The following is a 101,828-nucleotide window of genomic DNA, read 5'->3' as shown; positions in this document are numbered from 1 at the left end:
ACACTGGAGTGATAAATGTGCAGATGATGATGTGCAAGTAGAGATACTGGGGTGCAAGAGGGTAAGTAATAGTATGGAAATGGGGTAGTTGGGTGTGCTATTTACAGTTTGGCTGTGTACAGGTTCAGTGATCGGTAAGCTGCTCTGACAGCTGATGCTTAAAGTTAGAGAGATGCACCGGTTGTGTCAAGTTGGCTGGATGTCCTTTGGGTGGTGGACCATTATTGACACAGACAGGAAACTGTTGAGCATAAAAACCCAGCAGCGCCGCATTTCTTGGCACAAACCGGTACACCTACTACCATACCCCGTTCAAAGGCACTTAAATCTTTTGTCTTGCCCAGTCACCCTATGAATGGCACACACACACAATCCATGTCTCAAGGCTTAAAAATCCTTCTTTAACCTGTCCCCTCAACTTAATCTACACCTACTGAAGGGGATTTAACAAGTGACATCAATAAGGGATCATAGCTTTCCCCTGGATAGTCTGTCATGGAAAGAGCAGGTGTGCATGCTAGCATCTAGAATACACATAATGACAAGTACAAACACTTGTTTTAAAGGGGTTAGGAGAAGGGTTAGCTAACATGTTAAGTAAACTCAACAACAACAAAAAATGTCCTCTCACTGTCAACTGCATTTATTTTCAGCAAACTTAACATGTGTAAATATTTGTATGAACATAACAAGATTCAACAACTGAGACAAACTGAACAAGCTCCACAGACATGTGACTAACATAAATTGAATAATGTGTCCTCGAACAAAGGGGGGGTCAAAATCAAAAGTAACAGTCAGTATCTGGTGTGGCCACCAGCTGCATTAAGTACTGCAGTGAATCTATTCCTCATGGACTGCACCAGATTTGCCAGTTCTTGCTGTGAGATGTTACCCCACTCTTCCACCAAGGCACCTGCAAGTTCCCAGACATTTCTGGGGGGAATGGCCCTAGCCCTCACTATCTGATCCAACAGGTTCCAGATGTGCTCAATGGGATTGCGATCCTGGCTCTTCGCTGGCCATGGCAGAACACTGACATTCCTGTCTTGCAGGAAATCATGCACAGAATGAGCAGTATGGCTGGTGGCATTGTCATGCTGGAGGGTCATGTCAGGATGAGCCTGCAGAAAGGGTACCACATGAGGGAGGAGGATGTATTTCCTGTAACGCACAGTGTTGAGATTGACTGCAATCACAACAAGTTCAGTCCGATGATAGTTTGACACACCGCCCCAGACCATGACGGACCCTCCACCTCCAAATCGATCCCGCTCCAGAGTATAGGCCTCGTTGTAACGCTCATTCCTTCAACGATAAACACAATCTGACCATCACCCATGGTGAGACAAAACCGCAACTCGTCAGTGAAGAGCACTTTTTGCCAGTCCTGTCTGGTCCAGCTACGGTGGGTTTAGTCCAATAGGCAACGTTGTTTCCGGTGATGTCTGCTGAGGACCTGCCTTACAACAAGCCTACATGCCCTCAGTCCAGCCTCTCTCAGCCTATTGCGGACCGTCTGAGCACTGATGGAAAGATTGTGTGTTCCTGGTGTAACTCAGGCAGTTGTTGCCATCCTGTACCTGTCCCGCAGATGTGATGTTCGGATGTACCGATCCTGTGCAGGTGTTGTTACATGTGGTTTGCCACTGTGAGGATGATCTGTCCGTCCTGCCTCCCTGTAGCGCTGTCTTAGGCGTCTCACAGTACAGACATTGCAATTTATTGCTATGGCCACATCTGTAGTCCTCATGCCTAATTGCAGCATGCTTAAGGCACATTCACGCAGATGAGCAGGGACCCTGGGCATTTTTCGTTTGGTGTTTTTCAGAGTCAGTAGAAAGGCCTCTTTAGTTTCTTAATGTTTCATAACTGTGACCTTAATTGCCTACCGTCTGCAAGGTATTAGTGTCTAAACAACCGTTCCACAGGTGCATGTTCATTAATTGTTTATGGTTCATTGAACAAGCATGGGAAACGGTGTTTAAACCCTTTAAAATGAAGATCTGTGAAGTTATTTAGATTTTTACAAATTATCTTTGAAAGACAGGGTCCTGAAAAAGGGCCATTTTAATTTTTTTGCTGAGTTTAGTCACAAAGTAGCTAAAAAGTAGTAAGTAGTTGCAAAGTTGCTGATTAGCAAACATGCTAAAGTTATCTGTGATGAGACTTAAAAAATGTAGTGTCCTTCCATATGGTTATTTTCTGTCCCTGAGGTAGTACAGGTTGTCACGGGTACCAAGACCTTCACTACATCCTGTGTTGCTAACAGCAGGCGCCCATCTCACTCACATGTAGCCGCGCTGTCAGCACACAAGGCAATTTACAGAAGCAATCTCATCCCCATTTATCTAAAATATTTTCTTTATATTCACGTTTGTTTTATATTGACTGTACTGGAGGTCTGGCATGATGAGAGAGATGGGAATTTCAGCAAATTGATGGAAATTATGTCCTGTTAGGTTTGTCTCTCTGTTTGGAATGGAGATATTCCCATTAGGGGTCCTTGGAATCGTGACTTCTCATCATTGGCATTGTGAACTCCAGACTCGTCCTTATTATATGTATGCACATTGCTGTTTATTGTCCTTATTTCTCAATGGGATGGAATGGTTCAGCTATAGGCTACTGTATGCCCGATATTCACAACATCAACCGATCTGTTCAGTAGCTCTATGCCACAACCACTTCAGAGCTGAAGTGCAGTGAAGGGTCATTTTTAAAATAAAAGGAAATCTACTGGGGGGGGGATCTACTGTAACAGTAAGAGAAATCCAACACTGCTTGTAGTTTTTCATACAAAGCAGTCGTCTGTCTGTGAAAATATTTGTCCTCAATGGGAATTTTCCAGTTGGTAGAAATTGGTTGTTCTTGAATTGCGGTGGCATTTGGGCATGCCATTTTGGGATTTATTTTCTTTATTAAAATGTATTTGGGTACATCTTCCCATTTTACATCAACTAATATGGCATCTTAATGACTTTAAATAATGTTAACCATTATAATAACATTGTGCCACCAGTAGGTGTAACACGAATGATGGCAACACCTGAGAAATGTTTGGTTGAGGTTTTTCTTAAATGATGCTGAAATCATTAACCCTTTAAAAATGATTTACTAAATTTATATGATGACTAATTTTGCTCACAATGTAATTTCTGTTAATTTAAATGGACTAACACCAAGTTACACCAAATTGTCAATGGAATCCTCAAATGTATGCCATACTAAAAGGGTGTAATTAGCTAGTACTTTTCTTTAATATAGATGCCTTCCCCCTATTGTCACACCCTGGTCTGTTTCACCTGTATTTGTGATTGTCTCCACCCCCCTCCAGGTGTCGCCCATCTTCCCAATCCTCCCCTGTGTATTTATACCTGTGTTCTGTTTGTCTGTTGCCAGTTGATCTTGTTTGTCAAGTCAACCAGCATTTTTGTGTCTCAGCTCCTGCTTCCCCCAGTCTCTCTCTTTTCTCACCCTCCTGTACCTTTGCCCCACCTCTGGATTATTGACCTCTACCTACCCTGACACTGAGCCTGCCTGCCGTCCAGTACCTTTGCCCCACCTCTGGATTATTGACCTCTACCTACCCTGACCCTGAGCCTGCCTGCCGTCCAGTACCTTTGCCCCACCTCTGGATTATTGACCTCTATCTACCCTGACACTGAGCCTGCCTGCCGTCCAGTACCTTTGCCCCACCTCTGGATTATTGACCTCTACCTACCCTGACCCTGAGCCTGCCTGCCATCCAGTACCTTTGCCCCACCTCTGGATTACTGACCTCTACCTACCCTGAGCCTGCCTGCCGTCCTGTACCGTTGCTCCACCTCTAGTTACTGACCCCTGCCTGCCTTGACCTGTCTATTGCCTGCCCCTGTTGAATTATTAAACCATTGTTAATTTGATGTTGTCTGCATCTGGGTCTTACCTTCATACCTGATCAAATCTGTAAATGGAATTTAAAAATATATAAATATTAGGATGAGCAATGTTGGAATGGCATTGACTACAATACAGTATATACATATGAAATGAGTAAAGCAGTATGTAAACATTAATAATGGAACACTAGTCACTTCAATAAAGTGACCAGTGATTCTATGTTTATGTACACAGGGCAGCAGCCTCTAAGGTGCAGGTTTGAGTAACCGGGTGGTAGCCGGCTAGTGGTGGCTATTTAAGTCTGTTGGCCTGGAGATGGAAGCTGTTTCTCAGTTTCAGTTTTGATGCACCTGTACTGACCTCACCTTCTGGATGAACAGGTATTGGCTCGGGTGGTTTTTGGCCTTCCTGTGACATCGGGTGCTGAAGATGTCCTGGATGGAAGGCAGTGTGCCCCCAATGATGTGTTGGGCAGACAGCACCACCCTCTGGAGAGCCCTGCAGTTGCGGGCGGTGCAGTTGCCATACCAGGCGGTGAAACAGCCTGACATGACGCTTTAAATTGCACATCTTTAAAAGTTTGTGAGGGTCTTAGGGGCCATGCCAAATTTCTTCAGCCTCCTGAGGTTGAAGAGGTGCTGTTGCACCTTCTCACTGCACTGTATGTGTGGGTGGACCATTTCAGATTGTCAGTGATGTGTACACCGAGGAACTTGAAACTTTTCACCTTCTCCACTGCGGTCCCATCAATGTGGATAGGCTCCCTCTGCTGTCTCCTAAAGTCCACGATCAGCTCCTTCGTTTTGTTGATGTTGAGTGAGAGTTTATTTTCCTGGTACCACTCTGCCAGGGACCTCACCTCCTCCCTGTAGGCTGTCTTGTCATTGTTGGTAATCAGGCCTACTACTGTTGTGTCGTCTGCAAACTTGATGATTGAGTTGGAGGCGTGCGTGGCCATGCAGTTATGGGTGAACAGAGAGCACAGGACGGGGCTGAGCACGCACCCTTGTGGGGCCCTGTGTTGAGGATCAGCATAATGGAGGTGTTGTTTCCTGCCTTCACCACCTGGGGGGGCAGCCCATCTGAAAGTCCAGTTGCAGAGGGTGGGGTTCAGACCCAGGGCCCAGGGAGGGCACTATGGTGTTGAAGGCTGAGCTGTTGTCAATGAACAGCATTCTTACCTAGCTATTCCTCTTGTCCAGATGGGATGGGGCAGTGTGCGGTGCGATGGTGAATGCATCGTCTGTGGCTCTATTGGGGCAGTAAGGTGGAGGTGATCCTTGACTAGTCTCTCAAAGCACTTCATCATGACAGAAGTGAGTGCAATGGGGAGATAGTCATTTACTTTTGCATTCTTGGGTATAGGAACAATGGTGGACATCTTGCAAGTTGGGACAGCAGACTGGGATAGGGAGAGATTGAATATGTCCGTAAACCCTCCAGCCAGCTGGTCTGCGCATGCTCCATCTGGGCCGGCAGGATTGCGAGGGTTAACACGCTAACATGTCTTACGTCGGCCATGGAGAAGGAGAGCCCACAGTCCTTGGGAGCGGGCTGCGTCGGTGGCACTGTGTTATCCTCAAAGCGGGCGAAGGTGTTTAGTTTGTCTGAAAGCAATACATCGGTGTCTTTTCCCTTTGTAATTCATGATTGTCTGTAGACCCTGCCACATACGTCTCGTGACAGAGCCGTTGAGTTGCGACTCCACTTTGTCTCTGTACTGACATTTTTCCTGTTTGATTGCTTTACGGAGGGAATAACTACATTGTTTGTATTCAACCATATTCTCAGTCACTTTTCTATGGTTAAATGCTGTGGGTTCGTGCATTCAGTTTTGCCCGAATGCTGCCATCTATCCACAGTTTCTGGTTTGGGTAGGTTTTAATAGTCAGTGTGAACAACATCCCCAATACACTTCCTGACAAACTCAGTCACCATGTCCGTGTATAAGTCAATATTATTCTCAGAGGCAACCAGGAACATATCCCAGTCCTCGTGAGTTACCTTCCGCTCCGATATCCAAAAGTTATTTCCGGCTGTATGGAATAACACAAAAAACATTGTGGGCTAATAATGTAAGAAATAACACAAACTATTCTGCAAAGTTGCCAAGGAGATAGAAGAAGGGCTGTCATGTCTGTGGGCACCACTTTCATCTTCCTGAACCTGTGTATGGATGTTATTTGGATTATCACTGAAGGATTATCACCCCCAACCACCCGCCAACCCCTCTTTTATGCTACTGCTACTCTCTGTTTATCATATATGCATAGTCACTTTAACCATGCCTACATGTACATACTACCTCAATTAGACCGACTAACCGGTGTCTGTATATAGCCTAGCCACTGTTATTTTCCACTGTCTTTTTATTGTTTTTTAAAAATATATTTTTCTATTGTTCACCTAATACCTATTTTTGTTACTTAAAAATTGCACTGTTGGTTAAGGCCTGTAAGTAAGCATTTCACTGTACGGTCTACTACACTTGTTGTATTTGGCACACTTGACAAAGTCTTTGATTTGATTTCCTGCAATGCATATTTTCATTTTTCGTTCACTACCTGTACAGTAGGTGGCGGCAATACACCAATAGTTGTAGTCTGTCATAAAACCTTGAAGATCAACTTTCATTATAACGTTGGAGAAGATACGTCCCTTACAAAGTCCTACAGGAGTAATGCACTAAAGATCATGCAGGAATCCTGCAGAATATACAGTGTCAGTCAAAAGTTTGGACACACCTACTCATTCAAGGGTTTTTCTTTTCTTTTTACTATTTTCTACATTGTAGAATAATAGTGAAGACATCAAAACTGACATAACATATATGGAATCATGTAGTAACCAAAAAAAGTGTTAAACATATCAAAATATATTTTATATTTCAGATTCTTCAAAGTAGCCACCCTTTGAGAAGCTCCTGGGTAACAGGTGCTATCACAAAGGAGAAGTGGTAGAAAAGGGTCATGGGTTCACTAGAGTGTATCCGCTTGAGTGAGCCAGAGCCACACACAGACACTAAACACCTGCAGAGGGGTTGCCTTGGTGATCGCATGAGCCAGAACCACACACAGACACTAAACACCGCAGAGGTTGCCTTTGTGGTAGAGTCAGGGAACATCATACATGGCGTTAAGGGCCCGTCTCCTTTAATGTTCCCTACGGTTTTCAACATGATGGCAGGGTTTGCTATTGATTACATGCAGGGCAACTTACTTGGCATGTGTCAGTAAATGACTACACTGTGGTTTGAGTCCAAATATCACCCTGAGTCCTGGTACATTGGAAGAGAAATAGAGCACATAAACAAAAGACTGCTTGCCACAGAGTTCCGACACTCCCTGCTATTCTATAGAATCAAACCAAGCTAGCAAAAGGTTTGTTGAAGAAATGATAAGGGGCTACAAACTCGGCCAGTATCCTGTTGCACGAAACCTCGAGGGAGGCTTTTCTCCTTGGAGAGTCAGACGTTACTTACGAAGAACCATGTCAATTTCACCATAGAGTGATCGTTAATGGGAATCGCATTCATCCCAAAACAGGAAGTACTTTATGGAAACGAGTAAACCATGTCGTGGTCACCCAACATGGCTCAGTGGGGATGGTCAAGTATTTTGTTGACGTTGGCAGTGAAGAGGGCTACGCTTTTATAGACCCAGTGATGACAAGATGCACAATAAAAGACCTAGGGAGAGGAGGCACTGCCTCTGGGATTCTTAAAGAGATTGGCATTTCAAATGAGGTTCAATTAATCAAATGCACAGACATCCGTAACACCTGTGGTTAGCTGAAAGACATCCCAGGTGTACAAGGGAACTACATCTGTTTACAGCCCAACAAATGGGAGGTAGACTGAGAAAGGGTTGTTAAACCACTTAACTGTACACAACTTTATTTTACACAATTTATTCACAGTATGTGTGTGAATGAAGGTGTTTCTTAAACTGGCAGCATGATATATAAATGCATTATTACATTGACTGAAGTATGGGCCTACTGAAACCATTATAAATTGTGTTGGTATCTTTCAAATAAAAATAGCATACACTATTTATTGCATGCGGAGATGGTCATTTATTACATTTCTCATCTGCTGAGTTGAAATGTCTATTGCACTATATTTCAAAAGTCTAATATTCTCTGTTGTCACAACATACTGTATCTCAAATCCTGTAGTTAACTTGAAATTGCCATATCCTGCAGGAATATCAAAAACCTGCAGGTTTTGGTCCTGCAGGATTCGACCTGGAATTTACTTGGTCCTGCAGGAATTGCCATATCTTGCAAGAATTTCAAAATCCTGCAGGGTTCGTTCCTTTTTGTAAGGGGTGTTAGGAACGTGTTCGCTGAACTCAAATGCTATTACTTTGATTAGCTAGAGTTATGCTTACCCATTTGCAATCCCTTTAGGGTTGCTTGCTGGCTAGCTACACTGGTTATAGCTGGCTAGTTATCTACTGTTGTGTATTTAGCCTATTCCACTGTTCGTAGAATGCATACTGGCATTTTAATATAGCGTAGTAAATGGGAATCCGGGCACATTTAAATGTAGATGCATGACACGTTCTGAATTCCATTATCCAAACTCTATGATCAGAATACTAAATCTGCATGAACTGTCAAGTCTAGACACTCCCGTACATTTAAATATGTCTACCATGTCCAGTGTGTCCAGATTCCCTTTTCCCAAGCTATATTCAAATTCCAGTATGCATTCACCAAAAGATGGAATAGACGATAACGGAACAACAACTGATGACAGTAGCTAACTACTGTAGCTAACTAGCCAGCTACCCTATGTAGCTAGCCAGCAAGCTAGCAATCAATGCTAAAGGGATTGCAAACGGGATCATCAAATTCATTTATAAAGCCCTTTTTACAACAGCAGATGTCACAAAGTGTGATACAGAAACCCAGCCTAAAACCCCAAACAGCAAGCAATGCCAATGTAGAAGGTATGGGTATGATCCTTAACATCACAAGCTGAACCTCTATCATTGTCCTGTGTAAGGGATCAAGGGGATTGGATGCATGTTTTAAAGAAACGCCCCTCAAGATTAGAGTGGCGGTGAATGGAGAGAGTGAACGTTCTTGCTGAGTTTAAAAAACTCCAAAAGAATAGCACAGTAGCGCTGTTTTATGTACAACGTTGTCAACAAAATTAGGTTGCTGTTACTCCCTATTGCAGAATGCATTCTTTTGACAGCATGTACTAGTCGACATAATACACACTTGCACCAGTCCCCTCGTTTGATGATAAGCATTTAGGCTGTGACAACGAAAAGTCAGCAGACAGACCTAGACTACAGTATGTTTTAGCAGGGAATTTTGGTAGGGTAATTTATTACTAACTATTAAAATAATTTGGTCAAACAGATTGTGAACCAAAAGTGTATGTTTTTTTTCTAGAGGGGGGACAATAGAAACATAATTTGGTCAGGGTGTAGGGGCAGATTTATGTCATCTTGTCTTCAGGAGATTTTATTATTTATTTACTGTTACATCTGCTCCTGCATTGCCCTCTACTACACATCCTGTGTCTCCCTGAATTGCCACCACTCCCCCAGTACTCTCTCTCTGTGTGATTGTGTGGGCGGAGACAGGTGTGCTGGATTCAGAGCAGATCCCCACCAGCTGCAACCTGTTCCATAATCACGACCTCTACAAATATTCAGCCCTGCCACACGGCCAGATCGCAATCACCGGTCGGTCGGTACATACGTACTATTAGACACTGGTTTCCTCTCCACTGCAGTTCCGCCTCTGGCCCCTGTCTCCAGTTCCACGTCATCCTGCTACTCTGTCCTGGATTCCCCACTCTACTACTCCCTTTGATTTTTCCAGCGTAATCACATATTTGAAATCTATGGCTGTCTTTTGAAAATTAATTATGAGGCAATGAATTTTTGTTATACCAATAAACGTTGGATATTAAATGCTGCAGGAATCAAATATAATTGTCGTATTGTGCACGTTAGGCAGAGATGGTAGGTGTACTCACAAATCATAAATGCGTCATATGTTTATGTATGGTAAAATGAAGGCAAGGATTTTCAACTAGTAGGAATTAACCACATGAATATTGATATTCATTCAATTTTGAGAAATGAATTGTTACAACAATGACATTTTCAAAAACCCAGCACTTAAGAGGAGGCCAAACCTCCTGTAGAGCAAGTAGAATTTTCTTACAGCCCTATTTTTAAAGAGCGAGGTGTTACAAAAATACAAAATGTTTGTGTCCTTACCTTGAAAGCGGTCTATAGACCATCAATATTACAATTTTATTTTCAATTTCATCAATTGCAAAGTTGTCTAATTTTGAATGGTTTGTTTAATGTTAAAAGCATCCTATATACACTTGACCTGTGCTTTTAATTGTTCTATTTTCCACACTGGTCATATGCTTAAACCATGTTAAAGATGTAGAATTTCAGTTAACTGTAACATTTTCCATTCTAGGGGTTGTGCCAGGGGGCAATGAAATTCACATAGCAAATCTCACCCCAAGCTTTCATCAAAAGTTGGCAGCCCTGGATTAGGGCCTAATGCATTTGTCAATTGACTGGCTTCCTTATATGATCTGTAACTTTGTAAAATCGTTGAAATCGTATATTTTTGTTCAGTACATTTCCCGCTCCTCCGTGCATGTGACCTGCTGTACCGCCCGTTTGCACACAGGCCTACTAATAACATTTTGGACTATGTTCTCTCTAGTGGCGTGTGTAGGTAAGGCATGTTGACCACGGCACGTTGACCCGGATATATTTTCGTCAACAAACACGTGTGAAAGTATCTAGCAAGCTAGTTAGCCAAGCAAAAATACGAACAGCACGGTTTTGTGGAAAAGATTATCGACAGGGCGAGTTTATTACGGTGTTATGACAACAGAAAGGTCTTGCAATCATTTTTAACTAAGGTACGTTAAACTAGTTTTGAAAAGTGTTATTTCTCGCGTAGATTAAGATTTTGATTAGAAGACGGGTTATGTCTCAGTAACTACCGTAGCTAGCTAATTTAGCTACTACTAGATAACTAGCTAGTTAATGTTTATATCAAGTCAAAAACTTAACATATGGCAATTTTGACAGTCAAGTCAGAAAATATGCCAATGGTGTTGTAAATTGCTTGTAAACATAAAGCAGCATGCGGACAAATTAATCCATGCAATAGCAACTATTTTACAAAACCCATTATATTATTCCAATAGGTATCACCTAGCACCACCATGGGGAAATCCAAACAGATCGGAAACCACAACAGTACCAGGAAGAAGAGTATTGGCAAGACATGGAAGACAAAGAATTATACGAAGCACTTGGACCAAATCCATGCAGACATGAAGCCCTCAGCTGCAGCCAAGTTGCTCAAACAGGAGGTGGACTATGATGTCACTGGTAGTGCCCAGCACTACTGTTTACATTGCGCGTAAGCACTTTTATGCTCTTTCTTGCATCTATCCAAGAGGTTCACAGAAAAAAAAGAAAAAAAATGTCAACTGGAAAGCCGTAATTTAATGTGCATGTGTTTTGTTTACAGACGATATTTTGTTGACGTGAAAGCCCTGAAGGAGCACTTTAAAACCAAAGTGCACAAGAAACGGTAAGATCCCCACTTTTCTTTTGAAGCAGACAACTGTTCTTTGAATAAATGTGGATACAGTTCGTGTGACACACCTTCCCTCCCCCCAGCACCCTAACTTTGTAGCTGGGCATGTTGATGTTTTGATGACTGAGCAGCTACATTTCTTCACTTTCCAACACTCTGTTCAGGATTAAGCGGTTGAAGGATGAACCCTACACTCAGGCAGAAGCAGATAGAGCTGCAGGTATGGGTTCTTATATACCTCACAAAACCGTAGAGGTGAAAACACAAGATGTGGAAGAGAAGATGGACTGAATGTGGACTGCCGTTCTTTAAGAACACCTTTCTTTTTGGTGACTTTGAACTATGGACATTGCTTTACATAAATGCATTACCCATATATATTTATATGTACATGCACCGGTAAATATGTAATGTCTGTGGCGCAAAATGTGAACTTGTTGACAGAAACAATAATAAACTAAAAGGAAATTGAAATTCTATTTGAAATTTTTCTTTTGTGTTATTGACTGTATGTTTTTATGTGTAACTCTGTTGTTTTTGTCACACTGCTTTGCTTTATCTTGGCCAAGTCACAATTGTAAATGAGAACTTGTTCTCAACTGGCCTATCTGGTTAAATAAAGGTGAAATAAAATACATTTCAAAAATAATAATTTGTCATTCAGCAGGCCTGAGACAATCCAGTGAAAAATGCGAAATATTTATACAGTCTGTATTCAATTCCTGTGCAACACGTAAAACATTAAATATAGCTCTGAATTTAGAATACACTATATAGACCAACTCAATAAATTGCTTGAGATTGTAACTTGAGCTGAAATGCTACTATAAAGCAGTTTGTGCTCCTATAATTTACTGTTACCCTTAAATCCAATTATAGTACCATTCCGTCAGTGTTTAGGATTTCTTTTTTTAACACTTTCATGGATTTTTTACAATACGTTGTCATGCATCTTTCAATTTATTGAGCAGTTGTGTTCTGTTTATTATTGGCACCAATGTCAGAAATCTATATTTGTAGCAGCAAGAAGTCACAGATGTTTTGGGACAAGCACATCCAATATGGAAAGCTGTTTTAACAAATTCATACAATTGTTGATATAAAATATGAATTCTGTTTTATATACATTTAGTTGATTTAAAGGAATTCTCTATACACACACTACCTTTGAAAATGTTTTTGAAAGACAAAATCACTTTTTTGTCCATTAAAATAACATCAAATTGATCCGAAATAGTGTAGACATTGCTAATGTTGTAAAGGACTTGTAACTGGAAACGGCAGATTTTTTAAATGGATTATCTACATAGGTGTACAGAGGCCCATTATCAGCAACAGTCACTCCTGTGTTCCAATGGCACGTTGTGTTAGCTAATCCAAGTTTATCATTTTGAAAAGCTAATTGATCATTAGAAAAGCCTTAGCAATTATCTTAACACAGCTGAAAACAGTTTTTCTGATTAAAGAAGCAATAAAACTGCCATTCTTTAGACTAGTTGAGTATCTGGAGCATTTGTGGGTTTGATTACAGGCTCAAAAGGGCCAGAAACAAATACCGGTCTTCTGAAACTCATGTCTATTCTTGTTCTGAGAAATGAAGGCTATTCCATGCGAGAAACTGAAGATCTAGTACCACGCTGTGTACTACTCCCTTCACAGAACAGCATAAACTGTCTCTAACCAGAATAGAAAGAGGAGTGAGAGGCCCCGGTGCACAACTGAGTAAGAGGACAAGTACATTAGAGTGTCTAGTTTGAGAAACAGATTCCTCAACTGGCAGCTTCATTAAATAATACCTGCAAAACACCAGTCTCAACAGTGAAGAGGTGACTCCGGGAGTTCCTTTGTCCAGTGTCTGTTCTTTTGCTCATCTTTATTGGCCAGTCTGAGATATGGCTTTTTCTTTGCAACTCTGCCTAGAAGGCCAGCGTCCCAGAGTCACCTCTTCATTGTTGATGTTGAGACTGATGTAAAAGGCTCTGCATGGTCAATCTGGACTCTGCAGTGGCCTTACAACATTTACTGCGATGCAGCCTCTGCAGAAGGCAGAGTTTCTTTCATGCTTCAAGGAGCAGAGCAGAATTTTTGTGACAGAAGTGGTCAAGGAAGTGAGTTTGTGTTTATACAGGACCTCCGGCCCCCAACTACCGTCAACCAATCATGTCAGTGAGGTGCTATATGGAGCCCTCCGCATTGTTAAAACATTTGGGAGGCGCAAAGCGATGCGGTACAGAGCTCGACTTGGCCTCTGCAAGCCTCCAGAGGCTCCGCAATTGTGTCAAAACCTCTGCCTAGCCTCCAGATCGCATTGCCAGAGCAAGCATAAGTTGGCTTTAATGCATTAACAGTTTACATAATGTCAAAAAGGGGAAAAAATAGTTACTGATGTTATGAAATACACTCGTAATTATTGATTTCGTGCCAGAAAATACAACTTTAGCTACATTGTTATAATGACCGTCACATATGCGTTATTGGACTCTGGAGGAGCAGCAATAGATAGTTTTTAAAGGGGGGGTGTTTGTCTGCAGGGGGACTCGAACTCACCGCATCTAAAAAAGTTGGTAGCACAGAACATTAGCGGCTTCGACCACATGCGAGTTTCGATGGAACTTTATGTAAAAAGTGGTGAATCGAAGCTGATTGATTTTCACTGTTAATTAAGTTGTATATATGCTAATATATTTGGAATCCAGCAATTATTAATATAATGAATTATTAATAGAATTTGATATGAATCATTTTTTTACATCAATAATTCGTTTTTATATAACTTAATCCAATTTTTGATGGCGGTAATTTAATTATTTCTCCATTGAATCCTATGGGGAATTATTGATATCCAGACTGTATCACAATCGGCGGTAATTGGGAGTCCCTTAGTGCGCGCACAATTGGCCCAGCGTCGTCCGAGTTTGGCCGGTGCGCCGCCCTAAATCAAAATCAAATCAAATCAAATTTTATTTGTCACATACACATGGTTAGCAGATGTTAATGCGAGTGTAGCGAAATGCTTGTGCTTCTAGTTCCGACAATGCAGTAATAACGAACAAGTAATCTAACTAACAATTCCAAAAAAACCTACTGTCTTATACACAGTGTAAGGGGATAAAGAATATGTACATAAGGATATATGAATGAGTGATGGTACAGAGCAGCATAGGCAAGATACAGTAGATGATATCGAGTACAGTATATACATATGAGATGAGTATGTAAACCAAGTGGCATAGTTAAAGTGGCTAGTGATACATGTATTACATAAGGATGCAGTCGATGATATAGCGTACAGTATCTACGTATGCATATGAGATGAATAATGTAGGGTAAGTAACATTATATAAGGTAGCATTGTTTAAAGTGGCTAGTGATATATTTACATCATTTCCCATCAATTCCCATTATTAAAGTGGCTGGAGTAGAGTCAGTGTCATTGACAGTGTGTTGGCAGTAGCCACTCAATGTTAGTGGTGGCTGTTTAACAGTCTGATGGCCTTGAGATAGAAGCTGTTTTTCAGTCTCTCGGTCCCAGCTTTGATGCACCTGTACTGACCTCGCCTTCTGGATGACAGCGGGGTGAACAGGCAGTGGCTCGGGTGGTTGATGTCCTTGATGATCTTTATGGCCTTCCTGTAGCATCGGGTGGTGTAGGTGTCCTGGAGGGCAGGTAGTTTGCCCCCGGTGATGCGTTGTGCAGACCTCACTACCCTCCGGAGAGCCTTACGGTTGAGGGCGGTGCAGTTGCCATACCAGGCGGTGATACAGCCCGCCAGGATGCTCTCGATTGTGCATCTGTAGAAGTTTGTGAGTGCTTTTGGTGACAAGCCGAATTTCTTCAGCCTCCTGAGGTTGAAGAGGCGCTGCTGCGCCTTCCTCACGATGCTGTCTGTGTGAGTGGACCAATTCAGTTTGTCTGTGATGTGTATGCCGAGGAACTTAAAACTTGCTACCCTCACCACTACTGTTCCATCGATGTGGATGGGGGTGTTCCCTCTGCTGTTTCCTGAAGTCCACAATCATCTCCTTAGTTTTGTTGACGTTGAGTGTGAGGTTATTTTCCTGACACCACACTCCGAGGGCCCTCACCTCCTCCCTGTAGGCCGTCTCGTCGTTGTTGGTAATCAAGCCTACCACTGTTGTGTCGTCCGCAAACTTGATGATTGAGTTGGAGGCGTGCGTGGCCACGCAGTCGTGGGTGAACAGGGAGTACAGGAGAGGGCTCAGAACGCACCCTTGTGGGGCCCCAGTGTTGAGGATCAGCGGGGAGGAGATGTTGTTGCCTACCCAGGGTCTCGAGCTTGATGACGAGCTTGGAGGGTACTATGGTGTTGAATGCCGAGCTGTAGTCGATGAACAGCATTCTCACATAGGTATTCCTCTTGTCCAGATGGGTTAGGGCAGTGTGCAGTGTGGTTGAGATTGCATCGTCTGTGGACCTATTTGGGCGGTAAGCAAATTGGAGTGGGTCAAGGGTGTCAGGTAGGGTGGAGGTGATATGGTCCTTGACTAGTCTCTCAAAGCACTTCATGATGACGGATGTGAGTGCTACGGGCGGTAGTCGTTTAGCTCAGTTACCTTAGCTTTCTTGGGAACAGGAACAATGGTGGCCCTCTTGAAGCATGTGGGAACAGCAGACTGGTATAGGGATTGGTTGAATATGTCCGTAAACACACCGGCCAGCTGGTCTGCGCATGCTCTGAGGGCGCGGCTGGGGATGCCGTCTGGGCCTGCAGCCTTGCGAGGGTTAACACGTTTAAATGTCTTACTCACTTCGGCTGCAGTGAAGGAGAGACCGCATGTTTTCATTGCAGGCCGTGTCAGTGGCACTGTATTGTCCTCAAAGCGGGCAAAAAAGTTATTTAGTCTGCCTGGGAGCAAGACATCCTGGTCCGTGACTGGGCTGGGTTTCTTCCTGTAGTCCGTGATTGACTGTAGACCCTGCCACATGCCTCTTGTGTCTGAGCCGTTGAATTGGGATTCTACTTTGTCTCTGTACTGGCGCTTAGCTTGTTTGATAGCCTTGCGGAGGGAATAGCTGCACTGTTTGTATTCAGTCATGTTACCAGACACCTTGCCCTGATTAAAAGCAGTGGTTCGCGCCTTCAGTTCCACACGAATGCTGCCATCAATCCACGGTTTCTGGTTAGGGAATGTTTTAATCGTTGCTATGGGAACGACATCTTCAACGCACGTTCTAATGAACTCGCACACCGAATCAGCGTATTCGTCAATGTTGTTGTCTGACGCAATACGAAACATCTCCCAGTCCACGTGATGGAAGCAGTCTTGGAGTGTGGAGTCAGCTTGGTCGGACCAGCGTTGGACAGACCTCAGCGTGGGAGCTTCTTGTTTTAGTTTCTGTCTGTAGGCAGGGATCAACAAAATGGAGTCGTGGTCAGCTTTTCCGAAAGGGGGGCGGGGCAGGGCCTTATATGCGTCGCGGAAGTTAGAGTAACAATGATCCAGGGTCTTTCCACCCCTGGTTGCGCAATCGATATGCTGATAAAATTTAGGGAGTCTTGTTTTCAGATTAGCCTTGTTAAAATCCCCAGCTACAATGAATGCAGCCTCCGGATAAATCGTTTCCAGTTTGCAGAGAGTTAAATAAAGTTCGTTCAGAGCCATCGAAGTGTCTGCTTGGGGGGGGATATATACGGCTGTGATTATAATCGAAGAGAATTCTCTTGGTAGATAATGCGGTCTACATTTGATTGTGAGGAATTCTAAATCAGGTGAACAGAAGGATTTGAGTTCCTGTATGTTTCTTTCATCACACCATGTCACGTTGGCCATAAGGCATACGCCCCCGCCCCTCTTCTTACCAGAAAGATGTTCGTTTCTGTCGGCGCGATGCGTGGAGAAACCCGCTGGCTGCACCGCTTCGGATTGCGTCTCTCCAGTTAGCCATGTTTCCGTGAAGCAGAGAACGTTACAGTCTCTGATGTCCCTCTGGAATGCTACCCTTGCTCGGATTTCATCAACCTTGTTGTCAAGAGACTGGACATTGGCAAGAAGAATGCTAGGGAGTGGTGCACGATGTGCCCGTCTCCGGAGTCTGACCAGAAGACCGCTTCGTTTCCCTCTTTTTCTGAGTCGTTTTTTTGGGTCGCTGCATGGGAACCATTCCGTGGCACTGGTTGTAAGGCAAAACACAGGATCCGCATCGCGAAAAACATATTCTTGGTCGTACTGATGGTGAGTTGACGCTGATCTTATATTCAGTAGTTCTTCTCGGCTGTATGTAATGAAACCTAAGATGACCTGGGGTACTAGTGTAAGAAATAACACGTAAAAAAACAAAAAACTGCATAGTTTCCTAGGAACGCGAAGCGAGGCGGCCATCTCTGCCATCTCTGTCGGCGCCAAAAGAGGCCGTCATTGTAAATAAGAATTTGTTCTTAACTGACTTGCCTTGCTAAATAAAGGTTATATATATATATATATATATATATATATATATATATATATATATATATATATATTATATATAAAAATCGAATTATTGATATTGATAAAATCATTTCTTGATATACATTTTTGAATGATTGATATCAAAACATACAATTATAGATTAAAAAAATATATATAAATATATGTTTTAACGGCTTTCCATTCATCCAATGTTCTCTGGCAAGTCCGACATATTATTATGGTAATGATGAACCAAGCAGATATTCCAACGAATAACAAAATAGCACACTGGCCCTTTAATGCTGTCTTGCCCCTCAGGGAATGTATTCGTTGAATGGAGAAGAGATGTGGGAAGTGAGAATATCAAGAAATTAATGTCGTGACATATATAGCTAGCTGTTGGTTGCAACAGAGTAGCGGATAGTTCTACCGAGTAGAGTACATTTTAACCGTAATTGGTAGCTGTATTTCCAATAGATAAGGGTACTGCGCCGATTTTCTTTCTAGAGAGCACGCCTGCGTTTGTGTAGGGGCGAGAGCAAGGAATGGCCGCGGACGTGGATAAAAGAATCCCGGTGGACAAGAAAGCTTGTTTGGGGGAGGATGAGCGTCTGGACAAATCTCAAGGCGGTGAACGACTGGCGCCTGGCAGGTCCAAGCGATCTTGGATCATTGGAGCAATGTCAACATTGCTTATGTTCATTATTGTTCCCCTTCTTGCCTTTGGTTACACATATTATCAGGACTCACAGCTACTTAAACGTCATGTAAGTTCAACATCTGTATCCATGTTGTACGCATCTTGTTCAGCAGATGCCTTTAGTTCTGCATCTGAATTGACTGTAGTGGTGTAAAGTATTTAAGTAAAAATATTTTAAAGTACTACTAAAGTCGTTTTTTTGGGTATCTCTACTTAACTATTTATATTTTTTGCGAACTTGTACTTTTACTTCACTACATTCTTAATGAAAAAAAAATGTACTTTTAACTCCATACATTTTCCCTGACACCCAAAAAGTACTCGTTACATTTTGACAGGAAAATGGTCCAATTCACAGTTATTTATCAAGAGAACGTCTCTGGTCATCCTTACAGCCTCTGATCTGGCGGACTCACTAAACACAAATGCTTTGTTTGTAGATGGTGTTGGAGTTTGCCCCTGGCTATCCGTAAAAAATATATATATTAAAAAAAAATATATATATATATATATATACTGTTGTGTCTGGTTTTCTTAATATAAGGAATTTAAAATAGTTTATACTTTTACGTTTTGATACTTAAGTACAATTTAGAAATTCCATTTACTTTTGATACTTAAGTACATTCAAAACCAAATACTTTTACTCAAGTAGTATTTTACTGTGTAACTTTCACTTTTATTTGAGTCATTTTCTATTAATGTATCATTACTTTTACTCAAGTATGAACATTGTACTTTTCCCACAACTGATTGTTGTGGAAAAAACATGAACATAAAACATGAATTACCTTTTGAAATTATCGCAAAGATTGCATTTTCTCTGTCAAGTCTTGTGCTGATGGCAGTTATTTTTCTTAACTGTTAAAAGTTAATCATAGTATTTGAAAACATGTGGCTTATTTTACATTTTTGGGAAGGTTTTAGAAGTTGAACACATACCTTTTGTCTTTGTGGGATCAAACACTTTTATACCCCATAGTTAAACTTTTTTGTTGTTGCCCAAAATCGTTTTATTAGGGGGTTGGATGTCTGCCACAGCTGGTCCCACAATTAACACCCCACTTACAGAAATAGTTGTCTGGCTCACAAGTTGTTCTCCTTATTCCATCCATTGAGCTAACATAAGAGGGCATGCAGTCAGTGTATTTTTGTGTAGAAGGGCCTCAAGGTTACAACATTCTTTTGGGAAACTAATCCCCTCACTTCCTTGGCATGTTTAATTTGAAGTACACTCATTTGATAAACTTATATATTTGTAGCTGCTTTCTTTATCCAAAACCATGTTTTCAAAATTGTAGTGTGCTTAGAGGTTAGTGTTAAAAAGGTTCACTCTGATCGGTCCCAGACATTGTTCAGGAATGTCACTGGAGTGTGAGAACTGACACGGTAAGACGCAATAAGGAGCCCATATTGTGTGTTCCTCCAACAGGAAGTGGCCTTGAAAGCACTGGGCACCGAGGGCCTCTTTCTCTTCTCCTCCTTGGACACAAACCATGACCTGTACCTTAGTCCTGAGGAGTTCAAACTCGTCGCAGAGAAACTCACAGGTTCACCACCAGCCTTCTTATGCACCCTAACACATTCAAATCCAAAAATACTTCTTCCCCACAAACCCAACACGAATACTCAGTCATTGGTTTGTAACCTTTTGCCTGCCTCCCTGCAGGGATCTCACCTCCAGCAGATTTTGAGGAGGAAGTGACCCATGACCCCAATGGAGAGACCCTAACCCTGGAGGCCAAGATGCAGCCTCTGCAGCTTGACACAATGACGAAGAGCAAGGACGGCTTCCTCGGGGTAATAAGAGTAGACCAGCCCAACACTCACGTTATAATAACAGTGATAACTTACCTTACCTGTGAATTGCACTGAATTATAAACTGGGTGGTTCGAATGGAGAATAGATAACTCTACATTGTAAACATTTTACTGCTTTCGAAGCTGTGTCTCTGAGTGGATTCAAAAGATGACCTACCAGTAAGTTGCTTTTATAAAAGGACTTATGGTGATAAATTACAGAAAAGGGAGAAAAAGGTTCAAATAGACCGTCCAAGGTTTAGCAGAGAAAGCCTCAGATATCACAATTAAGTCTCCGCCTCTCCAGGTTACTCATAGTTCCCTGAGTGGGCTGCGTTCCTGGCAGAGTCCTGCTGTGCCCTCCATGTCCTTCTCTGCCAGCCAGTTCAGGGCCTTCCTGCCCCCCAAAAACAAAGGGGAAGTGGGGGACACCTGGTGGGTCATTCAGAGTGAGCTCAACATCTTCACTGGGTACCTGCCAAACAATCGCTACCACCCTCCTGCACCACGAGGAAAAGAGGTACGGTTTTAGGAAGTGACTGTATCTGATATTTTATATTGAGTTTGATTTTAACTGTCTACTACACTTGATCATCACTCAAACTCTTGGCGATGATTATATATACATTGGCGAAAGGCAAAGTAACACTTGGTTATGAGATGATATTACAGCATAGTCTGTCATGATATCAGTAGAAAACGTAAAATGTCACAACTTGGTTGAAGAAAATATATGAACCTAGCAGTGACTGTATTTGTTTCCCCACAGGTTCTCATTCACTCCCTTCTAAGTATGTTCCATCCACGGCCCTTCATCAAGTCTCGTTTTGCCCCTCAGGGAACAGTGGCCTGCATCCGAGCCGCCAGTGACTTTTATCTAGACATTGTCTTCAGGTGAGGGAACTCTGAGATTCCTCATCAAGCCTAGTCCATTGCGTTTACAATTAGTTGACATGTTATTATCCCTGTACCTCCACAGGATCCATGCAGAGTTTCAGCTCAATGATGTCCCAGACTTCCCCTTCTGGTTCACCCCGGGCCAGTTCACTGGCAACATCATCCTCTCCCGGGACTCCTCCCACGTCCGACAGTTCACCCTCTACGTCCCCAACGACAGGTCAGTGAATAACACGGTTGACTGTTATCAATAACCAGAATTACCTCTGTAGTCTACAGACTTTGTCTCTTATCCAATCAGAGTAGACCTTTAGGATGATAGTAATGCTACTGATATATCTGTAAGTGAATGTAAGATGGCAGACACTGACTTCTCCCGGTCTCACAGGACTCTGAATGTGGACATGGAGTGGCTCTATGGAGCCACTGAGAACAGTAATATGGAGGTGGACATTGGATACCTGCCACAGGTAGGCTACTGTGCCTTGTCATGCTGTGTAATGTGACATAGTAGGATGTGTTGTATTTGTTATGGGATCTCTGTGGGTGTTTTGTCAATATGCCTACTACCGTGCTCCGAGCACGCAAATTGGAGCACGGGACTGTCAAGAGTATGAGTCCAAATCAAAGCACGGAGGGCACCTCTCAGATGCATACTCTATTTGTACATATTTTGATGCATGTATCGACGCAAGCTTCAACGGAAAGTATGCACAGAAATATGACACAACCATGTAAAAAACGACAAATATCTTGAAATCAATGGAATAGCTGAAGCAAGAGAAAATAAACTCAGACTTCGGAATGAAATGGTGCCCATTCACATATTGCATGACAACAATATTTTGTCTTGATACATTAATAAATACTGTGTTAATTGTGGCATGTGCATCGATCAAGCCCATAGTACGTAAATATGGCTAACAGGCTAGCTAGCTACCCACAAAAAAATTGACAGCTAGTCATCTACCTTGCATAACAACAGTTGTAGGTCTTTGCCTGTTAAACTACCTAGCTGATAATTATGAAGTAAAACGTTGGCTTTGTGGAAATCTTGTTTTTCGTTTATTGCCAATGTCCTGGCTGGAGGCAAGTTCAGGGAATGGGGAGGTGCAGCGTGAGGTTATACAGTCAGGGGAGTGCGAGTGCTTCTCAAATAGAATGTTTTATGCGTTCTCCACACTCTCGTACTCAAGATAACGTCCTCGCAGAATGCACTCGTAGCATATGAGAGTGGAGCACGGTAGTATTCATATTAAGAAACGCTGTGTGTTGTCAGATGGAGCTGCAGGCCGCTGGTCCATCCACTCCCTCCTTCATCCAGGATGAGGAGGGGAATATTATCGATAGCCGAGGTGGAGGCAGCGACCCTATCCAGTTTGTCTTCGAGGACATACACTGGACGTCTGAGATCAGCCGCGAGGAGGCTGCTCGCCGCCTCGAGGTCACCTTCTACCCCTTCAAGAAGGTACAGCTCAATACGCCTGCTCAGTTTTGTCCCATCTATTTAGGGGATTGTTCTAGTCACCTTTGAACTTCGGTCACAACTTGGTAGTCCCCAAGCTCTCTCAAAAATAACTTGATAGACTCCGCACCATTGTGATGATGTACATCTCTCCTTCCATTGTCCACAGGTGTCATACCTGCCCTTCTCGGAGGCCTTTCAGCGAGCGCAGGAAGAGAGCAAGCTGGTGCACTCCATCCTCCTCTGGGGGGCACTAGATGACCAATCCTGCTGAGGTGAGACGGTTCACCTGTGACACTGTGCTCTATGAAGATAATAATGATTATAATCCACCTTAGTGCTCACTTAGGGCCATTTTAAGTGATGAACTTACAAAATCTAAAGTATATCCTGGACCTGGGGGTAAAGGGGTGTCATCTTGGGGGGGGGTTGAAGTGAGTGACTAAGGGAAAGACATCCAGTTAAAGCAGAATACCCTTTTGAGCACTGAATATTACAATGTCTTTAGCTTTGCATCTGACCTTTTTTGCTTCCTCCAAACACGTTGTTACAGGTTCGGGGCGGACTCTCCGGGAGACAGTCCTGGAAAGTTCGCCCGTCCTGGCCCTGCTCAACCAGAGCTTCATCAGCAGCTGGTCCCTGGTCAAAGAGCTGGAGGACATGCAGGTGAGTGAGCGGCCCATATTGCTCAGCCCTGCTCGTAGCCAATTTAATCGAATGACAGGCTCATTGGAATGGAATGGATGGAAAGGTGTTAAACATGGAAACTTTATTTGTTCCATTCCAGATATTACAATGAGCCCATCCTTCGATTTAAAGTGACACCAGCTGGCACCACTGGCTCATCCTCAAGGTTCAAGCCGAAAATAATGATACCACTTTTAATGGATAGTGTTCATTACTAAATCAAAGTTTGTCTCAAGTGACCTCAAGTTGAACATATTCCACTCCATCTGTTGTCGAGGTCCTGCTGTCTGTTTTGATTGATGTGGTGGTGATGTATCCTAATAATCTTAATCTCAGGCTAACAAGCAGAACCCGGTTGAGAGTCAGAGGGCCCGCCTACACCTGGAGAATTACAACTTTCCAGTAGAAATGATGGTGGCGCTGCCCAACGGCACTATTGTAAGTCCTTACAGTTCCATCATGTTTCCATCTCAACATCCCAGTTGTTTATCAACAACCTTTAAGTGGATACTTCACTTTGTTGATTCTGGGCGTTGCTAAATAGCCAGCTAACACATTTAAAAAAGGGTTTGGAGGAAATGACAACAGCTTACGGAGGGTTGAAAATGACTTGAATCTCTAATGACTTAAATTCTCTAGGTTCACCACATCAATGCTAACTACTTCCTGGACCAGACGTCCATGAAGCCGGAGGAGGAAGCTGCCACATTTAGCTTCTCTGGGGGGTTCGAGGACCCATCCACTGCTACGTACATCAACTTCCTCAAAGAGGGTCTGGAGAAAGCAAAGGAGCACCTGGCACAGTAAAGACGAACGGTGGTCAAAAGTGTGTGTGTGTGTGTAAAAACTACAGTAATTCCTCTGTGAAGGATAATGATCAAAGAAAAAGCTAACTTGTGTGTAGGGATCAGATTCCTAAAGCGCTGGCTTGGCAGCTGTTAACTTTTCAGGTTGTTTTACTAGCATCCAATATGATCAGTATTACAACAACCTCTTCAAACGACAGTGGCCACTACACCATTTGAGTCCTCCTGAAGACAACTTTTTTTTTTTTCTAACTAAACTCAATACTCAGTTACTAGATGTTCTTTCAAGTTAACATGCTTCTAATCCCATTCCATATAATCGCTAATGTTGCTGTTACTTACCAACTATTTTAAAGTACAATGTTCAGAACCGTGGCCAGGCTCCGAACATTGCTTTGACCTCACCTACTAGTGGCTAATTCATTTGACTTATTTATGCCTTCTGTTATCATGTCATAACAGTGAGTGAGATTTGCTCAAACTTTTCTTTATATCTACATTTTCATATCAAAACAGACTGCACCATAATGCATTGTTTTGTTTTATTTGTTATATCTCTCAATATGCAAAGAAACACACGTTTTATTTCTGTTGGGGGGGCAGGGCAGGTCAAGTCGTTCCCTCTAGAGTTTCAGCAGTTTGTGAAGGCCTTGCCTGAAAGTCCAAAGTTGGCTGGGTAGGGCCTGATGTCATTGCTTAAGCTTCTGCAGGCAACACCCCCGCTCTGTTCCCCCGAGGTTGCCAACAGCTGTCATGGAAACAAAGCTGTATGGTGGCACAATGTGTCATGTAATAATTGTTTGTTTTGTTAATATTTTTTATGAAAGCCAACAGTCTTATGTTGACTGACTAGTTATTTCTTAACACCTTGACCATGAGATCAGAACTTATGGGGTGACTACACCAAAGATTATATAACAAAATGAACTTAGAGGCAAGAAGAAGTTAATCATTGTGGATTCTATCACGTGTACATGTGATAAACTTTGAAATGGGTCATATCTTAGGAAAGGTTTCTCCATCAGCCTCTTGTTAAGCGCTGCAATGTAGGCAGCACATTTAGCCATTGCAGAGGTGAGTCATCCCCTTGAAATAGGCTTTTTGACTGATAGTGGCAAATTGTCTGCAAAAAAATAAAAATGGATCTTTACTAAAAAGTAGTCTTGAGTGAGCTTGCGCTGAACACTGGATGAAACCGACGTGTCCCAGAAGTATCAGATAAAGACGTTATAACATTTCATAACGTCTATTTGTGTTGTACTGTGTGAACATTGATCAGAAATGAGATCTGAGTACATTTCAGGTTGTATGTGGGTAACATGAAACATTTCTAAAATGTACTAAGTTTAGACCCCCTACCCCCCCAGTTCATATGCAACAAGGAGTAGTGATTTCAGTTCCTCCAATTCATTAATTTTAAACTATGGTGCCAGAATAAGAGTGCGAGTTGTGCTGGGGTGGAAATGCAGGCAGGCATGGCCTTTAGATGGGGAGATCCATTGTTGGAAGGAAATGTGAATTCCACCATAGAATAACAGTATCCACAAGGCCGAGTCACCTGAAAGTGAGGACCATACCAATCTGCGGAAGGAGTGGGGGGCTGCAACAGGCCAAGTCTTCCAAGGCAGCGAGGGTACAATCTCCAAACCACCAATACCCCTCCACATAACGGTTTGGTCCACATTCAGTAGTAGGGTTCAGAATATTTACAGTTGAGTTTCCAGCCCAAAACCACACATTAAAGTCAAAATATTCAGGTACATCCAACAACTTATTGTACTAGAATATGTGGTTTCTAGAGTCCTGTTTAATGCAGTGATTGGACAGCCAGAGAGAGTCAGTATGTGTTGCGAGGTGAGTTGAGTTCATGTCTTCACCAGAATGTCCACACCTCCAGCTCCATGACGTGGAAGTCGTCTCTTTCCGAAAGGCAGCAGTTGTTGAAGGTGTAACAGGGGCTACTCCTGCCCAGGTACAGCATCTCATCCAGCCACAAGCCAAAGTGACCACTGGGGAAGAGAGAGCGAGAGAAACTCAGGTCCTTGTTCAATGCTTTAGAATAGAGTAAAGTGATGTGTTTTCCTAAACATTGACGCACACTACAGTGGGGCAAAAAAGTATTTAGTCAGCCACCAATTGTGCAAGTTCTCCCACTTAAAAAGATGAGAGAGGCCTGTAATTTATCATCACTTCAACTATGACAGACAAAATGAGAGAAAAAAATCCAGAAAAATCACATTGTAGGATTTTTAATTAATTAATTTGCAAATTATGGTGGAAAATAAGTATTTGGTCAATAACAAAAGTTTATCTCAATACTTTCTTATATACCCTTTGTTGGCAATGACAGAGGTCAAACATTTCCTGTAAGTCTTCACAAGGTTTTCGCACACTGTTGCTGGTATTTTGGCCCATTCCTCCATGCAGATCTCCTCTAGAGCAGTGATGTTTTGGGGCTGTTGCTGGGCAACACGGACTTTCAACTCCCTCCAAAGATTTTCTATGGGGTTGAGATCTGGAGACTGGCTAGGCCACTCCAGGACCTTGAAATGCTTCTTACGAAGCCACGCCTTCATTGCCCGGGCGGTGTGTTTGGGATCATTGTCATGCTGAAAGACCCAGCCACGTTTCATCTTCAATGCCCTTGCTGATGGAAGGAGGTTTTCACTCAAATTCTCACGATACATGGCCCCATTCATTCTTTCCTTTACACGGATCAGTCGTCCTGGTCCCTTTGCAGAAAAACAGCCCCAAAGCATGATGTTTCCACCCCCATGCTTCACAGTAGGTATGGTGTTCTTTGGATGCAACTCAGCATTCTTTGCCCTCAACACGACGAGTTGAGTTTTTACCAAAACGTTCTATTTTGGTTTCATCTGACCATATGACATTCTCCCAATCTTCTTCTGGATCATCCAAATGCTCTCTAGCAAACATGTACCGGCTTAAGCAGGGGGACACGTCTGGCACTGCAGGATTTGAGTCCCTGGCGGCATAGTGTGTTACTGATGGTAGGCTTTGTTACTTTGGTCCCAGCTCTCTGCAGGTCATTCACTAGGTCCCCCCGTGTGGTTCTGGGATTTTTGCTCACCGTTCTTGTGATCATTTTGACCCCACGGGGTGAGGTCTTGCATGGATTCCCAGATCGAGGGAGATTATCAGTGGTCTTGTATGTCTTCCATTTCCTAATAATTGCTCCCACAGTTGATTTCTTCCAACCAAGCTGCTTACCTATTGCAGATTCAGTCTTCCCAGCCTGGTGCAGGTCTACAATGTTGTTTCTGGTGTCCTTTGACAGCTCTTTGGTCTTGGCCATAGTGGAGTTTGGAGTGTGACTGTTTGAGGTTGTGGACAGGTGTCTTTTATACTGATAACAAGTTCAAACAGGTGCCATTAATACAGGTAATGAGTGGAGGACAGAGGAGCCTCTTAAAGAAGAAGTTACAGGTCTGTGAGAGCCAGAAATCTTGCTTGTTTGAAGGTGACCAAATACTTATTTTCCACCATAATTTGCAAATAAATTCATGATAAATCCTACAATGTGATTTTCTGGATTTTTTTCTCATTTTGTCTGTCATAGTTGAAGTGTACCTATGATGAAAATTACAGACCTCTCTCATCTTTAAGTGGGAGAACATGCACAATTGGTGGCTGACTAAATACTTTTTTTGCCCCACTGTACATACACACACAAAAGTATGTGGACACCCCTTCAAAAGAGTGGATTTAACTATTTCAGCCACATCCGTTGCTGACAGGTGTATAAAATCGAGTTCACAGCCATGCAATCTCCATTGACAAACATTGGCAGTAGAATGGCCTTACTGAAGAGCTCAGTGACTTTCAACGTGGCACCGTCATGTGATGCCACCTTTCAGGTTGTCAAATTTCTGCCCTGCAAGAGCTGGCCTTGTCAACTGCAAGTGCTATTATTGTGAAGTGGAAATGGTATGCCACACAAGTTCACAGTTGCAACACTCACGACAGAGTTCCAAACTGCCTCCGCAAGCAACATCAGCAAAATAACTGTTCGTCGGGAGCTTCATGAAATGGGTTTCCATGGCCGAGCAGCCGCACACAAGCCTAATGCCTCGTTCACATCGACAGCGTCATTACATTTTGGTACTCCAGAAGTACATTCATTTCCAATAGAACGCTGCGTTTGCGTTGCAGTTGCAGTGCGTTCTGTGTGGTGCATACGTTGGATTTATCGAACATACAGTTTAAGTCGGTTGGAGTCATTAAAACTGGTTTTTCAACCGCTCCACAAATTCCTTGTTAAACTATAGTTTTGGCAAGTCGGTTAGGACATCTACTTTGTGCATGACAAGTAGTTTTTCCATCTATTGTTACCAGACAGATTATTTCACTGTATCACAATTCCAGTGGGTCAGAAGTTTACATACACTAAGTTGACTGTGCCAGCTTGGAAAATTCCAGAAAATGACATCATGGCTGTATAAGCTTCTGATGTGTTAATTGACATCATTTGAGTCAATTGGAAGTGTACCTGTGGATGTATTTCAAGGCCTACCTTCAAACTCAGTGCCTATTTGCTTGACATCATGGGAAAATCCAAAGAAATCAGCCAGGACCTCAGAAAATTTTTTGTAGACCTCCACAAGACTGGTTCATCCTTGGGAGTCATTTCCAAACACCTGAAGGTACCACGTTCATCTGTACAAACAATAGTACGCAAGAATAAACACCATGGGACCATGCAACCATCATACCGCTCAGAAAGGAGACGCATTCTGTCTCCTAGAGATGAACGTACTTTGGTGCGAAAAGTGCAAATCAATCCCAGAACAACAGCAAAGGACCTTGTGAAGATGCTGGAGGAAACAGGTACCAAAGTATCTATATCCACAGTAAAACGAGTCCTATATCGATATAACCTGAAAGGCAGCTCAGCAAGGAAGAAGCCACTGGTTTGCAACTGCGCATGGGGCCAAAGATCGTACTTTTTGGAGAAATGTCCTCTGGTCTGATGAAACTGTTTGGCCATAATGACCATCATTATGTTTGGAGGAAAAAGGGGGAGTCTTGCAAGCCGAAGAACACTGTCCCAACTGTGAAGCATGGGGGTGGCAGCATCATGTTGTGGGGGTGCTTTGCTGCAGGAGGAACTGATGCACTTCACAAAATAGAGGGCATCATGAGGGAGGAAAATTATGTGGATATATTGAAGCAACATCTCAAGACATCAGTCAGGAAGTTAAAGCTTTAACGCAAATGGGTCTTCCAAATGGACAATGACCCCAAGCATACTTCCAAAGTTGTGGCAAAATGGCTTAAGGACAACAAAGTCAAGTTATTGGAGTGGCCATCACAAAGCCCTGAACTCAATCCTATAGAACATTTGTGGACAGAACTGAAAAAGCGTGTGCGAGCAAGGAGGCCTACAAACCTGACTCAGTTACACCAGCTCTGTCAGGAGGAATGGGCCAAAATTCACCCAACTTATTGTGGGAAGCTTGTGGAAGGCGACCCGAAACGTTTGACCCAAGTTTAAATTGTTTAAGGCAATGCAACCAAATATTAATTGAGTGTATGTAAACTTCTGACCCACTGGGAATGTGATGAAAGAAATAAAAGCTGAAATAAATAATTCTCTCTACTATTATTTTGACATTTCACATTCTTAAAATAAAGTGGTGATCCCAACTGACCTAAAACAGGGAATTTTTACACGGATTAAATGTCAGGTGTTGTGAAAACTGAGTTTAAATGTATTTGGCTTAAGTGTATGTAAAATGTATGCATCAAGCTATATGCGTAGATGGCTTGACAGAAATGGTAGCAGAAGGTGAATGTTTAACTTTTGTTGCACACATATCCAGATGATGCTGCATACCCTTTTGCACAAAAACACTGCCTGTGTGATCAATGCGTAAGATCACCATGCCCAACGCCAAACGTCGGCTGGAGTGGTGTAAAGCTCGCCACCATTGGACTCTGGAGCAGTGGAGTGATGAATCACGCTTCACCATCTGGCAGTCCGATGGACAAATCTGGGTTTGGCGGATGCCAGTAGAAAGCTAGTTGCCCCAATGCATAGTGCCATCTGTAAAGTTTGGTGGAGGAGGAATAATGTTCTGGGGCTGTTTTTCATGGTTTTAGGCTAAGCCCCTTAGTTCCAGTGAAGGGAATACTTAAAGCTACAGCATACAATGACATTCTAGACGATTTTGTGCTTTCAACTTTGTGGCAACAGTTTGGGAAGGCCCTTTCCTGTTTCAGCATGGAAATGCCCCCATGCACAACACAAGGTTCATACAGAAATGGTTTGTTGAGATCAGTGTGGAAGAACTTGACTGGCCTGCACAGAGCCCTGACCTCAACCCCATCAAACACCTTTGGGGTGAATTGGAACACCGACTGCAAGCCAGGCCTAATTGCCCAACATCAGTGCCAGACCTCACTAATGCTTTTCTGGCTGAATGGAAGCAAGTCCCTGCAGCAATGTTCCAACATCTAGTGGGATTGCCTTCCCAGAAGAGTGGAGGCTGTTATTGCAGGAAAGGACCAACTCCATATTAATCCACCATGATTTTGGAATGAGATTTTTGATGACCAGGTGTCCACATACTTTTGGTCATGTAGTGTAGCTGTAGCATCAACATGCAGTAAGTGTCAAGCAAACATAAATAACATCAGCATCAAGAAAACCATAACCTAAGACATATTGGTATGACTCTGAGTGACCCCACCTTCCTCCTCCGATAGCAAAAGAGTCCAAGTCTCCCTTTATGAAGAAGGAGTTTTCTCCGGTCCACTTGAAACACTGTGGGACGTGACAAGGACAGAGTCAGAATAGGATACCAACACCTCTGTGCTTATGAATGACCTTGCCTTTCTGTAATGCTATGCATATACAGTACACTATTGATAGCGATGAGTTCCTACACATTGTTTGTGCATAAAAATGCAGAAAGGGACCTTTTTCTTAATCCACATTCACGCATGAATCGATTATGTGACGTTGGTAGAGACCTTGATGTGAATAGTAATTAGGTTGCTATGGAAACTCCTGCAATATTATGTCAGCAAGATTTACAACGAACAGTATCGTCTTTTCAGTTAGTTTGGCAAAATAACAATTCTGTACCTATACCTTAAAAAGCCACATTTCAGATTAGAACATGTGGGTGGGAATTGTATGGCATTGTATGCGTCATAGTGTGTGTGTGTCATAGTGTGTCATAGTGCGTGTGTGTCATAAGGTGTGTGTGTGTGTGTGTCATAAGGTGTGTGTGTGTGTGTGTGTATGTGTGTGTGTCTTGGCTGACCTTGAAGCGAGGAAGCAGCATGAAGAGGAATGTCTCTCCTGTGCCGTAGAAGGTCTCGCTTGGCCTCAGAGGGTGAGAGAGGAAGCTCCCAAACACCTGGGGCACAGAGAAACAAACCTACCATTAACCAAAATACAACTCTTTGGTAACCAAACGAGACAGACTTCATCAAATGGAGGACTTCATAGGTGACCACAACTCTCTCTCTCTGTGGCTCCTGGAAAATCGGTATGTTATTCAAACTAACCCCACAGTAGTCTTGACATGTGGGTGTCCAAGTTAATAGTGCAAATGAAATGAAAAGCAGGTAGTCTATGGCACACATTCTGTGTAATCTCTAACATCTAAGTCAGATAGATATTCGAAATATGGTGCGTGGAACATTAGGGGTGTCGTTTGTAACGTGAAAATAACAAATACGAGTACATAAAAAGAACACCTGATTAAGTGAGTCCTTGATGACCATGAGTATAGGCGAGTCGCTGCCTTTCAGCCTCCGGTAGAGGGACTTGAGGCTGGAGCCGTGACGAGACGTGCTGTAAGCCAGCTGCCACGTGTGGCCCACTGTCCTGGGTGGCAGTTCCACTGAGAGCTGGAGAAAGATGGACGGATGGAGAAGGAGAATGGAGTGGCGGGTGAGTGAGAGAGAGACGGAAGGGGCAAAAAGATAGGCGAATATACACTTATTACAAGTTTAAAATGAGTGGAAAAGAAAGTGAAAGGGAGAGAGGGAGATAGTTGGTATCTAAGTGAATGGGACTGGAAACCATAAGCCACTTGCAGAGCTGACCTGCAGGGCTCATTAGATAATGTATTGGTTCAAAGTGATCACAGCACTGCTCTGCTAAATTCTTTTTTTTAACCTTTATTTAACTAGGGAAGTCGGTTAAGAACAAATTCTTATTTACAATGACGGCCTACTCCGGCCAGACCCTAACCTGGACGACGCTGGGCAAGGTGAAGTAAAAAAAAACGTGATTTTCCTGTGTTTTATTGACACTGAGTGTACAAAACATTAAGAACACCTTCCTACTATTGATTAGCACCCCCCCAGAGCGGCCTCAACTCTACAAGGTGACGAAAGAATTCCAAAGGGATACTGGTCAATATGGACTTCACCCTCTGAATGGCACACATACACAATCCATGTCTCAATTGTCTCAAGGCTTAAAAATCCTTCTTCAACCTGTCTCCTTCCCTTCATCTACACTGATTGAAGAAAGAGCAGGTGTTCCTAATGTTTTGTACCCTCGGTGTATATTTCCACACCGAGTTTGGAATAATACTGTGAAATTGTGAAAATTATGATTATGCTCTTTTAAATGTAAGAGCTGTTTGAAAAGACCGCTTGAAATTGCTAATTGCAGCCTATTGTGGTGGGATGGAATTTTGGCCTGCCTGGTGTACTAGGCGGTAAATTAGATAATAAATAATGTTCCCTCTATGCTGCACTCGTGTGTGGCAGCATATCTATTCCAGGACTGCCACGTAGAAGAAATGCCAGGCCGCGCTGAGACTCAAGAGATTAAAATTCACAGAGTTTGCCCCATGAGGTTTGTGCTATATAGATCAACGTTTTTTCTGTGATCGAATCAACATTATATCAGCCCCTTTTCAATGCAACAAACCAAACCAAATCTAACTTTGCAAGATTGAGTCTGTGATTTTGTTGTAGGCAGAGCCAGAGCGCAAAGGAGTAGATTTCTATTGGCTGGGGTAGACCACAAGCAGTCTTTCAATCACCTGCGAGTGATTGAGCTTTTCAGATCAGTTCAGATCAGAGTGCTTATCAGTGGATATTCGTGGATATTCTTTGCTCGTTAGCGAGTTATAACCCCAGTTATAGATAAGTATAGGTCAGCAATGGGGAGTTACTGCATCCTACAAGAGCACAAAATGTGTACGCTACATTTCAAGCTGTCTTTGAAAGGACAGTCCGGTAAAAAGCTTATGTCTTGTATTTTGAGACAGGCTTGAATATGCAAATAAGCCAATATGCAGAGGGGTAGCCTACATTGTTTTATTCTCTGTATGGTAATAATTATTATTTTGTAAAGTGGTTTCAAATAGGTGACTGTAATTTATAGGCCAACAATATGCTCAAACAGCCACAATAATGTCTAAAACTGTAAGGGTACAGCCTCAGTGTTCACCGTAAAAGCGAGCCGGAAGTTGCACATAATTCTCACAATGTTCCAATTTCCGCTCACAAGACCTACAATTTTCTCAGTGCCTCAAAAAATAATAGGGAACATTGTTAATAGACACAATAATAAAATAGAGTTCCAAACCCCTCTGTCAATAACAGTTCATTTTCAGTTTGCCCCTCCCCACTCAGACCACTCCTAGCAAAATTCTTGCTTAAAAATTGCTCTTTGCTAAGAAGCTATATTTCTTTATTTTTGACCATTTTAATAAAAAATAATCACAGTAAGATACTTAATTGTTACCCAGAAATAATATGATAGAGATAAAAATGGCTATATTGGATCTTCATACCTGATCCCTTCCTACTTGACCCTCCATCGTGAAACATGGCCACAGTAGAGGTTTTGCATATTTTCAGTACTCTACTCAGAGGTTCAAAGGTTCAGTAAATGAATTGCACTGTGTTTGACTGAAGGCCAGTGCTGCTCAAGGGAGCCTGAGGCAGAAGTAGTGAGGTTCAGTCTCAGACTCTTGATTTAACTTTAAACCCAGACCAGTCAACGCATTTGTGGAAGTAGAGGCAAGAAGAGTAACGTGTGTAATTTCTTCTATATGTGTGGCGCTGGCCAGCGACATTAATTTCCCATTTGGGATTAATTAAGTAATTGTCTCTCCTTCTTATCCAAGAATGGATGAGATCTGTGAATGATCTTCCATTGTGAATGTGTGTGTGACTAGATGAGACAGAGCGTGTGTTTTGTGAAGTTCTGTCTATGAATATGTGTTCACACTCACCTCTCTGACAAGCGATGCGTCTAAGATGCGACTCTGGGCTACGATCTCACACAGTCCCTCTGGATCTTTGTCCATGTCCAGGGGGAGTCTCCCGCTACCATCCTCCACTGTCACCAGCTGCAACACAAGACACGCAACCTAGTTATAAACCCATTAAAATCCCATTGTCGCGAAAACTTGACACACACATGTCAAACAATAACCCCTGACCCCACCTAAACACTTCTCAAACTTTTAAACAATTGCCCAAACTTCCCCAGGCCATGGTGTGCACAAGGGGTCTTTACTTAAAGCTATAGTCAAAAGCAATGTATTGCTGTTTACCTGTATGTCCACATCAGGCACTCCAGCCTTTCTTTATGACTCTCCTCAACTCTAAAATGCAGCCCCAGTAAAATACACTTACCTCCACAGTCCTCCGCAGTCTAAAATCCTGACTTACCTCCCAGTCCTCCCCAGTCCTCCCCAGACTTACCTCCCAGTCCTCCGCAGTAAAATACACTTACCTCCCAGTCCTCCGCAGTCTAAAATCCTGACTTACCTCCCAGTCCTCCCCAGACTTACCTCCCATTCCTCCCCAGTCTAAAATCCCGACTTACCTCCCAGTCCTCCCCAGTAAAATACAAACTTACTTCCCAATCCTCCCAAGTAAAATACAGACTTACTTCCCAATCCTCCCAAGTAAAATACAGATTTACCTCCCAGTCCTCCCCAGTAAAATCCAGACTTACCTCCCAGTCCTCCCCAGTCCGCCCATGGTTCTTGGACACCACCTGTTCTTCTTCCTTCTCTTCTCTGTCTTCAACCAGTACAAACTCCTCCTCATCGCCCTCCTCCGACCCTCCCTCCAGCATGCACAGGCCAGGCCTCCAGTGGTTCATGTAGGCATACAGCTCATCTGAGCTACAGACGACAAGACACGACAGACCTTTGATTAACAAAAAAAAACTTGAAGCCTACATTCCTCAGCATTCAACAGCAATTCAAATCGCTACAGGAGACATGTTAAACTTGATGTTAATGTTAGCCATTGTCATTGTGAGGTGTTAATGTTCACAGAATCTAAACGGAATGTTAATGTTAAACTAAAACAGTCTGTTTCTTTGGCTCCAGACGGTTACCTCTCCTGGGAGAAGGCGAACCAGGAGTCCCTCCGGGGTAAGGTTTTGTTTGTCCCCAGCAGCAAGCCTGCAGCCACACCTTTCTTCTTCCCAGTGGATTGCTGGAGTCGCAGCCTGACAAACACCAGACCTCCAGAAGTCCCTGAAGACAGTCTAGAGGGGCCTGGAGAAGAGGGAGGGGGAGAATGAGGGAGAGAGAGGGAGTGAGAAAGCGAGAGAGAGAACGAGAGAAAGGTGGAAAGAGAGAGGGGGAAGGATGGAGAAAAATTAACTAAAAATGGTACTCCTTGGGATATAACCATGATAATAACCTATTGACTTGATTCCTTTCCTTACCTGGTGTCTGATTCCTCACAGACTGCTGCTTCTTTGTACCCTCTCTGTCCACCAGCTCCATCCTCACTTTATTCCCTGTCCCTGCTGCCTCTTGTCCAACACAACAGAAGGTGGCAGCACTGCTCAAAACAGCTCCTCCCACAGTCCTGGATGACTGCACAGCCAGCTCTTCCAGCGGACTACCCTTCCCCTCCAGCTGCCACTCAGCCATGTCACTGCTCCTCTCCTCCTCAGAGAACCCCTGGACCAGGCTCAGAGCCAGGGCAGACCTCAGCTCTGATGTAGCAGCAGACCCCAGTGCTGGGACAGTCTCCCCCTTGTGGTGTGGAGGGCTACTGCTGCTTCGCCTCCCACCCTGCTCGAGCATCTTGACAGTTTTGGAGCCAGTTTTCTGTATGTTTTTAGTTCCATTCCACCTAGTAACAGGTTAAATAATACTTTTTAAGCCTCGAGACAATTGAGACATGAACTGTGTATGTGTGTCATTCAGAGGGTGAATGGGCAAGACAAAATTAATGGTGGGTGTGCAACTCAATATTAGGAAGGTGTTCCTAATGTTTAGTATACTCAGTGTATGTTGCATGTTCTGCAATATCTGACCCAGCAAACATGCCTTGACACCATAGATGTCCAAGGGCCAATGCTATGATAGACAGGAGAGGGACAAGGCCAAGTGCATCATAGAGGACCCTACACACAATCTTGCCAAATGTTTTGAACTGCTGCCCTCTGGAAGGAGATACAAGGTCCCACTGTTCAGCAAGAATAGGAGCAGGAGCAAGTTCCATCCCGATGGCCATCATGCTGCTGAACAGTGGGCCATAGGACAGCTGTAGGATGCTGAACAGTGGGCCATAGGACAGCTGTAGGATGCTGAACAGTGGGCCATAGGACAGCTGTAGGATGCTGAACAGTGGGCCATAGGACAGCTGTAGGATGCAGAACAGTGGGCCATAGGACAGATGTAGGATGCTGAACAGTGGGCCATAGGACAGATGTAGGATGCTGAACAGTGGGCCATAGGACATATGTAGGATGCTGAACAGTGGGCCATAGGACAGTGGGCCATAGGACAGCTGTAGGATGCTGAACAGTGGGCCATAGGACAGCTGTAGGATGCTGAACAGTGGTCCTAGGACAGATGTAGGCCCAATACACGGTTGGACAGTAGACCACATAAACTGAATAATGATGTGTGCATTATTATTATCTTTCCAGTGTTTCCCATTTTCAATGCATTATAGTGTATTATTTTCTTGTGTATCTGTATGTTGCCTTCACAAAATGAAATTCCATGTAAATGGATAATAAAGTATATCCTATCGTATCATAAACCCCATTTCCACTGCTAGATATTAGAGATGATACAGTATTTAAAGCTGCAATATGTTAACTTTTTGGGAGACCTGACCAAACTCACATAGAAATGTGAGTTATAGATTTATCATTATCATTGAAAGAAAGTCAAAGAAGTGGTAGATCTGTTCTGAGCTATTTCTATGCAAGCTATGCTTCCTGTTCTTAAGTTTAGTTTTTGTGTCTTTCACTTTCGGTTTTGTACACCAGCTTTAAACAGCTGAAAATACAATATTTTGGGTTACTGAAAATATATTTCACAGCAGTTAAGATGGTACAATGATTATCTACATTGCTTGTTTGTAACAAACTAAAAATGTCAGAGACCCACACTACACAAGTCAGAGTGCGTATTCGAGATACACCAATTTAACACAGGTCTGCGGAGAATATAGGATCATAACAGTGACCTCATAAGTTAAACGCCTTCCAAGGCATTGTGAAGATATGTTGATCTGTGCAGAGCTACACCAAATCGGTGTGTGCCTTGAACGTGCACATAGCCATTTAGCGCTGACCTGTGTGTGGAGGAGTTGAAGTGTACGTGGGAGATGTCAGAGTAGAAGGAGACTGAGGCCAGGCTGTCCACTGAGCAGGACAGCAGGTACTCCTCACAGCCGTGCTCTATCACCAACGGGTGAGTCTTACAAGGGTCAAAGAACATCTTATTGGACGTCACCAGCAAGATACCAGAAACCACACCCTGGTGAGAGAGAGAGAGAGAGAGAGAGACGGGTGAGAGACAGGTGAGCATGTGTAGAAAGAGAGGTGAGAGATGAGATAGATGAGTGGGAGGTGAGAGAGGTGAGCAGGTATGTTATTAGGATCCCCATTAGCCGTTTCTGAAGCAGCTACTCTTCCTGGGGTCCACACAAAACACGACATAATACAGAACATCATTAGACAAGAACAGCTCAAGGACTGAACTACACACATTTTAAATAAGAACAATAGAACCAAAATAGGTTCTACGGACAGTTGCATGCATACATACATTAGTACATATAAATCGTGTACAAAACATTAGGAACACTTTCCTAATATTGAGTTCCCCCCCATTTTCCCCTCAGAACAGCCTTAATTCGTCGGGGCATGGACTCTACAAGGCGTCGAAAGCGTTCCACAGGGATACTGGCCAATGTGGACTTCAATGCTTCCTACAGTTGTGTCAAGTTGACATGATGTCCTTTGGGTCCTTTGGGACGGACAATTTTTGATACACACTGGAAACTGTTGAGCGTGAAAAAAACAGCAGCGTTGCAGTTCTTGACACACCGGTACACCTGGCACCTACTACCATACCCCGTTCAAAGCCTCTTACATTTGTTTGTCTTGCCATTCACCCTCTGAATGACAACTGTCTCAAGGCTTAAAAATCCTTCATTAACCCGTCTCCTCCACTTCATCTACACTGATTGAAGTGGATTTATCAAGTGACATCAATAAGGGATCATAGCTTTCACCTGGTCAGTTTATGTCATTGGAAAGAGTGTTCTTAATGATTTGTACACTCAGTGTACATATGCCTATGAGTTATTTAGGTCAGATAGATAGGGGAGAGGCGCTGTGCTGTGAGGTGTTGTATTAGTTATCATGCTGTTTGCTTGAGTAATTTGAGATGGAAGGGAGTTCCATGTGATCATGGCTCTATATAATACCGTGCTTGCTACGCCACTGCTTATAAACTCAGCAAAAAAAGAAATGTCCTCTCACTGTTAACTGCGTTTATTTTCAGCAAACTTAACATGTGTAAATATTTGTATGAACATCACAAGATTCAACAGACATAAAGTGAACAAGTTCCACTGACAAGTGATTAACAGAAATTGAATAATGTGTCCCAGAACAAAGGAGGGGGTCAAAATCAAAACTAACAGTCAGTATCTGGTGTGGCCACCAGCTGCATTAAGTACTGCAGTGCATCTCCTCCTCATGGACTGCACCAGATTTGCCAGTTCTTGCTGTGAGATGTTACCCCACTCTTCCACCAAGGCACCTGCAAGTTCCCAGACATTTCTGGGGGAATGGCCCTAGTCCTCACCCTCCGATCCAATAGGTCCCAGAATTGGGCAATGGAATTGAGATCCGGGCTCTTCGCTGGCCATGGCAGAACACTGACATTCCTGTCTTGCAGGAAATATCACGCACAGAACGAGCAGTATGGCTGGTGGCATTGTCATGCTGGAGGGTCATGTCAGGATGAGCCTGCAGGAAGGGTACCACATGAGGGAGGAGGATGTCTTCTCTGTAACGCAAGCTTTGAGATTGCCTGCAATGACAACAAGCTCAGTCCGATGATGCTGTGACACACCGCGCCAGACCATGACGGACCCTCCACCTCCAAATCGATCCCACTCCAGAGTACTGGCCTTGGTGTAACGCTCATTCTTTTGGACGATAAACGCGAATCCGACCAAGAGGTGAGTGGGTGGTGAGAGAGGTGAGTGGGTGGTGAGAGAGGTGAGAGGTGAGTGGGTGGTGAGAGATGAGTGGGTGAGACAAAACCGCGACTCGTCAGTGAAGAGTACTTTTTGCCAGTCCTGTCTGGTCCAGCGACGGTGGGTTTGGTCCATAAGCGATGTTGTTGCCAGTGATGTCTGGTGAGGACCTGGTCTACAAGCCCTCAGTCCAGCCTCTCTCAGCATTTTGCGGACAGTCTGAGCACTGATGGAGGGATTGTGCGTTCCTGGTGTAACTTGGGCAGTTGTTGTTGCCATCCTCTACCTGTCCCGCAGGTGTGATGTTCAGATGTACTGATCCTATGCAGGTGTTGTTACATGTGGTCTGCCACTGCGAGGATGATCAGCTGTCCGTTCTGTCTTAGGCGTCTCACAGTACAGACATTGCAATTTATTGCCCTGGCCACATCTGCAGTCCTCATGCCTCCTTGCAGCATACCAAAGGCACATTCACGTAGATGAGCAGGGACCCTGGGCATCTTTCTTTTGGTGTTTTTAAGAGTAGTAGAAAGGCCTCTTTAGTGTCCTAAGTTTTCATAACTGTGACCTTAATTGCCTACCATCTGTAAGCTGTTAGTGTCTTAATGACTGTTCCAAAGGTGCATGTTAATTAATTGTTTATGGTTCATTGAACAAGCATGGGAAACAGTGTTTAGACACTTTACAATGAAGCTCTGTGAAGTTATATTTCTACAAATTATCTTTGAAAGTAAATCCAGGTATGGTACAGGAACAATATGATGGTAGGAAAATCTGGACACCATCTAGATACCACCCAACCCGAAATCAATCTCTCCTCTACTTTGAGCCATACTGTGGACATTAGCCCTCTGTACATAGAAGGGCAAGACGTGCTGCTCTGTTCTGGACCAGTTGCAGCTTTTCTAGGTCCTTCTTTGCAGCACTTGACCATATGACCACCGGGCAATAGTCAAGATTAGATCGAACTAGAGCCTGCAGGACTTGTTTGGTCAACTGTGGTGTTACAAGTGCTGAGTATCTCCACAACAATTGAATCAATATGCCTTTACCTTGACAATTTATAGTCTAAGGTGACATGCTAGTGATAGATCATTAGAGGGCCTTGTGAAATGCCACACTTTACATGTTTTCCATTAGAGAAGCTTCCATTCAATAAAACCCTCTGTGTTCTATTGGATAGATAGCTCTCAACCCATAATATGGTCAAGGATGTAAAGGCATAGCACATATGTTTTTCTAATAACAGATTATGGTCAATAATATCAAAGGCTGCAATGAAGTCTAACAATACAGCTCCAACAATCTTCTTGTTACCAATTTCTTTCAGCCAATCATCAGTCATTTGTGCCAGTGCAGTTGAGTGCCCTTCTCTGTAAGCATGTGGAAAGTCAGAGAAATACAGAGAAATACAGTAGCATTGTATCTGCTCCACACAAAAAAAATCCCCCAAAGGTTTGCTATGAGCCAGTTAGCTATGAGACAGTTAGGAATGGCTATAGAGTCAGCTACCATCCTCAGAAGCTTTCCATCTATGTTGTTAATGCCAGGAGGTGGTGAAAGAGGTGAGTGGGTGGTGAGAGAGGTGAGTGGGTGGTGAGAGAGGTGAGAGGTGAGTGGGTGGTGAGAGATGAGTGGGTGGTGGGAGAGATGAGTGGGTGGTGAGAGATGAGTGGGTGGTGGGAGAGGTGAGTGGGTGGTGAGAGAGGTGGGTGGGTGGTGAGAGAGGTGAGTGGGTGGTGAGAGGTGAGTGGGTGGTGAGAGGTGAGTGGGTGGGTGGTGAGATGAGTGGGTGGTGAGTGAGTGGGTGGTGGGAGAGAGGTGAGGTGGGTGGGTGGTGAGAGAGTGGGTGGTGAATGGGTGGTGGGAGGTGAGTGGGTGGTGAGAGAGGTGAGTGGGTGGTGAGAGAGGTGAGAGGTGAGTGGGTGGTAAAAGAGGTGAGTGGGTGGTGAGAGAGGTGAGTGGGTGGTGAGAGAGGTGAGTGGGTGGTGAGAGAGGTGAGTGGGTGGTGAGAGAGGTGAGAGGTGAGTGGGTGGTGAGAGATGAGTGGGTGGTGAGAGAGGTGAGTGGTTGGTGAGAGAGGTGAGAGGTGAGTGGGTGGTGAGAGATGAGTGGGTGGTAAAAGAGGTGAGTGGGTGGTGAGAGGTGAGTGGGTGGTGAGGTGAGTGGGTGGTGAGAGAGGTGAGTGGGTGGTGAGAGGTGAGTGGGTGTAAAAGAGGTGAGTGGGTGGTGAGAGTTGAGTGGGTGGTGAGAGAGGTGAGAGGTGAGTGGGTGGTGAGAGAGGTGCGAGGTGAGTGGGTGGTGAGAGAGGTGAGTGGGTGGTGAAACAGAGGAGAGCAAGAGGTTAGAGAGGAGTGAGCGAGAATGACTCGTCTCTACCCACCTTGCGGTCAGTGATGTAGCGGCAGAAGAGCTTGAGGTACGGCATGGCCGCTGGCCCCTCCCCCAGGGAACACTCAGGTGGGAGGGCCAGTAGGCAGATCTGTCCATCAGGCATTGGCACTGCCTCCACATCCTATGAGAATCAAAGCAAGCACTGTTTTTTTTATTTTTAAACACAGCAGAGGAAATGCACTTTTTAAAAGTCTAGTGGAGCAGCGGTCTAAGGCATTGCATCTCAGTACTAGAGGCGTCACTACAGACCCTGGCTCGATCCCGGGCTGTATCACACCCGGCCGTGATCGTGAGTCTCATAGGGCGGTGCACAATTGGCCCAGCATCGTCCAGAGTTATTAGGGGAGGGTTTGGCCGGGGCAGGCCCTCGTTGTAAAATAAGAATTTGTTCTTAACTGACTTGCCTAGTTAAAAAAAATAATAATAAAAGTCAGCAGTGTTTAAAGAAGGCATTATCCACTCATTAAAACAGTGCTTTACGTTGAAAGCTAACTAAGCAGCTTCCAAAAGAACAGCATTTGAAGAAACAATCAATCATTGTCATTAGCTATAAGTCTTTCCAGTCCTGCATTGACTCTTGTTCTATTGAGCAATTTCAGCTCTGCTAAGCTAGTTTAGCCTCTCTTAACAAGAACAGGCAGGTTCACCACACCAAAAGCAATAACACACTCCATTAAAGGCCCGACATGACACAGAAAAACATGGTTAAATCATTTAAAAACATTGTTAAATGTACTACCTCTTCTGTGTGGATTGTGGAATAAATTCATCCACATTGTCCTTACCAGTAACTTGTCATACTCTGTGTCCGGTGACGTGGAGTGAGGGCTGGGCGATGGGGCCGGAGAAAGCCCTGGGTCAGTGTCCAACTCTGGCTCCAGCCTGAGGTCGGGGTCAGGGTGCGTCGCCACGGGAGATGAGCCTTGGCCAGAGCCTTTACTCTTGGGAACGCGGAGGTGCTTCAAAATGGAAGAGCGTAGAAACATCACAACACAGAACAACACAAACTCAAGCACTGCTGTTAATAATACTCTGCCAAGTCTAGGACCTCCCACTTCCTCTTTCTAACTGAACTTTACATCTGCGGTCTCATCTGTTGCCTACTGGAGTGGAGGGATGGACACTTGATTGGTAACCATGCAAATAGGTTTTCCCAGAATGCCATGTGGTGAAGGCTATGCTCTGTCACTCACTTTGCATGTCAAATCCATAGTGGAAGGGACAAACAAAACAGCAACATATGTCACTACGCTGACTTTTGATCATTATACTGGAAGAAAAACACACGTATGGAGATAAAAGATGACAATGTACACATTTTGTCCGTTTCTCTTCAAATGATATGAAGCTGATCATACCCGCAGGCCTGCAATTAGTGTGTCAGGTCTCCTCACCGTGAGATGTGACATAAATAACCTGTCACATCTCATGTATCAGCATTCAGAATGCTGATACAAAGACAGAAGATACCAGTGTCATAAACTGTATGTATGCATGTATGTAGCATCTGATAAGGTTGGGAACCATGGTGACTTTTTCTTACCTCCCGGGAGATGAGGGAGGAGGAGGTGGAGAGATGCCTGTTCAGCTTGGTCTGATCTCCCAGGCTACTGTACTGGGAGGTGACACTGAACACAGTGTCTTCATGGTGGGCCTGGGAGTACACACATAGTGCAGAAATCCACATTAGGTACTCCAATATGAAAATAAAATCAGACCAAATAATACCAATCTTTTAAATTAATTTGAGATTGAGGCCTACTTATTTTCCGAACGCTTATTAGCTGGATCTACACCTATGACTACAGACACAGGAGATAGGGCTGCTGTCCTATGAGGTGTTCCGGCTCACACCAGTCAAGGCTTGTGTAAGGCTACTTACTACTACACCTATCAATACAGATTACTGAAGAAGCACAATAATAACATGCAAATCCTCCACCCGCTGCCTCCCACACAACACAACCAAAACTCAGCTATGGACAGATGGGGCCCATTGATCTAAATTATGTTCCTAACGCTTGACAGACTCCATGCAGACAGGGAGTGCAACTTTCACTGGGGACGGGGGGACATGATGTGATTATTACTATTTGACCATGCTGGTCATTTATGAACATTTGAACATCTTGGCCATGTTCTGTTATAATCTCCACCTGGCACAGCCAGAAGAGGACTGGCCACCCCTCATAGCCTGGTTCTTCTCTAGGTTTCTTCTTAGGTTTTGGCCTTTCTAGGGAGTTTTTCCTAGCCGCCATGCTTCTACACCTGCATTGCTTGCTGTTTTAGGCTGCGTTTCTGTACAGCACTTTGATATATCAGCTGATGTAAGAAGGGCTATATAAATACATTTGATTTTGATTAGATTATTGATCTGTCCATTTCCCTAGCTAATTCATTACTTTTCACACTTACACGGTATAAACATATCTACAGACTACACTGTCATGGTGCACAGTAAGTAGACGACACAATATTGATGATGATGATGAATGGATACAGATGTCTGAATGCCCAGTCACGTTCATATCATCTCAAACATAAATTACTGCAGTTTCAGACCATCCATTGAACATCCTGTATGCCAGTGAAACTGAATGACATGCACTCAGAAGTGTAATTCCTGCGCTGGAGGTGTAAAACACAAAAGGGGACATATTTGCATTATTTTATGATCTTGGTTTGGCTCACAAGATCAGTATGTCTACAGATTCTCCCTGTTTTTGTTTGCTTGGAAATGTTGATACTGAAGACTGTTATCAGAAGAACCTAGCATTTACAGCAGGTAAGAAATGCATGTCCATTAATTGGAAGGTTGGTTATCCTCCCACAAAGTCAAGTTATATATCACTAGATTTGATGTATTACTAGATTAAGGGTCCACTGTGCAATTCCTAAAGTCTGGGTGCCTTATATGGAATAGCCTACTGTATGACAAAAGGGGTCTGTATTGAAAACATGAGATTTTCTTAGTCGAGCAGTCGCAAATAGAAACAAAAATGTCATGGCACACAAGACGCCTGTGTGATTTGCGCCTGTCTTAGTGGAGGCCATGGAGATGCCACGGTCCAAGAATATGGGAATTGTGGCTCAGATGCACAAGCCCGTCTCTCTCCAGAATGCGCTCTCCCCTGCCATTTTGTGAGTATTCATTGTTTCATAACTTCCTTGCTTGCTACGTCTATCACTTCCCCATTACATACTTCACCAGTAGTAGCCTACATTAACCTTTAATTCACATCATTTCTAATCTGCAATGTTTGTTTGGTAAATGGTAATTTCTGTTAATGCATTCAATAGGTTATTATTCCAGTCATTTACTGTTCTCATTGTCAGAGTGGACATGTGTTTTACAGAACTTAACTACCCCTTGTTTCTCACATCACATTTATGAGTTGTCAATTTATTGATCGTCCTTTGTTTGAAATGCTTTTGTCAAGGTTGAATAAGGACACGCACATGATTCCACATATAGAAGTAGGACTAGTCTACCTGGCCTACGCGCAAATGTAGGCCGATAAATGTGCCCATTTTGGGGATGTCTAACAATATTTATGATTGTCTTAACTCACCATCATTAATGAGCTGTGGAGCTTCTCAAAGTAATTTTATTCACCTCAAACAGCAAGTAAACAAAGTCTGTTTTTATAATCAATTGAGAATGAGTTCTCAAACTATTTGAACAATATTTCCAGCTCTCTCCCTTTTGATAACCACTCGGCATGATAGGAAAAAATGTAATTCTCTGATCCAGTGGAAATGTCATACAGTGCCTTGCGAAAGTATTCGGCCCCCTTGAACTTTGCGACCTTTTGCCACATTTCAGGCTTCAAACATAAAGATATAAAACTGTATTTTTTTGTGAAGAACCAACAACAAGTGGGACACAATCATGAAGTGGAACGACATTTATTGGATATTTCAAACTTTTTTAACAAATCAAAAACTGAAAAATTGGGCGTGCAAAATTATTCAGCCCCCTTAAGTTAATACTTTGTAGCGCCGCCTTTTGCTGCGATTACAGCTGTAAGTCGCTTGGGGTATGTCTCTATCAGTTTTGCACATCGAGAGACTGAAATTTTTCCCATTCCTCCTTGCAAAACAGCTCGAGCTCAGTGAGGTTGGATGGAGAGCATTTGTGAACAGCAGTTTTCAGTTCTTTCCACAGATTCTCAATTGGATTCAGGTCTGGACTTTGACTTGGCCATTCTAACACCTGGATATGTTTATTTATGAACCATTCCATTGTAGATTTTGCTTTATGTTTTGGATCATTGTCTTGTTGGAAGACAAATCTCCGTCCCAGTCTCAGGTCTTTTGCAGACTCCATCAGGTTTTCTTCCAGAATGGTCCTGTATTTGGCTCCATCCATCTTCCCATCAATTTTAACCATCTTCCCTGTCCCTGCTGAAGAAAAGCAGGCCCAAACCATGATGCTGCCAACACCATGTTTGACAGTGGGGATGGTGTGTTCAGGGTGATGAGCTGTGTTGCTTTTACGCCAAACATAACGTTTTGCATTGTTGCCAAAAAGTTCAATTTTGGTTTCATCTGACCAGAGCACCTTCTTCCACATGTTTGGTGTGTCTCCCAGGTGGCTTGTGGCAAACTTTAAACGACACTTTTTATGGATATCTTTAAGAAATGGCTTTCTTCTTGCCACTCTTCCATAAAGGCCAGATTTGTGCAATATACGACTGATTGTTGTCCTATGGACAGAGTCTCCCACCTCAGCTGTAGATCTCTGCAGTTCATCCAGAGTGATCATGGGCCTCTTGGCTGCATCTTTGATCAGTCTTCTCCTTGTATGAGCTGAAAGTTGAGAGGGACGGCCAGGTCTTGGTAGATTTGCAGTGGTCTGATACTCCTTCCATTTCAATATTATCGCTTGCACAGTGCTCCTTGGGATGTTTAAAGCTTGGGAAATCTTTTTGTATCCAAATCTGGCTTTAACCTTCTTCACAACAGTATCTCGGACCTGCCTGGTGTGTTCCTTGTTCTTCATGATGCTCTCTGCGCTTTTAACGGACCTCTGAGACTATCACAGTGCAGGTGCATTTATACGGAGACTTGATTACACACAGGTGGATTGTATTTATCATCATTAGTCATTTAGGTCAACATTGGATCATTCAGAGATCCTCACTGAACTTCTGGAGAGAGTTTGCTGCACTGAAAGTAAAGGGGCTGAATAATTTTGCACGCCCAATTTTTCAGTTTGTGATTTGTTAAAAAAGTTTGAAATATCCAATAAATGTCGTTCCACTTCATGATTGTGTCCCACTTGTTGTTGATTCTTCACAAAAAAATACAGTTTTATATCTTTATGTTTGAAGCCTGAAATGTGTCAAAAGGTCGCAAAGTTCAAGGGGGCCGAATACTTTCGCAAGGCACTGTAAAATACCTGATTACTTCTCATCCATTGCACCTACAGCTGTCTCTCTCCCGAGTTCACTGGAGTGGGACACTGAAGGCCCAGAATATTTTATACAATGTTTAAAGTTTGCTGGTATAAGTTTTTGAGTGACAGAGTTGATACAATGTTTCAAGATTGTTGGAGACAATGTGATTTATAGGATATTTATTTTTATCAGGATATTTTCTACCTGCAGGCTGCAATGTCTTTGTGTTGGCTTTATGTATGTTATTATGTATTAGATAATTGGCAATGGCAATAAAAGTTACTTTTAATTTAAATTTAGATAGAATGTAGATTAACCACAGACAATGATTGTGAGATACAAAGACTATTGTAAATTAAATTAAACTGTTCCATGAAATGTGCACATGAAACTCATAACTGGTATGCAGATTGGTAGAAATGGTACAATAATCAGGCACTCCAAATGGAAAAGGTTGCCCACCGCTGGCATAGCCTATTACCGGCAACTTCAGAAGAGTAACTCTGCCAAGGTCAACAGCAGCGGGAGAAGGCGGGTCAGGAACAGGTTTTTGTTTCTTCTGGTTATGCAGTCTTGATCTCTGGCTCCCTCAAGTAATTTGTGTGCGTGCATAAAGCATCAGACAAGTTCAGTACATATAGCCTAGTTGACTTTATTAAACACACATGCAGGCCTCAACCACTACCCTGAGAGCACTTGATTCAGTGTATCATGCAGCCCTCAGGTTCATTACAAATCAAAAACGTCTAACACATCATTGTGATCTCTACAGCGAAGTTGGATGGTCGTCATTGACCTTGCCTAGGCTTAAACACTGGTATACACTGATTTATAAGGCCACATTGGGTAAAACGCCATTTTATCTCTGTTCTTTTTTAGTCAGGTCGGTAAATAAATAACAATTACGGTCCCATTCTCATTTACTTCTAACAGTACCAAAAATTAGAGCAGGTGATGGTAGAAATAGTTTTAGTTACTTAGCTCCGTGGTCCTGGAATTCTCTCCTGAATATTATAACATTTGATGGTCTAGTTTCGTTGGTGGAGTTTAAACACTTGATCGATGTATATATCATAGAAGAGTGTAATTGTTTTTAGGCCAGCTGTTTTTAGTCAAGACTTTCGTGTTTTTTATGTAAAAATGTTTTTGTTGTACTGTATGTGTGTTGATAATTTTGTTTAATTTTTATTTATTTTATTTCACCTTTATTTAACCAGGGAGGCAAGTTGAGAACAAGTTCTCATTTACAATTGCGACCTGGCCAAGATAAAGCAAAGCAGTTCGACACATACAACGACACAGAGTTACACATGGAGTAAAACAAACATACAGTCAATAATACAGTATAAACAAGTCTATATACGATGTGAGCAAATGAGGTGAGATAAAGGAGGTAAAGGCAAAAAAAGGCCATGGTGGCAAAGTAAATACAAAATAGCAAGTAAAACACTGGAATGGTAGATTTGCAGTGAAAGAATGTGCAAAGTAGAAATAAAAATAATGGGGTGCGAAGGAGCAAAATAAATAAATTAAATAAATTAAATACAGTAGGGAAAGAGGTAGTTGTTTGGGCTAAATTATAGGTGGGCTATGTACAGGTTCAGTAATCTGTGAGCTGCTCTGACAGTTGGTGCTTAAAGCTAGTGAGGGAGATAAGTGTTTCCAGTTTCAGAGATTTTTGTAGTTCGTTCCAGTCATTGGCAGCGGAGAACTGGAAGGAGAGGCGGCCAAAGAAAGAATTGGTTTTGGGGGTGACTAGAGAGATATACCTGCTGGAGCGTGTGCTACAGGTGTGAGATGCTATGGTTACCAGCGAGCTGAGATAAGGGGGGACTTTACCTAGCAGGATCTTGTAGATGACATGGAGCCAGTGGGTTTGGCGACGAGTATGAAGCGAGGGCCAGCCAACGAGAGCGTACAGGTCGCAATGGTGGGTAGCATATGGGGCTTTGGTGACAAAACGGATTGCCCTGTGATAGACTGCATCCAATTTGTTGAGTAGGGTATTGGAGGCTATTTTGTAAATGACATCACCGAAGTCGAGCATTGGTATGGATAGTCAGTTTTACAAGGGTATGTTTGGCAGCATGAGTGAAGGATGCTTTGTTGCGAAAAAGGAAGCCAATTCTAGATTTAACTTTGGATTGGAGATGTTTGATATGGGTCTGGAAGGAGAGTTTACAGTCTAACCAGACATGTTGTGTTAGTGTATGTAAGTTGTTTTGTCTGAAACGTTGTTCCCCATGCTGCTATTGGACCAGGTCTCTCTAGGAAAAGAGATGTTCTCAATGAGAAAAACCTGTATAAATAAAAGGTTAAAAAATTTTAAAAAAATAATAAAAACATAGGGTGTGTCTATATAGGCCTATGGAAAAATACAGGTTTTAAAATTTCGACCAATTGATGGACAGTCGGGGACAGTCCTAGTAGGAATTGAGGAAATTGGCTTTCGATGCCCCAAAACATTCCGAGGGAGGACCCTCTGCCAGATTATGTCCCCTCCACTTCTACAACTAAAGTTGTGCCCCTGCATGCAGTCATTATTCAAGCATAGCTATGTGTGTGCGAGTGTGTGCATGCTTGCAAACTATACTGTTGAAAATATGCCTTCCGTGTGTGTGTTGAGTGTTAAAACATATTTAAACTGATGGCGAGCCATAGTGATACAGGCTACAAGTTCGGCATTATTTTAACACTGGTTTAGTGAATCCACCTCACATCCTACATGACAGATAGACATGGAACTCATTCATATTTCCATAACTGTAAAACAAGTCTATAGTCCAAGTACCTAACTGCAAAGAATACAAAGGGCCTAAATGGATCATAGACATTCTGTCTACTTTACATATTCCGTCCGAATTCAGTTATCAACACTAACATCATTGTCACACTATGATTCCAGATTCAGAGCAACACTGGTCCTTAAAAGTCTCTTAATATGCTGTATATCTTTTCAATGTATAATTTCTAGACAGATGTGCATTAGAAAGGGATTTTCTAGACACCCCCAAAGAGTTATTGAATACATGGTTTTTCCTTGATTTAAGTTACTACAGTAGTTCCACATATCCATATCTGCTTTACGAAAGACATGATCTGATAACAACGTTTAAAAGCTGTAGTAATAGAAGCTTCTAAATCTGTATATAATAGAATTACCAGCATTTATTTTCATCACATACCTTGGAACACACTGTCCTTCCATTATAACTGTTGTAGAGCTTCTGAATATACCGGTGGATACCCATTGAAATAGGGGAAGATCTGGGACTAATCTCTGAACACTGTTTCACTGAAATACAGCTTGTCTGACCTTTGAACATTTATTATCAGCATCTTTCAATACCATATATACAGTATTATGCAATGTATCGGTTATCAAGTGTGTGGGTAAAGCAGGTCTTAAATATGTTATCATTATTGATCTACGAGTAGGTCTACATGAGATTGTGACTCACCATATAGTCTGCTTTGTCATCAGATGGTTGACCCTCTTCCCTGGATTTATCTGTGGCGCGCTCTGGTACCCATGTAGCTTCTACGAAGGCAAGATGTTAAAACAGCGATAGATGACTCTTTCCACCAATTTTTTCTGCTCCTGAAATCCAACAGCCGTTTCTCCAAATCTACTTGTTTGCGGTTCTTTTTAATCAATGTAAAACAACTCCCTCCTCTTAAATCTAGCCCTGTGTGTGGCGTGCATCTTTACAAAATGTGACACTGCTCTCTAATACCTACATGAGGTATTATGGATGTTTTGGATATTTATTAAGGTACTGAGGATTCTCCTTGAATGTCAGGCCTGCCTGCAACAAGGCAGCTGTGTTGGCGCTAACAAACTGTGCGTACAGTTGTGCTACAACCTAGGCAAGACCAGAAGTAAAATCCCCAAAAAGAAAATCAAAGTTCTGTGTGGGTGCCCTCTGTACTGAATATAATCCGAAATAAATACTACAATCTAAAATACGTGAGGCAGAAGGCATCTTGCACCTCTACAGTTCTTGGATAATTGTTTCCTTGATTGAAAGAGAGCGACTTATTACAAAAATGCATAATCAGATTTAGGGAAAACAAGTAGGTCATAAGTATTTGAGCTAAATAAAAATTGTCTATGGTGAAAATGCTACCAATTACATGTCACAAACATGATTTGTTACAAGCTAGTTAACAGATTTTACACAAGTGATTTTTCAGGTATACTAATAATCGTACCTAAATGGATATCACTAAAAGCATACTGCTGTGTTCTGTAAAAGGGACTCGAAAATAAACCATTTAACCACAGACAAGCACATTCAGAATCACTGTTGTCTTACTGTGAGTGCTGGCAAAACCTGTCCCCTCAGTTATGGATGGCATGAGGAAATGACAATAGGATCATGTGCTTATGAGTGAATGTTTCTGAGTGACAGAGTCCACGGGTATTTTGTATCCATGTCATCCTGAGAGAAGTTCCCAAGCATTCCTAGCTGCAGTTTTGCAATTCCTCATAAGTCATTTAAATGTTTTATTTAACCTTTATTTAACTAAGCAAGTCAGTCAAGAACAAATTATTATTTACAATGACGGCCTACACCGGCCAAACCCTCCCCTCCTAACCCAGACAACGCTGGGCCATTGTGCGCCGCCCTATGGGACTCCCAATCACGGCCGGTTGTGAGACAGCCTGGATTCGAACCAGGGTGTCTGTAGTGACGCCTCTAGCACTGAGATGCAGTGCGCCATTCGGGAGCCCAATAAATAAATGCTAGAGAGAGGAATTCTCCTTACCAACCTTCCTTTGAGTGTGTTATCTGTCATTCCGTAGGTTGTTTGCTATGAAAATACACAACACATTTATAAACACCATATGAATAATTGGATAGGGAACTAACGCAGCTACCAAGCCCCTACTGGGGCAAACAAAGCACAGGCTGACCTAGATATCGAGATAACCATGTTAAGCGATACCTCACCTTGGAGGTAATACCGGCGCAGTTGGGGGTTCCGGATGTGGCGGACGTGGTCAAAGGGACGCCCCACGGCACGGTGGGACTGACCGCTGTCCCTGGCCTCCTTGGTTGGGCTGGTCTGAGGCCCTGTCTCCCAGGGGCCGGCGATGAAGCCGGGGGGCTGAGCAACACCAGGAGGGAGCTTGGACCCCAGTCTGGAGGGGAGACAGACATGTCGCAAGGATCTGTACACAATTCCTGGAAGCTGAATATGTACCAGTTCTTCCACGGCCTGCATACTCACCAGACATGTCACCCATTGAGCATGTTTGGAATGCTATGGATCGACGCCCATACCTTTTTTTTTTAAAGGTATCTCTGAAATCCATAGATTAGCGCCTAATGAACGTATTTCAATTGACTGATTTCCTTATATGAACTGTAACTCAGTAAAATCTTTGAAATTCTTGCATGTTGCATTTATAGTTTGGTTCAGTGTATATTGGTAGGATTGTGGGAGTTCAGAATAGGCTGTTGCTGTTCCTGGCAAGCACCTCCACTCCTCTCTCCCACGTAATGCCCTTGACTGTTTGTGCTTGTTTTTTTTCAAAGGAGAGGTACATTCATAAGGGTGACTATATGAAAAATGGTGATGGAGTGCTCTAACGCGTATACAGTGCATTCAGAAAGTATTCAGACCCCTTGACTTTTTCCACATGTTGTTACGTTACAGCCTTATTCTAAAATATATTCAATTGTTTTTTCCCCCTCATCAATCTACACACAAAAACCCATAATGACAAAGCAAAAACTGTTTTTTATACATTTTTGGAAATGGAAAAAAAATTATAATAATGAAAATACCACATTTACATAACTATTCAAACCCTTTACTCAGAACTTTGTTGAAGCACCTTTGGCAGTGATTACAGCCTCGAGTCTTCTTGGGTATGACACTACAAGCTTGGCACACCTGTATTTGGGAGTTTCTCTCATTCTTCTCTGGAGATTCTCTCAAGCTGTCAGGTTGGATGGGGAGTGTTGCTGCACAGCTATTTTCAGGTCTCTTCAGAGATGTTTGATTGGGTTCAAGTCTGGGCTCTGGTTGGGCCACACAAGGACATTCAGAGACTTGTCCCAAAGCCACTCCTGCGTAGTCTTGGCTGTGTGCTTAGGGTCACTGTCCTGTTGGAAGGTGAACCTTCGCCCCAGTCTGAGGTCCTGAGAGCTCTGGAGCAGGTTTTCATCAATGATCGGTCTGTACTTTGCTCCATTCATCTTTCCCTCGATCCTGACTAGTCTCACAGTCCCTGCCACTGAAAAACATCCCCACAGCATGATGCTGCTACCACCATTCTTCACCGTAGGGATGGTGCCAGGTTTCCTTCAGACGTGATGCTTGGCATTCAGGCCATAGAGTTCAATCTTGGTTTCATCAGACCAGAGAATCTTGTTTCTCATGGTCTGAGAGTCCTTTAGGTGCCTTTTAGAAAACTCCAAGCAGGCTGTCATGTGCCTTTTACTGAGGAGTGGCTTCCTTCTGGCCACTCTACCATAAAGGCCTGTTTGTTGGAGTGCTGCAGAAATGGTTGTCCTTCTGGAAGGTTCTCCTATCACCACAGAAGAGCTCTGGAGCTCTGTCAGAGTGACCATCAGGTTCTTGGTCACCTCCCCAATTGCTCAGTTTGGCCGGGCGGCCAGCTCTAGGAAGAGTCTTGGTGATTCCAAACTTCTTCCATTTAAGAATGATGGAGGCCACTGTGTTATTGGGGATCTTCAACGCTGCAGACATTTTTTGGTACCCTTCCCTAGATCTGTGCCTTGACACACTCCTGTCTTGGAACTCTACAGGCAATTCCTACGACCTCATGGCTTGGTTTGTTGTTCTGACATGCAATGTCAACTGTGGGACCTTATATAGACAAGTGTGAGCCTTTCCAAATCATGTCCAATGAATAGAATTTACCACAGGTGGACTACAATCAAGTTGTAGAAACATCTCAAGGATGATCAATGGAAACATGATGCACCTGAGCTCAATTTCGAGTCTCATAGCAAAGGCTCTGATACATTTGCAAATCTTTCTATTAACCTGTTTTTGCTTTGTCATTCTGGGGTATTGTGTATAGATTGATGAGAGAAAACATTTGTTTAATCCATTTTAGAATAAGGCTGTAACGTAACAAAATGTGGAATAAGGGAAGGGGTCTAAATACTTTCCGAATGCACTGTAAATCTCCTGTTTTCTGCTGCAGTGCTCCTTTCACCTCAACATCTCGGGAGAGAAAAAGAACATGTCAGGAGAGAAGCACTGTATAGGCTGACACATTCTGGGAATAACTAAACAACGCATCTCTCACAACAAGTCTAAGCAGTGCTTTTCTTCATTTTTAGCCAATAAAACATTTAATCGCAGGTCTGACCTGGTCTTGACGTTGCCAAAGTAGCTGGGCCTGTTTTTGTCCCTCTGTTGTAGTTTATGTTCCATGGCTCCGAGGGTTTACAAGAAGGCCTTCTTAGGGACCTATCGGCGACTACTGTGATGTTGACAACAGCAATATTCTGGTAGGTTGAGGGGCTCTGCTGGCATCCCTCCGTTCAGTCTCCATGCTTATTAAGCTCCTGTAATCGTACCTAGAGGAGAGTAAAAGTTGAGAGTGAGACTGAGTGCTTAAGCTCCAAGTAGTGAAGTCAGGTCTTTCAATTAAATTCAACTCGAGAATCAACGATGACTCAGAGCATTTTAGCAGGGGTATAAGCTTGTGCTGGAAAAATTGACAAATAAGCAATGTAGATCCTCTTAGAAAAATAACATTTCGTATTGAGACAATGCTCTCAAAGACTATATGCAAGAAACATGCAAGGGAAGAGAAGCCTGGAAGTGGATGCATGTATATTGAATGTACATGCATTCTTGGGGTCATGAGGTGGAGGAGGGTAGTATGTTGGTGGTCTATTCAAATCAAATCAAATTTATTTGTCACATACACATGGTTAGCAGATGTTAATGCGAGTGTAGCGAAATGCTTGTGCTTCTAGTTCCGACAATGCAGTAATAACTAACGAGTAATCTAACCTAACAATTCCAAAACTACTACCTTATGCACACAAGTGTAAAGGGATAAAGAATATGTACATAAAGATATGAATGAGTGACGGTACAGAACGGCATAGGCAAGATGCAGTAGATGGTACCGAGCACAGTATATACATATGAGATGAGCAGTGTAGGGTATGTAAACAAAGTGGCATAGTTTAAAGTGGCTAGTGATACACGTATTACATAAAGATGCAGTAGATGATAGAGTACAGTATATACATATACATATGAGATGGATAATGTAGGGTATGTAAACATATTAAGTAGCATTGTTTAAAGTGGCTAGTGATATATTTTACATCAATTTCCATCAATTCCCATTATTAAAGTGGCTGGAGTTGAGTCAGTGTGTTGGCAGCAGCCACTCAATGTTAGTGGTGGCTGTTTAACAGTCTGATGGCCCTGAGATAGAAGCTGTTTTTCAGTCTCTCGGTCCCAGCTTTGATGCACCTGTACTGACCTCGCCTTCTGGATGATAGCGGGGTGAACAGGCAGTGGCTCGGGTGGTTGTTGTCCTTGATGATCTTTATGGCCTTCCTGTGACATCGGGTGGTGTAGGTGTCCTGGAGGGCAGGTAGTTTGCCCCCGGTGATGCGTTGTGCAGACCTCACTACCCTCTGGAGAGCCTTACGGTTGTGGGCGGAGCAATTGCCGTACCAGGCGGCGATACAGCCCGACAGGATGCTTTCGATTGTGCATCTGTAGAAGTTTGTGAGTGTTTTTGGTGACAAGCCGAATTTCTTCAGCCTCCTGAGGATGAAGAGGTGCTGCTGCGCCTTCTTAACGATGCTGTCTGTGTGGGTGGACCAATTCAGTTTGTCTGTGATGTGTACGCCAAGGAACTTAAAACTTACTACCTTCTCCACTACTGTCCCATCGATGTGGATAGAGCGGTGCTCCCTCTGCTGTTTCCTGAAGTCCACAATCATCTCCTTAGTTTTGTTGACGTTGAGTGTGAGGTTATTTTCCTGACACCACACTCCGAGGGCCCTCACCTCCTCCCTGTAGGCAGTCTCGTCGTTGTTGGTAATCAAGCCTACCACTGTAGTGTCGTCCGCAAACTTGATGATTGAGTTGGAGGGGTGCGTGGCCATGCAGTCGAGGGTGAAAAGGGAGTACAGGAGAGGGCTCAGAGCGCACCCTTGTGGGGCCCCAGTGTTGAGGAGCAGCGGGGTGGAGATGTTGTTACCTACCCTCACCACCTGGGGGCGGCCCGTCAGGAAGTCCAGTACCCAGTTGCACAGGGCGAGGTCGAGACCCAGGGTCTTGAGCTTAATGATGCGTTTGGAGGGTACTATGGTGTTAAATGCTGAGCTGTAGTCGATGAACAGCATTCTCACATAGGTATTCCTCTTGTCCAGATGGGTTAGGGCAGTGTGCAGTGTGGTTAAGATTGCATCGTCTGTGGACCTATTTGGGCGGTAAGCAAATTGGAGTGGGTCTAGGGTGTCAGGTAGGGTGGAGGTGATATCCCTCTAGTGGTGTGGGGGCTGTACTTTGGCAAAGTGGGTGAGGTTATATCCTGCCTGGTTGGCACTGTCTGGGGGTATTGTCGGATGAGGCCACACTGTCCCCCCGTCTCAGGCTGCCGTATCTATGCCGCAATAGTCTATGTGCCAGGGGGGGCTAGGGTCAGTCTGTTATATCTGGTGTAATTATACTGTCTTATCTGGTGTCCTGTGTGAATTTAAGTACGCTCCCTCTAGTTCTCTAACTCTCCCTCCCCTCAGGACTACCTGGCCTGATGACTCCTGGCTGTCCCCAGTCCACCTGGTTGTGCTGCTGCTCCAGTTTCAACTGTATGCCTGAGGCTATGAAAACCTGACCCGTTCACCAGACGTGCTACCTTGTCCCGGAACTGTTGTTTTCAACTCTCTCTCTACCGCACCTGCTGTCTCGACCTCTGAATGCTTGGCTATGAAAAGCCAACTGACATTTACTCCTGATGTGCTGACCTGTTGCTCCCTCTACAACCACTGTGATGATTATTTCACCCTGCTGGTCATCTTGAAGAACGATCTGGCCTTAATTGCCATGTACTGTTATAATCTCCACCTGGTCCAGCCAAAAGAGGACTGGCCACCCCTCAGAGCCGGGTTTCTCTCTAGGTTCCTGTCTAGGGACATTTTCCTAGCCACCGTGTTTCTACATCTGCAATGCTTGCTGTTTGGGGTTGTAGGCTGGGTTTCTGTATAACACTTTGTGACATCTGTTGATGTAAAAAGGGCTTTATAAATACATTTGTTTGATATTGAATGCTATTTTTGTTGCCTTATTTCTTGACAATCAGACATAACATATTTTATTTGCAACACAGTCGATTAGGGCTAGCGCTCAAATTCCTTTGGGCCCGAGTTCTGATGCAATGGATGGAACTATATTTTAAATGTTCTTTCTTTCACCAGAAGATCTGTTCCTACACTAACCTTAAGTACGTAAGGGATACGGATTCTTACTGTAGAAGGAAGCATCCCTACAAATCATTGTCTTGGAAAATATTGCAATAGATTACTGTAGTCTTTTTAAACATGGATGTTCCTCACTTCCATATCGAAAATTCGAGGCATGCGACAATAAAACGTAGCAGTGGGGTACACTGAATTCGGAAATGTTAATATTGAAAGGATTTAGGGACTGACCTGTCAAAAAGATTGCCCGGAATGTTGATCGAAAGCGAGTGATTTCGGAAGGCTTCATATTACCCACGGTGTTATGTTTTGTGATATCACCGCAGACAACAGCAAAAAGTTGAGCATATACGCTCCGCCCATTTCATCCATCCTCCAGTGCCGGAGATTGAGGAGTCTTTGAGCATATACGTAGAATCATTGCATGGCTAGAACAACTATTTTCTGTAATCATCAATCCAACCCCAATGTTTTCACGCACCCCCATGCAAACAGTTTAAATTACAATGGTAACTTTTAAAAATTCCTTTGGTTTGCGGCACTCATTCATTGCAGAGAAATTGCCTATGCATAAAACAGTAGGAGCAAATAGCATGGCCTTCCTCAATTTAGAATAGAAACTAGAGTGGCTTCCAGTTTAGGGAAATATTACCCTTATTTATAAGGGGGTCCGCAGCCATTCTGCAAAAAGCCTCGCACTTGCTTTTCCTGCCACACGAGGCACTGTCGTCACATCGCTTCGCTTGTTGATGCTCAAATTGTATTGGCTGGTGAAAAGGCATGTGTAATGATCCGACCAATCACATTATAGAATAGAGTGCTTTTTCCGGGCCTAGCAAAACGATAACATTGCTGAAGTCTGAAAGACGAAAACGAGAACGTGTTAGTCGAAAAGAAAATAATTATTGAAATCTCTCAGATGTTACATTAACAAATGTGAGTTGCATGCTTATAGTTTTCTTTATATAGTGTTAAGATAATCGAAATATATGGTATAATTTCGATTTACGCTTGAGGGTCAATCAAAGGACCGGCTGAAGCTTGTTAGCTAGCAAGCTAACAGATAAACTGCGGTTAGCAACTGCGGTCAGCTAGCTAATCAATTTATTGTGAACCGGTGAGCTAGTCAATTTATTAATCATTTGCTTTGCGTGATATGTTAGGATTATACTTTTGGTGTTCGGAACTGTTGCTCATTGAAAATCCACTCATGCCATTTGATCAACCTCATTTACAGCAACATTAAAGGTCCAATGCAATACTGCTGTATTTATCTCGATGTCAAATAATTTCTGGGTAATAATTAAGTACCTTAGTGTGATTGGTTTAAATTAAAATGGTCAAATAGCATCTTAGCAAAGAGCAATTACTCAAGCAAGAATTTTGCTATGCCTGTGTGAGTGGGGAGGGGAAAACTAGCTGTTATTGCAAAGAGGTTTGGAACTCTGTCAATTTGCTGTTTCTTATTGGTATACCAAACTCCATCCCACCACAACAGGCTGACAGGTGGTCTTTTCAAACATTTTTTACACTAAAATGGCACAATCATCGTTTTCACAATTTCACAGTATTATTCCAACCTCAGTGAGGAAAAAAATATATATCACGTTTTTGACTGCACTAAGCCTTTTAATATAATCCTCAACACACTTTTGAGGCAACTTCGTCTACTAATTTCATAGCTACCGAGTTGGCTCGAAAAGGCTGGATGCCTAACATTAGCCATTCGTACATAAAGTCTAACTTTATGTAGCTATTTAAAGCCATTTATAACTTTCAGCTGAATGTGTGGCCTGCTGTGAATAATCTACATAGTCCATTTTCAATTGTCAACATTTGTTTCCCTCACAGATGTTGGAAGACCTCAATATCAGCGTCTGAAGACTGTTTATGGCATGTCCTTTGTTTACTAAACACACATTAGCCAACTGAGCCCAGCGCTGATTAGGTGTCCTCTGCACATTGTATGAGCAAGATCATTCACCATGGAAACCGAAGCAGTAAGTTATCTTGCTAGCCCTTTTTATAGATTAAAAGCATGCATTCTGAAATGTACTAACAAGAGGTTGTGGTAGCCTGGGTGCCAGTCTGTTTCTACCCTCCATCCCACTCATTGGCTTGACAATGACAGCAAAGCTGGGAAGACCACAGATCTGGGACCAGGCTAAGTTTGTGGTGTGTTGGAAAAACTAACAGCATGTTTCTTACCACTATTCAGGAGGTTATTCCTATTTGGCAGAACAAGCCTCATGGGTCGACTCGCAGTGTGGTGAGGAGAATAGGCTCTATTGTACCCATGAAACCACCGCCCAGGGCATGTTTCCAGGTAAATATGGTCATTATCAAATTCAACACATGCAATAGCATAAGTACACGGTACAGACAATGACTTTCTGTCAGAAGGCCGACCTTGTGGCCAAATTGCATTAAAAATGCTAACAGGGAACCTGCACCTGTTTACCAGGAACTCCCAGGTCTCCCTCCTCTGCGGCCCATGGATGGCCCCACGGTGCCCACACTGGCAGACATTGCCTGGATCGCAGCAGATGAGGAGTCTGAGAGCTATGCCAGAGTGCGGTAAATATGTGCTTTTCTCACCCACAGTGCAGAAGAATGTGGCTGCTGAACTTGAGTATGTCCCTTCACTGAGGCCGTAGATATGTCAGCTATCGTGGGGTCTAAATAATTGGCCTATTGTTAATGCTAGCATTACTTATGACAAAGGACACTCTGGTAGATGTGATAGAGGCTTACACCTCCTGTTCTTTTAATGCAAGCGTTTTCTTGTGGTCCATTTCTTTTCTCAGGAGCGATTCACGCCCTCTTAGACATGAGTGGCGACCCACGCCTCTCCTGGTTATGCACAGGAACTCCTCTGTGCCCAACTTCCGCCGCGACGTCAAGAAGGTGGAGACGCTGAGGAAGCCTGCGGTGACGGCCATGAACCGTACTACCTCCCTGCAGGATGAACTGAGCAGACTCCGCTCCCAGATCGCCAAGATCGTAGCCACAGAATCTGGTAGGGAATTTGTCAAGCAGTTTCCCCACAGCTGTCATTAAGTTAAATTCACCAGTGAAAGGGGCTCTTTCTCTGGCAAAGCTAGCTATATTAGGCCTATCAGGGCTCTACAGTGCGACCATTTTACTTGCATATGTGCCTAAATATTCTGCGACCTGGAGCACACATGCTTAGGTAGAGCCCTTCCTAAGTGCCTATCAGTGGAGGCTGGTGGGAGGAGCTATAGGAAGACTGGCTCATTGTATTAGCTGGAATGGAATTAATGGAATGCAGTCAAACATGTGGTTTCTATATGTTTGATACCATTTCATTTTTCCATTCCAGCTAATACAATGAGCCCTTCCTCCTATCGCTCCTCCCGCTAGCTTCCTCTGGTGCCTATATACAGTATCTGACCCTTTGTCATTTATGCAGCAAGGGGATTGTCTTAGAGTAGCTTGGCTTTATGTGTTGCTTTTAAAGTGTCATAATCTTCAGTATGGCTACCGCATGCAGTGATGTGTAATAATAAGAGCCTCCTGTTTTAATCAACCTCGGATATTACCATGTGTATATTTTAGAAGACGTATGTGTCTTATTGGTCCTTGGGATTGTATGTCTTATGTCGTGGATGCATTAGCATATACTGTAGTCATTGTTGCAGAAATTATGAGGACAGTGTCACATGCTATAGCCATGCGCTGTTAGATGACACTGGAGTTCTTACCAGGCAGATAACCTGATTTTCCTAGATGAGTGTAGGGCTCGTCCTCTGAAAGTGATGGGCTTTGGGATTAAAACTGAAAGCACACTAACCTGCCTGCCTATGCATCAGAAGCTCATCAGAGGACTCTGTATTTTAAATAGCCTGACTATGTGACCCCAGTGCAGGAGATTAGTTGATTGCCAATCTGCATCCCTTTAAGGCTCTGTCTGTCCCAATTCTGAGGTTTATTTATGAGAAAATAATCAAATCTGAAAAGTGTGATAACTAGCCTGTCTCTGCTCTGTTTGTCACCCTAAAGGCTCCAACCCCTTGACCCCCGACCTCCTGTCCCCCGACGACACCAGCATGAGCTTTTCCATGGCGCCCTTCGAGACGGCGCCCTACCAGCCCGCCGCCTCAGCCTCCTTCGTCATCAGTGACGTGACGGAAGAGGAAGAGGAGGAGGAAGATGAGGAGGAGGATGTGGTGTCTGTGGTTTCGGAGCTTATGCCGGACCCCATGCCGCCCGCAAACATGTCTGCCTCTATGACGGCCTCGGCGACCTTTGACCTGGACCATCCCAGCATGGACTTCCGGGAGGCGGAGGAGGACACAGTGTCGCTGTCCAAGTCCACCAGCTTTGCTGATGTCATGGACATCCTGAAGGACATGAACCGCATGAAGATGAGCAAGGACAGGTAGGTTAAAGGGCGAGTCAGGATACGGAAGAAAATGGCTTCCTCTCATGTCTCTTAATACACACACAGTGTAAATACCATGTCAGCAGAAGATGTATGATAATGCATTGTCAGAAAACACCAGGACAGCTGGTCGTTGTCCTGTTTTCCACAGATAGAAAAAAGCAAGAGGAATCAATTTTGTCAAGGATGGGCAACTTTGATAGGTGGGGTCAAAAAACTCTGAACTCTTTATGAGGGGCCACAGTGGCTTGCCGGGTCTGCATTCCCACATTCATACCCACTAGTAATGGGGGACCAAATCAATAGTTACATATCGCAATATTATTTTGGGACGATATTATACCGATATTTGACTATATAAACTTTTTTTTGCTATTGTAAGTAATGTTAGATTGTGCTAGTCAGCTTTATCTGCGCCAAAACTCAGGTATTTTTCATCCTATAGCTTGTAACTCCTTTTCTCATGCTCTCTTGTCTCTCTGCAGCAGACATATAATGAGCCATATGTTTGGAAAATCAAATCACAAAATCACAATGCATATAGAATCGTGAGCTTTGCATAACCTCGTATCAGCATTTAAGTGTATACAGTAACCAAAAAAGTGTTAAACAAATCCAAATATATTTTTAGATTCTTCAAAGTAGCCACCCTTTGCCTTGATGACAGCTTTGCGCACTCTTGGCATTCCCTCAACCAGCTTTATGAGGTAGTCACCTGGAATGCATTTCAATTAACAGGTGTGCCTTAAAAGTACATTTGTGGAATGTCTTTCCTTAATGAGTTTGAGCCAATCAGTTGTGTTGTGATAAGATAGGGGTGGTATACAGAAGATAGCCCTATTTGGTAAAAGACCAAGTCCATATTATGGCAAGAACAGTTCAAATAAGGAAAGAGAAATGACAGTTCATCATTACTTTAAGACATGAAGGTCAGTCAACCTGTAATATTTCAAGAACATTGAAAGTTTCTTCAAGTGCAGTCGCAAAAACTATCAAGCGCTATGATGAAACTGGCTCTCATGAGGACCGCCACAGCAAAGTGAAGGACACAAAAAATGGACACATATGAAGAAGAGATTGCTTGGGCCAAGAAACACGAGCAATGGACATTACACTGGTGGAAACCTGTCCTTTGGTCTGAGGAGTCCAAATTTGAGATTTTTGGTTCCAACCGCCGTGTCTTTGTGAGACACAGAGTAGGTGAACGGATGATCTCTGCATGTGTAGTTCCCACCGTGAAGCATGGAGGAGGAGGTGTGATGGTGTAGTGGTGCTTTGCTGGTGACACTGTCAGTGATTTATTTAAAATTCAAGGCACACTTAACCAGCATGGCTACCACAGCATTCTGCAGCGATACGCCATCCCATCTGGTTTGCGCTTAGTGGGACTATCATTGATTCCATATGTGTTTTTTCAAAATGTTGACGTCTTCACTATTATTCGACAATATAGAAAATAGTACAAATAAAAACCCTGGGATGAGTAGGTGTCCAAAGTTTTTACAGGTACTAATATATTTAATCCCGTTCTGAAAATCTGTGGGCCTACAAACAGGGAGGCCTTTGCCACCAGTTGCCATTTCTGAATTAGGTCATGGATTTCAGTTGTCTTTGTACCAGACCATGCTCTTATTGTGTGTGTCCATGCAGGTGCAACAGAGGCTGCACCTCCCTGATGGGCGAGTCGGACTCCGCCTCGCTGATCTCCGAGGCCTTGAGGAAGAAGTTTACCCTGAAGGATGAAGACATCAGGGGGATGAAGAAACACACCTAGAGCCCCCGTAGTCCTCCACCTCCCCACGTAAGTCAGGCCACACAGAAAGTAGTCCCTCTCCACAGACATTCAGGCTTGCAAGATTAGACAGAAACATCTATCAAGCTTTTCTTTGAAAATGTTCAATTGCCAGTAGACTTTCCAATGTGTGTTGCATGACAGCATTTTACTCTTGGTTCACAGAGGATTGTCTCTCATTGCGTCTCTCTCTTCTGTTGCCAGGCCTGTGCCTGACGACCCAGTCCCGTGGAGACCCGGCTGCACCTCATCAACCGTGGCAACGGTTAAACCAGACGTCTGGAAAAACAAACCACCACCTCCCAGCAGGCCCAGTCAGTCTGAACCCAACCAAATGTAAACCATACCCTAGCTATTCAAAAATATTGCCTAGTCAGACCATGGTAGCAGCTGGCTGATAGGCACTATTAGATGGGTGCTGTTTGACGTAGCACAGAGAATTTTTGACCAACCTTAACTTGTCGATTCTTCCTCAATTCCAGACTTGGAAGACTACTAATGTCTTCTAAAAGTCGATGTCTAGTTTCAGGGGGTTTGAATTTAGAAAAATCTTATTTAGTCTGCCACCCATTAATAATGATTAAAAAGAAAAGTCAAAAGGTTTGACAGCCGTACCATATAAAATGCAAGTCAGTTGGGAACAGGTTTTTGATGTCCCAATACCTTGGCATCGAGTCTATGAACTGACATATAAAACAATTATTGACATTAATTTTAATTTAAGCTATTATAAAATACTTACTTCAAAAAGAATGCTCAATATATATGGGCCATTGGACAGTCAGCCTTGTGCACCCTCTGCCACGAGGAAATAGAATCAATAGAACAGTCAGCCTTGTGCAGACTCTGCCACTAGGAAATAGAATCAATAGAACAGTCAGCCTTGTGCAGACTCTGCCACTAGGAAATAGAATCAATAGAACAGTCAGCCTTGTGCAGACTCTGCCACAAGGAAATAGAATCAATAGAACAGTCAGCCTTGTGCACCTTCTGCCACGAGGAAATAGAATCAATAGAACAGTCAGCCTTTTGCAGACTCTGCAACGAAGAAATAGAATCAATAGAACAGTCAGCCTTGTGTATACTCTGCCACGAGGAAACAGAATACTGTCCATCGGTGGCTCGCTTTGGAGTCAGGTCCAGGAATGGTTATGTCATATCAGGGTTCAGATGGACATGCCGACTATTGTCATGGCATTGGAACAACCACGATCAGTCAATGGGGAAACATCATTGTAGTCTTGGGTAAAGTATTTATTTGCAGGGCAATATCGGTAGAAATGTTACAAATAGGGAGGTTCAGGAGCCTCGTAAGACATCACAGTAAAATGGAGGGATGTATTGCAGAAGGAAATTGTTATACTGTGAAAGATGGGTTAATCTGTGGACACCTTTAGGGTTGGCGTAATACTGGGAAAGATGGGTTAATCTGGACACCTTTAGGGTTAGCGTAAAACTGGGAAAGATGGGTTAATCTGTGGACATGGGAAGGTTGGTGTAATACTGGGAAAGATGGGTTAATCTGTGGACACCGGAGGGTTGGCGTTATACTGGGAAAGATGGGTTAATCTGTGGACATGGGAAGGTTAGTGTAATACTGGGAAAGATGGGTTAATCTGTGGACATGGGAAGGTTAGTGTAATACTGGGAAAGATGGGTTAATCTGTGGACACCGGAGGGTTGGCGTTAAGATCGGGAAGAAAATGTGAATTGGCTGCTGTGGGTGAAAATCGAGCACTTGAAGAAAGAGTAAATTAGAAATATAAATGTATAGTTATTTAATGACCGGTACTGTAGATGTGAGTGAAACAGCAGTAAATAGCAGAAGTATTGTAGTCTGTTTATTCCAATTAGAGTAGGGAAATGAACAAATAAGGAGATTGGAAATGATGCAGACAATTTCATGGATAGAACCTACATTCTATCTGCAATATTAAAGCTGATCTACCTGCCCCCCCCACAAAAAAAATGGAATTAATGTTTTGCTCCATGAGGTAATCCAACAATGTGTACACCACCATCGTGCTCATCTTCTCTCATTGATTAAGTCAGGTGGGTGTCCACCCTGTAGTGCCACATGTCATGATGAAACTCACTTGACTTTGAAATAGTCAAGATGGTGGCGTACAGATTGTTGGATTACTTCATAGATCAAAAAATGTATAACAGCATATTCTAAATTAAAACGAACTCCCTGCAACTAGATATGGTTGTTTTAGAATACATTTGGTCTTCCAAGTCAGGAATTGAGGAAGTCTCGCCAAGTAAACGTTGGTTAAATTCTATGTGCTATGCCAAACAGTACCTAACCTGTAACGGCTGATGGAGCATCACATTAGCCATTACAATATGCTAGCTAAACCACACCACTCCTGTTATTCAATCAACAATCTGTTTACACTCACTGTCTGCTCCCACACACCTCCCAAAAAGGTAGAGTCCTTATCCCATTGCTTCAGGAGCAACGTCATGGCAACGTCATTTTGTGGGCGCTGTATAACATGCCCTACAGATTCACCTGCTTTGATGGCTCTCGCTAATCACCAGACTGACTCCAGTGCTGCCTAGTCATCTTTTTATGTACAGGCTGGGGTTTCTCTAGGATATCGTACCTGTTCTAGTACCACGAGAGAAACCATTTCCCCCTTTTTTTGTTGTTGACAAGCTTAGACTTTCAACAGAAGAGTTGTGGATGGATGCATTTGTTGGAGTGGGATAGTTGTAATTTTTTCTCATTTTGTTTCTGTATAGTCGTGATAATACATACTTGAAGTTGTATGTACAAATAAGACTGAGGAGAGTAACAGATTACTACAAAACACTTAATACTCTGTTCATTTACAGCTAAAAATCTCATGTTTTTCAGTGTTATGGCTGCATTAGAAATACAATAATGACCTTGCGGTCATAGTCAATGTGTACAACAGGTTTATTTATTTGCAGTCTTCTTCAGGACCTACTCATTAACCCATTGCATCAATACGAGAACATGTTATTGCTGTCCTTGGGGTAATGACTCAGAATTTAGCTTGATTGATGGCCCTTTGGTAAACATGATACAGATAAATAAATCCCAATTAAAATCAGTGGACGGCCATGGCTAAATATGAATGATATGTGTTTGATGTGTCGTCTTCGGACTTGTGTGATACAAGGAAAGCTTGGAAGACTTATAAATCTACGGTAAAATGTGAATGAAAGTTTTCTCTTGTGTGATGTTGCGCTATAGCTGCCTGTTAAGACACCAGAGAACAACTGTACAGTTTTTTTTATGTAGATACAAAATGTCAGATTTCCCTATGGTGTAGAATGCGTGGCTCTTGGGAATGTGACAATGTGCATGTTTACCGTCACGATACACTAAAAGATATGAGTATGAGTGACTCTTGTGTCTTTTTGAAAATGATCTCCTGTTGACGCCTTATAACAAAACCTATTGCCTCTTCCAATATGGCAGTTGTTCTTTTTATTTATTGGTTGGTGTGCCGTAACTTTCCACTGTTTTTGTCTTTTTCCTCAGTTTGCCCCACCTCTTGAGCCCCTAAACTTTTACGCAACCACCCATAGGCACATTGTATCTGTCCCATTATGGCGTCTGTGAGAGCACCGGCAGCGCCATTGAGGCCATCTCCATTTTGAAGTAGTCAATTTTGTCATTCTCCTTCTATGAGTTGGCAAACAAACTGAAAGGGTGCACACTGCCATCTAGAGTGTGTTTGAACAGGTATAAAGACTAGATTCGGCTATTTACTGCCACCTGCAGTTATGGAATGTTTTCTCACAAGTATAATTCATTGGCTGATCCCTCCTGGTGACCTGGATTTAATTATGTGATCCTTCCTTAAGCCATAGGAATCCCCACCCAGATTACTACTTTAAAATGCTGGGAGCCCTCAATGGCAATGTCCATGAAAAAATAGGTTTTCTACATCTAGAGACCTCTCATTCTCTTTGTCAACAACCACACTTTTGACATTTGCATACATCAAGTGACTGACTTGACTGCTTTGGGAGCCAGTCATGTGTCATTTCTTCTCCTTTATCATGAAACTTCTCCCCCTTCACAGAAGAAATGCTTCTCCACTCATTTTGAGTTCTTATCATATCAGGATAAGATAATTATATTACTCTACTCTTTGTTGAGATGTGTGAATACCAACTTGCGTCTAGGCAGTGGAACTGTAGTTTAGTTTGCAGTGAAAGCGAGGTCCCACAAAGTTATCTATGGGGTGAGATAAGGACACCCAGCTGTGTGTTAAGGTCTGTATCTCGTCTGTTTTTTTTCTTCAGTGTCTGGCTCCTCTTAGGTCTTTTAACAAATATTCCCATTTTAAGTGTGCAAAATCGAGAGAATCAAAGCTTTGAGCTGAGCATTTCACAAAGTATGCTTCAGATGTATTTTATTTTTTAAGGTTTAGCATTACTCATGTGGTCAAGAGTCTGTCTTTACAGGCGTTTTGTGAACCCCATAGGGAATGGAACCAGAGCAGTTATTACTATTCTTGGTGCACCGGTGTTCCTATTGATAGAAAGGGATCTTTACTGAGCATTTCAATCACCAGCTTTGTTTTTATTCTGCTTTGCGCCATTTTTGTTTTGGATAACTATTGACCATGCCACATAATGGTCTCTGATAATATGCCCGCCATACTTGTCAGTTTTATTCTGCCAAATGGAAGAAAGAGCTCTTTGTCTGTCTTGTTTTGAAACGTAAATAAAGATGGGCTGATGTTTTAAAGTCCAGACTTATTCTTTATCATCCACTTTGATAGTTGACCATTGTTCAAAAACTCTTGTTTCTGACTTTAACAATGTTGTAATATATACACTGCTCAAAAAAATAAAGGGAACACTAAAATAACACATCCTAGATCTAAATGAATGAAATATTCTTATTAAATACTTTTTTCATAGTTGAATGTGCTGACAACAACATCACACGCAACTTATCAATGGAAATCAAATGTATCAACCCATGGAGGTCTGGATTTGGAGTCACACTCAAAATTAAAGTGGAAAACCACACTACAGGCTGATCCAACTTTGATGTAATGTCCTTAAAACAAGTCAAAATGAGACTAGTAGTGTGTGTGGCCTCTGTGCCTGTATGACCTCCCTACAACACCTGGGCATGCTCCTGATGAGGTGGCGGATGGTCTCCTGAGGGATCTCCTCCCAGACCTGGACTAAAGCATCCACCAACTCCTGGACAGTCTGTGGTGCAACGTAGCGTTGGTGGATGGAGCGAGACATGATGTCCCAGATGTGCTCAATTGGATTCAGGTCTGGGGAACGGGTGAGCCAGTCCATAGCATCAATGCCTTCCTCTTGCAGGAACTGCTGACACACTCCAGCCACATGAGGTCTAGCATTGTCTTGCATTAGGAGGAACCCAGGGCCAACCACACCAGCATATGGTTTCACAAGGGGTCTGAGGATCTCATCTCGGTAGCTAATGGCAGTCAGGCTACCTCTGGCGAGCACATGGAGGGCTGTGCGGCCTCCCAAAGAAATGCCAACCCACACCATGACTGACCCATCGCCAAACCGGTCATGCTGGAGGATGTTGCAGGCAGCAGAACGTTGTCCACGGCGTCTCCAGACTCTGTCACGTCTGTCACGTGCTCAGTGTGAACCTGCTTTCATCTGTGAAGAGCACAGGCCGCCAGTGGCGAATTTGCCAATCTTGATGTTCTCTGGCAAATGCCAAACGTCCTGCACGGTGTTGGGCTGTAAGCACAACCCCCACCTGTGGACGTCGGGCCCTCATACCACCCTCATGGAGTCTGTTTCTGACCGTTTGAGCAGACACATGCACATTTGTGGCCTTCTGGAGGTCATTTTGCAGGGCTCTGGCAGTGCTCCTCCTTGCACAAAGGCGGAGGCAGCATACTGCAGTCATCTTCAGTTCCTGCTTGTTTCGGGGACTTATTGCCTTCAGTCTCCTCTTCAGCATGTAAAATGCATGTTCAATTGGATTCAGATCCGGTGATTGACTCGGCCAGTCAAGGTTTTTCCACTTTTTGGCCATCAAAAACCCCTTCGTTGTTCTAGCAGTATGTTTAGGGTCATTGTCTTGTTGCGTGATGAAGTGCTGTCCAATGAGTTTGGAGGCATTTTGTTTTATCTGAGCAGATCAAATATTTCTGTAGACTTCAGAATTCATTGTTCTACTTCTGTCTGCAGTCACATCATCGATGAAGACAAGTGAGCCTGTTCCACTGGCAGCCATACAGGCCCAAGCCATAACATCCCCTCCACCATGTTTCACGGATGAGGTGGTATGCTTTGGATCATGGGCATGTCTTTTTTTTCTCCACTTTCTTCTTTCCATCACTCTGGTACATGTTCATCTTTGTCTCATCTGTCCACAATACTTTTTTCCAGAACTGTTGGGGCTCTTTTAGGTGCTTTTTAGCAAACTGTAATCTCGCCTTTTTGTTTTTCAGGCTTATCAGTGGTTTGCATCTTGTAGTGTACCCTCTGTAGTCCTGCTGGTGTAGTCTTCTACGTATGGTAGACTTTGACACATCTACACCTGCATCCAGGAGAGTGTTTTTGATCTGTTGGGCTGTTGTCAGGGGGGTTTTCTTCACCATAGAGAGTCATCCGGTCATCCACTACAGTGGTCTTCCTCAGTCTACCGGGTCTTTTGATATAATTGAGTTCACCAGTTGTTTTTTTTCTTGTTAATGATGAACCAAACTGTTGACTTGGGCGTGCCCAGGATTTTTGCAATGTTCCTGATTGATTGATTTTCATTTCTGAGCCTTATGACGGCCAGCTTCATTTGCATTGACACTGCTGTCTTCCTCATGTTGTCACACCCCAACAACAACATCCAAAGGCAATAGCAAAGTCTAGAATCAAAACTATTCATCAACAGCTCTCCTGCATTCACTGACAACACGAAAAAATACACCTGCCTAACGACACACATCTGTGAAGCCAATTCAACAAATACTTGTAGTACATTAAAATGGAGGGACTATGTACAAAAGGTGCTGTCATTTCTAAATAGTTCATCTGATATGTATGAAAATACCCTCAAATTAAAGCTGACGGTCTGCACCTCGCCCTCATTGTCATTGTATCCTTTCAAACTCAAAGTGCTAGAGCACAGAACCAAAATAACAAAAACATGGTCACTGTCCAATGAATTATGGTGCTCACTGTAGTAGCACTAAATCACCACTGGGTAGCAGTGTAGGTTCACGATTGCCTGAACTGTTATGCTGAATCAAGAATTAATCAGTAAATGTATTTTATACTGAACAAAAATATAGATGCAACATGGAACAATTTCAATGATTTTACTGAGTTACAATTCATATAAGGAAATCAGTCAATTTGAAATGAATAAATTAGGCCCTAATGTATGGATTTCACATGACTGCGCAGGGGTGCAGCCATGGGTGGGCCTGGGAGGGCATAGGCCAGGCCCAGCCAATCAGAATGTTTTTATTACAGACATAAATTTACTCTTCAGTTTCATCAGCTGTCTGGGTTTCTTGTCTCAGACGATCCCGCAGGTGAAGAAGTCGGATGTGGAGGTCTTGGGCTGGCATGGTTACACATTGTCTGTGGTTGTGAGGACGGTTGGACGTACTGCCAAATTCTCTAAAATGAAGTTGGAGGTGGCTTATGGTAGAGAGATGAACATTAAATTATCTAACAACTCTGGTGGACATTTCTGCAGTCAGCATGCCAATTAAACACTCCCTCAACTTGATACGTAGCAATGTGTTGTGTGACAAAACTGCACAGTTTAGAGTGGCCTTTTATTGTCCCCAGCACAAGGTGCACCTGTGTAATGATCATGCTGTTTAATCAGCTTCTTGATATGCCACACCTGTCAGTTGGATGGATTATCTTGTCAAAGGAGAAATGCTCACTGAAAGGGATGTAAACAAATTGGTTCACACCATTTTAAAGAAATAAGCTTTTTGTGCATATAGAACATTTATAGGGTCTTTTATTTCAGCTCATGAAACATGGAACCAACACTTTATGTTGCGTTTCAATTTTTGTTTGGTATACATTTTATTCATATGTAGCCAACAGGGTTGGGTATGTTACTTTCCAAGTGTAATCCATTAGTTACTTGTTACCTGTCCAATTGTAATGAGTAACATATAACTTCTGGATTACCCAAAATCTGACTACATTCAGTTACTTTTAGATTACTTTCCCCTGAAGATGCATTAGAAGAAAAATGTACGTTACCAATTGTATGACATCTATTGCAGGATAAATCAATGTTAAAGTTTACATAGTGGGCCATATTTGGATGTTACATTTTACTTTATGGGTTGGTTATGTAGGCTTCTTCTAACCCATCGATTTCTACTCCATATAATAATATGATTCAATTTAGGGATGTACCGATAAACATTTTGGCCGATATCCAATATTTTCCTTGCCAAAAAACTGATACCGATAATCGGTATTAAAAATGTTTGCGTCCTTTTAGGCATTCTAGTATAGTTAAATAGTTTAAACACACACACACTGACCAACAAGTTATTTTGTTGGCATTTACGTATGTCCCCATTACCAGTTATTTTGTTGGCATTTACGTATGTCCCCATTACCTGTAAAACACAATCAAAACCTATTTCTTTCACTTACTTGCTGTGCTGTTTCGTTGTTCATTTGTTCAGTCTCAACCAGGATTTCATAATACATGTCAAGCAGTGAAGTTTCAGCTGTCTATGGCCTCTCTTCCTTGGTGAACACTGCCACTGTGTCTGTTTCCATCTTGTCCAGCTGTGTTTGTAACGTTTCACTTAAAACCTGTTTCTTGTCTGCATCGAAGTAGCGGTCCTTGTACCTAGCATCGAGCATGACACCGTAGAGGCTCAGAGAGAATGCCACCAAATTGCTTGTTCACAGCCTCTAGTAGAGTTATTTTCCAAGTTAACCCCACGGTCTGTGTTGGCATTTTTGTTGATCAGGCGTTTCAATACCATGACAAGGTATCACGTTTGCTGCAGATGCAGTTGAGCTTATTTCGCGAGTCAGTTGTTCGAATGGAGCTAGGAGTGTTCATGTTTCCAAGTTTCAAACATGTTCTCAAATGCCTTTGAAATGACAGCAGCTGTATGAGAACCAGCACATTCTTGGGCATGCAATAGGACTTTCTTCAGTATGAAATCTTCGTCGACCCACTGTGCTGTCAGACTCAATGCTCATGGGGCTGACATCGCTGGTCCAAATGTCAGTCGTGATGCTAATAGCAGTGACGCTCATGGATGTGAGTTTCAACAATTCTGTGTAACTCTGGTAGGTTAACATCGGAAAAATAGCGCCAACTTGGTAGTGTGTACTAGTGCTCAACCAGTCGGCGAAAGCCAAAATCATCCACGACAGAGAACAGTTGATTGTCAAGGGAAATTAATTCCATTATCTTGGCATTAATGGATTTTGTTGCCTCGCTGAAATGCCTCGCTGAAATGTTCTTACTCTTTCAAATGACTGCTCAACTTGTTGACTGCTCAATCCATACAGCAGACATTGTGAGCTAGGTTAGGAATGCTGTGTTGCACGTGTAGCGCTATATTTATCATGGCGTCATTACTTCATCTACCTACGTTATATAGGTATGCACGTCAGCTTTGACATTGGTTTTGCCCATCGGCGTAAAACTAGACATTTTTAGCTATAATCGTCCGATTCCGATATTCTTACCGATATATTGTGCATCCCCAATTAAATGATAGACTGGTTTTTAATGTAAATATATCAGAATTCCAGTCATTCCAATAAATGTTATACCTGTCACACCCTGATCCGTTTCACTTGTCTCCACCCCATCCAGGTGTTGCTTATTTATCCCTGTGTTTCCTGTCTCTCTCTGCCAGTTCGTCTTGTATGTTCAAGTCAACCAGTGTGGTTTTTCCCGTGCTCCTGCTTTTCGATTCTCTTCCACTAGTCCTTTCAGTAAGGCACGTGCTACTTCCCGTCCCCCGCACCGTCCTTATGATTGTGCCATTGATCTTCTCCCAGGCACCACACCACCTCTTGGTCGGCAATATTCTCTATCCGGGCCGGAGACCAAGGCTATGGAGGAGTACATAGAGGAGTCTCTGGCTACTGGGACCATTCGCCTGTCTGCATCTCCTGCCGGCGCAGGGTTTTCCTTTGTGGAGAAGGACAAGACCCTGCGTCCGTGCAGTGACTACCGGGGACTGAATGACCTGGCTTTTGAACCTCTCCAGGGGGCCACCATTTTATCCAAGCTGGACCTTTGGAATGCCTACCACCTGGTTCGGATACACGAAGGGGATGAGTGGAAGACAGCCTTCAACAAAGCCAGAGGGCATTATGAGTACCAAGTCATGCCGTTTGGACTCACTAACGCCCCCGCTGTCTTCCAGGCTTTGATAAACAATGTTCTCCAGGACATGCTAAACCATTTTTTGTTAGTCTACCTTGATGACATCCTATTTTTTTCCCGGTCTGCCCAAGAACATGTTCTTCATGTCAGGCAGGTCCTTCAGCGCCTCCTGGAGAACCAATTGTTTTCGAAAGCCAAGAAGTGAGTTTTGTCGCTCTACAATCACCTTTCTGGGTTATGTCATTGCTGAGGGTAATGTCCAGATGGATCCTGGAAAGGTGAAAGCAGTGGTGGATTGGCCTCAACCTACGTCCAGGGTGCAGTTGCAACATTTCCTAGGTTTTGCAAACTTCTACCACCGTTTCATTCAGGGTTATAGCACCCTAGCGGCACTCACTTCTCCCAAAGTTCACATGGTCTCCAGCTGTCGACAAAGCCTTTGTGGACCTGAAGCATCGGTTCACAACAGCACCCATCATCATCCATCCGGACCTGTTTCGTCAATTTGAGGTTGATGCTTCTGATGTTGGATTGGGGGCCATCCTGTCCCAGTGATCTGCCCACGATCAAAAGCTTCATCCCTGTGCCTTGTCCAATCGTCTCAATCCTGCAGAGGAACTACGACGTAGGCAACCGAGAACGCCTGGCGGTCAAGATGGCGTTGGAAGAGTGGAGGCACTGGCTGGTAGGAGCAGAACAGCCATTCTTGGTCTGGACCGACCATAAAAATGTGGAATGTCTCCGTACAGCCAAGCGTCTTAACTCCAGGCGGGACCGGTGGGCTCTCTTGTTTACTAGATTCAACTTCACCATTTCCTACCGCCCAGGGACCAAAAATGTGGAGCCTGATGCTCTCGCTTGCCTATACAGTTCCTCTGCCACACCCTCGACCTCTGAAACCATTCTCCCTACCTCATGCCTTGCAGCCACAGTGGGTTGGGATATTGAGACACTGGTTCGCAAGACACAATTTTTTAATTTTTTTATTTTACCTTTATTTAACTAGGCAAGTCAGTTAAGAACAAATTCTTATTTTCAATGACGGCCTAGGAACAGTGGGTTAACTGCCTGTTCAGGGGCAGAATGACAGATTTGTACCTTGTCAGCTCGGGGGTTTGAACTTGCAACCTTCCGGTTACTAGTCCAACGCTCTAACCACTAGGCTACCCTGTCGCCCCATGCTCCCAGCCTGGACCTGAAGGGGGCCCAGCTAATCTGCTGTTTATCCCTAACTCAGTCCGGTCCTGGAATGGGCTCATTCCTCCAAGCTAACCTGTCATCCAGGTTCCCGCCCTACCCTAGCATTACTCCGACAACGTTTCTGGTGGCCCACAATGGTTCCTGACGTCTCTGACTTCGTAGCCGCATGCAAGGTGTGTGCCCGAACAAGACTCCACGGCAAGCTCCTTCTGGCCTTCTTCATTCACTACAGGTCCCTCATCGTCCCTGGTCCCATATCTCTCTGGACTTTGTCACTGGGCTTCCCCCATCTGATGGCAACACCGTCATTCTGACAGTAGTGGATTGGTTCTCTAAGGCCGCTCATTTCATCCCTCTCCCCAAACTTCCCTCTGCCAAGGAAACAGTCCAGCTCATGGTGCAGCACGTCTTCTGGATCCATGGACTCCCGGTGATTATGGTTTCCGACCGGGGTCCTCAATTCTCATCTCAGTTTTGGAAGGCATTCTGTACCCTTACTGGGAAGTCGGCCAGCCTATCCTGCGGATCCCATCCCCAATCGAATGGCCAGTTGGAGTGAGCTAACCAGGACCTGGAGACCACCCTAAGATGCCTTGTTTCAACCAATCCCACTACCTGGATCCGACAACTGGTCTGGGTAGAGTATGCCCGGAACACTCTTCCCTGTTCTGCCACGGGACTCACCCCATGGAGCACTCAAAAGGGGAATCCGCATCCTCTCTTCCCAGGACAAGAACCGGAAGTCAACATACCCTCGGCCCAGATGTTCGTCCGCCAATGTCGACGTACCTGGAGAAGAGTTTGCCTGAAGAGTTTGCCTGTCCACGGCGATTCTCTTGCCTCCTACCCCTTTTGGATTGTAAATAAACATCTTGGACTCTAACCATCTGCCTCCTGTGTCTGCATCTGGGTCTCACCTTGTGCCCTTATAATACCCCTTGATCTTCAAGAATAGGACTTGGAAATATGGAAGTATAGATTAGCCAAATTGTTTTACCTGAGCATAACCCCAAAACTAAGGACTTATTAGCCAGCCCTACTCTGTTGATTATGATTTTGTTATAATGGAGGACTGATTGGTCTCATTGATTCGAGTTGAAAAATAAATCCAGTGCTCATGGAATGGCATGCTTTGAGCACTACTGAAAAGTGCTATGTACATGTGAAAAATGAATGTCATATGCTGCATTTTCTATAGGCCTATTGTTGACCTTTTTGTTGGTGACACTTTGACATCTTGATAATATGCAGCTGTTTAAAGGGCAAATCTACAGATGAAACAATAGCAAAACAGTCGCCCTGCTTCTGTTTTGGAAAAAAGCTGAGGGATGGGCCTGGAGGAATGTTTCCACTTGCAGATTACTAGACAGAGCTATGGATGCAAGGACTGACTATCCATGTTATCAAAAGTATTGTTTTAATCATGTTTTGAGGCTATACAGTGTGTGTTTCTGTTTGCAAACATTAGAGAAAAATAAGCTTATATTTTGGGTTTTCATGTAGTGTGACAGTTGAACTAAGCCTATGAGGCATTTATAAGTTATAGTCTTCAAGAATCCATGGATATATTTACAGTACCAATCAAAAGTTTGGACACACTTACACATTCAAGGATTTTTATTTTTACTGTTTTCTACATTGTAGAGTAATTGTGAAGAAATAACACAAATGGAATAATGTAGTATCCAAACGAGTCTTAAACAAATCTAAATATATTTTAGATTCTTCAAAGTAGCCCAACTTTGCCTTGACAGATTTGCACACTCTTGGCATTCTCTCAACCAGCTTCATGAGGTAGTCACTTGGAATGCATTTCAATTGACAGGTGTGCCTTGTTAAAAGTTAATTTGTGGAATTTCTTTCCTTTTTAATTCATTTGAGCCAATCAGTTGTGTTGTGAAAAGGTAGGGGTGGTATACAGAAGTTAGCCCTATTTGGTAAAAGACCAAGTCCATATTATGGCAAGAACAGCTCAAATAAGCAAAGAGAAACGACAGCCCATCATTACTTGAAGACATGAAGGTCAGTCAATCCATAACATTTCAAGAACTCTGACTGTTTCTTTAAAGTGGTCGCAGAAATCATCAAGCGCTATGTTGAAATTGGCTCTCATGAAGACCGCCACAGGAAAGGAAGACCCAGAGTTACCTCTGCTGCAGAGGATAAGTTCATTAGAGTTAACTGCACCTCAGATTGCAGCCCAAATAAATGCTTCATGGAGTTCAAGTAACAGACACATCTCAACATCAACTGTTCAGAGGAGACTGCCTGAATTAGGCCTTCATGGTCGAATTGCTGCAAAGAAACCACTACTAAAGGACACCAATAAGAAGAAGAGACTTGCCTGGGCCAAGGAACATGAGCAATGGACATTAGACTGGTGGAAATCTGTCCTTTGGTCTGAGGAGTCCCAAATTTTGGTTCCAACCGCCATGTCTTTGTGAGACGTAGAATAGGTGAACGGATGATCTCTGCATGTGTGCTTCCCACCTTGAAGCATGGAGGAGGAGGTGTGGGGGTGCTGGTGACACTGTGATTAATGTAGAATTCAAGGCACACTTTAACAAGCATGGCTATCACAACATTCTGCAGCGACACACCATCCCATCTGGTTTGCGCTTAGTGGGACTATCATTTATTTTTCAACAGGACAATGACCCAACACACCTCCAGACTTTGTAAGGGCTATTTGACCAAGAAGTAGAGTGATGGAGTTCTGCTTCAGATGACCTGGCCTCCACAATCACCCGACCTCAACCCAATTGAGATGGTTTGGGATGAGTTGGGAGCGCAGAGTGAATGAAAAGCAGCCAACATGTGGGAACTCCTTCAAGACTGTTGGAAAAGCATTCCAGGTGAAGTTGGTTGAGAGAATGCCAAGAGTGTGCAAAGATGTCATCAAGTCAAAGGTTGGCTACTTTGAAGAATCTCAAATATAAAATATATTTTGATTTTATTTTACAAAAATAAAATCCTGTAATGAGTGGGTGTGTCCAAACTTTTGTCCAAAAATTGATGTAGCAACTACAGATTGCCCCTTTAAGTCTGTCAAAAGTGTGCTAGTTTGAGCATGTGTTCATAAGGCCTGTGGATGTTTTTTTGTTATCAGCATGAGTTAGATTGTGCAATAAAAGCCCCACTTTTAATCCATAGGCTGGGATCTGCACTATGCAGCTGTTGCAAGAGCGTATTTTCACTGGTTTCAAAATCAATGGTTGATAGGCAGCTTAAACTTATTTAATTCGAACATTATTGGGTTCAAATACACTTTTAGATTTGTGAACAGCCATCCACAACAACCACAATACGTAAGGCGCAAATAGCTAAATGATAGCAGCAGTGTGATTCACATCAATGCGCTATGTAGATATCAATAATACTTGATATCCTCTGCTGTCATCCTTACCTCCAAGCGTTTATTCAAGTTGGATACATTTTGGATGCCGACAGCAGTCGCACCATTGGAAGACATAGCTTGGACTGTAGCCTATAAAAGCCTATTCCTGCTCTTTTCCCACAATCCTTCAAACACATTTAGTGTGTCATCATAGTGGTCTCTGACTTGTGGTCAGACTCACTCAAATGGAACAAACTTAAACTTGCTCCTTTTTTCAATGCTGATTTGAATGTCATTGAGAAATCAGAAGTGTCAAAGATGTATTTTCTCGCAAACATCCTTTCGGAATTTAAAAGTAATCCTCAAGGTAATCATCTAGTTTTTCAAAAGTATCTGTAATCTGATTACAATATTTTAGCTGGTAACGTAATGGATTACAGTTACCAGGTTTTTGTAATCCCTTCCCTTAATCCCTTACATGTAACGGATTACATGTAATCCGTTACTCCCCAACCCTGGTAGACAAGTGGTAAAGCACATACTTTTGTATCATAATGTATATCCCCTTTCTCTTCTTGAGCATGTAAGCATATACTGTGATACTCAATGCTAATAAAATATAAATAGTGACAGTAGTACCATTGTATATATAACATTCTGCAGACTTGTTCTGAAATGGCAAGGCCCCAAGCTAAAATCTCCTGTGGTTTCTGTTTACTCGACAGTAGCACACTAGAGCAGAATTACAGATGGAAAACACAAGTCAGTTGTAATTTGGTCAGATCTTGTTATCCTGTTGTTGAGATGATCTTTTGTCACCTGCCCTAAAAACCTGTCCACCATGACACCTTTAGATCTTGCCCTGTTGTTAAAATTATATCTTGTCACCTGCCCTAAAAATCTGTCCACCATGACACCGTCAGTTCTTTAACAATCTTTGAAAGCTCTCCTTCATTCCCTAGGGAGGCTAATAACTTTCTAGTTAACCTTGTTATTTTTCTCTCTCTCGATGGCCCAAGATGATCCAGGCCAGTCTATTTTCCATGTTAATCCTTGGCCTACTTTGTCTCCCTCACCTCCACTAAGACCTTCCTAGCTATTTTAGATGCTGGGAGATGTCTGTGGAGAGTTGATCTGATATGGCTCGGTGTCAACGTGGCATTGTTAAAACTATTATTATAGACCTTAGGGTGACATTGAGACGGTTTCGTAATCAAATATATATGTAAAGCTCCTCAAAGAAGGTTACTGTGCTTCTGAGAGAACATGAACGGACCGTGACATGAGAAGTCCCACGAGAGATATTCCAAATGCTTCGGAACCCATTATGAGTCTGCCCTAGTAAACGTCTTTCCCTTGCCAGGTAGGCCTTAGTAACATTTCTACACAAAGTGGGTGCAATAATGTGACATGGAGCTTTGGGTCTTTTGATTTAAACTTGTCCTGTAAAGGGTCAATTTGTTCAAAGACTTGGATGCATGACGTGTGTTGTTGCCATATTATCTTCTCAAATAATCCATGTTAAAAGTTCTAAACATCTTAACTTTACTCATCTCTCTCAGCCTCGTCAATATATTTTGCCCAAATCACTATGGATCCCACTTTTGACACCATGTTATATATAGGTAGGGCCAGGAGGTTGGGGACACTTTTGACACCATGTTATATATAGGTAGGGCCAGGAGGTTGGGGACACTTTTGACACCATGTTATATGTAGGTAGGGCCAGGAGGTTGGGGACACTTTTGACACCATGTTATATATAGGTAGGGCCAGGAGGTTGAGGACACTTTTGACACCATGTTATATATAGGTAGGGCCAGGAGGTTGAGGACACTTTTGACACCATGTTATATGTAGGTAGGGCCAGGAGGTTGGGGACACTTTTGACACCATGTTATATATAGGTAGGGCCAGGAGGTTGGGGACACTTTTGACACCATGTTATATGTAGGTAGGGCCAGGAGGTTGGGGACACTTTTGACACCATGTTATATATAGGTAGGGCCAGGAGGTTGGGGACACTTTTGACACCATGTTATATATAGGTAGGGCCAGGAGGTTGAGGACACTTTTGACACCATGTTATATGTAGGTAGGGCCAGGAGGTTGGGGACACTTTTGACACCATGTTATATATAGGTAGGGCCAGGAGGTTGGGGACACTTTTGACACCATGTTATATGTAGGTAGGGCCAGGAGGTTGGGGACACTTTTGACACCATGTTATATATAGGTAGGGCCAGGAGGTTGGGGACACTTTTGACACCATGTTATATATAGGTAGGGCCAGGAGGTTGAGGACACTTTTGACACCATGTTATATGTAGGTAGGGCCAGGAGGTTGGGGACACTTTTGACACCATGTTATATATAGGTAGGGCCAGGAGGTTGAGGACACTTTTGACACCATGTTATATGTAGGTAGGGCCAGGAGGTTGAGGACACTTTTGACACCATGTTATATATAGGTAGGGCCAGGAGGTTGGGGACACTTTTGACACCATGTTATATATAGGTAGGGCCAGGAGGTTGAGGACACTTTTGACACCATGTTATATATAGGTAGGGCCAGGAGGTTGGGGACACTTTTGACACCATGTTATATATAGGTAGGGCCAGGAGGTTGGGGACACTTTTGACACCATGTTATATATAGGTAGGGCCAGGAGGTTGAGGACACTTTTGACACCATGTTATATATAGGTAGGGCCAGGAGGTTGGGGACACTTTTTGTATGCCCCAATTCTTTTACCGGTATTTCCAGCATTGTCCACTGGTGTTGCTGCAGGTTGGAAATTCTAGGAAATGTTCTGTAATTGATGCAAGCTGTCTCCAATCAATCAATCAATCAATCAATCAATCAATGTCTGGTTGTGTGTGTGTGTGTGTTTTTATGGGGGGATTGCCTAAGCTAGGAGATGGGTAGCTCTGCAAATCATAATCAAACAACAACCTATTATTTGTCAGGGAATAATATTTGTAGATCAGTGATACTACACCTCAATTTGCTCAAGCTGATCTTCTCCAACAGACTCAGCAGTTGTAGCTAAAAATAGGTAAATTAGGGGCAGTTAAAGGAGAGAGTCAATGAAACCAACAATGGAAGTATATTGTAGTGAATTCAGGGGGTAGCCCCAGCTCCAGCAACTGTCAAGCCAACACTGTAACTGTTCCTACACTCGCTTTGCTATTTCAACTAGGCTGCTAGCTAGTTGTTTCCAGAATTGAGTGCTCCTATCTGTCATATAAATCAACATGATTTTCCAACTTGTTCAACTACAGTGTTTTTCATGAATGCCTCTTTCGTTTGCCAGAAACCTTTTATAAACAGACAAGTCATTAAGCGGGTAACTTTCCCAATGTTCTCAAAGTTCTCCTTGCTTCCCAGACATTGCCACTACTGTTTTACAAGTTGTCCATTTGTCCCAGTCCCACACTGTGACTGTAAGTGTTGTTCTCTAGTTCTCTGTCTTCAAAGTGCCCAGGGAACAAGACACTTGCTCAGCAAAGTGATGAAGTGGAAACTTTAGCCTCGATTAATCTTTCTGACAAATGTGTAGAGAGTTGAGGCACGGCAGTGCAGCAGACTGAGCAGAGGTAATTCTGAGGCGTTGCTAGGCTTGGCTGAGGTGAAGAGCGATTTGCGTCTACGTCTCTGCTCCAACCAGGGGAAGAGAGATTGCCCTAACGGTCATCAGTCTTGTAAAATTGCAAGCTGCAGGGCGGGTGTCACAGGGAATGTGTCATTTAGGAAGATTTATACCCTCTCTGGGCTTTCGGGGAAAGTCACTTCAGTGCAGTGGAATGTCCTCATCCATGGTTCATACCCATTATAGCGGAAACTAACTGTGCATGATGTTTGTACTAATGTACACTAGCTCTGTTTTTTTTTGTAAATTAGTTATATTGTCTTTTTATCACAATGTCATATCAAACTCAAAAGAGCAATAAGAAAGTGCGATTTATAAAAAAAAATTGCTCAAATTCACTTGTCTGAGAATAATTGGAAGACAATCACAATATCTGTTTCTGTTGGATCCAATGCTGCTGTAATGATTCTGTTGTCCAGATGAGTATGAATGACTTGCCAATTTGAAAATACCAGAGACAGAGAGCTGCCAGCTGCCAGCTTAATGAGCATTACTATCTGAACTCTGTCTCAACCATACCCATAGCAACAGATTAGCAGGAGAACATTACCTTCAAGAACGCACCCTCTGCCAGTATTTCATATTAATTCAATCCACTGACAGCACCTTGCTTCTGCCCTCTGTGTTATTAGGATGGCTTTATAGGGCCCAGCTGTCTACTAAATGGTTAGTTCAGGGGTGGGGAATCTTTTTGAAATTCAACCGAGGGCCACTCATATTTTTTTGTTGACCAATTTGTTTGTCAAAATCAATTTGCGGCCCAAAGAAAGAGCAGTTATTTAAAAATACATATGTCCATTATCAGTACTACATACTTTCTATCTGGTTATAGATGTATAGATTATAAAATAACCCCCCCCAAAAAAAAAAAAAAAATACGTTGCCCACCTCTGGGTTAGTTGGAGGCGCAGGAATATACAGTGCTATCGTCCATGGGGTACATAAACTAACCACTCACTTAACAATATCTAAAATACCAGAATTACAACTAAAACAATCCCTCAAAGGGGTTCAGACTCATTGGCACAACTTCTAGATTCTTATAATGACAAGATTATACACTATGGACTGGTTTGAATCAAGATCACCCCCCCATTTGTTTCAAACAGATATGCCTACATGACTTATTCAAAGATGTGCGTGATGAGCAGGTCTGTTGCCATGCAATTAAAGGTTCCTAGGATGAGTATGAAAACTTGGCAGTAATTTTTGTGTCTGCCCGGGGAGTCATTTCTTTCCTCTTGACATCACACATCGGAAGGAGGTATTGTAGGAACAGCCAATTGGATGTTGTTAAACTAAATGGAGGAAAACAGTCTTGTGGAACACCCCCCACCGCCTCAGCTCCCACCTCAGTCGCCTATAAACACTAAATGGAGGAAAACAGTCTTGTGGAACACCCCCCACCGCCTCAGCTCCCACCTCAGTCGCCTATAAACACTAAATGGAGGAAAACAGTCTTGTGGAACACCCCCACCGCCTCAGCTCCCACCTCAGTCACCTATAAACACTAAATGGAGGAAAACAGTCTTGTGGAACACCCCCATCGCCTCAGCTCCCACCTCAGTCACCTATAAACACTAAATGGAGGAAAACAGTCTTGTGGAACACCCCCACCGCCTCAGCTCCCACCTCAGTCGCCTATAAACACTAAATGGAGGAAAACAGTCTTGTGGAACACCCCCACCGCCTCAGCTCCCACCTCAGTCGCCTATAAACACTAAATGGGAGGAAAAACAGTCTTGTGGAACACCCCCACCGCCTCAGCTCCCACCTCAGTCACCTATAAACACTAAATGGAGGAAAACAGTCTTGTGGAACACCCCCATCGCCTCAGCTCCCACCTCAGTCACCTATAAACACTAAATGGAGGAAAACAGTCTTGTGGAACACCCCCATCGCCTCAGCTCCCACCTCAGTCACCTATAAACACTAAATGGAGGAAAACAGTCTTGTGGAACACCCCCACCGCCTCAGCTGTGGAACACCCCCACCGCCTCAGCTGAACACCCCCACCTCAGTCACCTATAAACACTAAATGGAGGAAAACAGTCTTGTGGAACACCCCCACCGCCTCAGCTCCCACCTCAGTCACCTATAAACACTAAATGGAGGAAAACAGTCTTGTGGAACACCCCCATCGCCTCAGCTCCCACCTCAGTCACCTATAAACACTAAATGGAGGAAAACAGTCTTGTGGAACACCCCCACCGCCTCAGCTCCCACCTCAGTCGCCTATAAACACTAAATGGAGGAAAACAGTCTTGTGGAACACCGCCCCCCACCGCCTCAGCTCCCACCTCAGTCACCTATAAACACTAAATGGAGGAAAACAGTCTTGTGGAACACCCCCACCGCCTCAGCTCCCACCTCAGTCACCTATAAACACTAAATGGAGGAAAACAGTCTTGTGGAACACCCCCCACCGCCTCAGCTCCCACCTCAGTCGCCTATAAACACTAAATGCTTTTGAGTCACAGCCAAGACAAGAAAGCTTCAACAACAAAGAGGATCTCCATATTGAATGTACTGTTTTCTCCTGCTTTTGAAAATGTGTTTGCCTCCTTCTCTTGATGCTTTGTAATGGAAAATAAAGTGTCTCTGATGATACTCAGATATTCCCAGATTCTGACCCGAGTTAAGGGTGCGTAAATGGAATAGAATTCCCTTTTTATGTGCTTTAATCTCAATGCGTATTCTGACCTTGAACTTAAGCAGGAGAATAGCATGCTATTCATTTTGGGTGGAGATGGAATAAATGAAGCAGAGGCGGAGGTCTGTCTACAGATAAACCATATTCTGACCTTGACTTAATTCCCTCATGACTTAAACACCTCTCCCCCATGTGACCTACTTGTTGTGTGTATGTGTAATTGATAGATGCACACACACACACACTATATGTTAATGCTTTTTAAATGTATGTAAATTGTTAAGTCTTTTGTCTGTAATGTTTTTTTCATTATGTGTCGGAGCCCAGTAAGACTAGCTTGGCATCGGCTAATGGGGATCCTAATAAATCAAATACCAATGAATAAGGTCAAGCGAACCTGCCGGTTCCAAGTGGAAAAAGCATCTACTTTCTTTTTTTCCTGGTAGAAATAACACCATTCTCCATGCACTGTCATTTATCTATTGATAAGAGCTATTGATAAGACCTAGGTAAATGAGTAATCTGTTTGGAGAAGGGGATTGTAAATACACATAGCAGTTGTTTTAAATGATTTCTCCTTATGTTCCCTGGAGACGAATGCAAAACCAGCCATATGGAAGCTAACTGAATATCGTATCAACATGAAATGTATTACAGCCTCTTTTCCACAGTGAAGTAGGGTATAAATAGCTGTTGCCGTTATTCTGAATTCTAAATGTGTGGCTTCATAATTTGCATGGATGAAATTTGGAGACCCAAGCTATAGGTTTCTGTAGGGCTGAACTTGCTGAGGTGATGTATGCGCTGTAGAATGTTTTCTTATATGCCCAGGCTTTTCTACATTTTATTTTACAATTTGTAGCATGTTAGATATTAGCCACTATCAGGAGCCACCGTCAATAATACCCACATTCATTTATTTATGCATCATTCCATTCCGTTTACTTTTCTTTCCTCTGTCACATCTGTGTAAGTTGTCCCAGAGGGTGTCGAGCATTAATGAATCATATTAGGCTAACGTTGTGCAATAATCTGGGACATGTAGGCTATTTGAATCATTTTGGAATAGTACAGTATTTAGTGCTTAAAAGCTCTCCAAACCGTTTTGTATTTTTTATTTATACAGACATTCCTAACCCTAAAATTTGCCAAAATAATCGACAAGATCATAGTATTTTTATTATCTATCAGTTGGTGCTGAAACAGAGACCAAGATGCATAGAATGCTTTCTTTCACTGATCTCTATAACCTGACCCCATTCTCTCAATATATTCTATTGAGCATGTCACCAACATTCTAATTAAAGGTACACTGTATTTAAAGGAATGTCTTAAGATAAATGTACTGAAAACCCCATCTAATGAAAACTCCATGACAAAATCCATTGGCCAGAAAGTGGGAGGGTTTTCAGTGGTTGAATGAAATTCATTCCGAGCACACAAGGTAGCCACACCTGCAGAGTGCGTTACGGGGCTGAATAAGGTACATGTAAGTCTGAATACCAAACACTGAGAGGTGTGTAGGAAAAGCATACATTACTACATCTGGATCAGGTCCATGGCAACCAGGAAATGGACTCACACTAGGCAACTATCGCAAAATATTGCTTTGTATATTGCAAATGTTGTTGACCTTCCAACTAGCTATTGTAACTCAGTCTTGTCTGGAAGCTGCCACAATAACGCATAGTTTTTTTCTTCAGAGCTTCATTAATCTTCCTATTACATGTTAATTGTGCTGAGATCTCAGAAATGAACAGTGCTTTCTTCACTACATAACCTGAAGGCTTTACTGATGTGGAAGTATTTTGAACATGTATTCCATACTTGTTATCTTTTAATCAATATGTTTTGATAAAGATTATCACTTGAACCAACCATGTGATTCATATCTTTAGTATTTTGTGGTGTCATCGTGAATCATGAATGACCTTTCTAGACCAATACTCAAAGGTCTCAGAACAGTCAGGGAAGTTCCGTCGTAAGATTAAATTGACCCCAAGTCTGTCTAAAATTCCCCAATTAGATTCACAATGTGTTCATGATGCTTGATTTGGTTTTTGTATGTTTTAGGGCTTGCTGGGCTTGTTTGAAAACAATAACTCCTTACCCATATATTTTGGGATGCTCAAAACCATGAGTTATACCGTTAATTGGAGCATGTCATCATCAAAGTCCTGTTCTAGGCATTCATCTTCTCGTAGTGGGCATTTGGCGTTAATCTGACACCTTCGTAGCAAACGGTTTGATCTGGGGCCCAGCTCCTGCTCCCAGCTGCCTCCCAGAGCTCATAAAAGGGAGAAGAGAAGAGAGAGAGAGAGAGAATGGGAGTAATTGTGAAGTCTTTTCCCCTCCTCCTCAGCTCAGGGTCACGTTTTGGTTAGAAATTGATGCGAGGCAGTTGCCTTCCACATAAGGTACTCTTGCAACATGGCTTCTGTGTTAGAAGTCCATATGTTGCCGCAACACTAAAGGCCATATTAAGAAACCGATCACATTTATGGCGGGAAATATGATAATGATCTGATATTCGTGAAGTGTCATTTCACTATTAAATAGTTCCTTTTTAGGGTATAGTTAAAGTGTGATTGTGGATCATTGCGAAAATAATGTGTTTCATGCGACTGAGTTTCTCATCTTCTTTGTCAGATAGGAATAACACTTTTCTTTCAAAACAATAATGAGATTTCTTTGGTAAGAAGATAACGTGGGAGGAGAATTGATGCTACCTGGAGACAACAAATGAGAGTAAATTGAGTTAATGAAGAAACAATTACAGAAGCCAAGTGGAAATATTTATGCTTCTTTCTTCAGCAACCCAACAAATGATGATTATTCAGTGTAGGTGGAAGATTCACTCCCCTCCTCACTGATGATTCAGTCATAGCTTCCAGAGTCGTACACACAAATAAACCCATTTAGTCTAATATAAATAATAACTACTGGTGACTAATTGGCCATTTCTGGCATCAAAACACAAATAAGTTATTTCCAGTCAGAGATGATTCATGCTTTTGTGACGTTACCTACTACATGAGTGTTTGTGTCTGCATTCACGTTAACTATGTGCTTGATTTATCCACAAATAAATATAGGGTCTGACACTAAATTTGACCAACAAGACACAATTAGAATAAGCAGTACTGTAAACTAAGGTTAGCCATGTGTTGGCAAAAACACATGTCCAAGTGAAGAAAGCTTACCAGCAGCCAGCAACACTTGCTGCACTGGTGGCCTGTTCGCCGATGCTTTTTCAAAGCCATTTTCAGATACTCCAGTGAGTGTAATTTGCTCAAAGTTATCTGTAAGGTCCCTCAGTCGAGCAGTGAATTTCAAACACAGATTCAACCACAAAGACCAGGGAAGTTTTCCGATGACTCACAAAGAAGGGCACCTATTTGTAAAAAAGTAATGAATTACACTTTGGATGGTGTATTAATACACCCAGTCACTACAAAGATACTGGCAACCATCCTAACTCAGTTTCACAATGAGGCCAATGGTGACTTTAAAACAGTTACAGAGTTTAATCGCTAAGATAGGAGAAAACTGAGGATGGATCAACATTGTAGTTATTCCACCATACTAACCCACCTGAAAAGAAGCCTGTACAGAATAAAAAATATATTCCAATAAGTCACTAAAGCAAAACTGCAAAAAATGTGTCAAAGAAATTAACTTTGGCTGTGTCTAGACTTGACAGTTCATGCAGCTTTAGAGTTCTGATCATGGAATTTAGAACGCTTTATGTGTATACACCACATTTAAATGTGCAGTGTCAACAGTGTGTCCGGATTAGAGGTCCACCGATTATGATTTTTCAACACCGATACCGATTATTGGAGGACAAAAAAGGCAGATACGATTAATCGGCCGATTTTTAAAATGTATTTGTAATAATGACAATTACAACAATACTGAATGAACACTTATTTTAACTTAATATAATACATCAATAAAATAAATTTAGCCTCAAATAAATAATGTCACATGTTCAATTTGGTTTAAATAATGCAAAAACAAAGTGTTGGAGAAGAAAGTAAAAGTGCAATATGTGCCATGTAAGAAAGCTAACGTTTAAGTTCCTTGCTCAGAACATGAGAACATATGAAAGCTGGTGGTTCCTTTTAACATGAGTCTTCAATATTCCCAGGTAAAACTATTTCTCTCTATACCATTTGTATTTCATATACCTTTGACTATTGGATGTTCTTATTACCACTTTAGTATTGCCAGTGTAACCGTACAGCCTCCGTACCTCTCCTCGTCCCTACCTGGGCTCGAACCAGGAACACAATGACAACAGCCACCCTTGAAGCAGCGTTACCCATGCAGAACAAGGAACAACTACTCCATGTCTCAGAGCGAGTGACGTTTGAAACACTATTAGCGCGCACCCCGCTAACTAGCTAGCCATTTCACATCACATCGTTACACCAGCCTAATCTCGGGAGTTGATAGGCTTGAAGTCAAAAACAGCAGAGCTGCTGGCAAAACGCACGAAAGTGCTGTTTGAATGAATGCTTATGAGCGTGCTGGTGCCTACCATCGCTCTGTCAGACTGCTCTATCAAATCATAGACTTAATTATAACATAATAACACACAGAAATGCGAGCCTTGGGTCATTAATATGGTCGAATCCGGAAACTATCATTTCGAAAACAATACGTTTATTCTTTCAGTGAAATACGTAACCGTTCCGTATCTTATCTAACGGGTGGCATCCATCAATCTAAATATTCCTGTTACATTGCACAACCTTCAATGTTATGTCATAATTACATAAAATTCTGCCAAATTAGTCCGCAATGAGCCAGGCGGCCCAAAATGTTGCATATACATACCCTGACTCTGCGTGCAATGAACACAAGAGAAGTGACACAATTTCACCTGGTTAATATTGCCTGCTAACCTGGATTTCTTTTAGCTAAATATGCAGGTTTAAAAATATATACTTCTGTGTATTGATTTTAAGAAAGGCATTGGTGTTTATGGTTAGGTACACGTTGGAGCAACGACAGTCCTTTTTCGCAAATGCGCACTGCATCGATTATATGCAACGCAGGACACGCTAGATAAACTAGTAATATCATCAACCATGTGTAGTTATAACTAGTGATTATGATTGATTAAGTTTAATGCTAGCTAGCAACTTACCTTGGCTTCTTACTGCATTCGCATAACAGGCGGGCTCCTCGTGAGGCAGGTGGTTAGAGTGTTGGACTAGTTAACCGTAAGGTTGCAAGATTGAATCCCTGAGCTGACAAGGAAAAAAGTCGTTCTGCCCCTGAACAAGGCAGTTAACCCACCATTCCTAGGCCGTCATTGAAAATAGGAATTTGTTCTTAACTGACTTGCCTAGTTAAATAAAGATTAAATAAAGGTGTAAAAAAAAATTGGGGGCAAAATCGGTGTCCAAAATGACTGATTTCCGATTGTTATGAAAACTTGAAATCGGCCCTAATTAATCGGCCATTACGATTAATCGGTCGACCTCTAGTCTGGATTCCCTTTTCCTGCACTATATTCAAATTCCAGTATACAGTTGAAGTCGGAAGTTTACATACACTTAGGTTGGAGTCATGGAGTTTTTCAACCACTCCACAAATTTCTTGTTAACAAACTATAGTTTTGGCAAGTCGGTTATGAAATCGACTTTGTGCATGACACAGGTCATTTTTCCAACAATTGTTTCCAGACAGATTATTTCACTTATAATTCACTGCGTCACAATTCCAATGGCTCAGAAGTTTATATACACTAAGTTGACTGTGCCTTTAAACAGCTTGGAAAATTCCAGAAAATTATGTCATGGCATTAGAAGCTTCTGATAGGCTAATTGACATCATTTGAGTCAATTGGAGGTGTACCTGTGGATGTATTTTAAGGCCTACGTTCAAACTCAGTGCCTCATTGCAAGACATCATGGGAAAATCAAAAGAAATCAGCCAAGACCTCAAAATTTATTTGTAGACTTCCACAAGTCTGGTTCATCCTCGGGAGCAATTTCCAAACGCCTGAAGGTACCACATTCATCTGTACAAACAATAGTACGCAAGTATAAACACCATGGGACCACGCAGCCATCATACCGCTCAGGAAGGAGACGCGTTCTGTCTCCTAGAGATGAACGTACTTTGGTGTGAAAAGTGCAAATCAATCCCAGAACAACAGCAAAGGACCTTGTGAAGATGCTGGAGGAAACAGGTACAAAAATATCTATATCCACGGTAAAACGAGTCCTATATTGACATAACCTGAAAGGCCGCTCAACAAGGAAGAAGCCACTGCTCAAAAACCGCCATAAAAAAGCTAGACTACGGTTTGCAACTGCACATGGGGACAAAAATTGTACCTTTTGGAGAAATGTCCTCTCATCTAATGAAACAAAAATAGAACTGTTTGGCCATAATGACCATCGTTATGTTTGGAGGAAAAAGGGGGAAGCTTGCAAGCCGAAGGACACCATCCCAACCGTGAAGCACGGGGGTGGCAGCATCATGTTGTAGGGTGCTTTGCTGCGGGAGGGACTGGTGCACTTCACAAAATAGATGGCATCATGCGGGAGGAAAATGATGTGGATGTATTGAAGCAACATCTCAAGACATCAGTCAGGAAGTTAAAGCTTGGTCGCAAATGGGTCTTCCAAATGGACAATGACCCCAAGCATACTTCCAAAATTGTGGCAAAATGGCTTATGGACAACAAAGTCAAGGAATTGGAGTGGCCAACACAAAGCCCTGACCTCAATCCTATAGAAAATGTGTGGACAGAACTGAAAAAGCGCGTGCGAGGAAGGAGGCCTACAAAACCTGACACAGTTACACCAGCTCTGTCAGGAAGAATTGGCCAAAATTCACCAAACTTATTGTGGGAAGCTTGTGGAAGGCTTCCCAAAAAGTTTGACCCAAGTTAAACAATTTAAAGGCAATGCTTCCAAATAATAATTGAGTGTATGGAAACTTCTGACCCACTGGGATTGTGATGAAAGAAACACGCTGTAAAGATCAAGAAGGCCCGCACACTGTTAAAACTCCCAATTCACTGCTTTATTGAAAACGTTTCGATCCAGATCGGATCTTCGTCAGGTCAAACAAACAAACAGAGTGCTCACTTTCCAAAATATACACTTTTCATCTCACATCAACATTACCCACATGACACATTGTGGGTGTGGAAACAAGTAAATTCACTTTTGTGCAGAATCAATCATAATTAATCACAGAGGTACATATGGTCAAAAAGGATTATATACATACAAATGGTTTCAAGTTAAAAACCTAGGCAACAGTATAAAAGATTACGTTGGAATACCCGCCCATATGACGGATGCAGTAAATATAATTCCAGTGACCTATTCCAAAAACAATTTGTGTGTCTCTAATAATTTGATATCAATGAGATGGGCACATGTAGTAGTTACGGAATCTAACATATATTTACAAAATGACCAAGTGGGTGACCAGGAAGGCAAGGAAAATCAAAGTGACATATTCATGTAAGAAATGGTCTGATAGGGCCTCCCAAGTGGCTAAGCGGTCTAAGGCACTGCATCTCAGTGCTAGAGGTGTCACTACAGACTCAGGTTCGATCACGGACTGTATCACAACTGGCCATGATTGGGAATCCCATAGGGCGGCGCACAATTAGCACGGCATCGACCTGGTTAGGGGAGGGTTTGCCCGGGGGGGGCTTTACTTGGCTCATTGCACTCTAGTGATTCCTTGTGGCGGAACGGGCACCTGCAGGCTGACCTTGGCTGTCAGTTGAATGGTGTTTCCTCTGGTGCAGCTGGCTTCCGGGTTAAGCAGGCGGGTGTTAAGAAGCGTGGTTTGGCAGGTCATGTTTCACAGGATGCATGACTCAACTTTCGCCTGCCAAGCCCGTTGGGGAGTTGCAGCGATGAGAAATGATCTAAATTGGGGAGAAAAAGGGTGTACATTTAAAAAAAAAAAACACAAAAAGCTGATTTCAAACTCTTGGTTCAGACCTTTAGGAAACATGGTGCACAAATGGTGAATCCAATACAATTCTCTTCTCAATAATAGATTATCAGTATCTCCCCCCCTCCTAAGAGTCTTAATGTTTTCGATACCAATGTATTTCAGAGAGCTAATGTTGTGACGAGCCTCCATGAATTGCGCCGCTACAGGTTTTCTCTGGTCAAGGTTCCTGATATTACTCCTGTGTTCTGCTATCCTTGTTTTCAGAGCTTGTTTGGTAATTCCTACATAGCATAGGCCACAAATACACTTGATCAGATATATCACATTTTTTGTGGAACACGTAATGATGCCCTTAACCTTAATGGCCTTGCCCGTGATAGGGTGATTGAACATTGTGCATTTGTTCGTAAAGTTACACTGGGTACATTGGCCACATCTGTAATTACCATCCGGCACATTGTCTAGGAAGGTGCTACATGACCTCACCACCATTTTACTGATATTGGGGGCGCGTCTGAAGACTGCCCACAGCAAACAAGTTCCTCACTTGCTAGGAACATATTTGCTCCAACGTCATAATAAAAGGTGTCTCCCGGGCCCAAAACATACGTTTTCTGGAGACTTGTGGGAGGAGTGCTGGTGACGTCGCTCACTGTATGTGCTTTCGGTAGCCTGAATGCATCCAGACAGAAATCTGCACACAGTGCATCCCTGACCACCTCCTGAATTGATCAGCCAGATCTGAACACAATCAGACCCCAAAGCATATTTTGTGCGTCTAGACCCATCTTTTCTTCATATTCTGATAACAGAAGTCATACGTAAGTGTCAAGTGTAGACACAACCTTTATGTCCTGAATACAAAGAGTTATGTTTGGGGCAAATCCAACACAACACATCACTGAGTACCACTCTTTATATTTTCAAGCATGGTGGTGGCTGCATCATGTTATGGGTATGCTTGTCAATGGCAAGGGGAGTTTTTTAGGATAAAAATTAATGGAAAAGACCTAAACACAGGCAAAATCCTAGAGTTAAACCTTGTTCAGTCTGCTTTCCAACAGACACTCAAAGACAAATGGCGCCGGAAAAGAAGGTAGACGTTTTACGTGTCCCCAACCGATTGTGTTTTTTTGTTTGTTTATTTGCAACTTATTTTTTACTTATTTTGTAGTGTCTCTTATGACCGAAAATAACTTCTGGACATCTGGACTGCGATTACTCACCACGGACTGGCAGAATCCTTTTTTCCCTTTAATGAGTCTGACGAGCCTGACTCGAACGATATACGGATTTCTCGGGAACAGGCCCAGATCCCCGTGGTTTGCATGCAGAGGAGGTGGAGGAAATGGGGCCAAAGTGCGGACGGGCTGCCTTCTGAGAATTCGTAGGTGATCGAATAAACCCCCACTTCCTTCCATTCTGCAAGCAAACATGCAATCTTTGGAGAATAAAATAGATGACCTACGCGCAAGATTAAACTACCAACGGGACATTCAAAACTGTAATATCTTATGCTTCACGGAGTCATGGCCGAACGGCGACACTATCAACATACAGCTGGCTGGTTATACACTGTTCCTGGCAGGATAGAACAGTGGCGTCTGGTAAGACAAGGGGAGGCGGACTCTGTATTTTTGTAAATAACAGCTGGTGCATGATATCTAAGGAATTCTTGAGCTATTGCTCGCCTGAGGTAGAGTATCTAGTGGTTAGCCTAGTGGTTAGCAGGGTAGCCTAGTGGTTAGAGTATTGGACTAGTAACCAGAAGGTTGCAAGTTCAAACCTCCAAGCTGACAAGGTACAAATCTGTCATTCTGCCCCTGAACAGGCAGTTAACCCACCGTTCCTAGGCTGTCATTGAAAATAAGAATTTGTTCTTGACTGACTTGCCTAGTTAAATAAAGGTAAAATAAATCAAAAATAAGCCGTAGACCACACTATCTACCTAGAGAGTTTTCATCTGTATTTTTTGTATCTGTTTACATATCACCACAGTCAGAGGCTGGCACAAAGACAGCATTGAATGAGCTGTATTCCACCATAAGCAAACAAGAAAACGCTCACCCAAAGGCAGCGCTCCTAGTAGCCGGGGGCGTTAATACAGTGAAACTTAAATCTGTTTTACCAAATTTCTATCAGCATGTTAAATGTGCAACCAGAGGGAAAAAACTCTGGACCACCTTTACTCCACAGACAGAGACACATACAAAGCTCTCCCTCACCACATTTGGCAAATCTGACCATAATTCTATCCTCCTGATTCCTGCTTACAAGAAAACAATTAAAGCAGGAAGCACCAGTGACTAGATCAATAAAAAAGTGGTCAGATGAAGCACATGCTAAGCTACAGGATTGTTTTGCTAGCACAGACTGGAATATGTTCCGGAATTCCTCCGATGGCATTGAGAAGTACACCACATCAGTAATTGGCTTCATCAATAAGTGCATTGATGACGTCGTCCCCACAGTGACCGTACGTACATAACCCAACCAGAAGCCATGGATTACAGGCAACATCCGCACTGAGCAAAAGGCTAGAGCTGCCGCTTTCAAGGAGAGGGACTCTAACCCGGAATCTTATAAGAAATCCCGCTAAGCCTTCTGACAAACCATCAAACAGGCAAAGCGTCAATACAGGACTAAGATCGAATCGAACTACACCGGCTCAGATGCTCATCGGATATGGCAGGGCTTGCAAAACATTACAGACTACAAAGGGAAGCACAGCCAAGAACTGCCCAGTGACACAAGCCTACCAGACCGGCTAAACTACTTCTATACTCGCTTCGAGGCAAATAACACTGAAACATGCATGAGAGCACCAGCTGTTCCGGAAGACTGTGCGATCACGCTCTCCGCAGCCGATGTGAGTAAGACCTTTAAACAGGTCAACATTCACAGGCCGCAGGGCCAGACAGATTACCAGGACGTGTACTGCGAGCATGCGCTGACAACCGGCAAGTGTCTTCACTGACATTTTTAACCTCTCTGTGTCAAAAGTCTGTAATACCAGCATGTTTTAAGCAGACCACCATAGTGCCTGTGCTTAAGAACACTAAGGTAACCTGCCTAAATGACTACCGACCCATAGCACTCACATCTGTAGCAAATAAGTGCTTTGAAAAGCTGATCATGGCTCACATCAACACCATTATCCCAGAAACCCTAGACCCACTCCAATTTGCATACCGCCCCAACAGATCCACAGATGATGCAATCTCTATTGCACTCCACACTACCATTTCCCACCTGGACAAAAGGAACACCTACAGTGCCTTGCCAAAGTATTCATCCCCCTTGGTGTTTTAACTATTTTGTTGCATTGCAACCTATAATTTAAATGGATTTTTATTTGGATTTCATGTAATGGACATACATAAAATAGTCCAAATATGTGAAGTTAAATGAAAAAAAGGACTTCTTTCCAAAAAAAACATATAATTAAAAACGGAAAAGTGTTATGTGTAAATGTATTCACCCCCTTTGCTATGAAGCACCTAAATAAGATCTGGTGCAACCAATTACCTTCAGAAGTCACATAATTAGTTAAATAATGTCCACCTGTGTGCAATCTAAGTGTCACATGATCTCAGTATACATGCACCTGTTCTGAAAGGCCCCAGAGTCTGCAACACCAAGAGGCACCACCAATCAAACGACACCATGAAGACCAAGGAGCTGTCCAAACAGGTCAGGGACAAAATATCTGAAACTTTGAACATCCTACGGAGCACCATTAAACCCATTATACATTTTTTTTAAAGAATATGGCACCACAACAAACCTGCCAAGAGAGGGCCTCCCACCAAAACTCACAGACCAGGCAAGGAGGGCATTAATCAGAGAGGCCACAAAGAGACCAAATGTAACCCTGAAGGAGCTGCAGAGCTCCATAGCAGAGATTGGAGTATCTGTCCATAGGACCACTTTAAGCCGTACACTCCACAGAGCTGGATTTACGGAAGAGTGGCCAGAAAAAAGCCATTGCTTAATTAAAGAAAAACAATTCGCAAAATGCACGTGGGAGACTCACCAAACATGAAGCTCTATGGAAGAAGGTACTCTGGTCAGATGAGAATTGAGCTTTTTGGCCATTGAGAAAAACGCTATGTCTGGCGCAAACCCCACACCTCTCATCACCCCGAAAACACCAACACCACCAAAAACATCAGCAGGGACTGGAAACTGTTCAGAATTGAAGGAATAGTGGATGGCGCTAAATACAGGGAAAATCTTGAGGGAAACCTGTTTCAGTCTTCCAGAGATTTGAGACTGGGACAGAGGTTCCTCTTCCAGCAGTACAATGACCCTAAGCATACTGCTAAAGCAACACACGAGTGGTTTAAGGGGAAACATTTAAATGTCTTGCAATGGCCTAGTCAAAGCCCAGACCTCAATCTGTGGTATGACTTAAAGATTGCTGTACACCAGCGGAACCCATCCAACTTGAAGGAGCTGGAACAGTTTTGCCTTAAAGAATGGGCTAAAATCCCAGTGGCTAGATGTATAGAGACATAATACCCCAAGAGGCATGCAGCTGCAATTGTAGAAGGTGGTTCTACACCTAAGTATAGACTTTGGGGGGGGGGTGAATTGTCATGCACGCTCTAGTTTTCAGTTTTTTTTGTCTTATTTCTTGTTTGTTTCACAATAAAAATTATTTTGCATTTGCAAAGTGATAGGCATGTTGTCTAAATCAAATGATACAAACCTCCAAAAAATCCATTTGAATTCCAGGTTGTAAGGCAACAAAATAGGACAAATGCAGAGGGGGTGAATACTTTCCCAAGCCACTGTACTGTATGTGAGAATGCTATTCATTGACTACAGCTCAGCGTTCAATACCATAGTGCCCTCAAAGCTCATCAATAAGCTGAGGACCGTGGGACTAAACACCTCCCTCTGCAACTGGATCCTGGACTTCCTGACGGCCGCCCCCAGATGGTAAGGGTAGATAACAACACATCCAACAGCCTGATCCTCAACACAGGGGCCCCTCAGGGGTGCGTGCTCAGTCCCCTCCTGTACTCCCTGTTCACTCATGACTGCACGGCCAGGCACGACTCCAACACCATCATTAAGTTTGCAGATGACACAACAGTGGTAGGCCTGATCACCGACAACGACGAGACAGCCTATAGGGAGGAGGTTAGAGAACTGGCCGTGTGGTGCCAGGCCAACCAATACAATTTTTTTTATTTTAAATTTACCTTTCAGCAGGACAATAACCTAAAACACAAGGCCAAATATACACTGCAGTTGCTTACCAAGGCATCATTGAATGTTCCTGAGTGACCTGGTTACAGTTTTGACTTTTAAACTAGCTTGAAAATCTATGGCAAGATATGAAAATGTCTGTCTAGCAATGATCAACAACCAACTTGACAGAGTTTGAAGAATTAAAAATATAAAAATGTGCAAATATTGTACGATCAGGTCTGCAAAGTTCCTAGAGACTTACCAAGAAAGACTCATAGCTGCCAAAGGTGATTCTAACGTTGACTGAGATATTTCTGTATTTCATTTTCAACAAATTTGCAAAAACTTATAAAAACATGTTTTCACTTTGTCATTATCGGGTATTGTGTGGAGATGGGTGAAAAAAAATATTAAATCCATTTTGAATTCAGGCTGTGACACAACAAAATGTGTAATAAGTCAAGGGGCATGAATACCTTCTGAAAGCACTGTATATAGAGATATCACTTCAACTAAGAATGAGAAATGTGTGGATTGAGGGATTGAGAGGAAAAACACGGTACATAAATATTAAGGGGAAAGAATACAGCCCTTGGGTTTTCCATGCTGTCAATGCCCTCACTACCAGACCATCTTCACTGTCTGAACCCTCACTGTGTGTTACATCTTGCCCTGGGGTGAGGCAGCCTTTAGCACAGTGCCACTTTAGGAGAGAGATGCTTTCAGTGAGGCAGGGGGCTGCTGCTGCTGTTGCATGCTGTTTTTATCCCTGCGCAGCCTCATTAATGCTGGCTGCTGCACACAGAGACAAAGTGACCAGCTGGAGACCAGCAGCATCATGGTCTTTGGGGTTCAGTTGTGTGCGTCACCAGATGAAAATACACAAGATGGTAGGTTCAAAACACGACACTCGGCAACGACAGTTCGTTGAGGTATTTTCTCCAATCGAAGAATTAAGGCAGTGCATTTCACATTTACAATACAAACACATGCAACTGTTGAGTTTTTGTTTTATTGAAGACCCCTGCTCTCATGTCAGACTTCATAATCAGTTTCAACAGCTTTACTAAAAGGATAGTCAAGTAAATTGTGATATCGAAGTGCTATTAAGTGCTACACAGCCACTTGACCCTGACCATGGTACGTTATTCTGTTTAAAAAAAGTGATGTTGTGCACTGATTATAATTAGTGTAATCTTAAAAGATACATTGACAAAATTACCATGCTCAATTAAATTAGAGTTTCTGACTTTTATCTCACATCGGTCTCCCTCCCTGCTGAGATCCTTCCTTGGATTCCTCATTATGAGTTGGGTTAATTAGCCCAGTGCCAGTGAAGAGCTTCTTAGGGAATCCATTTACCCATTACTCCAAACCCACGCTGTGCCTCTCTCCGCCCTCCCAAGTAGCTACAGACAGTAGGGGAGGTGTATGTCAGGTCATGTGGGGTGGGGACACAGTATATTTCAGTCACATATTTGGTTTTAACATCATGTTTCTTTGGGTTGAGGTCTCTGTCAGTGTGAGACACAAAGCTTGTTAGCTTCCTGATCAAAATACCATTAGAATAACTGGAGTGCTGAAATTCCCACAGCCCGTAATAGTTGCCCACCAGAGAGAATTCTTACCAAAGACAGGCAATTATGAAGGGAATTAGCAATCTTTCATCCATAGCTTAGAAATTTCACTGAAAGATAAATTAATTTGCAGTGCTTCATCTTTAAAGGTACATTTTGTTGGATTTTTACAGGACGTTTTTCACAGGGTGGTGTCAGCATAACGATTTAGACATTCTCACTTCCACTTCAAAACAGTGATGGATACTGTATATGATTTGTTTTTCCCTCTAATGACATTTTTGCCAATGGCCTGACACCTTACATTAGAGTGGTCTTACACAAGTGCAACATCCAAAGAACATCTTACATAAGAACTTGTTGATTTTGGGGGCATTTAAAAATAGAAGCACTACCACATAAATAAGTAAGTGCATTACATGCTTGCATGATAAACAGTGATCATTTCCTGATAGTTGCATAGCTATATTACCACTGTAATGTAAAGTGCTACCTTGACCACTGCTTGTCAAAGCAGTTAAACACCATGTGCGAATGACACATGCAGTCTCTCACAGGAGCTTAGAATCACAAAGAAGGAAATTTAGATTTTGGCCGACAAGGGTGACAAAGCTTCTGACGCATTGGATCGCTTTTTATACATCCTGATATTTTATAAAGCGTTGAGGCAAATATAATTCATGAAGCACAGAGAGAGAGAGAGAGAGTCCCTTGCCACTCTTCAGTACCTTATACAATTTTACCATATTTTGAAACTGCTTTTGGTGTGGAATGAAAATTTAGTAGCCTGCATAGGGAAATATGTTCACTGTAATGCAAAACAATCTCCAACAAAAGTTCAAACACATAGCCATAAAAAAACCTTTCTACATGTGCTACATCAGTACTGGTGTTTTTTGTTGTTGTCAGAACAAACATAGTCTTGAACATATAAAGCCTAATTAGATGAAATAATCATATTAGAAGATATTGGGGCATTGATTACATTATATAGGGAGGGAACCGAGCAGCTGTATTTCAATATAGCACATCTGTGTGTAAAATCATTAAATATTCAGTGTGGAATTGGAACTGTGTATATATAGTATTCACAGGTCCGTGACGCCAACCTAAAACACCTAGTGTGCACAACCAGCCCAGTACGTCATTCACACATGCTAAACCTGACAGGTCCAGAAATAAAACCAAGACATCTGACAGCAGGGTGAAGATACTGAGAATGTTGAGGCTTCTGTTAATTTAGTATTTCTGAAACCTATGTCATCATTAGCATGGTAATCACAGACGCAGATGGCCACCATCCATAACCTTGATTCTGTAACCAATATCTCAGTTGTCTTCCATAACCATTGTACCCTGTTTGAATTGGGTGGGGTTTGGAGTCATCATTACCAATAAGCCGCTAAATGCCAAATGCTTTCTGAATTGTCTCTTTGGCAGAACGATACTCACCAAAAATACAAAAAAACATTGGGACCCCAAATATCAGGTCTCTTGGCAGCTAGTCCCTTTCACAAAGGCTTATGCATTGATAATGGATGCATAAGAACAGTACAGGAAATCATTCAGTACTGGGTGGCTTAACCCAGGAAAGAGGCTCCCTTCAGGAACAGGGTCCACAAGAGATGAGTCATATCTAATGGATGTGGTCAGGCTTTTCATAGGATTACAGAATTCTGCTTGGATCTTAGACGGGTTGCCTGACAACGTCACGAAAATGATGGGCGCATCGATGGGACA

At 42.9% G+C, this 101,828-nt stretch overlaps 4 protein-coding genes across 8 annotated transcripts; 3 read left to right on the top strand and 1 right to left on the bottom strand.

The window, feature by feature from the left end:
- Window positions 1–10,643: 10,643 nt before the first annotated feature.
- znf593 (zinc finger protein 593) lies at window positions 10,644–11,972 on the top strand. The gene is made up of 4 exons (XM_024438014.2): window positions 10,644–10,804; window positions 11,096–11,313; window positions 11,425–11,487; window positions 11,658–11,972. The coding sequence occupies exons 2-4, from the start codon at window positions 11,114–11,116 to the stop codon at window positions 11,782–11,784; spliced, it is 390 nt and encodes a 129-aa protein (XP_024293782.1). The 5' UTR covers window positions 10,644–10,804; window positions 11,096–11,113; the 3' UTR covers window positions 11,785–11,972.
- Window positions 11,973–18,203: 6,231 nt separating this feature from the next.
- selenon (selenoprotein N) lies at window positions 18,204–25,416 on the top strand. The gene is made up of 12 exons (XM_024437727.2): window positions 18,204–18,671; window positions 20,037–20,154; window positions 20,274–20,404; window positions 20,712–20,924; window positions 21,174–21,298; window positions 21,384–21,521; window positions 21,690–21,771; window positions 22,581–22,769; window positions 22,936–23,041; window positions 23,320–23,432; window positions 23,790–23,891; window positions 24,093–25,416. Exons 1-12 carry the CDS (start codon window positions 18,450–18,452, stop codon window positions 24,258–24,260), a joined length of 1,707 nt encoding a protein of 568 aa, XP_024293495.1. The 5' UTR covers window positions 18,204–18,449; the 3' UTR covers window positions 24,261–25,416.
- si:ch211-15d5.11 (oxidation resistance protein 1) lies at window positions 24,785–58,360 on the bottom strand. 2 transcript variants are annotated; one of them, XM_024437725.2, is made up of 16 exons: window positions 58,215–58,360; window positions 54,899–55,109; window positions 52,500–52,690; window positions 51,003–51,082; window positions 43,683–43,793; window positions 42,925–43,098; window positions 42,129–42,260; window positions 37,826–38,010; window positions 35,952–36,367; window positions 35,616–35,778; window positions 35,226–35,397; window positions 34,495–34,611; window positions 31,991–32,143; window positions 31,552–31,647; window positions 30,973–31,046; window positions 24,785–26,268 (listed from the first exon to the last, which is right to left on the bottom strand). In XM_024437725.2, exons 2-16 carry the CDS (start codon window positions 54,961–54,963, stop codon window positions 26,133–26,135), a joined length of 2,265 nt encoding a protein of 754 aa, XP_024293493.1. In that variant the 5' UTR covers window positions 54,964–55,109; window positions 58,215–58,360; the 3' UTR covers window positions 24,785–26,132. The 2 variants fall into 2 exon arrangements, with proteins under 2 accessions (XP_024293493.1, XP_024293494.1); XM_024437726.2 differs by lacking the exons at window positions 51,003–51,082; window positions 52,500–52,690; window positions 54,899–55,109; window positions 58,215–58,360 and adding an exon at window positions 50,727–50,831.
- A 439-nt stretch (window positions 58,361–58,799) lies between these two features.
- Window positions 58,800–68,918, top strand: mtfr1l (mitochondrial fission regulator 1-like). 4 transcript variants are annotated; one of them, XM_024437724.2, is made up of 8 exons: window positions 58,800–58,919; window positions 59,835–59,983; window positions 60,223–60,309; window positions 60,448–60,560; window positions 60,791–61,002; window positions 62,007–62,385; window positions 64,039–64,189; window positions 64,385–68,918. In XM_024437724.2, the coding sequence occupies exons 2-7, from the start codon at window positions 59,969–59,971 to the stop codon at window positions 64,160–64,162; spliced, it is 930 nt and encodes a 309-aa protein (XP_024293492.1). In that variant the 5' UTR covers window positions 58,800–58,919; window positions 59,835–59,968; the 3' UTR covers window positions 64,163–64,189; window positions 64,385–68,918. The 4 variants fall into 4 exon arrangements, with proteins under 4 accessions (XP_024293492.1, XP_024293488.1, XP_024293489.1 ...); XM_024437720.2 differs by having other exon boundaries at window positions 60,202–60,309; XM_024437721.2 differs by lacking the exon at window positions 58,800–58,919 and adding an exon at window positions 59,005–59,100 and having other exon boundaries at window positions 60,202–60,309.
- The last annotated feature ends 32,910 nt before the right edge of the window (window positions 68,919–101,828 follow it).

The sequence above is a fragment of the Oncorhynchus tshawytscha genome, linkage group LG11 (genome assembly GCF_018296145.1).
Source record: "Oncorhynchus tshawytscha isolate Ot180627B linkage group LG11, Otsh_v2.0, whole genome shotgun sequence".
Taxonomy (NCBI): domain Eukaryota; kingdom Metazoa; phylum Chordata; class Actinopteri; order Salmoniformes; family Salmonidae; genus Oncorhynchus; species Oncorhynchus tshawytscha.
The sequence above is the reverse complement of the archived record's forward strand: the minus strand, read 5'-3'. Positions and strand labels throughout refer to the sequence as shown.

Excerpts from the sequence above, each read along its gene's own strand:
- mtfr1l (XM_024437720.2), top strand. Across the intron at positions 61,003-62,006 it reads GATCGTAGCCACAGAATCTG|GCTCCAACCCCTTGACCCCC; the intron begins GTAGGGAATTTG and ends GTCACCCTAAAG. Across the intron at positions 62,386-64,038 it reads ATGAAGATGAGCAAGGACAG|GTGCAACAGAGGCTGCACCT; the intron begins GTAGGTTAAAGG and ends GTGTCCATGCAG.
- znf593 (XM_024438014.2), top strand. The coding sequence starts at position 11,114 with ATGGGGAAATCCAAACAGATCGGAAACCACAACAGTACCAGGAAGAAG. Across the intron at positions 11,314-11,424 it reads CACTACTGTTTACATTGCGC|ACGATATTTTGTTGACGTGA; the intron begins GTAAGCACTTTT and ends TTTTGTTTACAG. Across the intron at positions 11,488-11,657 it reads ACCAAAGTGCACAAGAAACG|GATTAAGCGGTTGAAGGATG; the intron begins GTAAGATCCCCA and ends CACTCTGTTCAG.
- si:ch211-15d5.11 (XM_024437725.2), bottom strand. The coding sequence starts at position 54,963 with ATGGAACATAAACTACAACAGAGGGACAAAAACAGGCCCAGCTACTTT. Across the intron at positions 52,691-54,898 it reads TTTGGCAACGTCAAGACCAG|ACTGGGGTCCAAGCTCCCTC; the intron begins GTCAGACCTGCG and ends TCTCCCCTCCAG. Across the intron at positions 32,144-34,494 it reads ACGCATCGCTTGTCAGAGAG|CTCTCAGTGGAACTGCCACC; the intron begins GTGAGTGTGAAC and ends ATCTTTCTCCAG.